The sequence below is a fragment of the Megalops cyprinoides genome, chromosome 15 (genome assembly GCF_013368585.1).
Source record: "Megalops cyprinoides isolate fMegCyp1 chromosome 15, fMegCyp1.pri, whole genome shotgun sequence".
Taxonomy (NCBI): domain Eukaryota; kingdom Metazoa; phylum Chordata; class Actinopteri; order Elopiformes; family Megalopidae; genus Megalops; species Megalops cyprinoides.
Window position 1 is genome coordinate 26,972,722 of NC_050597.1, and position 144,179 is coordinate 27,116,900.

The following is a 144,179-nucleotide window of genomic DNA, read 5'->3' on the forward strand; positions in this document are numbered from 1 at the left end:
TTAAAGAAAAAAAATTGTTCATAGATGTTGATAACTGAATAATTGAGAAAAAAAAAAAAACATGCAATATTTTTGCTGTTAATAGGATGTTTTACTCATCTCTTTGTATTCTGCCTTCTGCATGATGTGGATATTCACAGCAGAATATTTTTGTTTCATTTCTTAAAATGTTCTCTGTTATCTCATTATATATACATATATATATATCTCATCTATTATATGGCAGTTCATAAGTCCTGTGTACAGGCTGGGATGGTGGAGACTGAAGTTTGTTTCCAAAATGGCTAAAATTAAAGATCACCATGTAAAATTGTGCTTTCACAAAATCTCTTTCTCTTCAGTGGTGCTGACTTCACAATTGTCAATTTGAACATAGCTAAGTATAACACAGTGGTTATTTTCCAGAGACATCTGTCTAAGGGCACCTAAACCATACCAGCCTTCCATGTAATGTTGTGTTAAAATGGCAAGAACTAATGGGAACTGAACGGTCTAAAAAATATGAAGACATATTCCTATTCCCTGGTTACTCAGCAAATTTAAGGTGGTAGTAAATAAGAGATCATAACAACCGCAGAACCCCAAGAGCACATGCTTGTGTCGATGTCCATTCATGTCAAAGCTCTTAATGATTAATGAAGTGTCAATTATTGTCAGATGTGCACTCTGCATATGAACAAACCACTGGAACTACTAACAGAGCTATATCATACCTGTGTGCAGACAAGATTATCACAAGTCACAAGAGGTCTGTGTGAGTGCGTGTGTGTGTGTGTGCATCTTCATGGGTGGTGCATGCCTGTGTGTAAGTCTGCATGTGTACATAAGCATGTGTTATGCGTGTTGTTTATGCGTACGTGTGTATGTACGTGTGTGTGTGGGTGTGTTTGGGGGAGTGGGGAATCTGTCTTTGAGCCAGCTCGTTTATATTTTCCCAAATGTAACAGACTCCCGTGTCTTTAATCAGCAGTTCTCCTTGATCCATTATCACTCTTTATTACGTTATTACGTTATTTATTTGCTTGGGAGTTACATAGTAGACTTCCATGGCTAAAGTATCATCCATTTATACAGCTGAAGGAATTTAGGTTAATTATCTTACTCAACAATATAAAAGTAGTGCCCCACCAAAGAACGTAACATTCAGCTTTAACATATTTCATTTCAATAATGCCAACCTTTACTGAGGTAGGTCTGTGCCTCCTGCTAAAATGGCTGCTCTGGCTTGAACCCGACATGAACAGTTTGAAATGAGAGTATTACAGGTTCAAAGAATATTTGTGAAGTGAAGTGAAGCAGGGAACTGGGCAGGCAACCAGAAGACTACATGTTCAAATCCCAGATGGCACAGCCTGCTGTTGTACTTAACCTGTCGCATAATGTCAACCTGCATTAATGGGTACATAAAAAAATGCACGCTAAGCAAGTCACCCTTGCTGAACAAATAAATTAAAATAATGGTCCACCTGCATTGTCAGATCTTTGGGATAGCTGTTTATCTTTTACAGGCTGCACTTGACCGCGGCAAACCTGCTCATAGCTGTTTACGGTTAGTTGCGTGCCAGTAGCGCTGAGTAGCTCCACATCCCCACGTCGTCTGTGTGAGTTATCATAGCAGGGTTGCCCAACATGTGGAGGCGCTGAAAGATGAATTATTCTCATGCTGTTCTCAGCAGGATACTGCGGTGGGCCCGTCCAGTGCGGGTCGGGGGTTTGTCATTCAGTCCGAATGACAAACATGGCAACCGCTGCCAATTAAAGGCCTGAAACAAAGAGGGTCTTGCGAAAAGGACACCTCATTAAGGCATGGTAAATGGCTGCTCTCCTCCGCAGTTGAAAGACCACTCGGTGACTACCTACTGCACTCACACACTTACCGTAACGTTTCGCAGTTAAACATTTCAATATGTGACACTGAAGAACGGCCATTTGGATGTGAGGATAAAAACGTCTGCAGTTGCGCTAATGTAAAATCCATGCATTGCTGTTTTTTTTCTGAAACACTGTGGCCAGCATTGAAATGGGGTCCAGTTTTTAAAGGGAGTGAAAAAGGACGAAAGAATGTTGTTATGCTTGGAGGGTAATGTTTCTTGTCTGGTACGATTCCATTTCGATTTGTAAGGTAGATTGAGAGAGGCACGAGATGCACATTTCTTAAATAAAAAACAACAAAAAAGCGTTCCTCCTATCACTGTCCAAATGCCCCGTCATCCTCATGTGGTTTACCCACAACCCCCTGCCCCCACTTCCCGCTGTTTTCATGAACTCCCAGTCTCACCCTGCTTGAACCATCCAAGCCATCTGTCACATGCCCACTGACCAATACATCACCCTGTTTGGCACTCCTTTGGTGAAGTCAACTGCTTTCTCTTGTCTCATGTTCACACACAACTGTGTACGACTCAATGACAGTCTCCTTGGCAACATCACTTATGTTCTCGCTGCCATATACTTAGCAGTGGAATGTTTGTCTGAGGCAATTTTGCCAAATTCTCACCATTACAGTTGCTGGCTTTAAAGGCAACAGGGGCTGTTATCTGAACAATATGGACAGCTGACCTTCCAATTATCTTTATATTAGCTTTGAATATATTTTTAATTTTTAGGAAGTTGTCAATAACTCTTCGAAGATTAAACCCAGGGAACAGGCTTAGTTGGATGCAACAAGTTTGCATCAAGTCATTTGGTAACACAAGGCTGATTGACTGATTTTTAAATGCTTGGAATGTCCAACCACACTTCCAACAGGTTTGTGCCCCCCCCCCCCCCCCCCCCCATCCTGCCCTTTTGATGCCCCTAGAGATCTTGGTGAGACCGCAATGGTTTCATGGCTTGAAATCCAGGAAAGAAGAGAAACTGTTTCCACTAAGAACAGGACAACAAATTGAATTTTGAGTCAAAATGTCAACATGCCATTATGGTGTCTAATGCATACTCTTAGCAGTTGAAACTTTAGACTGATTCAAGACTTTTTAGACATTGCTATTAAGCTTACAGTACACTTTATGTAGAAAACCAGCTTGAGAGGGCTTCTGTTAAATTGCCACACAAAAGCCTGTTGGGTCCATCTGAACAGGCCCAACACAGCAGGCCCAAGAAAACCCTGCCTGGCTTTAACAGGGACCACTAGCCAACTCATTCCTTCAACCATTTCCAGCAATTAATTCCTTAAGTGAAACCCGCTCTAATTTTAGGGAGGGCATGCTTAAAAACCACGTCCATTTTTCACTGTCGCTGCGCATGCTAGGGCATTGAGCTCACGGCGTAATTACTGAGCAGTTGACCAGAAAATTGTCATGTTGAAATTGTATCCATATGGAGCTGGGTCCGATGCACCAGCGCTGCGCCGATGCGCCCCGTTTCTGCAGGGGTGCGATTCACGTGCACCGACACGGCTGTGTCTGTTGCGAGCGGGTGAGGAGGGAGCAGAGGGCAGGTGCCCTCCATCAGTAAGCCCCCTAATTTGGAGCGATAACAATTCCCACGCGCTCTCACCCGCCCTCCGTTCACTGGCAGTTTGCTTTCTGTTGGTGGTTTGTGTCCAGATGCGAGGCAGCGTCTGGGATCTCTGAGCCGTCAAAGTTCACATAGGCTTGACAAAAAAATCCTCTAAATGAGCCCCAGGATTCGAGTTGAATGTTGCCACAATGCTTACGCTGTATTATAGAATAGCAAAGGCATATCTCTCTGAGACCTGAGGGTTCTCCGGCAGAAGAACTCTGGCAGAGAGGTGATGCATGTTATCATGATTTACCATAAAAAAGGCTTACCTTAATCCAGTTTTGACTATTTTTTCCCACCTCAAACTGTTGTTAAACAACACCAACATTTAAAGTCAGCTTATGTACAGTTATTGCAAATATATTTGTTACATTTTCATGATGTATTTCTTTCATATTGATGGAAATGGAGACTGTAATTAATTTTTAACAGCTAGTTATGAACATAACATCATTACTACTAAATTCACATTACAGGTTTATTGATTTCATCAGTTTGGTCATTGAAATAAAGACATGCCCTGGAGGCTAAATTAATTTGAAAGGGAAAGGGAGCTTTCTCATCATTAGGTCATTCTGAGTCAGATATTCTACATTTTCTTTAAATGACCAGAAATAATGAGCGGCACTGATGTCAGATATAATTTGAACACAAACCTGGAGACACCATTATAATCTATTTCATAGGAAAAGTCAACCCTCACTAATATTCCCCGAGCATGTTCAACTAATGAATCCTTACAGTTTGATACATTTTCTCCAAAGACTTTATAATTCCAAGAAATATGTTATGAACTGAGTGTCCTCTGTACACAGGAAATGTTGTAATCCCATTCAGCCATCTCAGAGGACAATATAACGTCTCTATATCTTCTTCCTACACCATTTTCCTCAACTGAAAAGGTAAGGGGTTATTATAAATTTGAGAAGGTATGCATACTGTCAAAGAATCTTATGGTACCATGGAGTCCTGCTCAATGATACTGTATATCAACACTTGCTTGATGCATAAAAGTCTTTTTGTTACATGTGTACCTGTGTGAAAGTTACATCCATGATACATGCTTCTTCATAGTAAGCATTCCTATTAGGTATAATGAAATGATAAGGAATTAAAAAGGCTGTTTCTGTGTAGAAACTGCTTTTTAAATACACTTGGAGTATTTGCATATATTTATTTATCTATTTATTTTAGTTTCCTTTGTAAGAACATATATAACCTACATGGTATATAACTTATATATACCAATCCCTAGTATTTGTTTATACCAAATATATTATTTTTCATTAGGTTTATGAGCCATGTTAAAATGTGATACCAACATACTAGGGTTTGAAAAATACACGCAAACTAAAATAAATGTTGCAGACAAATTTAGACATACAATTTTAAGAATACATTGGTATAACCAGCACGAACACATGCTTGCTTACACGTTCTTATCCAGAGCCATTTACAGATTACAGTTGTGGGTTAAGTATCGTGCACAAGGGTACAATAGCAATTCTCCAATAGGGAACTGAACCAGCAACCATTCGGTTATACGCCCTTCTCATTATCACTACACCACACGACTGCCCCCAACGTATTCTCGAAAAAAAGATTTGATAACAATATTACATGGTGGAACTAACTGTAAATTTCGATCTGCATATTAGAATGTATTGTATATGAATATCTGTTCATTTCAACAGTATTACTTTTCTAACGTTTAATTAAGTTACAATTAAACGCATATTTATATCATGCACATTTACATTAGTAGTTCCTATCTTTCTTAATCACAAGACCAAGCAGCAATGCTAATTACAAGGAGTTACAGCGTAGTCCCGAACAGACTCCCTCCACTTGTAATAAACCTGTGTAATTTGCCATGTCAGGACCACCAGTTCTTAAGATGTGGTTGACAGAAAGAGGACATCCCGTGATCTAACTACAATCGCAGTCAAAGACGCAAACCAGGAAATTCTCCATTAGCTTTTTAAAGCTTTCTGCGGCCCCTGCAAAAACGCGACCGTAATCCAAACCACCCGTGCGGTTTTGCATTGTAATTAGACAGTCACCACTTAAAACCATCCCTCGCGATCTGGTGGCTGACGACTCATCCGAGCGGGCATCGCAGCTGGGGCGGCCACAGACGGCGCAACGGCAACCGATGTCACAATTATTAAGACTGACAAGGCCTACAATTTGAGAGATTAATGGAAATCCTACAAAAAAGATATTCTTAGTAAACGTGCAGGAAATCGGTGGTCTCCCTTGTGAAGAAGCGGACGTATCTTGCTGACGGTAGCTTGTTTGTGTACTGTAAAACGGCACTTCTAATGACAGCTTGTTTTGAATGCTGTAAATAATACTGTAAACGATACAAACGTAAGCATACCGCGACGCAGGAAGACGAAAGGCCATACTTTTACTAAGGACTGGGATGAACAACGTTAAAATTTCATGTAGTAATACAACAATTAAATTATGTCAGGCCCTCAGGTGATGTACTCACATACACAGCAGTAAAATCATTGTAACATATATATTTAAATGTTTAAATGAGCATGTCTCAAACCACTAAAATGCTACAGCACTACAAGTTCAAAAATTCAAAGATTTTTTAAAGGCATTAACAAATCCTATGGGACTGTTCTGCAAAAGCTCAGTTAACTTAAGCACTTGCTTTTAAGAACACGCAAAGAGCATCATGTGATACAAAAGCCAGTAAAATCAAATCAGCAGCTGTGGATTGCATTCACAAAACAATAACACCAAGCTCACTCACTCAACATACACACACACACACACACACACACAGGCCCCTGATCACATGGTGAACACGTGAGCGTGCAAGTCCCAAGTGGCATGGCCATGTGCGTTTGTGACGCCTGCAGCCCGCCCCTCGCAGGCTGGAGTGTCCGTGCCCCCTGCCCTTGATTTCGGGGGGCAGGACTGGATGCCATTCTGTCTGTTCAATCAGCCCTCCCCTACAATGAGGCACAGTCAGCTGCCCGCTCCTCTGCCAGCTACGAATGCAGTTTACATTCGAGGGACAAGTGTCCTTTTGTCCTCGACTGGGTGGGTGGGCACAGTTTTGTTTGGACCTTATCAGAGATACTACAAATAGGGGTCCCAGATTTGACAGGACTTGGTGACATCGCACATGCATTTCAAAGTGCGTAGTTTGGCAGATAATGACTACCTCTTGCTCCTGTTGATTCAGCTACGGCTGTGTGAAGTAAAACAGCATACGACCACAAAACTCAAGAATTCTTCAGATATGTTTTCCTACCGTAACACTTTTGTTCACCTATGTATGGTGTTGATCATTTTTTTAGATGTTTTTTTTCCCACTTTTGATTGCATGTATGTTGCGCTGTGTGAACATTAATCAAGTAATGACAAACTATTACTCTCCTCTATAGAGGACCTCATTCTACTTCAGTTTATCTCACTCTGACTAGCTTTTAAATGGCTTTACCAACTTTTTTTACTATGGTAACCAGGGATAATTACTGGGAGAATTGTAACACACACACACGTACACACATGCATGTACGCACATGCATACACACAAAAATGTCATACAAATGCCATACAAGGACTGGCAAACATGCTGGCACACAACAAAACACAGACAACAGCTGTAGTCCCTCTGGCTAGCTATTTATTTTAATGGTTTGGAGACTTGTACTTCAAAGGGGGCCTGTGACCAAAGCAGCGTACTTTGGCTGTGGGCGAATACAGAGTGTAAACTGATCCACGGCTAATGTTTGCCTCGCCCTCCTGACCGTATCATGCCCTTCCCCCAGCAGGGCAACAGGGACAGGGAAGAATTCTGGTCACCTGTGATTGTACGAGGACACTTGCACCCGCATAAGCACAGAGACCGTTGGACCATTCACTTCTAGTGAAGTCTGGTTCACATACAATACAACTGTGTCATGTTTTTGGTTTGCTTATTTTAATTATATAAGATTTTCCTGTGCTCCAATTATCCTTGCATCTATAATAAAGAGTTTGTGACTCTTGTATTTATACATAGGCTGTTCTGGGTAGGAGAATAGAAAAATATGACAGAATTTATCTATCTGTGTATCTATTTACTGTCTGTCTGTCTGTTTGCTCACGGACCCACCTGCCAAATCCATCCTAACATCCCTTCTGTTCCTCAGTCTCTGTCTCCCTATTTTTTAATCTGTCAACATTTTTATATCAAACACATATCCAGTGTTCTGTGCTACTGCCTGGTGTGGCCCATTCTCACAGGAGATAACTAGACTTTACCAGTGTTATTACCAGTGTTATTGTTTTTCTTAATTTCTCTTAATTCTAAACTGTATGATGACTTAATAATGGTAATAATGGTCCTTTCCTTTTGAACTGAAATTATTAGTGCACTTACCCAACTTGTAAATCTCGAAATTAAAAAAGATGTCTGCACAAATATGAGAACATTATTTATTTTTTTTTCTTTTTCTTGCTGGTAAGTTGTTTTTGTAAGGATCGGGTAGCCCACCATTTATTTTAGTTGGACCGCCTCTGCACCAGATGTGTGATTGCTCTGGGTGTTTTTCTGTTGTCTCGTAGTCTCTCAGCTTCAAATACTTCAGCTTCTGTGGGAGCTTGGTGTTCGCTATTAAACTTTTTACTTCTTGATTACAGTGTCTTTTATTGAAGAAATATAAAATCATTGGAGTCCCGGTGAGGCATTAATGTAGATCTCTCATGTCTTCATTATTTCTGTATGTCACTGCAAGGGATATTTAAAAATATGCATTTTAAATCTAATATGGAGGTCTACTTCATCTTCTCACACCCTTTTGTTTTTTTGGAAATTTGTCAATGGTGTCCCTCATTGACCCAAGCTAGTCCTATTCACAATCAGTATCAAACTCTCTTGTCCATGATTAGTTTAGGTTGTGGTTTTTTTACCCAGTGTTCAGTATGGATCTGTGGAAATCAGCAGAGCTTGACAAGGCTCAAGATGGACAGAACCTAGAGAAATGAGCAAGGATATGTCCTCAGTTAGCTAAGTCCCATCATGCTTTGCAAGTTTATCGTAAATACACACAGTAAGCATACCATTCATGCTCCCTCACAATGGCGACTGAGTTTGGTTTGATCTGTGCTGACAATAAGGTGAAAGTCCATATTTGTTTGCGGGCTGAAGACGGCCATGGTTAAGAATGTATGAGTCTTGTGCTCAAACTCTTGTACTCACCATTTTACAGGGTGAACATGGAACAAAAACAAATAGTATGTATAAGTTCTTTTACAGAACAAGGTGTTTTACAAATGCATTTCAGATATAATAGTACTAGGGGAATTCCTGAGTAGCTCAGTCAGTGAGGCTCTTGTCTAGAATGCAGGCTGATGCCCATGGCTGGGGTTTGCTTCCATTCAAGTCATCTACTGATAATGAGTGGGAACCCACAGCAGTAGAACAAATTGGCTTAGTCTGAGGATGAGGTAAGTCAGCCAGAGCTTCATCTCACCAAACTCAGGCATCCTTCATCAAGTGCTTGTGAGTTGCTCAGATAATGTCAGTGGAGAGGGTCTTATCTTCCAACTGGTGCCCACTTCATCGTGGTGCACTATGGGACTTGTAGTGCAAAAAGGCATTGGCTGCTTGCCAGTGTATTATAAAATTGTATCCATTTCTCTTAAGCACTCCTGCGTGACTTTCTTTAGGAGGTTGTGGGGAGATGAGCTTAATGTAAAACTACCAATTCCAAACAGGTTTGCTGAGGTGAGTTAAACAGATATAATATTAAGTATGAAGTTTGACAGAAGTGAGTTTCAGAGCTAGAGGGGTTATTGTTCTACCTCTAACTATGCACTGCAACTCTCTTGTGCTCCATTGCAAAAACTCAACCTGTGTGTATTGGCCCTTTTACAATAATGGGCATATTGGACTGAACGAGGCTATAAGCCTCTGTAATGCACCTGAGATGTAAGTGGAAAAAAAATTTACTTTGAAATGAATTGGAAATATGCAAGTACCTGGAATATTGCTGGTGATGACTAGCTGTAGGCTATAGAATTAAGATTAATAGAATAGAATAGCTTAATAGAATTAAGCCTATAAGATAAGAATTATTCCAGTTGACAGCTCACTATCTTGTTAGTGAGCTACTAGTTACTGGCTGTACAAGCTGACTAATATAAGCTATAGCTTTCTCGCCACTGATGATATCCAGGTATGTAATTTAGGTAACATACCATTATTAGCAATTATTGCAAAATATCCCAAAAGCAAAGCCAACTTTCTGAGATAGCTTGCTAAAATTTGGGAGTTTGTGAGATTACTAGCTCCCACACTTTGTTTCTATTGATGTTAAAACCACCTGCAGCAAAGTGACATGTAATACAGGAAAAAAAACATGAATTTATACTGTGGACACAACCCCCTGACATTAAATTATGTTTCCCATCTACTGAACATGCTTTGGGATTTTTCCAACTTCTTCAGGCCACTGGTCAGGTATCTTATCATTTAAAAGGTGTAACACCTGATAAATCCATTTCGCCAGCTATGGACTTCAGTGGCTGCCATCTTTGATGATCTTTACACAATCTTGCTTTCCATGATGGCCCAATATGGCTGCCAGTGTAAGTGAGATCAACCAAACTGATATGTACCCTTTAATTCTACATTGATCTGCGCTTCGACACTCTGCATGCAGCACTGGTCTTTTCATCCACATTCATGTGGGAGATGCCTGCTGTGATTCAACTTGTCTGATTAAAGAAGAGGAAAGGCTGAACAAAGGGAACACGGCAGTCAACTTGGTTTGGTCTGTGTCTGGAAATTGGAGGTGATTTAGGACAGATTAAATGCATTGTGTTACTATAGTAAAGCTGAAGACCCCGATCCTTGGCTGCTCAATAAAGCTTGTCAATAAAATCACAGCAGCTGAACATCTTCGGTATTGAAATTTGCACAGCCTTGTACAGCACTGAAATGATTAACTATGTATGACGTAAGATACATAGACTAAAATTCAATGCTGATCAATCCCTTATGTTATTTGAAAGCTATGAAAGCTTGCAATATCATACAGGTAGATAACAATACGCATCAAATAAATTAACATCACTGAAAAAGTGCGCCGGCAAGCAACAGGTTACAAATGTGTCCACTGTAGGTTAAGACTTGGCTCCAGCATCTAAAAATACCCCCCAAGAGTGTCGGATCAAAGAGGGGGAGCAGCCTCGACGCGAATCCCGCCCCGACGTTTAGCCTAAATAAACGAAAAGGAGGAGCCTCCCCCTTCAGTTGAAGCAAAAGGCCCATGGTAACCACTCCGCTGCGGAGGGTAATGAGTCGGGTTTCTGCAAGTGCAGAAGTGATCTCGCAGAGCTGGCACTGCCCTTACGGGACGCTCACCGCTGCTGAATTGCTTTGAACGTCTCTTCAAATGGCAAAGCAGAATTACTCCGCACATGAATAAAACCATCCAGCGAAGTGGACAAAATTGATCAAACTAAGTCAACAGAATGCATTGTATAACTTTTATATAGACACTCGTTCGAAGATAGTAAGGTAGGTGGGAGGAATAGACAGCTGCTTATTCTTTTGCCTAACGACAAAGTCCTCTCCGAATTGATACGTCATCCTTTTAAAATATTACTCCTCATGAGTATTTGGATTCCGTGGGGGATAAACACTGACTAGCTACACCAGAAAAATAAAATAATTAAATATGGAAGAGGAACAGAAGTGGAGCGTCGCTCCTCAATCCAACGTGGGGAGGACTTGCACGGAGCATCCTTGCAAAAAGCGGGTTTTAAGGAATTGGAAAGACCTGTCTGGGATAGCTGTCTGTAGCGCGTTGTCCTTGCTGTCTTTTGGAGTTTGCATTTTGGTTTATCTGAAGACTTCGGAACTGCAGTCCAGGGTTATAAATCTGGAAAAGGAACGGGACACGCAACTCTCCGCGTGGCTGTCACTGGACCAGGTGGAGCCCCTCATCGTAGGTAGACTCGATCAGATTTTGGAAGAGGTAAGAGGTCTTTTGGAAAACTCATGCATTGACGTGCGCTCATTGTTGCAAGGATCTTGAAAAACCACGCATGAACATAGTTGAGCGATATATAACTAATTCACTATAGCGTAGTTAATTAAAGTAACCCAGTAGAGTTACGCACTAAACTCCCCATATAACCTGCATATACACATAGACGGTATTATGTGTCACATTGACACGAGAGTCTTACTCATTAGCAACTAAATCGTTTGCATAAGTTTACGTATTTGTTCACCGGAGTATTTTGGTTGCTGTTTGATTATTTGAAAGCACCAACGACGTGAACCTCCAGGGTTGCCGGTCATTTGCAATTGATTTAAATAGCCTATAAGATTGTCCCAGGTAGCCTACACTTGCAGGTTAACTGCACATCTTAACATAGTATTTGTATCAAATTTCTCACAATCGGTCATATTAAGTGCTTGTTTCCTGAGGCTAATATTATATCATTTGATTTCTTCCAAGTATTTAACAATGTACTGCATTCCTCTCGTCCTCACCGATGAGTCAAGTTGTCGAAGAGTAAAATTCCAATCTGTAGTTGCCAGGAAAGTCCTAGTGTGTTGACTTTATTTAGCTGTAGAATTATCTTAAAATGATGGAAAGTGAGAATGTTGACCACTCATTATAAATTATTTTAAATCTCACTGCGAATCTAATAGGTACATTAATAAAAAATATATGTATCGACTGATAAATATGTAGGCTACGTAACTAGGTCTTTGTTATTAACGGACAAAGTTCTGATAAACTAGGTATGTCATGAATAGATAAATATTAATGATCTGATAATCTATCCAAACTAGATTTTATGACAAGTCATAAACAGGCTGGTTAGATATCCCCAGTAACCGTTCGGTTTCTGAAGTGCGTTTCGACAGCTACGGTTCACCACTAAAATTAGCCTACACACCCACCCAAAAATTGCTGCTTTGTTCCGTACGGTGCACTTGTCGTGATTTATTGAAAACGTTTTGCTTTCTTATCAGAAGAAAAACGAAAGAGGCGTGTTTGTTAAAAAGATTCTCCCCTGACTTTAGAATAACACGTCCGCGAAAAGCAGCTGTGGTTAAGATCTGTCCCTTTACTGCCGGCTTTGAAGCGGCGTGCGCAAAGATAAGAAAACAGCACGGGGCGGTAGCTCTGACCCCCAGATCACATCTGTTGTTTTAAAATCCGCATTTCAGCGCGCCCTGCGCTGGTTCTTAATTGACCACTTCCCCAGCTATACCAACATTCTCTTCTGCTGCGATCGCAGTCCCGCGGGGCTACCGTTTTCACTTTCCTGTATTGGTCTATCTTTGTTCTGGCTGTCTGCTTTTGCCTCACTTCACTGGGTTTGTGACTTTTGAGGAAGCCACACTATGTTTCAGTTTTGAATACGACGTGATGTCTCCCTGATAAGTACGATATGCGGGTTTAAAGCGTAACCTGTTTCTCATGGCGTAAAGGAGTGTAACCCTAATAGTGCGTACGTTACTACAGTTGAAATGTGAAGCTTTTAGAAAACGGTGTGAGTAGCCTACACCTGAAACTATCGGTTAAAGATCCAGTCCAAAAGATGAGCGTTTAAACATAGCCTATTAAATGTATCAATAAACTTTGAATAAAAGATGGTATTGGCTGGTATGTTTGGATAGCGCCAGGTCAACCACAAACGTCTTGAGTATTACAAAAGCCGGTAAATTCGTTAACTCATTGGTTTGCTTAACTAGGCTGCCTTTACTATTGAGTGTGGCGGAGGCCCAATAAATAACAACTTTGTTTTACTCAAATTTAGCCGCGGGGCAATGTGATTCATCCATTTATTTGGGTCTGTTTATATAAATACTCATTGTTAATGTGACGCAATAGCAGATGTTGTTCCTTATTTCAGATGGCCTTGCATGTTCCTCACAATCCTGCCAAGAACCTCCGTTTTCATCTCTGCATTCGCTATTAACAGGTTGCATATCAAAATGCTCCACGGGAAAATTTAACACCTTTCATTGCATGTTTCATTTACATATGCACAGGTCTACCTCTGTGGGCTTTCTCTCAGGTTTTGTCTGGTAATGACTTAAAGCAGAACAACATTTTTTCCCCAATTAGTTTATTTTGGACAGAACACTTTGTTAAGTATGAGTGCTGTTGTGAGGTGAATGTGTCTAGAAAGTACCACTGAGTGACTGCATCCACCTGCACTGTAGACTTGGAAAGGACAAGTGAGCTGAGATTTCTGTGCAGATATGCCTAGCAAAAAGCCTCTTTCAAGACATTGTATTTGCATTTTCACTCAAGCTCACCATAGCGTTACTAACGTCATTTATTTCTTGCTGTTCAAACCAAAAATTATAATGCTAATTATAAACCTCAGACCTTTGCATTGAGTGTCAGGTTAAAAAACTGAAAGGGAAAAAATACCATGATCAGTAATTTAACACTTAAAATATGCGGGCTTCCCTGAACACATCATTTTATCACCCTAGAAGAGACCTGTTTAACATTAACAACTGACCACAAAGTAGTCTCACCGGGATTAGCAGTGGTCTAGCACATTCGTAGTGTTCTGGGTTTTGTGTCCGTTTCGGGTAAGGTTGTTAGTGAGGAAAAGTGAGTAATACTGCCCAGGTTTCCTCCGGCGAATCCCCCGCTGATCTTTCACCGGTGGAGTGTAAACTATTTACAGTGTGAGGCTGCTCCGGGCAGCGGGTCCGTCGCTAAACACAGTCAGAGAGGCTCACTTTCTGTTCAGCGATCTTCCATCACATACACAGCCAAATAACGGTGTAGCGGGGGGACGAATGCTTTGTGCGTTAATAAGGGAAGGTGATTAAAACACGAGATCCGGGATAACCGCCAGCGCGGCCTGCGCTGTCTCGGCCAGCGCGGCTACGTTCGAAGATGTTTGGAACGGGGGACGGGAGCAGTACCTTGTAAATAATTTCTCCAGACTCAAGGTGACTTTGACTTGTTTCCTAATTGTTTATGGGGTCGTGTCTTCATTGTTTCACAGGGCTGGAAAGCCTTAAATGTGCATATTCCATCTCTCATGACAGTCAACAAAGGCACTTTTCAAGACAATTTCTTGCCCTTCAGAAACAGATACTTTGAGAACGTGTATAGGAAAATTGTATTAATTGACGTGAAGGAGTAAACTTATGCAGAAATAGTGCATTTATGTGTCCCTGAATCAAATTTAAGGTCAGGATGGTGTTTCCATCAGGGATATTGACAGCTGCTAAGGGCGCAGTTGGTTCACACACCACACTGTAAATTCCTGCACTCAACATTGTTATTGCAGTAATTTTGCACAGCCTGCATTTCCAGACTGGAGGTGCCTTGACACCATGCTAATTGCCAGGGATGGAAGGGGACAGCTCCACAGTGAGTATCTGGCAGGAAGTGGGTGGGCTGCGTTTCAGTGAGCAAGCCGTTACTCAGGCTGTACGCACGGAGGAGATAGAAAGACTTTAGCATGTAAAAGCGGAGACATGAAGTAATAGGTAAGGAGAGAGCATGACGAATGAGCTGTCCTAGCTGTAGGGAGATGGGCAGGATGAAGCAACACAGCCCCACTAAACTCCTCGTGGCACATTCATGTTTCAACAGTTTTCTCCCCACAAAACTGACTCTGTCCATTATTAGTGTTTTGGGGAGAAAGGCAGCTGCTGTGTAATGTCCCAGCTGCTGGGATGAGCTTAACCCTTCGAAGCGGGGTTGGTTGTAATGCATCCAAAAATGGGCCTCAACAATTACCTTTTGGTTTCCTGCCTGCTTCGAAATGCCCTGCTGGGTCATCATAATCATTGGGGGAGGGGTGTTATCAAGTTGTATGATTGAACAATTAAATAAACAAATACATCTTCTTGCTCCCAAACCTGTTAATGAAGGTGTTTGTTAATGCTTTATTTGGAGGCCGTTGAAAGAAAAAACAATTTAGTTTGTTCAAGCTCAGCTTGAAGAGAAATGGGCGTTAAAAAAGCATGGATGGCTCTGAATGTCTCAGAACGCCATTGTAGTGTCTGACTGTTACCTCCTCAGTACATTGATTAAGTACTCTCTCTCATTTCTATAACAGGCTGTTACAGGCACACAGAAAGAAAGCAATTGACTGAAGGGCCATATTCTCAAAATCCAACCGAGAACCTGCAAAGAGCACAGAAGTCTTTTCTATCTCTTATATATGCCTGTTATTGTGTGCCATGTAATGCTTTAATACCGTTAAAAGGAGATACTAAATATTTTTGGTTCTATTTATACCCTTTCACGCTGTTTGAATCCCCTGTGTATACTTTGCTTCTGAAAACAGGTATTTATCTCTGCGGCAGTCTAAACAATACAAAATGGGAAGAGAAACTACTATGTCCTCCATTATTTGAAATAATCCTCTGTAATTTTCGCCAGCATTTGAATGTACCCAACACTTAAAAAGATTATGCAGGGTGTGTTTTCCCAATTTGTAAATGTGGTGATTTTCTTTCCTTTAGGAGCACAAAGTAATAAAGCCTTGAGCTTATCATTTAACTGTCTCACCAAGTGTCTCCCATGAAGTAGCATACTTGACTGTGTTACCGTAGTGCATTCTGACAGAAAGCCCTTCCTCACCTGAAAGAAGAAAAAACACCACACAGCTAGTATATTCTTAGAATGGCACTAGAGGAAAACTTTTACAAGGAAACCGATAAGTCGGATAACAGCTGAATCCATGTCACGGTTTATGAGCAGTTGGCCTAAAACAGCGGCCGCTGGATACAGTAGGCTTATATGCACTCCCTATACAGTATACATTGGCAGTTGGATGTTTTAAACTATTTATGGAATATCAGGATTTTATACTGCGGTATGACTGTAGCATTGCTGTTTGAATGAAATATTGAACCAGTGTTACAGTTCACCACTTACGCAGCCAACTTGGTTAATTCAAGTGACCTAACAATGTTGAGAAATTTACGACAAAAGTTAATATCATCTTAAATTAATTGAAGGCAATGGACAACGTACCGTAATGAGGAGAAATTAAACCTGTGTCTTTGTAATTGCAAAAGATGTAGCTGGCAGCATTCAAAATAGATTTGTCCAATCTTTGGGGTTCTCAGTTCTTTCTCGCACAGAAAAAAAGTTCAAAGCTTAAGAGCTACATGTTTGTGTAGCTGACACATGATCTAAGTGGTTTTGAGCAGGTAAACTAGTTTAAAATGAAGTATAAAGCTTCCTATGCATTAGTAACAGTGTGAGTTACTGTTAACATCTGACAATGGTAAAGGTGGGCATTTATTGTGATGCTTATTTTCACTGAGACCTGTGGAATATTCTGGAAGGCCTTCACCCCCAGTAAACTGCACACACAACAGGAGAGGTAAGGGCTCTAAGCTACACCACAACGGGGGCCTCAGGCAGCTAAGATGGGGGGTGGGGGGTTGGTGGGGTCTTAGTTTTAATCTGGCTTCGGGATTGTAAAACGTTTTGTCATCCTTTTAAAATAGAATGTTAAAACCAGATCAAAACCTCGGGCATCGGGTTACCATTAAAGAGGGGAGGCGGAGAGGCGGAGAATGTCCCCCCCCATTGCCACATACAACCTCCCTTCCCGAAAAAGAGAGACTGCCTCAGCTGCTACCCCTGTCCCTGCACCGTTTACATCACCAGCAGCTCTGCTGTCGCCTGTCATCCATTCCTCTAACGTTGGCTACCTTTTAATTAAACAGCAGCCAGGGGCCTGGTCTCTCGAAACACTTACATTGTCAGGGAGGCTAAAAGGAAAAAAGGCAAGTTCCATGCAAATACTACACCACAGGTGTATAACAGTATGCAGGGCCGATGAGCTTTCCAGGCCTGTCATTACTCACTGTTTGTTTTCCCGGCCGACTCCTTTATCCTGGTTGATTTAACACTGCTTTCAACATTCACACGTGAACCTTAATGTGGTCCTGGCAGGTTTCTATCTCTTGCTAGGCCATGGCGATTGAAGTAGAGCAGCACCCTGTGTTCATGTCTTCTTACATCCTTACAGTCTTCTTACACTCCTTATATGTCCAACATTGGGACAAAAGTGCTAGTCAAGGCTTCAGGAACCCACCACATCTAATCGTTTTGCATAGCAGAAGTGGAACAGAAAGGAACCCATTTAACTGTGTGGCAGTTAATAACTGAATTTAAATTTTGGTGTGTGAGCATGCACTGCATTGATATTGATAAAATCTTAATCTGCTCTGTTGTATCAGCCATAGCATTCCATGAATGACAGTGTTAGAAATAAAGAAAACAAATTTGATTAATTTAGTAATCATAATCTGATCAAGGCACCCTAATTAATTAAGGGATTGTAGTCAAACTAACCACAACATGTATCATCATTAATTTTGAGTTGAGAAAAAGTAGTACCTTTTCCTATTAATTTTTCAAGTAAACACAAATTTACACAGAATGTGAAACCAAAACGCTCTCCTCAACTCAGTATAACAGTTACAGACTATTCATATGCAATCATTATTATTTAGAGGCTGATACTCCAGATTTCAATAGCTTCACCCAGGCTTGTCTCATTCCATCATATGTTTTCAACGTCTGTGCATGTTGATTTCCATTTCACTGTCAGCAGTCTATGGCTGCAAGTCGACCACTGTTACCACATTACTGTGTATAGGAAAACAATGCCTCAAAAATGTGCAGTTAAGGCATGCTTGTAGTCTATGGCCAGTCTTTATAAAGAGTTCTACAGCTGGGTTGAAGGCTTGCCAGTATCAACCAAGTCAATCCCAGGACCTATTCATGGTAAGTGTAAACTGTCAGAGAGAGAGTTGTCTTAAGACAGGCTAATGTTATTGCTTTAGCATGACTGTTTTGCCATTCACTGTTGGGGAGTCAGTAATTTTTACATTGATAAGGTATGGCATATCAGAAAAGTGCATCTCTTTTTTGCTATGGGAAGATCTGAGTTTGTGCTTTGTTGTAATGCATTAAACATTACAACTACGCTGTTTTGCATGGGACAGGACTGGTAGTGCAGGTTTGCACATTATGCCCAGGGTTCTTAATTCTCCATGGTAATATGCAGTTTACCTTCACGGTGTATCTGTTTCCCCCGTTTTACCATAATTAATATCTTCAGATGAAAAGACCGAACACCCTCAACTGCAATGTCAAACATCCACCTTCTCTCTTTCTCCTTGTAGAAATTGGCGGCACGGCTACCCAGGGTCAGAGAAGCTCGAGAGGCGCCTCACAGCTGCGTCTGTCCACCAGGTAGGTCCCGCCCTCTTCTCGGCCTGACCATCGCCCCGCCCTGCCAGTGTGCAGCCCTGCGAGTATGCGGTCGAGAGTCCTCATGCTGCTAACTAATCTGTGCTGCTCAAATTTATGCTTGGGATTTTACACAATGGGTACTGGGGCTTTGCCTTCCCAGAGTGCTTTGGGTCACTGTGGGCAGATCTTGAACCTTTTGTCTATTGGTAGAGAGAGCGGAGGATTAGCGTCAAGGCCACCCTTTGCCTGCCCAATCTCAATATCACTGTGAGGCTACGGCAGGTCGGATCTTACCCTCCGTCCCCTTACCAGGAACTTTGTGAGTGGAGCGTTTATAGCTGTGTCGACGGTAGTTTTTTTATCAGCTTGCCGTACATTGAAGTATGTTTGTAGCCATGGAAACTTTTATTTATTTATTCCTTGGTGCCTTTATGACCCTGGTCATCCAAATTAGAACATCAGAACACTCGTCACATTGTCAGAGGTAACTGTGTTTGCATCACATGTGGAACAGCTACTGTGGGATAAAGAGGTGTGTGCTGTGGGATAAGGAGCTGTAATCTCCACAGTGCATTTTGTAACAGTCTGATCAGCTAATTGCCCTAATACAGCTATTTCAAAGTGACCGACAAGTCAAAGGAAACTTGATAACGGCCTGTGAGCGCGTAGGTTTGTAAATGTGAGATAGCCCTCTGTGAAAAAGTATGATCTTCGCAACGATACACACATCGTAAAAGGCACTCCTAAGTATTTGTAATCTGTCAGTGGTAAATTGAAAATGTTAAAACTGATGTATAGATCTATTTTATGGGTGTGCCCGTGTTAAAAAGGGGGGACATTGTCAATTTGTCTATGGATTTTACTCGAATCATTTATCCCAGATAGCTAATAGCTGCTCACATGCAACTTACTGAGGAGTTTTAAGCTGTTGTTAATGATCAGCTCCCTGCACTGCGATACGATACGGCTCTTTTCTGTTTGTGGGTGATTTTGCGCCGGTCCCTGCACTTGTGCCTGCAGCCTGGCGGGATGCCCTCCGGCCCCCTCGGGCCCCTCTCTTGGGCTGCGACAGGTGCGGGTGTATTTCGGGCCCTCTGGAGTTGTTGGCGGCACTTTGTGTCATGGCGGGTCGTGATGCAAGAGTGCAGAGGCGCCGTCATTAGGGCATTCCTGGGCACGGGGGGACCATCGGTCGGGAGGGGTGTGGGGGGTGAGGGTGCTGGTGCTGTCAGCTAACGAGACGCATCCGACCTCGCCCGTTTGACAGCGCCATAACCGCCTGGCCCTGCTCCCCAACGAGAGTGCCCTCTTCTATGGTTGGCTCAAGAGCCAGCGCATCAAAGGCCACTTAGTCCACATTCTCCCAGCATGCAGTGCAGACTCACCTCATACAGTAGGATTCTACATTATTTCAGATTCTACATTATATATTCTTAAAGGGAGGGTCCTCCTCTGTTCCAAAGTTGAACTGAACTACAGATGTGAGGGGCAGTGGTTTGAAAGCTGTGCCTGAAACCAGAATGTTACAGTTTCATATATGGTGAAATTCACTGCTACTGTGTCCATGTGCAGGGCTTTGCACTTAACCCGACGTGCTTTACCAAATATCCAGCCGTATAAATGTCTGCTTAAGTCGAATGAAAGGTAAGCGGATTGTAGTAAGTGAATGTGGAAACGAAAGTCAGCTGAGTGGATGACTAATGTGAGGCAATTCCTGGGGAGCTTTTCTGCGTGGTTTAATATACTTGAAATGTTTATTGGGTCAGGCACAGCCTGTTTAACTGAGCAGAGAACAAAATTCGGAAACCTGCGTTTAGGGATCGTAGTCTGGGGTAGCAGTGGATTGGTAACCATGTTCCCTGTTTTTATCCCTTTAAAGCTGGGGAAAGGGACCTGACCTGCTCACGTGACAGATTAGATCTGACAGCAAACGACTTCCACCCTAATAGGGCCTGTCTGCCCCGCAGCTAATATACCCACCTGTTTCCCAGCTCCGGCCCCCCAGGTGTTGGCCATTAAATACTTAGTTGACGCGGAGGTGTTTCTTGTATGCGTGTGTGTGTGTGTGTGTTTGGGCCAGAGTGAAGCAGACAGCCTCGTGAGAACCAGAGAGGCAGGAGCACGCACACCTCGGTGCTAATTGGGCACGTCAATGGGCGGCCCGACGTTAACTGGCTGGTAAGTGTCTTCAGAAGTGCATGAAAAAACCAATTAAGGGGGGCACTCGTGGAAGCCTCCGAGAGCCTCCCATTGTTCGAAGGTGTGGGAGCCCTTTGACCAGGAACATCCCAGATGGCGCGTGTTTTTTGCTTTTTTTTACGGCCAGAGAAGAATGTTTGAAAGCCCATTGTCGCACGCTGCTCTGATATCTTTTAAACTGGCATCTTAAGGCCTGTTGTCATTTGTATAGGTGGTGGGAGCCTCACTGCTGCACCCCTGTTTGGCAGAGTTTATAAGCTGTCTGTTAGCTTTTGTTTCCTGTAGCCTGGCACACAATGCATTTCTAAATAGGACACACAGTTGTGACTGCAGGAGACTCAACATGATCCTGTGTTGGTTGTTCATGTAATGAAGTAGTAAACATAAGAACAAATTAATAATGTAAATGCTTGACACGTGGATTAGAATTGTGCGTATATATGTATGGAAACAGTCAACAAAAATGCAACAGTTTATAGCTACACTGTTAAACTAAACCAGAGCAGCATATACTGTAAGCCATTACGGCTTATAAGCATTTTTGTACTAAATGCTTGGTTGGGCTTTTAAAGCATTTATAAATCTGCCTCGAAAGGACCATTTACTTGCTGTGTGCATACTTCACCCAAAGTAACAACCTTCCTGCTGTTCTTTTTCAAACACTTACTCTTTCGGTAAATCTTAGTACTTTCAAGCTCCAATTAGACAGCTCTGGTGTAATTAGATTAGTCTGTATATGCTACATCATAACTGGAAGACAAACTACTGATTATTTTTCAGAGTTCAGCCCCAGGCGCCGCTTCAATTACAGCCCGTGCAAATCCGCCCCAAAGCTGTCAGCCATGGTCGTTTTTACTCCACTCCAGACCTTAAAGCCGGAGGACTTTAAGAGCGCTCCTTTAAGCAATTTTGCCACCTGTCCGCGGCTGTCTATTCATCATGCACCTTACTATAAATGGGACTGAACAATGGCAAGTCCCGGAGCGGCACGGCCGGAGCTGCCGCCCCATTGGCTGGAGCCTGAGGGGGGCGGAACCATATTCGGCGCTCCCGGCCCACCTGCCTCCTGTCAGTCAGCCTGGCACAGAGTGTTCGAATGGCTCTCATTCCTTTATTTATTTTCAGTGCCAGGCGGGGCATAGCTCCCCCCCCCCAATACACACACACACACACACACACACATCGACCCCCTTCCACCTCACGGCCTCCAGTGCCCGCGTGCAGAAACAGGAACCCAGAGGTATTGTCTGATGACATTGGAGAGCAGGAGATATGCACGCTTGTGAACGTTGATTATCGGTTTGTTCCGGTGGCGATCCGAACCCGCCCCATTGTTAAAACAACCTTGTGGGTTGTTTTAGTCCTCCCCAGCACTCGCCCCTCCCAATCATTCTTGACAACGCAGAGGTATTTTGGATGGCGAGTGAGGGGAGGGGTTGATTAATTGCTACCTGCTTGTTATTTTTTGACACAACCTTTGACCACTGTAAGCTCCCTTTGAAACACTGTAAAGTCGGCTCTTATTCCCTGGGCGAGCAGGAAATAAACGCCGCAAGCGCCCGAGCATCACAGCGCAGGCTTTTTCATCAGCTGTATGTATTTCGCTTCAAGGACGGCGTCTTATTCTGGGGTTGACATGTTTGTGATTTGCCATGAGAGATCACCTCTTTGGTCGGGCTCGCTAGGGAGGTGTGGGGTAACGGATCTTAAACATTTCAGCTCCTGCTTACAGTGGTTAAACTGTCCCATGGAGCACTTGAGTAATTGTTTCATCATAGACCAGCATCAGGGCCATTTTTGATGTATGCATTTATAACCAGCCAACTGTAAAGGATGTTTGGGAACAAGTGTGTGCAATTCACCTTTACAAAACTGGCAGTGTACTACATGTAATATACTACATGGCAAACTGTGAAATGCAACATATCATAGCATAATTTAATGTAAGAAGCTGGCCAGAGGCAGATGGGTTCCCCCTCAGATCCAGGTTCTGCCCAGGGTTTCTTCCTTTTAGCCAGGGAGTTCTTCTTTGCCACTGTTGCCATAGGTTTGCTCTTTATTCCCTTTGTAAAAGGTACTGTGCAAATAAAATTTAACTGAATTGAAAATAAATTTTCTTAACGTATGAAAAAGTGTACTGTAAACAATATATGTAATTTTACAATTCTTGTTATAAAATTGTGTATATAATAATGTTGGCCATATTTTTTGAATAAGAATTTACTCATATATACATTATATTAGTTCATATTTATAATTTATTCCTTTGATTTTTAACTTAAATACTTAACTTAAAATTACTAATGTAAACATTTGTAAAAAGTATTGCAAGCTATCTTTTTAAATCTGCGATAGTGATCAGAAGTGACTCAAAGTGACTTGTGCTCTTGGCTGCTGGTGGGGTCACTGGAATAGCTGAAGTGTGTGGAGGTATGTACGTCTCCAAATGTGTAAGCGAATCTGCGGATGTCTAAACCGGACAGGATGAGTAGCACTTTGGGTGAGTCACTCGCCCATTACCTCATGTGGGCTGCCATGTGTTTTCGGTCTGTGTTTAGAAGCGCTGCAGCTACATAACGCACGCAGTCTCAGTGCGCTGGAGTGAAAGGCGCAGAGCGGGATTCCATGTGAAAGTAAACTCGGTGTTTGTCAGGATGTACCAAACATTTACAAATCTGCCTTGTAAAGGCCAGTGGCTGCGTGTGACCGCAGTGTGTCCAGCTGAAACAGTTTCCTGGGGCGCATTTTCGAATCCATTTCTGGAGGGCTTCAGATTCAGTATCTTTTCAAACTGTTGATGTTAATTGATAATTTTAGGGTAAGCTCTTTTTCAGAGATTAGCTCTAGTTGTGTTTTAAATTTATATTTCCAGTACACATATTTGGTTTTGATGCTGACCACTAATTAATAACTTGCTTTTCTTTGACAAATTGTTTTGAAAATAAAATGTGCAAAATGCTTTGCGTTACTTTAGTGGCTTTGTATTAAAGTATCAAAGAGCTCTGAGAGTGCATTAAAGCAGTGAACAAATTGCAGATGTGGACATGTATTCTTTCACAGTCAATGCATCATCTTAAATCTAGTGGAAGCATCAGTGGATTTGTGAAATTAGAACTGAATAGCATTTCAGTAATTGCTATGAGTCCCAAAATTACACATTGGCGTGAATCCATGTCCAATAAAACTGAAATTCTTCCCTGGTGGAGCTTTCAGAGAAAGACACATAAACAGCTCTCACTCCGGCTTTGTTATTTCAGGAACAATGAGGATGATGGCAGGATGTTTATGTTACGGTTAAATATACCGAGGGAGGTATATTTGTAATTTGGGTATTGTTTAGCCTGGCGTATTTAGGAATCAAGGATACAGCTTGTGTATGTCAAACCCTGATTTATTTTAGCAGGCGTGTTTACCCGTCCCGTCGGGCGGTGTCATTAACGGTGTTCGTTTTCATTGTTTTGTCATCGTGGGAAATCGAGCCGGGCCGGTAGTCCTTGGCACGGCTCAGGCTGGCGTGTCACAACCTCAGCGCTGCAGGCAAGTTCGTGTTCACGTGAAGGCTTCAGGCCCTGTTGTCTGACGCTGCTGTATCTGCAGGGCAGCAGTGGGGTGTAGTAGTAAGGAGCAGAGGTCATAACTAAAAGGTTGATGGGTCGATTCCCCACTGGGGCACTGCCATTGTACCCTTACTCTCAGAACTGCCACAGTAAATATCCAGCTGTATAAATTGACCATTTAAAATAATTACCTATGTATGTCACTTTGGGTAAGAGTGTCTACTAAATGATAATAATGGATTGGAGGGAAAATGAGTGTCTCCTTCCCACCTGCTGATGTAGAACTTTTTGCTGTAAGGATTTGTCTCTTTTGTGCCCAAAATCACATTGGGCGGTTATGGTGCTAGGGAGGGGTGGAGGGCAGGTGATCTGGTTTTGGTGGCTCTTTTTAAACAGCTGGAGCGGATCGATCCGCCACCCCACTTTGGAGTAGAGGGATCGTGCACATCCCATTCGGCGGGATTGATCCCACGGTGGGGGGGTGGAACGCTGGGATTTTAGGAGGCAAGGGATAAAGGCCTTTAAAGCCTGCCGCCAAAGTGGGGAGGAAGTGGGATTTGACAGTTTACCTGGAAAGGGTCCGACAGGAAGCGTCGTCCAGTGTGTGTGTAATCGGAGCCCATGGCCTGGTGTAGCAGTCTGGCATAGCTGTCGTAGCTCTCACCCAAGGACTCAGCTCCTCCCCCCAGTCCACAAACCACACCCCCACACCCCCAGCCCCACCCCCAATCAACAGACAAGTCACTCACCTTGACATGTGTCATGTAATTTTCTTCCTATTATTGCACACTGGTGACTTTTACCTAGGTGCAATTAGGTGCAAGCGTTTTCCCATCTAGGATAGAAAAATAAATGACATTGGAGTGACATTGCATTCAACAAAAACATATTCATGTTTTTGCGGGACACATTTATGGTGGGTGATTTGCCTGTGCACTTAGCCATGGCGTCAGGAGTATGCCTCCATTGCTTTTTTCTTTGCATCTAATACCCCTGTCTATGAATACCACTCTGTTTGTGGGGTGAGGAGTCTTTCAGCACAGTGACAAGAGGCAAAATTGCTCTGCAGTGAATGAAGTGCAGTCCTGAGCCTATTTCTGATGTGGAGCCAAGTCAATGACAGAGAGAGCTGTAACACTCTGCTCTTAAATAATTCTTGGTTCCTGTGGCTGACAAGGTCAAATCAAACAATGGACCCAGACTATGTATGTATGATGAGACGAAAAAAGAGCAAAATCCAGACGTATCCTTTTTTAACAGGGCATATCCATTTGCCACTGTCAAGGAGGGGACAGTGGTGGCTGGAAATAGATACTAAACAGTTCTTAATAGTAGTAAAGAGCAAAAAAATAGTTCTTTTGAAGTTTGCCCACCAGTGAACTGTGCTGCATTTTGACAGTTTCCCAGCATTCATATGAAAATATGGAATGTGTTAAAGCCACTGCTTTAATGCTGTAGAGCAGTGGTTCTCCAATTTAGGTGTGTAAGATCTAGAGTGTGTGTAACTATGAATGCTCCTTTGAATACCTTAACAGCTCAGCTATAGGTGAGGGTGTGTGCATTGATGCTGGGGTGTCCAGAAGTTTAAAATTAATTTGTTTAATCAAATTAATGGGCTATTATGGATCCCATCAAGGGTTTCCCATAAATTCAAGAGGTCAAAAACAGTTTAGGAGCTGCTTTATAAAGAAGAGTATTTCATCACTGAAAAAATACAATATGTGCTATGGATCTGTGCTTGTGATCACCAATTTGAAGTGGGGAAAAATAATGTCCGTCCTGTGGGAAACAGGGCACACAGAAAGATTGTATGAATGTGACTTTGCATAATTGCATAATGTGCAAGTATATCTCAAAGTCTCAGAGTGTCTTGAGTGCCAGCACTGTGGGCAGTGCATGAGTTGGCACAGTTGGCATGCCAACCATGCAGAGCATGCCCATGGTGACCCCGATGACAGACCGATGTAGTACCTAGGACTGGATCAAAGGGTAGAGGGGATGGAGGCAACGGGTTGGGGGGGTAGAACCTAAATTAACCCAGTGCAGTAAAGCCCGTTAATCCACGCCCTTTTTTAAAAAAAATACCCCTCTTGCAGATGTAAATGCAGTTAAAAAGGCCCTATTGCCCTTGTAAACAAGAGGCTTCTTCTAATCTTCACGATGGGGTGGGTCACAGGGGTCGTGGGGGGTGGTTATTTAAGGAGTCCCAAGTTCACCTTGACATCTCTGCTGACAGGAAGAGGGGATGGCGGATCTCCTTTCCTCACCCTGTGATTAGTTTTCAGAGCAGCTGCCAGCGAGTGGCTTTACTGCGAGAGTGGCAGTCTGTTTTAGAGCAGAGACCGGCCAATGCTGCCGGGATCTTACAGAGAGAGAGACGGTGTTAAAGAGAGAGACGGAGAAAGAGAATGAGAGAGAGCATGGGAACTGGTGAGGTGAGAAGATGAGAGAGAGAGAGAGAGAGAGAGAGAGAGAGAGAGAGAGAAAGGACAGGAGAAACAGCATGTGGGAGAGGGAGAGAACATAAGAAGGAGAGAAAGATGTAGCGAAAGGGGAAGAAGAGGAGACAGAGTACATGAGAGAAGAAGAATAGAGAGAGAAAGAAAAGGAGTGGGAGCATATAAGTGGGCACTGTGAAGTACAGCCAGGGAGAAAAGGAGAAAAAGGGAGAGAGAAAGACAGAAAATGAAAGAGGGAGAGCATGAGAAAGAGAGAGAATGACACGGTGAGAAGGGCAGCCAGGGAGAGGGTGAGAGGCAGAGGAATACAGTACAAGCCGTTGGCCATCTGGTATACACATAACGTCTCGTCTTGACCAAAGGGCCTGCCGCTACCTGATCCCTCCTCCCTCTGTTCCAGCACCAGAAGCACACTCACATCCTAAACTTGTTAGCATCTTGTTGGTGGAACTCCCCCGGCCAAGTTTTGTACCCCCTTCCGGAAGAATTGCCTTAGAGGGGTTATATTCATCTGCAAATTCAGGATGAGCGAAATTTAAAATATTAATCAATGAAGTATTGTGTTTTTATTAGTAATTCATAGAATGAATACAACAATACAACAATAGTTTTCATTCTCAAGTTTTATATTTTGACAATACAGAAAAACAGTTCAGATCCAAGTTCTGAATTTTTGTAGTTCAGGTTACAGTCTAATCTCTGGTTCTCAGTAAGCCAACAGTTAGCATAGCTTTTATTTGCACAGTTGCTATTTTACCATTCCCCTTTGTCACGTGCTTGATTTCAAATGTAATAAAACCCAGTCAAGATGAATCACTGTGATTCGACCCTAGCTTGTATATATTTTCATTTTTGGAGCACAGATTGCTTTAGGGGAAGAATTCGAGTCTGCTGGGGTTGTATTTTTGGCTGTATGGAATTAAATCACTAAATAATGCATATACTAAATAAGGCAATGAGTATTTAGTTTCACTTTTCAGAATTCCATTCATGCTGTATGAATAAATCTTCTCTACTAGCACATGGACATTGACTTGCTAAATGCCAAAACAAATGTAAGTTCAACTTTTACAAATAAATGCATGACCATTGATATTTAAAAATGAAATTAACTGAACCTCAACAGAGCTTTGAGTACAATTACAGCTGGGTTTCTTTTCATGGTAAAATAGCAGCAAATATGTTAACATTGAGAGCTGTGCTATTTGATAATCTATGGCACCTCTACAAAGCACTGTGTCATTTGGATTTTAAATGCCATGAGGTATAGGAATGTTGATCTGGGTTTTGATTTAGGGATTTAGAACATTCTTAGGAGATGAACTTGTATAAAAAGACACATAGAATGTATAAGCACAAATATAATGTAGTATGTATAAATACAAATTGAAAGTAGAGTGTAGAAACACAAATGGAATGTTGATTATTATCGAATGTTGATTATTAAGCAGAAACGGGTAAGATGAGCTTTATTCTAACAGGTTTACAGTCTGTCCCTACCTGAATCAAGGTGTATACACATATGGTTACAATTTCTCCTCTTTAGTTCTTTTGATGTATGGGGAGCTGTTCTCTCTCCCCGGAGTGTGCCTTACTGTGATAAGGCTCTCCTCTCCACTGTAGGACATTGCTCACTTTTCTGAGGGGCTTAATAAGAGAATCATTGGCCTGCAATCAAAACCCATTTTCAGCACTGCCAGAACGTGCTGTTCTGCCCCCCAAAAGAGGCTGCAACTCCTTGAGTGATGCATGTATTCAGCATTCCTTGTAACCCTAGAATCCCGTCCATTTGTATGGTATGGTCCGGTGGCCCAGCGCTAGTACTTGGGAGGCCCAGTCCACTTTCAGTTTCTCTGCTCAGTTGTCCGAAGTCCCCTGGTTTTTGATGGCGACCACATGTTTTCCATCGATCAACTTCAGGCCACTGGCTCGCTCAACCAAGAGCACAACGACCAAGGCTGGGTGTTAGTGCACCTGTGCATTCTGTTTGAAAGGTTTGAAATTAGCACCTTCACACCCTACTTGAGCTTGCTGAAATGCTTCCTTTCATCCAATTCAGAAAAATGGTGCATGTTAAGGGAATATATAAGATACCGTATGGAAGCCTGAGAGACAACCAGAAGAAGGTTTGGAGACTGTAGATATAAGTTACTCTTGCGCCGTCTTTATGAGAAAAGAGGTAACAGATGACAATGTCATGGAAACAGTTTTTGGTTGAGCACCTCTCATTTTGATAAACTGAGCTTCAGTGTCCAGGATGTTTTTCTGACCATCAAAAAACTGGCAATGCAGGCTTTTAAGAATGCAAGATTTTCTGTATATTGTTATTGTTTGGCTGTTTAGACTTCCTCTCACTTTTAACCCATTTCCATTGCTTCCTGCAAATGCTGTCCAAAGCCAGAACTCCCGGTGGGTTGTATCGTTTACCACTGTTCTGTTCCAACATTCGTTATAATGGTGATCCATGCGTGTTTGTACATTTTTAGTATGTATTGAGCTAGTACCTTGTCCTTGGGTTGAAACCAATTAACACAAACATCTCCACCATATTTTCCTTCTCAGATGGGAGGAAGAGTGAGTAGTTGTCCAGATGGTATTCTATGTTGGCAACTACTAGCAATTCAACAGGCCTCAAGTTTAAATTTGAGATGCCAGATGTTATGTAAATGAATCTCCTTGTGTGGCAGACATTCCAATTACATGTCCATGCAAATATTTAAAACCCCAAACAACTGTCCGAACAAACAAAGCTTGTTGGCTTATGCAACCCACAAAACAAAAGCTCCATTGTTGAGTCCATTGAGCTAACTCATCCATCTTTAACATTAAGCATGCATCACAATCACTTCTTACCAGTAATCAGTTTCCTACTCTGTGACCTCACTGGCAATCCAGCAAAGACTGATTTTGCCATTGAATTTAAAATACTTTTTTCAGAACCAAGATTTGTTTCCAGCAACAGTAAATGCTGTATAAGCAGTACCTGTATACAAAATATTTCAGTTCATTCCAGTTTCAGTCAGTTGTCAGTTATGTTTTTTGTTTTTATATTGATCTCTAGAAATGATATATGCCATTGGCAATATATGTCATCTATGATTATTGACATCATGCTATAAATCAGGCGCTATCGCTTACAATAGCTTTGTTAGAGACGCACCTCAGGAAATAGTTCTCATATAAATAACTGCTGAATGAAAGGAGAGTGGGAAGGAGACTTTGTAGAAAAAAAACTTTTATTTTAATTTTTGCAGGCAGTTGTCCAAAGAGAACATTTTTTGAGATAAACCTGGGATAATATTGTGCTTCCTGGTAGAAATGACGGTTGTGAGGTATGTAATGGATTCTTTTGGGACCTATGTGTCAAGAACGAGGTCACACACCCGAAACTTACTGGCAGGATAGGAAGGCTTTTGACAATTTCCGAAAACTTAGACATCTTGGAGAATGGGGGCTGAAGTGGGCCCTCTGGCCTCTGTTTGTCGGAACATCAAACCTGAGTTCATGTTTTAGTGGTGGAAATAATTGCTGGTTCAGTTTGGGTTAAAACAGATGACAAAATCGACATGGGAAATTCTGCATTTTAATCCTAATCAAAATAAGTTTTTTTTTTTTTTTAATCAGACTTATCGGTCATATCTGGGGTGCTCCAGCTCCAGCTCCAGTAATTGGAAGTTATGCATGAAATATAATAGACTCAGAATTGCTTCACTCACAATGATACTGTTCCAGATTAGCTAATCACAGCCTGATCATTGCCCAAACTTACTGTGGGTGCGGTTGGCCTTGCAGTGGTGGTGTGACCAAAGGCGTTCCCAAAGTTTCTTGTTTATTGAATGAATGCATTGTTTGTTGCGGTCTCTCATTGGCTACTTCTAACATGTGACAGTGTTCTCCTCAGATTCTCTGGAACCTTGAAGAAGCACGGTGTCCACAGGTGTTTTTTCCCTTCTGCTCAAACACTGAACTTCCTTATTCCTCTAATCGTTGACTTTATTCAATGAATCATTCACCTGAGTGTTTGCGGTTTAAAGACTGCTGGAACAGCTGTCAGAGGCAAGAATCAACTAATCCTGGCTCACAGATGTCTCCAAAATCCTGGCCAGTAACAAAATGTGGACTCACAATGAATTACTTTCCATAGTGCAATGCCTGTTATTTTTATGCATAGATTAATGTTATTTTTGATTAACTCTCAAGGAAAAAACAGACCTGCCATTTTCCATTGCTTGATTAGGGAGAAGGTTACTGTTTGGGTGTAGACCAAAATCATATTAAAATATGTTACAGTCCCCATAACTTTCAGATTTCTGTACTCCTTGGCACCAATGATACTGTTTGGCTTTGAAGCTGCTGTAAAGCACTTGGCCTCCATTGCTTTCAAAAGGAATTAGTCTGCCCATACAACAACCTCCTTCTCAGTCCAGGCCTACTCAACCAAGAGCACATAACTGTTGGAAAGATTGTAATGTGTCAAAAAGGAGCTGAATTTGAAAAGGTGTAAATCTCAGCATTAAACGATGACAGACTCAAGACCCTATAGAGACACATGAATAGGCCCAACGTCTATTTCCTGTCCACTCAGAGACAGAATCATTTCCATAGAGAAGCATGCCAAGCCTAAACAGACATTGATTCACCAAGACTCTCGTCAAACATAAAGACACCAATACACAGGAAGTCGGTTTTGGCATTGCTCGCATTGTGGACTTCCATTACCTGAAGGCTTTTTTGTCTGAGGTGGAGGTGGGGGTGTTATAGCTTTAGGAACTGTATTTTTCATGTAATGCACTGGAGCATTGTGTTTGCCTAATTGCAATTGCGCAAGAGTGGTTATATATATAAAAAATAAGACATACCTGTTGTTAACCTGGTCCACATCATCAAGGTAATTGGATAATAGGTGTTTACTCCGACACGATCCCCGGCTTACATGGGTTGTAATACGAGCGTGTGGCCCTCCACCCCCCAAGGGGCACACTTTGGTGTTGTCTGTGTCCCCTGCTCGCTCCAGACTTCCTGTGGGCATCCGAGCGCGCCGTTCCAACCAACCCACAGGGAGCAGGCCTAATGTTAACAGGACTGGGAAAGTTGCCAACAACAACACATTGTATTGAAATAGAAAGCAAGGGAAAAAAAGAAACTTTTTTTTTTTTCAGTGGCCAAGTGGAAGCACCAGTAGTTGGAATTGCAGTAGCTTGTTTCCAAGGGTCATGTATCACCCTTGGAGTTTGGTCTAATTGGGGGAACCAAAAATACAGGCCAAAGCGGACTCTGCTGTTCTGAAAATGGCATTATGCCACCGTAAAAGTACATGTTGTGAACGGAGGTCTCTTTCATGTGAGTAAATTGTTAAAAACTACAGAAATACTGCACTGCAGAAATTACACCCTCCACCCCCCCACCACCCCCTCCACATTGTTGTGATGGTAAGAAGGCCTGTTCAGAAACATGGATCTACATTCATATTTCTGAAATGGTGTTGAGGATTTGGACTGTCTGCTTTGCATCAATATTATTGGGAAGGAAGGCAGAACCTTGAGTGTGTTCTGCTGGAAGGAAGACTGTGTGCATTTCTCTTCCAAGAGGAAATGTTAGTCAGTGCCTATCCTGCTAAAACCACAACAATAAACTGGGGTCAAAAAATGTGATCCACCATCAAGACTTTGATTGATTAAGTTATTTTCTTGGAAGACTTCATTTGTTTCTAAGCCTTAATGCATTTATGTTTGTTTTGTTGTGGTTACATATTGCAAATCAGCCTCTTGTCTCCATGTCAGGTTTTAAGCAAAATTTTGCAGACATAATTTCTCAGACTAATTAATTAGGATTCTTGGTAACACTTAAATGCTCTCTTAACAGCATTCCATGTCTTTGTGACTAGCTATATGATTAATATCATGTATATAATGAAAGCTTTGTATTGAAAAATGTAGACATTCTTCTTTAGTTTCATTGAATCACTGCAAAAGACACGTGTCCCATTTGCAACTTGTATCTACAAAATGTTGTGAAAATCACATCTAGAAACAGTGGCTGACAGAGCACATGGGTTACATGGTTTTTATGCATGAGGGACATCTCCTTCTCAAATACTTGGCCCTTTCCTGAGAAAGGAGATGAGCTCTGTAAAATATATTCGAATGTGTGGAATTTTGAGAAGGTTCCAGAATATTTTGAACCTCTGGAGGGCTTGAGATGCAGTGTTCTACCATTACGATATTGGCAGACCTCAGCTCCTTTTGTGCATCAAAACGGCTACCCTCGTAAGCCTCGTCTCCATGAGCAAAGGGATAACATCAACGGCGACCGCTTGGTTTTGACTCTGCCCTCCTATTGGGGCCTCCTCTGGGCTGTTCAGGAGACTACTGCGGCAGAAGGAAGCACAGGCTCCCGGTCTCTTTCTGGAGCCAGTGGAGCAGCGGGAACGATCATGTTCCGCTCTTTAACGGGCCCTATTTAAAAGACAGCAGGGTCTAAGAAAACTGTGAGCGTTTAAGCTGGCAGTCAAAAATAATGGGCCCAGACTTCATTTCTCTCACTTCTGGTGCCAGATCAGGCCTCAGCATTTGGGAACCATTTGACCTTAATGACATGTTGAAGAGGGACACAAGGACAGTGTGACCCCAATGGACATATTTATGTTATTTACCCTTTTTTCACCTATCAGACACTGTTATCCACAGTGATTTACAGCACGATTTATAGTTTATGGATCATCCATTGATACATCTTTGCATTTGCTGAAGCAATTCTGGTTAAGTACCTCATTCAAACACACAACAACAGTGCACTCCCAGAGAATCAAACCTGCAGCCTTTGGGTGTGAAGGCCTACCCCACACAACATACAAGCCCTTGCCCCAAAGCAAAATATTAAAGTTGTACGAATGAGACTGAAATCAGAAAGTTCCCTCTTGTTTCAAGATGATGGAATGTTTGTGACTGACTGCATTTGTAGAAATAGTGGTTATTTCTGCTTTGAAAAGCAGTTTGGGAATTACAAACCCTGAAACTTATTCATAGTAAAATTTACATCAAAAAGGACAATTGAGTCTCGTTCCTTTTAAAGCATGGCCGATATATTGCAGCAATGAGGGGCTAAGCTTTGTGTTAATGGAGCCTTAGCATTCCCGAAAGCTTCTTAACAATAAGGACTTTCACAGATGTTAGATATGAAATTGCATTACATAGACAAGGTACACTTTTACCCCATGCTCACAGCAGGTACTGATTTCATAAATCAGCCGTGGGACTCAGCTTATGATTTTCCCTTTGAAATAAAATTGCCTTTTCATATGAAACAATAATGTCAAGACCCAATGACGTGCGGAGTCATTTTATAAAGGACTGCATCTCAAAAAATGGCCCTGGTGAAATGTAGACTTATTAATATTAAGTTTAAAAGTGGAATTGTGTAATGTTTCCTTTGCAAATGGAACCAATGAGGTCTCATTTTGTGGGATGTGGAAAGATAGAGCTCCTGGGAATACATTTCTGTCTGCAGTTGATTCAGTACATTTTCCATCTAGTTTCAGTCTCATTTCTTTGTTGTCATCGGTTGTTTTCATTCCTAGTTTTTTTGTTTTTTTTAAGTTTAAATGTCATCAAAAATGTGGGTATTCTTGCTTGTGGTATCTATAAAAGAATATATGGCAGTGAGTGAACTAGCAGCTGTATCACCATTCAGCCTAGCTCTTAAAAAATATATATAAAAATTTAAAAATATGTTTAATATTTTTAAAAGGATACATTTGATACTTAATAGCAAGTGGTGGATATTTGCTTTATATCTGCTCTATGTGTGCTGAGGCAAACATGTAATGGTTGCAACAGAACCCATACTTTTCTGACCATACACAAATTTCAGTTGACAGTGCTTTTCAGACGAGACCGGGGCCTGTGGCCGGTCACGTGTGGTCGGTCACGTGTGGTCAAGCTTTGAGGCCTTTGTGTCTGTGTGACATGGAAATGATAAGGATCTCCCGCAAGCCTGTCCACTGGTCGTGACGGTATTTTTACCCGCTGATGCATTGTAGCGAGCATGCCTGTGGGACATAACGCTACCGGGGAAGTGTTTTGTTTCTGCTGTGGACAAGACCAAAAAAAGAGCCTCCTCTGTGCCGCGTCCTTTCCAGGAACGTTGCGGTGGTGAGGCGGAAAAAAGAGGGTTTGGAATAGCGTCGCCCGCCGACACCAAAGGCTGCTGCCGATCCGAGAGGGGGCGGATCAATTACAAGTGAACCGAGGCTCTGGTGGCTCAATCTGACCTATGACCCCCCCCCCCCCCCCCCCCCCCCCCCCCCCCACACACACACACACACACACACACACACACACACACACACGCACGCACTACCCGTGACTACCCACGATCGTTTTTGAAGGGGATTTAGCGCTTACGGGAATGGATACTGGAGGCCCTCTGAGGGGGTGCCGAGGAAGCCCTCTGATTGGCTCCCTTTCGGTGTGCGCATCCCGCAGCATCTGCTACTTTGCTTAATGCGGTAAAGACATTTCACAAGGACAGCAGAGAGGATGGACTGCGCAGAACGCATGTGTGCTGGGAAAGGGGCAGCGCACGCTAATCGAGGCTCCACCACTGTCCCAGACGGACAGGAAAACTTCCTTCATCCTTCATTTGCTAAGTCAAGCTAATAACCCACTGAGGCCTTTCGATAACAATGCACTGACAGGCTTTCGGGTCCTTGTTCAGGGAAGTCAAATTGAATAATCCAAGTCAAACAGTTTAATCGACTTGGTGTGGATTTTGGCCACCAGAAAAAAGCAAATGTCTAGTTTGCTGACTTTTAGATGGCCAGGCTTTGGGGGGAAAACATGAATGTCAGGCAATGGAATATGGGGGAGTAACAGTAATATTTTAGTGGTTATTTTAGCTTTAATTCCTCGGCTAGTAGCAGCCACCTCTCCCTCCCTCTACTAGTCTGGTGAAGGGGTTCCGAACGGATGTTTTTCTGTTCAGTCAGACCCCCACTGGCATTTTGCACTTCAGTGCACAGCCTCCTGCCCCCCCTACCTCTGCCACCACCCCCTTTCCCATCCTCCCTGTCCCCCTCTGTGTCTGTGATCCCCCTCCTCCATGAGCTAATTAGGCCCATTAAACAGATAGGCCCACATTTCCTCCTCTTTGTTTACCTTGGCTGGCTGTGATGGCTGTCACCCGTCGCCTTGTCATCCTCTTTTACTGCCCTTTCAACCTTTCCTCCGCCGGCTCCCTCCTCCTCCTTCTCATTCATTTAGCGGCAGGGCCGGGGGGTGGGATTGCTTCCTCCATTGCCTCAGCAGCCAGCTATAAATGAGGGAAAGTGTGCTTTTGAAAATTTAATACGAATCTTGTTTTTAAATCTTATATGCCAGGCCAGAAAAAGAGTGTGACTCATGATCAGAAAAAAATGTTCCATGAGGTTCAGTTCATTTACATTTACATTAATTATTTTAGCAGATGGATCAGTCCAGAGTGACTTATGAAAGTGCATAAAAGAAGGTTAGCCTAAAAGAAGAGCTAACACTAAATTGAGTGTTGAGTGTGTGTACCCTAAGTGGGTGCAAGAGGAAATTGGTTAAGTGCAAGAGGACGATACAGCAAATCTGTTTAAGGATATATCATGAATGTTCAGTGTTAGTTGAACCATGATTCAGTTTGAACGGATGAGTTTTTAGTCATCAGCGGAAGATAGACACTAAGTTTGTAGTTCTGACTTGTGGGGAGCTCATTTCACCACTGGGGGCCAGAATAGAGAACACATGTGACCAAGAAGATGGAGCCTTTCAGAGAGGGATAACGAGTCGACCAGAGTTTGTGGTCTGGCAGGAATGTATGGTTTTATAATGGATTGGAGGTAAGAGGGTGCTGTTACTCTTGCTGACCCATAGGCTAGAACCAGAGATTTGTATTTTATTCTGGCCACAACTGGTAACCAGTGGAGGGAGATGAGGAGAGGGGTGATAGGTGAGTATTTTATTTTGGGTGGTTATAGACAAGAGAAGCAGCAGCGTATTGTTTGAGCTGGAAGGGCCTGATTCGGTTCATGTGATTTGATATAGATCTCAGATCTTGATAAAATACATTGTGATGTTGTCTCTCATGTCTTTGGGCTATCATGGGGCTCTTAGGAGAAGCAACTAGCAATAGTAATTAGTGCAACTGTTTTTGAGGAGCATGACCAAATTGCCCTGAAGTTACAAATATACAGAGAAAATCCCAAAATATCCAAGGTGCCTTGATAAAATAAAAAGAGTACTTGAAAGACGTGATCTTTTAACAAGTGATGTGTTCATAGGCATGTTGTAAGGCACCTTGAGTCTTTTTTTAGACAGGCCTTTTGAAATTTCAGCATGGCTTTGCCACATAATCCCTCACAGAGCTTATCTGAGGGAACTTACAAGTCAACAAAGTCCTTTAAATTTAGTTAGAATTCAAGTTAATAATGGCAGTGCATGGAATATTGTATCATAATTTAGAGATTAGAGTGCCAGAGTGCACTTTCCTCATGATGAGTGCACACAGTGCATCTTTGTACTGATGTGTAAAACACCCTATTTTTTCCAGTACACCACAGTGAAATAGGAAATGATATGGAGACACCCATCCATGCTCTGTCAGAACGGGAACAAATGACAAATGTGTCCTTTTTGGCTGTGGAGAAACAGAAAGTGCAGGTCATGTCTTAATTTATTACTGTTATGGTTTCCCCCCCATGTTTTCTTGCTTAGTTTCCCTCCAATATTATTCTTTTGTTCTTATCACTTAAAGAGAGGAAGGAATAAATATTTCTAAATGTAAAACCATATCCACATTTCTCATCTGTCATATAAACATGCTCTACAGATTCAATTCTATATTACAGGACAGAGGATTCCTTTGGAAATTGTTCATGCTCAGGGCACCTGAGATGTGGTAAGGCTAGAACAGCCTTCAATGAGACGTGTGTATATTATATTGATGTCAGCTCCCACTTGAGTCAGAGTGGTAACAGCCCATGTCATGAGCCAGTCATGAGCAGTCTTAGCAGAGAGTTTATGAAGCTTAAACATTCTGGCAATACTGTTGTACATGAATTGAAATGCATTTGTTATGATTAGTCTAGTCTGGGAATTAAAACATCTTATACTATAATCATTTTGATTGGCTGAGGTTTCATCAAAGAGCTTACATGTTAATCATTTATATAACTGGATGTTTACAGCTGCAATTAAGTTTAAATGCTTTGTTCAGAGGTATAACATCAGTGCTGTATCTGGGGTTTGACCATGCAACCTTGTGGGCACAAGTCCAGGGCTCTAACCACCATCCCAGACTGGCTCCATATGCCATGTGCTGTTGAAAGTTCTTCATATCCAGTCTGCCTCAATGCCACAGAAACTCAAGAATACCCATCTGATTGGCTATAGTTATCGTCCACCAAGTCCCCTATTTCAGCTGCTTAAAAAACGCCATTCTCAATTCAAGCTGTGTTGCTTTTTGACTCGGGAAGGGAAACGAGTCCAAAGTGTTTCGGATTCCATTCGCAGAGTGGAATGTTGAGACTCCCACGACTTGAACCCGACTTCTCCCATTGTCCTGCGAAGACATTAGAGGCCAAAATGAGAGGAGGGAAAGAAATGTGGGGTGGCTCTATGCGTTCTGCAGCGACACTGGATCCCACCGCTGTTTCACAAGAAACAGAGAGCCCAGGACTTTGCGGTTGACTTCCAGGGAGAGAAAGGCTGCTATAGGATTGCTGGGATTCCATTGTTGTATGGGTCTCCGGTTACCGCGGAATTCTGCCCAGGCACTACTGGAACGAGAGGGGTTACCCAGGCCTGCACAGGTTCGGTGTTGACTCCAGACCATCGTCGTTTGGGGGGCCATCAAATCAGCCCTGCGGAGGAGGACCCCTCCCCTGAACCCCCCACCCGTCTGTCCATCTGTCTGTCCGATAATGAACTCACTGGGGTCTCGTGGAAAAGGAGAGCTTGACCGTGCTGCTGGCAGAGGCACAGCGTGGGAGGGGGGACAGAAGTCAGAGACTACGACGAGGCTGATTATATCAACAGCTCTCTGCTTGCCTAACTCACAATGCTGAAGCGCAGCAGTACTTACTGATTTCAGAGTTTTAGAAGCAGAACGAGTTCGCATGGCAGAGCATCAGGCAGGTCAAAAAACTGGTCAGCGCAGCTCCAGTTTCCCACAAACTCAACAGTTTACTTCATTTCAAAGACGGAAGGTGCTTGCCAACAACGCACCTCTTTAAGGACTCCTTATTCATTCTAGTTGGAAGCATACACAGTGCAATTCACATGCAAAGCAAAATTAGGACTTGGCTGTCAGTTAGTACAGAACATACAAAAGATAGATGGGATTTGGAAACACTTTTCTTCTTGTTTTTTTTTTTTTAACATTTTTATATCAGTGTAAAATGCTAAAATAGTTACCACACCAATATCAAGGATGAAAAGTAGAGTAACTGTATATTTAAGGAGTTTGTTCCCAGAACACATGAATGTAAGACTTTCCATTCTTGGCACATCTTTGTATCAGACAACATATGGTATGCAAAAAGTCTCTGCTTAGCAGCTCTGATAAGGAGGGACTTGCAGAGTGGCAGAAAATAGTTCTGTGAAGTCCCCACAGATATCACACTACCTATTCCTTTCTGATGGCGGATGCAGATTGTGCTGTGTCTGTAGCGATAGACCTTATCTGAGATTAGGCCCTGCTAGATCCTGCATCATCAGGGATGTTGGGGTGGAGGGTTGGAGTCCATCCACCGACCAACTTCCCCAGCTTTGAAATGGGAGAGCCTGGACACGTAGCAGAGAGGGGGGTGGCCTCACAGAGCCCAAACGGTCCTCAGCAGACAGAAAAAGGTCCCGCGGACAGTTGGTTTGCTCATTTAGGTGCCCTTGGCGGCCGTTTGATGTCCCCAAGATAAACACGGTTATTTACTGTGTTAAGAATCCGTGACAAGCCAGAGGGTGCCTCTTAAGGCAAGAGCCCGGCGCGAGTTGTCAGGCAGATGCGTGGCGGGGCAGAAGGCGATCCCAGGATTGCCCTGGGGCCTGAGATCTAAGGAGAGGTGCGTGGACGAGTCCCATACACTGCCCAGGAATGTTCTGACCTTGGCCTGCCCTTCTGACCCCAGGAGCCCTGCTCCACTGTACTTCAAATAGGCGGCTTCCCACAAGCTGCGCTTTTGCCCCGTGTTGCACTTGATTGCCAGTAATTAAATCAGCAGAGACTTTGCTTTTGGACAAAAAGGAAAATGTGAGATGTAGCTGAAAACCAGGGACACCATAACAATTAGCAATTTTTTTTTCGCATTGCCTGAATGTTATTTTCTCAGTAACATATACTGTGCATTTTGACTGTAATATTGTAAAATATTACAGTCAAAATATTATTAAATATTATTAAAGTAACTATTTTAATATTATTAAAGTAGTATTATTAAAGTATTATTAAAGTATTTAATATTATTAAAGTAACAGAGAATATGCTCAAAGATGCATTTGAGAATGGCTACTGAAAGGCATGTGGTGTATAGCAATTTTTTCATACTGGTGCCATACTGGTGCAACTGTACCATTTAACAAGGAGAAAAAGTCTGTACACAAATGCAAAAGCAGCTTATACCCCTGCCTCAGTGCTGGGTGTTTGTGATCACCACCTCATTTTTTAAAGGGCCAGTCAGAGCCCCTTCTCAGCATGGCTCTTCCCCAAAAGTGGGACAGTACCATGGGTGAGCATGCTCGCACCCCCCCTGCTTTTTCAATGTTAGCAGAGGGGCCCCCGATGAAAGGTGAAGACCTTCCAGATAAAGCAACTTTCCCAGGCACCAAACTTGATATCATAATTTACTGTACCCCAGCGCAGGGGGCTCCTCAGAGGCTGGGGGGGGGGGGGGGGACTGATCATTCTGTCAGGCCGTATGGTGGTAATCCAGGATTAGAGACCTTTGTATGGTGTGTCAGACCCCTGAAGGGGGCCTCCCTGTTTACCTCCTATCAGCACCAGATTCACAGGACCTAATGAATGAATCCAATCTGGGCCTCATAGACCAGGGGGATGGGGGTGGAGAGAAGGGACGGTATTCAGAAGACAACATTTCACCTACTAAGATTCAGCACTTTCATTAAGGCCATATGAGGACATACAGTAAAATGGATCTGAGTCCTACAGCTGATTCCATTTGTGGCCATATAGGTAGCATGTAGAGGGTAAGAGATGTTTATTGAATCCATTCTGCTAAAACACAAAGTAATACACCACAAAATATTCACCATTTGACAAAATGGCTCCCTTGTTAAACAGAATCCCTTACCCAATGGTGATGCTGTTATAGCTCACACATTCTGTAGCCCTTGGGTATATCAGCTGAAACATGTGAGGCACTTCGCTTGAGTAGCGCCCCTACCTGGAATCAGAGGACATTCACAAAGAGGCTAAATGTGGGAAACGCTGACGACAGTGCATTTGCGTGGTGGGGCTTTGCTCCTAGTGGTGCGTGCTCCGACAATGGACAGCGGCGGCTCACATGACACGGCCCAGCGGAGTGGTCTCGATGCCTTTGTCCTCTGGCGCCTGGGTGATTTGCGGCCCGTCGAAATGTTTGGCCCCGGCTCGCGGGTGTCCGTGCCACCGGAATGAACCTCAGAGATGTGAGAATTAAACAAACACCTGCGTTTAGCAACAGGTTCATTTTACAGTGCGCGCTCTGACACGGCTGAGTTATGACACGGCTGCGTTCCAGGTCGCTACCAAAACTCCACGGATGCCTTTGTCACCTAATTAAAGAAGAAATGTCGCTCTGTGAACATGATTGCAGTAAGACTTTGGAATGGCTAATCACCCATGTGATTCTGTCCCACAATATTTTTAAATGTGGCAAAGTTATTCAGGTCTTTGGAATGATAAAGGATGTGCATGAGTTTTGGTGACATAAATAATAGTAGTAACATGAAAACAATCTGAAGACCGACAGTCTTTATTTCGGTGGAAATTTGGAAGCAACGGCCGCTGGGTGAATTTGAGGCCTACCATGGTAGGCCCTTCTGATCCGCTCACTGGTTGTGAGGGCTGTGTTTAGTGGGAATCACAAAAGAAAGTAGAAATGAACTCTGGGAGATCCTGCTGGGACTTGACGGTGGTCCTGTTGTGCTTGACTGTCCCAGACGCCATCCCATGGAGCTGCTATCTTTTGCATTAGTTCTGTGCAAGGAGGACCAAATGGTGATGAAAATGGTCATGACTTGCTGCCACAGGGTTTCTGCCCGAGTGATCTGATGGGCCGCTAGCAAAGGTGGCCGGTCCGTGGGGGTCCGCTTTGTTTTGGGGGATCTGAAACACGGAACAACAGATGCTTCTAAACCCATGCTGTCACATTATATCTGTCAGGGGGTGTCTTTTGTCAGGAACACTCTAGTTTGGATTCTAATTAGCACCCAGAAGAGCCTGTGCTATTTGAGATCATTTTATTGGATTTCTTGTCATGCCTCATGGAGCCCTCAGTCTTTGAAGTCCACGTTTCTTCAGATGTGTGACCATCGACGACCTTGGTGTCACTCAACCCAAATTATTTTGGAGTGGGTGTGCTGAGTCTGCCTGTTTTGCTGTCTTAAATGGCATGAAATGTGAAATGAAAAATTAGGGAGAGTTCAGAAATGTATTTTTGGTAATGTTGTATTAAAAAATGCATTTCTTAAAACAAATATACTTAAGATAATTTAGACTTGTTGTGATTCAAGCACATTATCATGTGCCTCACAATAATATATAACCATATATCTAACCCCAAAGATGAGTGTACTTTTTCTGCAATCATTTATGAATCATCTTAGGCACATTTTAGTGTAGCACTAATACACTAAAAGGTACCTTTTCTTTATTGTATTTATAATGCAAGTACACATTACAAAACACTTTGGGAGTATCTTTGCAGTGTCATTTTCCTTCCACCTTTTCATAGGGGACCCTGTACACTTACTCACATAGCCTACCTGAACATGTCACCTGAAACCCTACCTGAATGTTCCCGCATACACAGAGCTGTTTTTTTTTTCATTCAAAAACCACAAACTCAGCATTTTGAATTGAGGATTCAAATGCAGACTGAGCTGCATTCATCCATGAGTTTTTTTTAAATGTGAGGAGATTCTTTTCAAAAAAAAAAAAAAACACATCTAGCCCAGGGCTATAGCAGCTTGAAGTTTGATCTCCCAGGCCTTTCAGGGGCTCAAGATTGTGGGGACTGTGAAGTCATTGTGGGACGAAAGAGGAAGCTGGATTTTTTTTTTCTCAGAAGAGCTTACTTCCTTCAGAGAGGGAACGGAGGCAGTGCCCTGGAGCAAGTGTTAAAGGGGAGTGCCTAATTTCTTGTCTCAGACTTGAAAAAGTCCATACGCTCACATCTAAAAGGCAAAAGAAAAACAAGTGCTTGTCTTTGTTTATTGGACTTGGATAATGATTTTTTTTTTTGCTTCTTCTGTGGATGGGATAAATCGTTAGGCCACTGTTGGTTATAATTTTCTGTGGTTGTTTTAATCACAAGGGTTTAACCATCTGCCCGTGGCGTTTCCTTTGGAACACCACAAGGGCATTGTTCTAAAGTGAATTCTACAACTGCATACTACAGGGTCAGCTGCCGAAGTACATTTTCCATATTAGCGTTTCCCAGGAACATTATGAAAGCCATAAAAAACAGCTCTTAATTGTAGGAGGAAGTAGTTGGGCAGACAGGCGGACACTGTTGAATTCTGTACCAAGGTAGCAAAGTGGCTGAACATGCCTGTTCCTACAGACCTTTGTCTCACAGTAAATACTCCTGACAGAAAACAATCTGTGGATGCTTCAAAAAGGGTTGAAATGTTGCAAAGAAAAATGACTGAACTGAACATTCACGTGTCAGAACCGGCATGGCTTCATCCCACCCTGTCCTACATTGGGAGGAACCCCCTACCTAAAGCGCAGCGTTTTGTTCCGGAAACCCAGTCGGGCCCTCCCGGGGGGAGTGTCACATTGAGGTCCGCATCCCAGTCACTCCCCTGGAATGCTCGTTTTGTTCTCTTCTCAGTGTCCTTGTCACCGTGCCAGGGCGCTCCACTGCGGATGAGGGGAGTGGCTGGCCAACCAAAACCACATCTGCGAGGTTGAGCGCCACGCGAGCACCGTGGGTAGGTCACAGGGTGGCAGGGGATGAGGGCGGCCAAAGGCCTGGGAAGGCAGCTGATTGGATGTTTGAAATAGCTGATTTTATGTGGAGGAATCCGTTTTCAGTCAGTCAGTGCTAGGGACACCTGTAAGAGGGCAAGTCTGAATTTCAAGAAGGCACGCACTTGTGAGGGGGAGGCATATAGGATGACTTGGGTCGACGGGGCGGGAGTGGGAGAGCCAGGTTGTGCGGCGGACCCGCGGGCCAGACACGCAGGAAATCCCTTCAAGATCGAGCAGTGAATTCCTGGCTGCGCAGGAACCGTCTGCGCAGTGGCAGGGGCGTCTGGAAAGTGCGTGGCATTGGCCATTTGCACTGTCAGAGTGCGGCCCTGCGGAAACCAACTCCGGGCATCTGGTGTCTGCACCTTCTGCAGGGAGAGAGAAGTGGGCGCGACCGAGCCAGAGCATTTGCTGGAATGGCTTGGGAGGACTCAGCAGATTTCAAAATAAGTGCTTCCTCTGTCGCAGGTTGCCACGGCAACAGGATGCAAATAGAGGACAGACGTGCAACCTTGATTATAGGCTCTGCTTCCCACAGATGTATTCCAGTACTTGGGATTATTGTGTTCGCATATGATCTGCTTGTTTTGACATTGTTAGAAACATTGAAACACACTAACATAAGCACTACACTAAATAATATGTGTTTTTTTCTCAGTGAGGATCTTTCATATTGTAGGTACTAGCTAGCTGGGAAGTAAACACACCACTTGTGTGCGTGGCAATTTTATTGATTCTGATTCCTGTAACACAACACTGACGAGGTGCTCCTGTTCTGGTCTGGGATTTCGGTTCGGTGGCACACAAGATTATTTTGAGACGTAATGGAGAAGGAGATGAAAATGTTCTCAGTGTCCCCGGCAACAGTCCTTAACTAAGCACTGCGAGTCTGTGGACATAACAGAAACAATTTACAAGCGCCATACGTGGTTTGGGTCTGATTATTTTTGCTCTTGGTTTGTTTCAGGAGATGGATTACAAAGGTTCCTTACCAGCACCTGAATTGTGCGTGTATGTATGTGTATCTGTGTGTGTGTGTGCGTGTGTGTGTGTGTGTGTGTGTGTGTGTGTGTGTGTCTGTGTCTGTGTCTGTGTCTGTTTTGTGGGGGGCAGGGGGGTTGTGGGTTAGAGGTTTGTCTTGTCAGTCATAATTTCATTCAGCTGGACCAAGCCTTGTGTTTGTGGCAGAGTCTGGTTTTCTCATCTAGACATTCACCTTCTAGAGGAAACCTAATACTTTCATCTGATTTTTTTTCAGCAGTTGACTTTGTTTGTCTTTTTAGTAGACTTGTCATCCTTCAACAGGCCTGTGTTTATTTTGACATTCTGTTTAGGGTAGTAAAATAGACAATTGATTGGACAGGCTTGGCTTCTTTGGAGAAACAGTGGAGCTATCCTCTCTTCCACGTCTTTGCTGTTTATCACAGGACTACTGTATTTCATCTCTTTTTTTCATTTATAGTGAAGTGTTTATTTTTATCAGGGTTAAAGTAGCCGCAGTTCCACTTGAAATATATACACTTGCCTCAGCATGGCATATGGGAATTACATTAGAAAGCAAAACTATTTTATAGCAAAAAAAGACTTTAAAAAGGAATACTTTAGTCAGAATACCCTTTTTTCATGGAAAAGAAGCAGGACGATTGTCTTTATGGAAAAACAATTACCTTGAGATGTCGTAATATTAACCTGCTTCATATTTTTCAAGGTAAAAGCCAAGTAACTTGAAATAAAAAATTATTCCAGCCTCGATCTTAATCAGTTTAATTTCTTTTGTGTTATATAATTCAGCCCTTTTTTGGAATTCGCAATCCATAGACCATTTCTACAAAATATATGATGTTTCCAAAAGGGAAAAACACTCCTGCATTTGCCTGGTTTATTTAGCTTCTGCTGCTCCATTTCTTGCTTAATTGAAAGTGCACACAGCAGCTGCGTGATTACTCTGAAAAAAACATAGCTATTTTTGTTTTGCCTTATTCTGTGCATCTGTGCAGTTTGGGCAGTGAGTGAAGAGTCATGTGTACCATGTGCACAGGATGAGTTATGCCCCTGGCATTCCAGCAGTTTGGCTAATGGCTGAGGGAAGATGTTAGTTGGAGGATAACAGTATTACCAATGGAAAGATGAGCGATTTTTAGCATGAGATTTTGTCATCCTCTGATCTTTACTTGGCTTGTGTATTGATTTCTTTTTCAGTGAAACCTGCACTTAGCCACTGCTTTTACATTGTCTGCAGTCCCGTATTCCTCCGCTAAAATGGAATGTGCAAGATAATATATGGCTACTGTAGTTGCTTTGCCAAGCTAAGGTCACAATGCATCTCTCCTTTTATGTGCCTCAGAACCCCGCCCACTGTCCCAGTCCCAGTGAAACAGCACCAGATAAGTTATGGGGGCCAGGAATTTCACTGTTGGTTCCTGCTCAAGAGGACTGTCCAACACATGCGAATCTCAGAATGTTTCTCAAACTTACCATACACAACGCTAGTGGAAAAGAGTTATAACATCCCGGGTGATAGTTCGGACCCAAATTCCACCAATAAGGATGCAGGAGTCCATGAAAATAACAAACGCCAATGTCAGTAACTCAAGCAAAACTGCCATGAAACCTTGAAAAGAAGTCACTTTCCCATGGATTCAATCAACAATGTCCTCAACTTTAACCCATACATTAATGCAAGTGTTCCTCATAAACACAGTTTGACAAGTCCAGCCGTTACCACAATTAATGAAGAAAGTTGTGTTTACATCGATGAAGTCATGCTCGCTTTTATTTGTAAGGGCAAATTAAGGACACATCTAGTGGTTAATTTTATTATGGCACTGAATTAATCTTGGAAATTGTTCTCTTTTTCGAATAGCGCTTTCCCACAAGAGTGCAGTTTTTGATTTAGACCATGAGTTATCTCTGTGCCATCTTAAAGTCTGCACAAATCCACCACAGTGGAAATGCTTGTATGCATGTGGGCATGTGGGACGTTTTGTTCGGCGTCCAACATCAGGCCTAAGGGTGGACACTTATTTTGGGGTGGACTGGACCACACAGGACATACCTCCAGATTCGGGGGATGCTTGCCAAATGAACTGGTCAACAACCTTCCCTTCCTAAATACGGTTTTCGGACTCTTTCAGTATGTATGTAATACGTTTCACTTCCTAAGAAAGCAAAAACTCTCGGGAGTGTGGATTTAAAGCCAGAGTGTTGTGTGTGTGTATGTGGAAGTGTGTCTGACTGGTGTATGTATGGTGTATGGTGTATGGGTGATGGGTGTACAAAATACATAAACAGCATGACATTAGGCACATTATCCTGGTGTTGTGTCTCCAGAAGTATCGTATGCACAGGGCTATGTCTCACACACACACACACACACACACACACACACACACACAGATCCTCTCACATGCTCTCCACTCAGACTGCACTCACATAAAAAGTAACATTTTCATTAGAAGGAAGGGAGCTAAGGCTTGCATTTAAATGGCATGTAAAAGCAAGAGAGGACAGTGTAATTGTTGAGTTTGCCAACATACCTACAGCCTTACCTTTAAAAAATGAAAGAGCAATGTGTATCAATCTCCGCAGATGGCAAACCCATTCACTCTCCTCTCAATCAAAGCTAAGTGGGCCACCGTTTGGGGCTTCTAAACACTTAGATTCTTGTGATGTTTATTCCAATAGGTCTGTTCTTTCACTCGCCCGATGGGCACACCGGCTCGTCTGGTTTCCCTTTAAGGCTGGATGCGGCAGAGTGCTTGCTGGCCCAGCGCCAGCCCAACACATGGAAAAGGCATTGAGTTCTTCTCATTTATTTCAGCAATGCGGCGAAGTCTGCTCTCCGAGCTTCTGTTTTAATAACTCTGGCCTAGCGAGACACCCCCCACCCCACCCCAACCCTGTCACCCCCATCCCAGTAACCCTATATTGGAGGCATCAACTGAATTCCCAATCACACTTCATTCAGCGCTTGGCTGTGAAACCGAGTTCTTCATGTGCGTGGTAGCGGTCCCCCAGCCTTCGCGTCTGCACCATGTCACGCGCAGATGTGACAAAGCTGAGAGATGACAGACTCTGCTAAAGGGGACCCCTGGAGAGCCCCCATTTTGTTTAGTTAGATCAAGTGTGGATCATGGGGAGACTAATTGTTATATACATTAAGTAATTATGTTTTTTTTTTTTTTTTTACAAGGGTTACAGCATATGTTAATGTCAACCCCATAAATAGTTTTTCCCGGTGAACGATTTAACAGTTACACCCAATTATTTGTCATGGGTCATTTCCCTTATGAACAGTATTATGCTGCTGCAAGTGCCATGTTCATGTGTGAGTGCATATCAAAGGCTGCGTTCATGAGGTTGGCCTTCATCTTTCTGTACTGTAAGCTTTATCACAGAGCACCCTGTTGCACCGGTTTGATTCGTGAAAATATGTGACCGTCTTTCAGTACGTTTACCATATCGTGTTTTCCTTAAAGTTTCTGCACAATATTTCAAACATGGCTAGCGAGTTAGCCTCTTTTATCTCTGTTATTCGTTACTCCAACACACAGGCTGTGCAGTACTGAGGCATTAATGCAGAATGACTGTTCTCTGGCTTTTGTTTTTACGTGACAGATCCTTTCTCCCCAAAGGTCAGACTTTGAATCGTTTTGTCCCGTTTCGAAAAATAACGCGTTCCTCTTGGGGTGCTCTCTCAGCATTACCCTCTTCTGTTACGCATTTAATTGGCTCCGAAAGACCTGAGGAGCAGACAGAGGCAAAGCACACACGCCGCGATTAGCATCGTCTCAGCATAAAGGCTAATGCTGGATGTTCCGTTCGTTAGTTAAATAGCTGTTGTTTTAACCTTTTGCAAGTTGCCATTCGTCTTGCATAAGTAATGTGTTTGTGGGTTATAAATCGGTAGGGCTTCCCCTCGTTAAAGAGCCCTCGTTTGTGTTAGTGCGCGGTCAGAGGAAGAGCAAGGCGCCTGTTTGCTTCTGGCCACTGATGTGGCAGACGTCTCCTCTCAGTCCCAGAATGCAGTTAGGACATTAATCAGGCCAGGGCAGAGAGGCAAACTCTTGTATACATCATTACTACTATATGCCATAATATATATTTATATATTGTATCATATATGTCTCACTATTATGGCACTGTTAAAGTTATTGATGCATTTTGAACTTGAACAGTTTTATTCAAATAATTGTTTATGGTCAGTACCACAATGTACACACAGTACCTACGTGCACATACATGTTACAAGTTAATAGCTTTAATTAAAGTTAGTGGGGGCTTTCTGCTTTGTGGTTTGTTCTAAGTTTTAAATAATGAGGGTAATGTTGCCTTTTTTCACAGAACACTATGGGCTTGCCCTGTTTAGTATTTTGTATCTGTGGCATGAAAATGGGAGTTGAAGGCATGGCAGCCAATCCATGCCCAGACACTGAACTGCAAATAACTCTGTAAAGGATTCAGTCAGCTGTGAAGGGGAGCACACTGTGTCTTAATCTCAAAAAGTTACCTCATTAGACAAAGTCATCTTGTGCTGAAAGGCGCTCTGGATATTGGGCAATGCCAAAAAAATCATACAGGTCACAACAGGAAGGGTGGAAAAATGGCTGTGGTTGCCCTCTAAATAACAGCTGTGCTCTCTTTTCTGGGGGGGAAAGGATCCAAACACCACTATTAAATTATCACCTAGCTCTCATTAGGATGTTAAGAACAGGCAGAGGAATGCACCTACTGTAAAGTGTAGCAGCAACGAGTTTGATTCAGCGCTGTTTAATTTGGCTCATGCCAGACTATTTAGGAAGTGCATAACATGACATTATTTTTCATGGCACAAGGCCATTGAGGGATGGTTAAGGATCACAATAGGGACCCCTACGGTGTTAGCTTTAGGAACATCCTGAGAAATTGCACAAGGTCGTCTGGCGTTTGCAGCTAAAACATAATTCTGTGCAGCGGAAACAGAGAAGCCTCGCGCACGTACATCTGCAAGGGGCGCCTAGTCTCAGAGAGCACAAAGCTTAAGAGAGCCGTGGCTTAATCGCTTTTGCATCTGTCATGTTCTGTCAGGTGCTAATGCCATTTTCCTTTTTAATCTGCGTTTTATTTACGAAAGATAACCTGACCTTCGGCCAGGGGGAGGCAGGGGGGCTCTTTGAAAGGGGCGGAGGTCGGAAAAACAACTGTCCTTTATGCGTCCTCTGACGTCCCCCCCCATTTGCTTCAAAGGGTACCTTTTGTGCCAGTGAGCTCAAACGCTTTTCTCCTTGACTTTTGTGCTGCACCAATTCATTGCCTAAGGTCCAACAACGGTCCTGAGCAAACAAAGCCAACCTGTCAAAGGGAATGAAAGGAACATGCATTTCAATGCGAGCCCACTGTTTACTTGATGAAAGAGGAAAGGGAAATCCTTACTAAAAGCAAGAGCTGGACGTGGAAGGCCTGACCGCGCATTTCAAATGATTATGAGGATTGTCCACACGAGCGGTCGGAGCCGGGGAAAGTCAACAGTGGCTACTGTGATCCTGCGGATTTTTTCGTTCTCCCCAACTAATTAAGAACTGAATATCCGCAGCATATGGCCAATAAATAAATATGTGTCACACATTTTAACACAAACAGAAAAATATATTTGCCTTGTATATTTGCTCTCATATTTTAACATACATTACTGAGTATGAATTTTTCACATGGCTTAGTAAAACAAATTTGGACGTCTGCGAGCTCTTAAAAGATGTTGACCTTTAAATTTATTCCAAACAGGTTTTTCTTCTCGCCCCCTAAATTTTAATGAAACATTCCATAAACCAGCTGCAGAACTCGAAATGTGAAGGCGAACAGGCACCCATCCGAGGGTGTCTCACCGCACACGGCAAGATCTTGTCAGCATCTTAGATGTTGGACCGCTTGCAAACGTGTAACTGTGACTGAATTCCACTGGAGCTGAAACCTCGATTGTTACTGTTTCAAGTCTGTAATTTAAACAGGGGGAAAAAAAGGCTGTGCAAAAACAAAGCAAGATTTATGCAGCCCTCTCCCTGCAGCTCAGTTCAATGGATTGAAGTAGGAAACCTTTCTTCTGTCCAGACTCGAGTAGCTGCTTGGACCTTTTAATGTATGCTTTCCCTCCGAGAGCAATTTGGGAGAATAATGGTAAAGTCAAGTTAATGGTGCCCTTTCTGGCACAAAGACAATGCTGTCTTTGTGTTGATCTCCTGTAAGAAGCACATTATTTAATGTAATTTTTTAATCTCGGATTTAGTTTTTTTCTCTTTCTCTCACTCTCTCTGTTTTTGGTCCAAGGTTGTTTGGGAAAAATTTCAGTCTTTACCAAGCCCTCTTTTTTGGCATCATGCACCCACTAGGTAGATACAAGTTCTCTTTCTGCAGACATTCAAGAATTGGCAACCACTGAACAGAGTTGTGGATACCAACGGAGAGTTTATTTAGAATTAAGGAAAAACAGTCAGGTGTTCATCCATTGCTGTTGTGTGTACAAAGATATATACAAAGAGATATAAAAGCTGTAGCTGTTAGCTGTAATCAGCATAAACAATTCCAAGCTGTGTCAGTTAACAAATGAAACAGTTGAAAACAAACTGGGATTCTATAAAACAATGTCATCATTTTGGGGGTTCAGCTAGCAAAGGGAGTGAGCCTCACTTCATGGTGTCCAGTCATTTGTCCTCCTCACGATATGAGTATGGCCTCGCTGTTGCCTGCAGGGAAAACAGGGCCTTTGTTTGGTGTTCGATGTCATGAATCACCTGGTCAGAATAGCTGTGGCCTCGGGCATGTGACGCCTTTGACTCGATGGGGGGACGAGAGAGGGGCCTGCCCTTTCTTTTCACACGGAACGTCAGATCGCGTGCGGACCGCGGCGGAGTCGAGGGATAACGGCGTCGGTCGGAAAGCCGAAGTCCCAAAACGGCGAGTGAGAACAGGACACGGAGACACGGTCGGGAGCTCTGAGGAGGTCTTGTCATACCGTGCATGCTTTTCCAGGAAGCTTCTCTTTCAGCGCTGCTTAGACCGGCGATATAAATAACCTGTGAGTGGGGCACCGAAGATCCATACCACCTCCCTAAGCACCAATTCACATTTTCACCACACGAGGTGCCTTGTCATGGCCTCTGTCACGTCAGGGGAGATGAAATAACCAAATGTAAAGTAAGAACTTAAAAAAGTTTCTGTGTTTGGCGAGGGGAACCGTAACGGATGAGTCCACTTACTCCAGCTTGATAAAGTGGTCTGGAAAGGAAGTGGTATTCAGTGTCCGCTTTCATTTCCTGAAAAGAGCAGGAAGCCGAATCTTTGAACAAAAGCGCTGTTCCGCATGCGCCCAGAATTCGGCTGATTAACTTCTGCAAGAAGACCTCTCAAGGTCAGGTAGAGGTTACTCCGTGAGAGAGTCACATGCACTGACAGCTACCTGCTCCAAAAAACAAAAATATGAATTTTTTTGCTGCTTGTGCATCTGTGTATGTATGTGGACGCATACATGCACAGATATGTGTAAACTTTTGTTGAGAGAAGAAATGGGATAACCTTTACAAAAGTTAAACACAATAACCATTCCTTCCCATTAGATTCTTTATGAGATTACATCAGTAAAGTCCAAGCCAAGAAAGGTTATAAAAGATATTAATTTTGCATTTTGACTGTAGCTATGACTCATATTTAACAAGGTAACAAAAGCAGAAAGGGTTCCTTGTTGAAACTGACTTCTCTTTGCACACAGCTTTTGTCCCTTGTGGTGAGGTAATGATAATATTAATATTGATCTCAAAGTGAGGGAGTAAGTCTCCCTTTCCTCTACTAATGTGTAAAGTATAGCAACCGTTTTGCAACAGAATGCTAACCACGCATTGGTTGAAGTGGAGAGTGAGGGGCTCCTTTTGGCCAGTCAATCCAGGGGATGACCAAAGAGCAAGACTGAGCACTCCAGACTGAGAATTTGGCCAGGGCGCTTGGAAATCTCCTGATCTTTGCAGTCTTTGTCATGGGATCTTTACCAACCAAAATGAGCCAGAGTCTCAGAGTAACGTCTCACCTGTAAGACGTCTGCTGTTTTGGAAATCAAGTTTTCCACAAATAAAGACTGCCCAGGACAACTTCAGACGAACATGGGAGGGATCAGGGTGACGAACTGTCAACTTGTCTAGACATGATATTTTTGTGGAGCGCTTGGAATCTGATCAGCCCTTTGTTAGTGTTTATTGGTTCCCTGCAGATGGCCGAGGTGTGCGCGGTCGGATATCAGATTTTTTAAAAGGCAACTAATCTTTTTTGTCTTTCGGAGACACCATATAGCCGCACTTTTATTGGAACCCGAGTGGATTTATATATGACGAGGTTATATATAACGGTAGTGAAAAGATGGATGAAATTCGTGAAATGATTTTTCCAGAGCTGAAATAAGACATGGAATTTTGTCAAACAATAGAAGTGGAAAAGTTCAGCTCTCTGTCGTTACCCGGGCCGATACGCCCAAGTAAATCCAGTCTGCTGTTTGCACAACTGTGGGAACAGCTCCTTGAAGTGTGAAATAGCACTCGCAGGAAAAAAAGAAAGAAAGAAAAATCGACAGGCTGATGTTATTGCAAAGTATCCTGTTCCAAAAAATAAGGATATTGGAATGGTTTTACTCTGGAAGTTAAAGCACAACAGCCAATGAGAGTGGGAAGAAAGCGCAGTTTATGTACTGTCTTGTTTTTCTGCCATTTGTTAGCTGCTGTTATCAGCCTTCACAGCCATTGCTGTGCTTTCTTTCAATTCTTTCTAAGCAGATTGATGAAAGTAAAGATGATACTAACTGAGGAAGGCCAGTGTTTCATATGGTGGAAGTGCTATGAAGCGGACAGGTCCAGCTGCCTGTTTCGCCATTATAAAGGACTTTCACTGTGCTGCTCGCTATTATGTACAAAGCCTGCAGCTATACTTTAACTAGCTCAGCAACTGTACTTGCCTCTGCCGTCAAACCATCATTTACACCCCTGTACATGTCAACAAGGCCAGTGCGGGAGCATTACATCACTGCAGTGGCCTAACGGGGTCCTTCCAGAACCAAATGAATCGTGTCTTGCAACGATTGCCGTTAACCCCGTCCTGTAGCTGGGCTAAATGTAAACATAAAACATGCATAACACACTGCTCCAATAAAAATTCCCACCAACATGATTATGGCAAGGGAGCACTCAAGTCATTCTGTTGATATAGCTGCACAGTTTCCCCTCCCACAATCCTTTGAGGGAATGATAAAGGCTGAAATGAAATAAGTGTTTGGTTTGGAGGTTTCTTGATGACTGTATGCATGTGTGTGTAGACATGTATGTATGTATTTTGCATAGCATTCTGTATGGGCCCATGGCACTGTCCCTTCAAGCTTGCATAACACTCACCATTGCGTTTGGCTCTGCTTGTTGGCCTGTGTAATGAAATTCCTGCTCTACGCTTACAGTACGGAAGCCTTAAGGCCGATACATTTGTTCAGGGCACTACTGTGTTTACGGGGGGGCAACTGGAGGCGCAGGGAATCCAAGAGATTGAGGGGTATTTTCAGCACCGGAATTCCACGGGTTATTCCTGGACGTATATTGCAGAACGCTGATCGTCTCAAGATGGTATCCCACCTGCCCCGGGGCCTCCACGAGCGCCAATGCACTCAAACGACACTAAAGGTCACATCAATATAGCAACAGGGGGGAAATGACAGCTTTTTTACGTTTTATTTGACTAAGCCCCATGTGTCTGATCCTATTGGGGCTTGACAGAGTGGCATCAGAAGTTCACAGGTCATAGAACTGATCCTCACACAGATTCAGCACAGCCTAGTCCTAACTGGCTTGAAAGGGAAGAGGATTTCTAATACTCCGATTACATAAAAGCTGTGCTTTTTATTTGATGGAAGAGTTTGGGTTTTTTGGTGTCTCATCAGTAATAAACACATAGCTCATTGAATAGAACGACACAGGACAGACAGTCTAAAAGCAACATTAACAGGTGTGGTTTAAAAAAAAGTAACAACTGATGTAGGCAGGCAGCATTAGGCCTCCCTCTCTCAGACTGTGTGAAACCACAGGTTCTTACAAAGGCAACCAGCAAGCAGCACCCAACTTGATTACGACAGACAATTTCTGCGGATGCGCCGCGTTAAGGGAATGCGCTGTAGCCCGCACTGTCCACATCCGCAGGCTGAAATGCAGCCCATTGGTGTGTAAAGCTCCTAAGCCGGGGTGTGCAGAGTGAGTCTACTGAGCGTCACCACTTGGACTATATTTGAAGCTTCCCTTCCAATGTGCCTTTGGATCAAGGTTGTCTATAGATGTCCCAGAGAGGGATGGGTAACAGGATGTGATGGTGGGCTTAGTATGCGGCAGGAATTCAAGTACACGCTTCCACATGCTTGCGTGTGGGAGTGTAGTCTTTCGCTTTGCGCCACATGGCCAAAGAGTTATTGGAGTCCCCCAAAACTCTCCTCCGCCCACTGCTGGCTTGGGCGGGTGTAATTTATAGAGCTCCCAGCCTCTCACCGTTTGCTTTGCATGGGTTTGCAACACCCCATTTATTATCATTGGATTTTTTTTTTATTTTATGAGGCTGCATGCAGAGTGTAGGCCATTCACCTAAAGCACAGAATACTGAGGCAATAGTTAGGCAATATCCCTTTCCAGGCCGATCGTGAGTGTTTCTGTTCTGGACAATAGCAGCAGATGCTCTCTGTGTAGAATTGGTACACAGACGGTTCAACTTGCAGTACTAGCAGGAGTAAACTTGTCTCTTCAATGGATTTCTTTATAATTCCTGTTGCAAGTATTTGCAGAGGAGTACCTTGTCACTAACTCATTTTGAATTCAGTACATAAAACATGAAACTGTGTAAGTGTCATTCTAAGCCCACACCAAGATTTTCTGTAATTTTTTCAGGTCTCATGATTACAAATAAATGACCTGATAATCACCATATTATTGCCACTCCAGCACATAGACGTAATTTTTTCCTTTTGAATAAACTGAAAAGTAAAACTGAGAGTGTTGCAAAGGATAATGTATTTCAAATGTGTGTAATATGTATTAGATTTTTCCTATTCAACCTTTGGAAGAGAAAAAGGAATAATTCAGTGTGGGATGTTACGCAACTGTAAGACGGACACAACTACAGCAGTGGCATATTAATGCCAAGATATCACCAGTTTGGAAGAAAAGGGGAATACCATCAGTTTGCCATCAGCTTAAAAGATGCACATAGCTGGAATAACTGTGGCACATACACTGTAAGAAACACATCTAGAGCTAAATTCTGTCCATAGTTCTATTTTGGCTGGTTCATGGAAGTATACAGTCAAACAGGCCTTGCCTGGGCAAAGGGATATTGCCTCAGTCAGTGTGGAATGTAGCCCCTTCGCTAACTGCTGGTTGTTTTCAAACCAGGGCCTCCTGGGTCGAGAGGAAAGAGAGGTCGCAATGGGGATCCAGGTAGGTCTCCCAGCCCTTTTGCTGTTCATTCAGCTTCCAGGACCAGGCCAGCCACTTTTTTCATGCTTTTTAGTAACCTTTGAAATTTTTGTTTTTTTCCCTAAACATCTCTCATACTGTGAGATGAGAGATGTGATTGGAGGGATCGGAGGGTGTGGTAGGTAGATGCAGTAGACATCTGCTATGTTCGGTACAAATAGCCCATCGTCAAAAGGATGGAGGCCATTTTAGTTTGATTTGGTAGCTCTTAATGGCTGTCACTGCTGCTTGGTAGCCATTGGTGGGACTGTGGTGGGAGTGATTAAGGAGTTGGCCTTGGGAATTCAGAGCCACAGTGTTGCTGGTTAGAATCCCAGGTTACAGGTCACTGATACAGAAGTATCGAATCTGAAGTGAAATATCCAGCTGTGTAAATGGATAATATATAAAATTTAGTGGTGTTTGGCATTTAGTGTGTCTGCTGAAGGAATTAACATGTGTCCGTTTAGCCTTTTCTGCGGTGTCTGTTTACGGCAATCGAGGTTCAACGAATCAGTGCCCACCATGGTCACCTGATCCTCATTGGTTTTCTTGAACGTTTTCACCGCCATACATTAAAGTCTCTGATGATGTAAGGGGGAGACATACGCCTCTGAAGTGCCTTCTCCAGTAATGCTCTCAGGCCACTCTGGACCCACTAAACCTCTTGTCCAACGGCTCGGTTCTGACATTTATGCGACCCGAGGCCTGCAGGAGGAGAAAAGTCGATAAAAGTATGCGCCAGCTCAGCAGAAGCTTTGAAACATGCTCACTCGGATTACTGCGAAAACATTCCCGCAATAACAGGAAAGAGAGGAATATATGCGCCCCCAGCCCCCAAAAAAACAACAATTTGTCTTTGAATGATGATAAGTGGGACTGTGTCATTGGTCATCTGAAGGGGCGCCACTTGTTAGGCCACACACAGGAATATGAAGGAAGGAAAGTACCCTGCACCCCCCTCCCCGAACCCGCCCCAGCTTGTGGATCCTCACGTGCGTAAAAAGATTTTTGAACAGGACTGCTGTTCATGGCTTCCGCCTCTCAATTTGCGGCCGATTCTCCGGGTTGTCCAACAGAATGTAGCACCAACCTCTGCACTCTGTCTTTTTAAATCACAGTGCAATGCACCACAGGGCTGTATATCCCCACCCCACCCACCGATTACTCATTCCTCAGGAAAGCTCCTGTCTCGTCTCTGCTCCACGTCTCCCTTGACCGGCTCCAGGCCATTTGACAGAGGCAATCATGTGCTCACTTCCATTTTTCACGCTCTTTTTAATTCAAACAGGCTGCGGACCTTATTATATCCTTCTGCAACCTCCTGTAAGTTCACCTGCTTGATCCGATTTTCAATTATCCCCTCCTGAACAAATTTTTCTGACAGCCTTATTTGTGCCGTGCATAGCTGAAACATGAAACCAGACAAAATAAGTTTTTATGATCGCAACGACAGAATTCAGTGTGACATATGAGGAAATGATTTGTCATTTGCGATTTATCGGCATTGGGATCGGCAAATGCAGTGATCTTTCACGGTCTTGAGGTTGACACGATTCATTGGCTTGTTGGATTATGTGATAAGAGCTTTAAAAACTCAGTGGAAGGTGTGTGTGTGTTGCATCCATGATACCTGTTGAGTTTGTGTGCACTGGTGAGCTTTGACCTCACTGAAGGTGCGGTGGTTTTGACTGAAGTGTCATCATCATAACAGAGAGCACTTCAAATGGTTACCACACCATTCTTGCATTTCTGAAGAATACAGTGTAAAATATGCTTACTCATTTATGAAGTGAACTTTCCAGAAAGTCCACTTTTGTGACCTGTGAAAATGATTGATTTAATTCAGTGTGCCCTGTCACCTCTGGTCCCTGTAGCTTATCTTGCCAGATGAAGATATAACAGAGTTACTGCATTGTAAATATGCACATTTGTAAGTATGTGTCTGTTTATGTAACTGCACCTCATATTTTAGTAATGACAGGTGAGCTTTTTTCAGTCGTTTGCAGAAATGGCATGTAAACATAAACCGGAGCGGGACCCTCCAAGGGATACAGGGGTTATCTTTCACCCGCTGCTTGTTATAATTTGTTAAGAGCCTCAGGAAATGGCAAGGAGGTGATTTGAGATGGCAGAGGGGTGAGGGGTAGTGAAATATATTATGTCCCTCTGAGTTTGGCCTGTCTGGCTTCCCCAGTGAGAAAAAAAAGGAGGGGAAAAAAGCAGGTCGCCTCATGTCTTTTGGATGGAAGGGATAGACAAGGGAAGGTGGGCGGGGGAGCGTGCTCCCCTTTGGGGTGACCCGGCTGAAGTGTTGCATTACCGCCCTCTGTGCTGCCTTTCCCCCCCATTTCTCATCAATCTACTTCTTTACTGTTGGTCTCCTCAGGGTCCCCACGCTTTCTCAGGGAAGGGAAACGTCCCAGACAAGAGTTGGGGTCTCTGGAGGGGATTGAGGTGGGGTGGAGGGGAAACATTAATTTTTCAGAAGTATGAGCTACTGTAGGAGATACCAGCCCTTTAATGAATGCCTTGATGTATGCTCCAAATGCACTTCAATAAGTATACAGTTTCCACCTACGCACTACAGTCAATTACCGGTGTGCCCAGGAAGGACATAGACTCCAATGATGTCCATCAGTAGTTTTTTCCCGCAAGTGGCGTCATGTTGCGTCTTTTTTTGTTACATAGACCCAGTGTGTTTAAGTAGTTACTGTTCAGTTTTTCCAAGTCTAGCCGCAAGAAGCTGGACTTGACTGGACCAGTTTTGCAATATAAGCTTTGTAAGTACAACATGCCTCTACCCAGCCAAGAAGAAAAGTCAGATTTGAGTCAAGATTTTTACTGTGCACCAGGTAGAGGGAGGGGGGGTTTATGGAGAGGCCAAATTTAACTCTTTGTCTCACGCTCTCCCTTACAGTGGCAAGGACGTCTCTGCTGCATATTGTGTGTCTTTGTGTCAATTACCTGAATGAACTGTTTTTTGTTGCCCAGACTCAGACAGATGCTCCAGTCTGGAATTATTATGCGCCAGTCAAGGCTGTGGTTTCGGTAACTGCCCGATAGCTAAAAGTCTCTTTTCTCTTCTTCTCTTTTGCAGGACCTCCTGTAAGTAGCCGAGCCACAGTGTGTGACCGGATTGTGGTAAAGTGATGGACTTGTTTGTGTGTGTGCCTGTGTGTGTTGCGTGTGTTTGCATGTTGTGTGAGATTTGTGAGTCTTGAAGCTTTTGATTTGGCTTGCTCTTTCCTCTGTTTGGGGTGTTAACTTTCGAGGAATCCTAAATCTTCATGAAATGCCGGTCTTACAATACTGAATATTTTATAAATGTAAATGAAAATTCTCTATGATTCATATGTGCTTTAAAAGTGTCAAAGTGACTTTGCGGAAGAGAAGCAGTACTTTTCCCAGCAGTGCGTATTGGTATCATTAGTATTGTCGCGTTTTCGTTCACGCACAGACCTGCTATGAAATGCAGACTCCAGACGGCTTCCAGTACAGCCTCACCCAAAAATGAAAAAGGCACATCTGAGTGCTCAGATTTCACAGATACACTGTGCAGCGTGACACATTTATACAGAGTGTGAACACAATGATGATTCCTGCCAAAGACTCCCGACCAAAAAAAAAAAATCATATCCCACAGAATATGTCCACAGAGGGGCTTTCAGAGACGCTAAAAGCAGCAGGAAGCTCAGGGTCGAATATCTCGGCGATGACACCAATCGAACTTCCGTTTTTGCTTTCAAAACCCGTCCCCCCCCCCCCCCCCCCCAACACACCTCCCCCACGTCTGTCACGTTTCCACTCAGCAACTGCAAACCCGTAGGGGTGCAAGAAGCTTTTGGGATATGTCCTCCTTGTCTACCCCTCTCGCGCTTTTGGACAATGCCCAGAACCCTCCGAGTGATCGTCTGGCTCGGGGGTTAACCTGTTTAGCCGAGTTTCCCTTAGAGGAATCGATGTGCCCGCCCCTCCCTCTCTGAACACCTTCAGCGCTGGCTAAAATTGGGAGCAGCTGCATTGGCTGTGGCCCGACGCTGACAGGGTCAAGGTCGTCGTCCCGCTCTGGGCCGCGACTGTGATTAATTACCCGACAACGGAACCGTGACGCTCGGCACAGGAAGCGGGCTCAGGCCAGGGGCAGCGTTCTCGGGGCCGGCGTGTGTGGTGTACTCATACGCGGAGTGCCTGGGACATGAATGAAAAACATGCTAAAGGTGGTCAATTTAACAAAAACACTAGTAAAAAATTTAAATAAATAGCACAACATGCTTTATTCTGATTTTTTTTGCATCGGACATACTACTGTTCTGCTGCTTTTTGCTTATCAAAGTCACATATTCCTATGATCTGGGAAGGGGAGGTCAGGTGCTGTTTTGGGAAGTGTCCCTGGCATCTGTTGCTGCTCCCTGACTGTGACACCACCAGTAAAAATACTGCATTTGTAAGATGCAACTTCAAGAAAGGTGTCAGCATGTAATCTCAGTTTTTTGGGGGGGGTGGGGGGGGAGAGATTCTAAATTAAGTTTGAAAAATGTGGAATACTTTCAGAATCGATGCATCTTTCAAGATATTTTTCTGTTTGGTAATATTATGCAGATGCAGTTCGCTCAGTTTAACTCAACGCTTGACATCACTTTCTACATCATAACCCAGAGAGACAAATACACAAATTGGATGACAAATTACATTTCTGCCCCTACTTCCCTACTTCTGTTAATTATTATAATTAATTATTGCTCTTTTGGTGGAGACTAATCAATTCCTTAACGGTTTTGCATTCCTGAGTGATGCTTTTGAGCTGCAGTGCCAGTGGAGAGCTATTTTAGGAGCCCATGCATTATGCATGTCATTATGTTAATCAAGATCAAGGGTTTATTTGTGATTAATCACACTTTGACCAAACACCGCTGTTTGCCTTTCAGCGGTCCAAGGGGGTTCCCTGACACCTCTTCTTTGATTGATACTCCGAATTCGCCTTGCCCCCTTTTACATTGCACTGCCTGTTGACAGGTCTGTAAGAGGGAGGGGAGGTGATTTGTATAAATTATTCAGTGCCCTTATTTACATAAGCATGTTAAGATAACATAATTACACATGTAATTGCAACTGTAAAACTACATCAGATTGGCCCCTTCCTGCTCTCTGAGATTGTGAGGCCACTCTTTTACAGCATAACAGCGCGTAATTCTTCAAAGGTCAAGTAGCAGTCTCCCGCCTCTCTGCCCGCTCTGTGCTTCTGTGGGTTTAACACGTCCACAGACTGTCGGTAGGGATGGAAAAAGGCTTTTCAACTTAACCTTGTGCTGGAGTTTCAGGACTTTCAGAGAAACAGGAAACCTCTTGCCTCTAACAAACCTCTTGCCTCTAGTTCAGTATGATGAAGTTAATGGAAATAAATGTTAACAATCCATCAGTGCTGACATGCTTTTATTAAGATGGGGAAGTCAAAACACCTTGGAAGCATGAGTTTAAATTTCAGGGAAAAAAAAATGTTTGCTGGAATATTTGCTTTTATGATTTTTTTATGTTATGAATGTTGATTATGAATTGCCACCCAAATGTGCCATGCATTACTTGTAGACTCCTCTCAACTGATACTCAATCAACCAATCAGAACAGAGCTGAGGCGTGTCCCTGCTAGGGTCCCAGTGTAGAAACGAGGTGTGTCAGCCTAATTTCCCCCCCTTCACACTCCACCCCTTGATCCGAGGAGGGCACGGAGGCCAGAGAGCCCCAGAATTCGCCCCTGGGGGACCACCTCATTTATTCAGGAGCACTTTGCCTAATGGGGCGCAGATGTGTGGAGTTGAAACGGCTCCCGTGTAATCGGGGTGAAGGGCCTTTTCCGGTCAGGATGGGGCCCTCTGACCCCTTCAGACTGCCCGAGGTCAGGGAACCAAAGGGAACCTGCAGAATGCCAAGCACGGTTTCTTCTCTCTCACCACCTGGAGCGTCTGCGTCCGGCTGTCCGCTGAACTGCACTGGCGTGGATATTAAGACCACGGCCTCAGTTTGCTGCCTGTGGATTGCAAACTGAGAAAAAAAAGCACACTGGAAGCAGGTAGACACAGACAGATGGCAATGGTCTGTATTTTTTAGCTGTTTTTTTTTTTGCTTTGTTGTACTTTGTAATTAGATTGATAGAATTTTTTGTATGAGTATTAGTATGTAACTTTAAATATGGGCAGGCTGTCCACAGACATGTGCCTCAATCAGCTGGGAGTACTTTAGATAGAGATCACTCACCCAGTCTGGCTGGCATAAACTTTTTTCACCTTTTGTCCTCAGTCATACGCCCCGAAACAGTGCAATAGGGATTGAATCAAATTCAAATCACAAAGAATTTCAAAATGATCAAAGGAACTGGACGCGGTGACCAGAGGGTGAGGGACATTTTGACCTCTCCTGTACAATACGGTCATAGGACTGTGGATTGGCACTGGATTAATGACTTCCCTTACACAATCGCAGAGGCTGAGAATAGCCTACGCTGCCCGTATGGAAGAAACAGCACCATAACTGCCTCCTGCTTGGGTTTCAAAGGAGGCTAGTGTTAAACTCTCTCAGCGTGCCCATCCAGGCTCCGCCAATGAGGTTGTGTGCCGTTACATGGTCCGACAATGTCCGACAGCTTTGGAAAATGTCAAGTGTTCCTGTTTAGCCCAGACCAAGCAATTAGCGTCGGGCTTTCAGCGCAGGGCACAAACAAAGACCCATTGATTCCGTTTCTTTTACCCTGATTCATGTTGAAGAACGGTCGCTCTCTTGTGTAGATTTGGACTTTTGCCTCTTGTACTTTCTCCCCTGTAGCTTAACTTGTACGACAAATGTTTCCTTTCTTCTCTGCTGCTATACCAGCACAGCATTTCCTGATGACCTTATTTGTTTAAGAGGAAAAAACGACAAAAGAGCCATTGTGTACTTTTATGCATAAGAAGACAAGAGAGACAACGCACTTCAGTGGAGTGTGTCTGCAACCTAGCCAGTCAGATGACCTGGATTGTGGAGTTTGTGGAGAGATTTCCCTGCAGATTTCACTAGAAAGTTTTCTGTTTTTAATGCAATAAGACCATTACGTGGTGGAAAACCTTAAATAGGACAACACATGCACTAATAAAGCTTCTTGGAATTGAAAATCATGCTATATTTTCTGCGTCTGTGATGAAAACAATTAGTGCAATTGCTCAATTTTGAGCCAGTGCAATTATTACTTCAAAATTGGTTCAGCTGGAATGTGGTTAGAATGCATCTTGCATGAGTTTTGAAAAGGCATGGCGTGATTATTAGTGATTTTTATGAAATCTTTGGTAGTGGTTGAAAATCATACAGGAGAAAGTGCTTTGAATGCAGTGCTTTGGATTTTTTTGTGCTGAATGCTGTTTGTCCTTTGTCTGTGTGCAACTGGAAGCCTGACCATAATAAACGAGACCAAAAACAACAGGTACACACAAATGCAAATGGTTGGTCAAAACCAAAGCCGCAAAATGGCGGCAGTCTTCAGTGCTCAGTTTATTGTGGCCAGGACCACATGTCGGCTTTCTCTGTGATGTGGTACTGTTTTGCTGTCAACTACCGTTCACTCTCTCTATTTCTTTTTTTTTTTTTACTCATTTCTGTCGCCCCTTTTTTCAGGGTCCACCTGGACGAGCTGGCTTTCCGGTAACTGTCGTTTAACTTGTGTCCTTTCTGTCTGTCTGTGTGGTGGTGGTGGTGTCGCTTCCAAAACTCTCCAGTCTTTTTACTGAGAAGCTGTGGTCAGTTTGATGCAGCTGCTCCCAATCAGTTTGGCTCCCTCCAATGGAGTCTGCACCCATCTCTCCTGGTTGTCAAATCACTACTGAGATTGATGTGGGATTGCAGAATATAAAATATACAATTTTAATAGACTTTCAACCTCAGTTATGACTGTTAGATTTTGCCCATTGACGTAACAGCTTCTTAGGTGAAAGTGACCGCAGAGACACCCCTTCAACAAAAGGATGTGGCAGATGCAGTTTACACAAAAGCAACTGAAAGCTTTAGGATTTAGAATGAATTTAAAAGGAAACAGTAATCCTATCAAAATCTGTTTATTTATCAATGCATAGCTACCTATACTTTTTCTGACCTAAATAATGTATCTACCAAAAAAAAAAAAAAAATTGGATAGCACATGACCTGCAAGACATTGATTAAGTTGAATGAGATCCTTTAAAATCATTGCTAGTATTATTTTAAATACAGAACACTTGATTCACAGTTTATTGTCTAAAGTCCAAACTCCTCCGTTAATATGACGTTGTGCGTTTCCCATCTTCCCCGTCCCTTTGTTGTTATGGCCGGGCTTTTTCTTTTGCTCTCGGCTTCTGCACAGACTCTAATGTTACTGACTGAGAGCCGCACTCAGGCTTTCCCTCATGGCATGTTAACAGGCAGCTTATATTTAAACTTTGACCCTGCTGCCAATCACAGCTCACGAACCAGCGGCTCACTGCAGACTCCTTCCGTTGGCAAGAAATGTCTCGTTCAGGGTGTTTGATTTGACTTCAGCTGGTGGGTCAAAGTTGGGATATAATGCCTGACGGGGTTTATGATTGATTGCATTGTCAAGGCGCTGGAAGGGGAAGCCAATACTTTTTTCTTAAGTGGAGAAGGATGTGGTTTTGGAGGATGAACTCATGTGTCGGATTAACTAGGAACGTAGATTTTTTTTTTTTCTTCATTTGATTGTTTTTATTTTTCAATTCAACTGCTCATGTTCTCAACCGCTTTTGCTGTCAGGGTGAAACTCAAACTGTGAGATGGTGAACATAGAAGACAGGTTGCAGCCTGTGCAATCCTAGGCATATTTGTTGAAACTATGGAATGCAGCACAGTTTCAATGCCAGAAAGGATCATGTGTGGAAGTTTGAAACCCGCTGACTGCCTCCTGGTTTTCTCTGGTGTGATTTTCGACCCTAGGATTTGATGATCATTGCAGACTCTTGAGCAGTGGATTGGACAGGACTGGACTCAAATAGGAAACTATAGTACACTGTACCATGTATTTCACTAGCAGTTTTACTGATGCTGTATTGTAGTGGAGGACATTATGATGCCACAAACCATTAATATATCTGCTGTGCAATGACAGGATCATAAGCGATCTTCTTCCTTTGTGAGATGAAGTTATTGTAAGAAATGTTGGAAACAGCATTACTTTATGAGACAGGAGCTCATAAATTCAGGCCACCCAGAACTGTTTTTAATCTGGCCGAGGCTGTCTGTAACAATGACATTTTCATCCAACATCAACACAACTTTTCTCCTATGTACATAAACATCAGCTTTTTTCCGCAGTGTTCTCAGTGTTTCTTAGAGGATCTCAGTGTTCACCACGGTTCAGACACAAAAGCAAACTCATTTCTAATCGTTTTACCCCAACTGAAGCTTGTGGGCTGATTTTATTTAACTGCAAAGGGGTCAGATTTTAGATGTTAATGCTAGGTGTCATCAGAAACATAGCCTAGAACATAGAACTTTTTTTGCAAAAATGCGTTCATGCAGTATGATAAAATTTATATATATATATATTTTGAGTTTGCAACTGTTGTATGTTGTGCCATGTTCATAATTATACAGCTATAGCTTTTCTCATTACTTTCTCACTGTAATTGTACTATATTATTTACATGTGCGGAGGGCATTGTAAGTGCACAGCATGTGTGAATAAATCTGAAGTTTATCTTATTTTTACTGGCAGTCACTTTACCAAGGAAAACAATATTTCATTTTTGTTAATGACCCTCCTGCAGCTTTTTTCAGGGAGTCCCTGTTTAGGAGCCCAGCTCATATGTTGTATGCTGTAAGTTCCAAATGGAACTTTTTATTGAGTTGAACTAAGGCTTTGATCTTAGTAGATATCAGTCAGGCCATAGCGTTCCCTGCTTATCCACACTGCTGCTACATGACTTTTGTCAATGGGTGTATGGATGAAAAGCCTGCTTTGCCAAAAGACCATATGCCCAAATCTCACATAAACACTCCCACTAATTCTCTCATCTGCCACATGCGTACAGGACGCCCCCATTGACCTGACAGAGGCTCTCAGCATCTCTTATAGACAGTGTGCCAGTAGGAACCTTCGGATGTCAGAGTTTCCAGGATCTGGGTGCCTTTACACACTCTGTCCTCCTTGTAGGACCTAAAGCTTCCCCTGACTGATCTACATCCAAAGCAATAAAGCGGTTACTGTCAATATATTTTTAAGTGCTGCTCAGCAGAGCTTTAAAGCAGGAGCCGAGCCCCGGCGACACAGGCCAGTTTAACTGCAGTCAGTCGAGAAGCGAGGTGAGACAGGCCGAGAGTCGTTACTCCTGTAAATACACCTGAGGGGCCTCGGTCGCCCAGTGCAGAGGGGGCCCCATAAATCTCCCAGACCAGACTGACTCTCTTACGTGGGGTGGAGGCTGAGGTCACTCGCCAACGAATTTGACACTGCTGGTGACTAAAACCAGACTGAAGCGCCAGTCTCCACAGAAGCAGAAGGAGAAGAGGCGGAGAGGATGGGTTCACGGAATTTTTACCACGCTTTTCTTTTTTTGAGGAGCCACAAGGCCCGACAATAGAAGTATTAAAGAGACACACAGCGAGGCGAGGAGTGGAGTGCGATCGGGTTTCTGTCTGAGACCTCTCCCGGAATGTTCTGGAGCACAATAACAGACCAGGCGAGAGCGTTTGGTTGAAGAAGCAGGGCTCCGAGGGGGAGGGGCGGGAGCTGATGGAGGGAAACCGGTCTGAGAAGAGGTGGTAGGGGTGGGCCTTTTTGCAACAGTTTGAACTTCTGGTCCCGTCAACGCATCCCACGTTTGGCCTGTATTGCAGCACTGTTCTGAATGAAGGGCAACATATTTATACATATGACTAAAAACCTGTGACATGTTGGCTGGGGATCAGCACCTTGGACAGGGCTTATCAGTGATCTGCCTCAAGCAATGCCTCGAGAGACGCGGTCAGTGCGCTAGGAATGAAACCTAGCCTGGAGTCTAAACTGAGTGGCGGTCACACTGCTAAAGCCCTGACATCATTTCCCCTGGTGAGGAATGGCCAGATTAATAATCTCACTGGCGCATTAGCCTTGCCATGCCGAGATCAGACTGACTTTGATTGAAGCCAGCCCCAGTCTTTGGTGGGGGATCAGTGTCACTACATTGATATTTTAAAACTCGCTGCTAAAAATAATCATTCCCTGCCTCTCTTTGGCGCAGTGGATGTTTAAATGCGTCCAGGCCCCTAAATGAAACGGCATGCTCCTCAAACCAGGGCACGCGTTGAGGCTGTCTTCATTTTGTTTTTCTTTTGTTTTTTTTTTTTTGTTTTTCCCTCCCTGCGCAGACTCTTCCCCTGCGGCCCTCATTGTCTCAGTTCAGCAGATACGTTGCGGTGACTTATGGGGGTAGCCTCGGCCCGAAAGCAGCACCTCCCCACTCCGATTCCCCCCACCCCCACGCAGCACTGAGTGAGCCGTCAAAAATCTGTCATCGCTGGCCCCCCCAGATGCACTGACACAGCGGGTTGCGAGACTGGAGGCGAGGTGCACACGTTAAACAAACTGAGCTCAGGAATGAACACCTCTGCATAATAAGTCATTTCAGCACCCCACAGGAGTTTATGGTTATTTTGAATAGTGAGAAATGGCTGTGTGTGTCTTGTCTGGGGTTTGAATAGCATCATTTCTGCCATTGTTGTTTACATGTACCTGAACATTCGTCTACTTGGAAGTAGCCATCTGTAGCCTGGACTCTCACTGAAAGAGACATGCTTTCACTTGAATTATTTCTCAGTTCCTTTCCAAAGGTGAATCAAAAGTTGAGCCTCAGACACTGGAGTTTAGATATCCATGGTAATGTGTGTTTGGACCTGAATTAAAGGAAATGTGCCAAGTGGTCCTATGAGAAGATAAAACCGATAAAACCAAGGGAAAGTAGTCAGCTGGATTCTAATTCTAAGTCACGTATAAATCACCACCCTGAGGGCTGTAGACTACATGTGTGTGCTTGGACCTCTGTGAAACAGACCTAGAGGAAATGTGCCAGGTGGTCCTATGAGGATATAAAACTCAAAGAAAGCACTTGGATGGACACAATTCCATATCATGCATAAATTAGTCACATAAGGGCTGTAGACTGTGTGTGTGCTTGGTACGTTCAATGCACGTTAAACGGTCATTTTAAAGTTACCTGCTGTTGATTTCTCAGAGAATAGCCCTTAGTGCTTTTTAAGATGTGGTCAGCTGCAGAGGTGCACGTCACCCTCCGGGGGATTATTCCACAGATGAACCTGCGGGCCTAATTTGCCTCATTTAATTCCCGGCAGATACGCATTAATCTCTCATGATGCTCATTGGATGACCATGACCTGTTCGCCCTTGCACTCTCTCCTAAGGTCTTGCATAGTTGGCAGCTGGCCTTGAAGCACCCACACTTTCTAGCATGTTCTGCATCGACGGTGTTCGACCGATCACATGGAATGCTTGGGAATCCGTAGTTGGTGCTCATTAGTCTGAACTAGTTTCCCAGCTGTCAGCTTAACTTTATCGACTGTGGCCAGACCATCATCTGTGCCCAAAAAAAATCAGTGATTCAATTTGTCTTGAATCTTTTTTTTTTTTTTTGATTACTTAGGGGAACATTTACTGGGATGGCCCAAAAGGAAACCAGTACGACTTTTGCGTTCGTAAAGTTAAGCTGATGGCTTTGACTTAGCAATAGAACTAAATTCTGTTAGAGCTATTGTTTACCACCCTCCTTTTGACTTTACGTTGATCAATAGGGTGACAAAGGAACAATGGGAATACCTGGAAGAATGGTGAGTGAATTGGGAATGTGCATATGAGGCAACCATAGTGTGTAGCATTGGGCGAAAAAAAGCCTGCACATCTAATGGCCAGTTAATATGGTAGCTAGTGGCATGTCATGACTTTAATCAATGATAACCAGGGCTAGAGAAGCTTTGACCAGCCCACTAATTAAAAAAACAAACAAAGGGATTTGATTTTGAGGGATATGCTATGTTCAACCCAATAGGTGAAAGGGCAATGCTGAATACATACTTCCCTAGCAGTCATTATTGGATTGGTCAAAGTTTAAAGATGTTGATTCAGTCAGCTCTTGTTCTTAACATTGATTCATATGAAAATGCAAGTGTTATTTTATTCTTCCTATAATGCAGTTTGGTGAGTTCAGCAACCACCAGCATGACTAAAAAGGTATTTGTAATGAAAAGATAACCCTAATATTAATTTGTCATTCAAAGCTGAGGACACTATTTAATTGAATACAGACCTCAGTTTGGGCCTTTATCAGAACCAGCTGCCCTACACTTTGTCTGTAATTTTGAACTTTAAACAGGTGTTACTTTGTTAATTACACAACTAATTTTATATCAGTCATTTAAATTAATAAACAATGCAGTGTGTAACTAGCAATGCAACGTAACACTTGCCTAGTCATTTCACAGAGTTAAGGTCAAAGCACATTGCTGTTAAATTTAATTTATCTTTTGTCTAAAGGTGATTGTTGCCATATTGTCTGTGTAAAAGTTATCTAGCTGCTCCTTTATCAGTGAGTATCTCAAGATGTCCCATATTGTTGATTATGCCATGTTTCTGCATCTCGGTGACTGTCATGGAAAAAAAAATTGGTATTTAGTATCCTGTGCAGCGAAGCATTACTGAAGTTTAAAACATTGGTATAGGTTTTATGAGAAGAAAAAACCTGCCACCCTGCATTTCACAGACTGGCCAAGATTTGCTCCTGGATTCATTCAATCAGCATTTGCTCACAATTTTCCCTTCCAATTAAATGCAAATGTTACTGTCTTTTTTCACAAACACCCTTTTAAAAAACAAAATTTGCATTTATTTGTAAGTCAATGCCAAGGGCCAAATGTCGATTGGATCCAGGGGTTGGTCAAACTGCAGCATGCTTAATTAGTTTAGGCAAGCAATCTTGTTTTGTTTCATGCATTTCAGCATTATGATTTGCTGAAAGTACTGAAAAATGGTTAAGAAACAAAACAACAAAAACACATGACAATTGCTTAAATTTATTGCACAAATTTAAGGTCAAGGCACTCTGCAGTTAAACTGAGGCTGGGCCTTTGTATTTGAGTTTGGCATCCTTTGCCTGTTTAAGAACTGCAGCATTAAAAAGAGTGTCTGCGGTATTGGCTCAAAATTCACATCATCCTCTGAAGCCCCAGAAGGGAGAGGTTAAAAAACAATGGCTACTTTACTGCTTTTGGAGAGAAACAACTGGACCTCGACCAAGAGGCTATGGAGTGAACGCAGATACACAGTTTGCTTATGAAATGAGAAAAACAGGCCGCACGCTGTAGTCCCACGATGTGCGTTGCATTTTGTTTTCTCATCTGCTGCGATTTATGCACTTTGAATGGAGCTGTATTTCAAGCGCAACAGGACCGCGCCTTAGGTGGATGAAAGGTGTGCTCTTTCAGCTGGGTTAAATCATGTCCTCGGCAGTCAGAACCTTCTGTGTCTTCATGTGAGGATTTCACATAATGTTTGTTTGATGTTTCGGATGGGAAGAGCCCCCATCTTGTCCGAGCCTCCGTTTTCGGCCACTGTGGAGGAGCTCAGATGCTACAGCAGCCCTCAGATGGAGCCACGCAGGAAGCGCTTTTTTCACGGCCGACCCTTCGCCCAAGCCTCCCCCACCCCCAACCCCAATGCATTCCCTTCCTTGTGAAACCGTCCATGACAAAATGGCGTTGAACCATTGGCAGCGCCTCTTGTTCCCTGTGGCGTTTTAGTAACAACCCCCCGCCACCTCCACCCCTGGGGGGGATGGGGGGTTTTGCGGCCCATCCTCCGAGCTCGCGCAAGGTTGACGCATGCTCCTCCTCCACTCTAACCCCTCTCCTCTCTCTCTGTCTCTCTCCCTCACACCTTGCATGTGACTGTATCTGCTGTGACCAGGGGTTAAAGGGCGACGCTGGGGAAAAGGTAAGTCTAGGATTCCCAGGCTGACAGGCTATGGGAGGTGGGGTTTAAATGGGGTTAGCTCGGGTGGCAGGGGCAGGGTGTTGGGGAAGCAGGGGAGGGGAGGGGTGGGGAGCATTGACCATCATACAGTATGCACAGGTAACATGATTTATGTACAAGCCCAGGTCTTTATTTCACGAAAAAACTTGGAGGTCATGGTCTAAGCCCATTTCCCACCATGCTTGGATTACATGCGTTTATTTGTAATAAAACAGCACAGTAAAAATATGTCACGTTAAGGTTTCAAAGTACTAATTTAAGAGTCCCCACAGAGACTTTGAGTATTTAAGGAGGTAGACAGAAGCTTACTCCACTTCAGTTGTTTGGACGTTCGGGTTCAGAACTCTCGAAATTAAATTTAAGTTAAACAGTGATGTCATAGGATGATATATAAATATGTGTCACATCATTCATCTTCTGCCTTGCCTTTGCACAAGTATTTTAAAATTCACCGTTAAAATGATCCCCGTCTGGATTTAGTTTTACTCTTGGCACAATTTTGCAATCTTCCGGATTACGTCAATGACAAAAGCAATTGGGCTGAGTCATTTCTTTATATGAAGCAGCAATACATTCTTCTAGATAAACTTTCATCAAGTAGGAAGATTTGAGGATGTTGGTTCATTCAAGGAAGTAGACCTGTAATATAGAAGCGGCTTTCATCACTGTCTGTATCAGGAATTAGGAAAAATTAGTGACGGACCAAAAGTAGATTAATGTGACTGCTAATGCTGAAACTAGTGCCAGTACTAACACTGGTATAAACACCAGGCAAGTCAATTCACTGTATAGGATACAGAGCGTGCAATAAATCTTCTTTCAAGCCAATTCAATCATAGCTTTTCTCATGTTCCTCTGAACCTCCTAAGGAACCTTTTAGCGACATAATTCAGGCCGCTATCTGGTTTCCTAAGGTGCGGTTAGTTTTTATTTCCAGGAGAGGACAAAAAGAAAACAGTGATTGAACAGTGAGGGGCTGGCAGTACGTCTTCATTAAATATCAAAACAAGCGGTCGAGAACAATGTGAGGGAGCCAGGCGTGAAGCCCTGTAGATCGTCCAGCCGTGAGCAGCTCATGCTCATACTCCCTCTGAGCAAACAAACTCTGTGGGTTTGTGGATGGAAGCCTGTGTGGCGTGGGGCGAAGAGCGAAAGCCCAAAAACACCCATGATGGATGGGTTTAGCCCAAGGAGGACCGCCAGCATAACATTGCTGGTATTTTTTTTTTTTCCTGGGAGAAAATGTTTGCACCGGGAGGAAATGGAATCCGCAGACCCCCATCTCTCCCGTTTTCCGTACCCCTGGATTTCAGATTGTTTGGTATGGATCGCTTCTGGGGGTTTTTCTCTGGATCTGATTGAGGTTTGTGCTCATGAAGTTGCTCCATCTTCGCCTGCCCCCCGCCACCCCCCCACACCCCACCCCCAGTGGTCGTAACCTAACCGCTGGAGAAGGGTATCTGCAGATCCTCAGTTATCCGGCCACTCGGAAACCGATCATGAACACGGGGGTAACTCTAAACCCGGTAGCTGCCAGTGTGTTTTTGGCCGTTCACAGTCAGCAGCGTCAAAACCTGCCCCTCTCAGTAGCTAAGGTATACAGCCACACATGATCATGCGTAGAAATCAAATACCCGGTTTGTTCAAAAAAGTTAAAATCAAATATTTAAAAAAAAGCCTTCTGATGGATCGCCAGCCATCAAAGATGGTGTGGAGATAGAGTTTTGGGGGGGAAAGCTAATTAGGGAAAGTGGCAGTAACTCGACCCTGGACTGTCTGGCTACTGTGTTTTCTGATTGTGGTGAGTGGGGTCCATTCAGCTGTATAGACAGGCTGACACTGTGCAAATCACCCACTTAGGCTCCAAGACACAGTCAAGAGGGCCGTCAGTGTTTACACAGCAGTCTTCTTGACCCTCTGAATGGATTGGCATATGGGCAGTGAGCCTTTTTTCTACGATTGCTCAAAATCCACATTTCAATGGAAAATGTTTACCCTCACTCTAGTGCTTAATTGCCCAGTTGGCAAAGACCTCTTTGGTTTCCTAAGCACAACTCCCAAGAAGATTGCAGTGCAGATTGCATATTTTTAATTCCTGTCAGTATGTATGGGGGTAGTTTTTACATGATAAGTTGCTGACATATGTGCTGTCTGTCTCTTCAGGTAGATTAGATTAGAGCACTGTTCCCATGAGGGGGTTTCTGAAGCTGCTCCAATTGTATCATCTTCTCATTCTCGTTTTGTCCACAGGGGGCACCAGGGGAGCCAGGCTTGTCCATCATTGGCCCACGAGGACCCCCTGTAAGTACCAATTCTCCTCTGCAGTGCTTCAATACTGTACCCTCTGTTCAGCTCTGCTAAAAAGATCTGCAAGACAGGAGGCGGATGAGACAGGGGCTCCTCTGAACATAAGATTGTTAGCCTTTATTTCTGATAAATTAGCTTAATTATAAAACCAGCAAAAGGCAGACGTGTTCCTGCAGGGCTATAATGGCTTTCTCACATGTCTCTAAATGAACAAGCATTAATTACCTTCACTGTGTGGTAATAAATGGATCAATGAAAGACCACAATGTATCAGAGTGATAATACAGAGAACCTACATATGCCTCATCTTCCAGTCTTAAAATTCAGAAAAAAAATATCCTCCAAAATGTTTTTACAGCTGGATATATTGCTGGATATCTACTGTGTGGTAAAGAAAGAAACTTATCAGGGTGATTATTGTAATAATTTCGAGTTAATAGAGTATTTGGTTGTCATTCTGAATAACTGAGAAGGCCAAAGCAGTCTTTTTAGTGGTAAAAATAGCATCTTTCCCTTCTCTCTCATCAAAAACATCTCAGGCAATAAAGATTCCTGCAAACACTCAAATATGATTGTGTTCCACTTTATTTAAGGACTGAGTGATCGTGTACCAAAACGGTGTGACCTTACCATTTTTGGGGGGAGTTTTTGGACCGTGACACACTCTTTCAGTGCAAAACAAAGACATAGCATTTCCAAACTCAGAAATCTCTGATTACCCTTGTAAAGAAATGGGCTGCATTTCGTTCAGGGCTCTTTTCCATGGTGGGTTTTTTTTTTTTGGCCAATGGAAGTTACCTAGTGGCAGGTCCAATAAACCACTTAAGCTGACCTGACATCTGTTTTTTGAATTGACTATCGCCTACTGCAGCCCCCCCCCCCCCCCCCCCCCCAAATCACCTTGAAAGGGACCCTTTCAAGGTGATTTCTTATGGCAGGTGAGAATGACAGGAGGGGCTTTGCTTTGACCTTACGGAGGAGGCGTAGAGGAGAGGTGCGGAAGTGCAGGCGGAAATGATACGGTAGCTGGCATTGCGTTGGTCACACAGACCGTCTGCTCGTTCACGCAGACTGTCTGCTCGGTCATTCAGACTGTCTGCTCGTTCACATATACCGTCTGCTCGGTCACGCATACCGTCTGCTCGGTCACACAGACCGTCTGCTCGTTTACACATACCGTCTGCTCGGTCATACAGACTGTCTGCTCAGTCACACGGACTGACTGCTCATTCACACGTACCGATAATGATCCTTCATTGTCTAAATTTCTGCTTATTTCTTTAGTTTATTTGTTCTAATGCTTTCCTGGTGAAGTTCCAGCAATGTATTGTTAAATGTAACACTTACTGTATGCACAGCTGTGTGTTCTTGGCTGACAAATCTGACAAAGCTGACTGTATTAGAAATGCAAATGCATTTGTCCAGCTGTCCCGCTAGATAAAACCTCACATCTCTAGCTAGGTGACTGACATTTAACTATCAAGAACACATCATTTGTGTAAAAACTGAAACTTACACATAAACTGAAATGAAATTTAAATAAAAAGACAAGTGATCGCTCACATTCACACCTGCTCGCTCACTCGTGCTCTCACCCACTCACTCAATTTATTAGTCAATCAGTCCAGTAACCACAGACCGCAGTATGAGAAACAGGATGTGTATACAGGCTGAGAGACTAAAGAGAGGTTTTCTAAATTCCCATCCTCGGTGGACCTCTCTGTTCCAAGTGGCGGTTTACATTGTAGTAGACCACATACTCAGGCATGCTGATCTTTTATATGGGCCGTTTCGAATGTTTGCCATCAGGCGTACTTTGCAGAAGTATCGACAGATTCCTGGTCTGCTCTTCTCACTTCCTTTTCCAACCATCCGGTTCCCTTGGGAGAAAGAACATGCACGGTTCCCAATAACCACTGGAAACCCAGACATGCAATTTTTTTCATTAGCTGTGTTTGTTTCTTCCTTGTAATTTTCTTGCAGTTTGTCTCTATTGCCTTTGCTTTTACTGGTACAGAGAATGACCTCCTCTAGGCCCAGAGGCTATGGAACATATCCAAGGAAGTTTCATTCTGTTTTCATCAGAACTAAACATGTTTACAACTGCTATTACTAAATTTATTAGGTTTTTTGGACTGTTTTTATTAGCAAAACGAGGACTGTCATTTTGTCTTTACATTTGTGTCTACTGCCTGTGCTTCGCCTTGCTCTTTCCTCTGTTTGAAAAGCCAGGTTCGAATTTCCCCCGCAACCCACACAAACGGCGCTCCCCGAAGTCTCCTGTATCGCTCCGCCTGTCAAACTCAATTACAGAGCGTCCTGAGTGCATCCCCTATTATGAGGGGGGGGCATGTTGCCTTTAACTCTGACCTCCTTTCAGCAGATTCACATCAAGACTCTTTAAAAACCATTCTTAAGTTTGTCATTTTCAAACTCCTTCTCCCCCTTTAGGGACAGCCGGGAACGAGAGGATTTCCTGGTTTCCCGGTAAGTCACTGCATCTTTCCCAGTTAATCTTAGAGTGGGCTTTGCAAATTCACATCTTACAATTTCAAGAAAAATCAGTCAGAAGTGCTGTATAGCACAAAAGCTCCTGGAGATACTTTACATTAAGATCAACATTTTATGTCCATCAAGGGTATTTAGCCATGCAGAGGAGGGCTTTTCCCCTTATGTTAAACAGAGGTCCTGACTCATCACATTCATTGAAGATCCTATGGTATTTATCACAAAGTGGCTATGGGGTTCTGCAGTGTCCTGGCTGATTTCCCATCCAAGTCTAAATCTGACCATTGAATGACCCCCCCCCCCCCCCCCCCACTTTATTTGGCTAACTAAATACCCCCTTCTTCAATTCAACCGATGTGGTGATCACTCTGCTGCAAAATGGCTGCTGCGCTTCACTCGTGTCGTTGTAAAGCGGGTGCTTTACCCATGACTTACGGAACCCATAAAAATCATTATTATTGTCTCTGGAATTATGAGGGCCTGTTTTATGTCTGAGGGCCTCTGATCTACTAACTAAACTAAACTGGCTCTTGACACAACTCTGTACGCGGTCATCTGACACAAACAGGCCCTCTTCCAGTCTTCCACTCTTCCACTTCAGATTTTTCTCAAGTCCAGGTCCAGGTGTCCATAGCATTCCCCCTGACAGCCACATAGCACCTGAGGGCCCCTGTCTGAATGCAGCACTGTTTCCTCAGTACCCTGCAGTTTGTGTGACATGTGGAGCCGGACTTGAGCCGCAGAGGAAATACCTTTTTTCCCCATGCCAGGCTACCTGTCAGTAAGAGAATATGGGTACCACCAAACTCCTGTTTAATCGTTTCCCTCCTTGTCCTGAATTTCAGGGTCCGATCGGATTGGACGGAAAGCCAGTGAGTTCCCTGACCGGTTCCCTGACAGAATGTTGAATAATTGAGTAATTCAGTGTTTTCGAGCCCAGACCGCCAATTGTAAATTAGCGAGCCGTAATTGGAGATGATGGTGATAATTATGGAGATGAGGATAATTATGATGCCAGTAATTACTGTAATTATAGTAATAACACAATTATGATGTTATGTTATGATGAAAATAACAGTGGTGTTACCGATATTTATAAATGTTATCTTTAACAAATTGAAGCAGTTGTGGAAGTAAGAATGGTAGATGGTGATGAATTGAATTTCATGCAGTTTGAGTGCTGACACTTATATTTTACCTTGTCATTTATTGCACTCTCTGCTTCCAGGGACAAAGCGGTCTGAAAGGAGATGTGGTAAGAACAATGAATATGCATTCTGCATGCATGATCCATACAGTGTGTGTTCCCTTTGCAATATTTGCTAATAAATCGCCTAGCTGCACAGACTTGCATAAAATGGTTCCATTTTACCGTCAGCTTTCTGTGTTATTGGAATCATGAATAAATGATTCATATATATATATAACTGTACTCTTTACATATTTTTGATAATTCTGCGCTACTTTCTAACTAATTAAACCAAATGCACACAAGCATACATCAGTATTATTATAATATTAGCATTATTATAAATCTGGATGTAGTTGTCACTGTACTGTTTGCATTTCATGTGCCCTACTACCGCTGTGAATTTCTCGTGTTCATAGTGCAGCATCATACGTGTATCAGGGAAATAGTGTCACAGTTTGATTTATTGGGAGAGTTATGGGATACAGGTTGGCTGCCTGTTTGTGTGAGTGGGAGAGCATTTGTCCACATTGGCTGGATGATGGATTTTGAAAGGAGTAATAACATTTGCTGGGGATGCAGGTTTTCATACAACCAGCAGGGAATACCTGCATTTTTCATGCACTTTAATTTCTAAAACATGCCCTGTGATGTCACAAGCTGCCAAATATTACGGGGCATTCTTTGTTTGGCGTTATCCTGCCTGTAGTCTTGTTTATTCTTGCTCTGTTGTTGTTTTCTTAGCAAAAGAATCTGTCTTGGCAATACTATGGACCCTTTGTAAGGGTATGGATGAAAAAGCTCTTTCAACATCTTTTTGCTGTATAGGGATGAAACACAGAGGGCAGGAGGCTGAATATTACCAGAGACTAAACGGTCGTAACTGTACAAAGAGACATTTACACTTTCCACAGAGAAGCGCCATGGAAAAGAGTCTGATTCTGTTCATCACTCTGACACATTTATGGCCCTGCTTCAAACGCAAGTGGTCCCCGGCGGGCCGTTGAGCGAGACACCCTCGCTTTTCAGTGCGAACCGCCAGGTCTCCGACCGCGAGAAGACCTCATCTGGCTTCATGATTTACTCTTTTATTGATTAACTTCCTGCCCCGATGCGAGCCTCGCTCTTCTCCGCCTGCGATCGGGGGGTGAATTCCAGCTCCGCCGGTCCTCCCCCGGCGAAATTTACGGCGGTCTGACAGCGCCTCGGTCTCCGCCTGAGTTTTACCGGCCCAGCTGCTGATTTTAGGGCCCTTTGTGTCCCTCGCGAAGCGCGCATTGTTCTTTGTTCGGCTTCCGCGAGCTATCGTGCGGGGCAGTGTTCCTTGAGGATATTTGATTAGCGCCGGCCGGTGTTGAAACGTGCGGCGGGGGCCGCCGTTGGAGCCGTGCCGCCTACAGAAGCTCTCACGCAGGGAGACAGAGCCAACACCAATTACCCGAGGGTCTAGGGCACAGAGCTCTGACACGGCTCTGCTGCTTCTGAATGAAGATTAATGTCTCTATAATGAATCACTTTCCAGCTGTCCCCCAGCAGCACTATACAAACGGGCCTGCTCTGAGGGAGCCTAATGCACAGACCCAGCGCACCACAGCTGGACAGATGTCTCTCAAAGCGCCACAAGAACTGAAAGTGTGGACGAGGGTTGTTGAACGAAAAAGAACGCATCCTAATTGAACCGGCCAGATGCTGAAATGGAAACATTCCCGTTCGTCGTCTGTGATGCATACGCTGTCTGAATATTTATGGCACGCCTTTCTTTATGATGTCAACGCACCATGAAAAAAAGCAAAAACTCTTCCTGAAATTTCAAGCATAAATCCTATATTTTGCATATTTGTGAAATTTCTAATCCAACTGGAAGAGTGGCAGTCGTGTAGGAAAATCTCAGTAAGTCTTCTGCAAGACAGTGATTTATCTTTCTTTCTTGTTATTTCAAAGGGTCCACGAGGTCCAAAAGGAGTGCCAGTAAGATTATTCTTTGCCTTTCTTTTGTTTTTGGGTTGTGTGTAAATCACTGTCCTTGGCCATAGCTTACTCACCTTATTTTGATTTTGTGTATTTTTCTCCTTGCAGGGTGAACCTGGCCCCAAGGGAGAAAAGGTCAGATCACTTTCTGGTTCTCAGTTATTTTATACAATTATGGCGCAGATATGAGCTTTATAACACAGATCTCAAACAGAGAAGCGCTTCTCTCAACAAAAAATCGACCTTATTTCTTTTATAATTTCTGGGTGTATTTTAGAGCCCGAAATAAGTTTGAAGTCAGGATCAATGGGTAACTATGGTGACCCTGTTTTGTTAAACATTAATAGAAAAGCTGATATTACCTTTGTCTTTTTTCTAGGGTGTGTGTGGAGAGTATTCTCACAGGGTAGGTGGATCATTTTTATATGTTTTGTTATTTCATAACAAACCGTAATGAAGTAAATTACACATTGCGCTGACTCCACAGGATTTTAGAGTTGACTGAGAGCCAACGTTGCTTCAGCAACAGGATGAGTTCTGCATTTTAATGTTGCATTTAATCATCACCTTTTAGCAAATCTTTGAAGATCAGCTTAAAGAAAATACGTGATTTGAACATTTAGCTGTTATGCCATTATATTAAAAATTGGATATAGTTTCATACATTTTCAACAGTGGGACAATAATGGACAGTAAACACATTCATTGTTCATACATTGTTCATAACTGAAAAATGCATTTCATTTACATATGAATGGTTGTTCATCGACTGTTCTTCACAAAATTAAAACAAAACACAAGCTAAGTGCAGCAATGTTACCTTGATCAACAGTTCCTCTGCTGATCAATTAAAAGAAAGTACAACAGAAATCAGAAGGAATTCCAGCAGTTGAAGGAGCCACTGAACTTGTTTGGACGCAGAGAGTGAAACATGAAGTAACAGTGCATGAGCAACAGTTAAATTTCTTTATGCTAATTTTTCATTTCAGAAGTTTTTGACATTTATGCTAGAATGAAATGCATGGTCGGTGTACATTTTGTTCTACAATACTGTTTCCTGCAGATATTTGTTGATTTTTACAATGATGATTTTGGCAATGCCATTATAGAAATGACAGAATCATAATTGAAAGAACTGTCCGTCTACAAAAGAAGAATGCAGCGAGGAGCCAATGGCCTGGCAAGCTAAAGAGAGAGCTGGTAGCATGTTTGTGAGGCACGCAGTAGGAGCCTGCCCTTGATCCAAATTGGCCATTTTCTCAGGGCGGTTTGCCGTCTGAGTGAAACCAAGGCAATTACTGGGGACTCGCTGTTGTGACTGATTTCCAGGAAAAAAGACAGAACATAGTCAAGTATTTTCGAGATCACTTAGTATGATTGGACTGCCGCTTTGCCTCCCTGGTGTAATATAACTGCTTTCAAGGTTTTAACAACCTTTTATTTTTTCGTTTTTTTCCCCAAACCTCCTGTTTCCCCTCATGAGGAAGGAATAACAAATAGCTGGTTTGCTAAAAATAATTACATAAATAAATGGAAAAGTTAAACAAAAAGTTAAACAAACGCCAAGATAACGAAAAGCAAACAGCCAGTGGTAGGTAAAGTGAGGTGGCCCCTCTTGCATATCAGCCATCAGTTCATTACCTTACAGGCATGCTACCAAATGTGTAAATAAAATGAACAAGCAAAGAAAACATCACATCAGATTATGTGTCCAGGACCATGCATACATAAGAAGGTCAGATTAATTCTAAACAAAAACTACATCTTTCAGAGGTGGGTCCCCTCTGACCGACACTGCTGCCCCTCATGTCCCAGGCGTGTGCTAGGTTGTTTTTGTACACTTTTGAGCCCCCACAGTGAGGGGCAGCATGGGAAGTCCCATCAGTACGTGGGCCCTCCAATTTAGAGGGGGGGGCCCAAGGGGTCTGCGAGGGCCAAATTGGTGGGTTTGCATTCTGGGACTTGGTTCAGAGAGTGACCACCTGCTCTGTGTGTGTGTGCGTATGTGTGGCCGTATGGCTACGTGCGTGTGTGTGTGTGCGTGTGTGTGTGTGTGTGTATCTGGGGCTGCTCCGTGCAGGACCTCCCACTGAAAACTCTCGCCGCGTTACGCTCCAGTCAGGTCCTGATGCTGAAGGTTTGTGGGACCACCCCCCACCCAAGTTGTGGCCCCCCACCCCACCCCAGTCGTGCCGCAAAGAGAAACAATACTCCAAGCCCGGGTTTCCCTCGTCTCAAAGCGCATTATAACCTGTGGGCTCCTGTAGAGTAAAGCAACACAGTCGTGCTGGATCCTGTTGTCAGAATCTGGCCATTGATTCCAAAAATGGTCAAAATGGTCACGTGACTGTGACCATTAGGGATCGAACAACTAGTGGTTCGTTTGTCTTTCTTAACTGAAAACAGTTGTTCTTAGACTTACCCTATGATTCTCAATGGTCTCTTATGCCATACCGTACACCAGAATAGACTAACAGCATGGGACACTGGGATCTTCTTAAGACACAAATAGGTGAGATGTACTTATTCATGTATCTCACCCACGCTGTGTTGTTTCTGTCTTAAGGCTTGATATTTGGGACAATGTTGAAATTTGTAGTCTGGTTCTGCTTCTGGGTTCTGCAGCCTTTCTTACACAGGGTGCACCTCATGGCATAACAGATCCTGAATCTTACGGAAAGTCAGAATTCCTCACAAAAAATGCAAAACAGGTTAGCCTACTGTCAATGTTTGCATTAACTAGGCCAAACTGCCCGTAAGATGCAAGTAACATACTGCATCTCCGTTTAGTCGTTGCAGTTTAAGGTCAATTCAGTTTCTGACGTTAAAAAACTTGGCGATCCAGAGCAGTGCTGCTATTTCAGCAACTGACTGCTGACGAATGATAACACATAATGTACAGATGACTAATGATGTACAGCCATTTCATGGGCAAAAAAACAAGTAATTTAAAAGCAGCTTAGCTAACAGACAAGTGTTCTTTAGGAAAAGAAACATAGACAGTAGGCAAGCCTAATAATCAGGTAATACACACAGCACGTGGTATTGAATGGATAAGCTAAAGGACCCTGCTTGAAAGACTCCATAAGCTGTATCTGATAATGCTTGATAATCTCAACAGAAACGACGTATTGTACAGACCTGTGTTGGAGGATTGGCCACAGTAAGTTGTTGTGCACTCTCTTTGTGGCATAGACTGAGTCCAGCCTGATCGCTGCACCGCTACATCCGGGGGAGGGAAGAAAGCTTCCTCGGGGAAAAAAGATCACCACCAAGTACTGCATGGCAATCAGGCCACTTGGTGTATGCTCTTAATTACTGACTTTTACACTGGGAGTGCAAACACACTAACTTCACTGCCCATTTATTGTAGCGTACAATTTAGCATCTATGTATCAGCGTTTTGTTGCTCTTTAAAATGGCAGCAACTTTAAATCTATGAAACAGCAGCAACCATGAAAACAGTTTCTCAGTGTAGTCTCTAAGTCTGTGAGCTATGGTGTTTGATTGCATTCAGGTGCATTGCTACTGTAATTCGTTTTACTTTAATTCTCTGTGCCGTCTCTCATATAGATCAGAGAGACTTGAAAAACACCCATAGAGGCGCCATGAAGTATTTCTGCTGTGTATGACCATATTTCCACTGTGAGGTACACTCCCAGAATGTTGCTCTCCTTGCCAGGCTTTCTACGGTACTCCCACAGGACCGCAAACGGTTCCCCGCGCAAACGTTCACTCCCAGAACCCCCGTGATTAGCGGTGCAGCTACCTCTCTCTCTCCGTCTGTCCTCCCATCTTTCTCTGCCTGCCTTGCCATTTCCCTGCTGTTCACTCTCACTTGTTTTCTATTTCTCTCTCTCTCCTTCTGTTTCCAAAACCCCTTTCCCTTTTTTTCCCCCACCCTATCCCACCCCTCCCCGATCCCCATCCCCACCCCCCCACCCCGGCCTCCCGGTGAACTTGTTGCCCCGTGACCTTTGCCCTGCTGGCCACCTGTGCTGTGTGACCACAGCAGATGCTGCCCATCACCGTTCGCAACATGCCCTCAATAAGCCCTCTAATGCTAAAGCGCCTCAAGGTACATTTCTCTCTGCCCTGCCATCACTTTCCTGGATGCCAACCGCCGTCGACAGACAGCCTCTTGAACCCCCTCTGGCACCTGTGTGTTTAGACCAGCGCGGCATTGATGGATCGCGGCGGACCACACAAAGCTTATCCCGCGCCCCAAAAGTGGGCCTAGTGTTTTGGCCAGCTCCTTATACGGTCACAGTTACTTTTAAGCAGAGGAGGGGGTTGTTTTTGCCAGTATCACCGAATGGTGCGGGCTGTAACAAATTTGACCTGTAGCTTTGATTTGTTTTTGTGAGCCAGAGTGTTGCAGGGCTGTGATGAGCAGGCTGCTTATCTGAGGTGGTACTGGTTCGCCACATGCTTTGAATCGTTCGCTGTTTGCATTTTACAATTTGGTATTGAGATGAAGAAGGTGTCGTGAGGGATTCATTTTTATCTGCACAATGAGTCACAAAGATCACAGCGGAAGCGTTGTGGACTTGATTCGGACTGCAGAGGCACATCACCAATTTAACAGATTCTCTCAAAACTGCCACATTTACTGCTGTGATTCGCAGCACGCTGCCACGCTCACTGCTATGACTCATGACATGTACTGCTATTCGCAATGAAAGGTCTGAATATGCAACTGACCACAGGGGGTTAAATATGACTGGGACCAAAAAACAAGGAAAAAAACAAAGAGACCGAATCCATTACGGCAAGTTCCATTTAAATTCCATCGAAGGAGCGCATTCTCCCAAAAGCATCAGGTAGATGTTCAACTTGGCCTGCCCTCTTCTGCTCATTTGGCACACCCGGCCCTGCTGCAAGAAGGCACTGTGCTGCTGAATGGAGCCCTAATATGAATTAACATTAAAATATCACCAGCATCCGCTGTACCGATAACACCGGTCAGATAGAGCGTGCGGATCACTATGCTGGCAGAAACAAGCTCTCTCCATCTTCCATTTGAACCCTCGCCCTGACTGTCTCAAAGAGCCCCAGTGTATGGAGCACCCAGAATGCACTCTACCTGCTAAGGGAAAATCTTTTTGGCACAGGTCGACTCTGTTGGCATCCGTTCTCCATCTTGTTTTCTCCAGGTGTGCAGTCTTTTTTGCCAGAATGGGATGCCATGTTTGGAGACAATGGTATATACTGTAGTGAAGTCTTACAAGGGGAAAAAAACGATCCGGTTGATTCTGCTTTTTGAATTAAGCCTGGACACAGTTCAGAGTAGCTTAATGGAATGTACTCCTATAATGAACGTGATGCAGGAAGGCAAATCACGTCCAGATAGGTCCTGCCAAGAAATCTTAAAAAATAATTAATAAATTGCGGATTTAAGGATGTTTACGTCCGGTGTTACCTGGGCAGGAATGCTGCAAACCCAATGATGCATTAAGTCCAATATCCTGGCTGCAGGGTAGTGTTTTGGCAGTAGCAGGTTTTTTTCAAAAGGAATTTTGTGTTAAGGAATGTAGTGGTAATGAGCCATTTCACATACTGTTTGGTGGTGCAAATGTAAATTAAACATTGTATCTCGGCACAGGTGCCAGCTGGAAATAACTGTATCTCACTGTTATTAGATACGAGGCAACACTGCAGCCTGTTGAAATGGCATGGCTTTTGATAGTTCAAAACGAGCTGATATGAACTCAAAATTGAGTCTTGGATATGGAACTGTTATGGAATTACAGATTACAATTACATTATGTGCAGATCTATTTTGATTGTGTTATTTTAAGAAAAATAAACAGGAAAGAATGTTCACTGTTTATTTTAAATCAGTTTTCCTCAATTGTTCTGGAATCAAGCTCTGGAAGTCCTTTAATGAAAGCCCATATATTATCAATGGTTTTTCTAAATAGTGCCCTTCTTAGACAATGAAATGTCAAGATTATTTTTATATTAAAAAATTAAAACTTTATTTTTCTGTGATCTGGATTTGTTTGGTCTCCTGGTTTGAGTATCACCTTTGGGTGATGCTAAAACTTCAGTGGGGAGAGTCTTTATGGAGGAGTGTTTGATGTTAATCTTGGTCTTTGATGTTGTTGCAAACGTTGAACTTCATTGAAAGAGGAAGAAACAGGAAGCCTGAAGAGTGGTGCTTTCTTCAATGAACCTCACAACTGTTGTTGAATCACAGCTTTCATTCAACAGCAGAGAACACAATTTTTTGGTAAACATTGGACAAAAAGCAGTCATGCTTTTACACAGTCTTAAATGAAAGATCAAAATTTATGACATTTTTTGAGCAGTTATAGTGTGTTCTATGGGCAACTGCTCACGTCTTCTGTGCTATCTGGGGAGAAAGAAAAAAATGTAAAGGTCTCATTTCTCCAAACATGGTACTCCAGGAACAAAAACTGACCCAGTCTTACAACCCCTGTCATAACTCTTGCTAATTTTGCCATTCATTAACTCACAATGTATGGATGCTCTTGATCTGTGAGAGAATTCTTGCAGTTGGTAACTTTCAGTCTCTTAGCAGGGCGAGCCAGGACCGCAAGGCCCCTCGGGACCACCGGGCCCTCCGGGGCCCCCAGGGGTTCCTGGACAAGCTGGCACCAATGGAATACCGGTAAGCCCCAAAATCAGGATAGCACAAACCAACTCTGTCAACCATTTTGATATAATGTATAAATCTGTTTAGTAAATTACAATGGAGCATTGCCAATGATAAACAAACACAGGTAGGCCAGAAATATTTTCTGATTTTCATTTCTTCAGGGAAAACCCGGAGAACCAGGAAAGCCGGGAAAAGACCCAAAGGTGAGTGAAAATTGAACACAGCACAGGGTCCATCATTGCCAAAGGTTTTGACAGTGGTGAAGATTCATCCCTGCACTTCTAATACACAGCTGGATGTCTTCAGCGGCTTCCTGTACTGGCCTTTCGCCTGCAGGCTTTCAATACTGCATGCTTGTGAACCTTAACGTGTAATCCAACCCTTTTTTATCTGTTTCTTTGCAGAATTTACCTGGACTGAAGGTAAACTTCAGAGCATTGTCACTCCTGATTTTGAATCTCTTCTGTTGCGCTTCCACCAGATCATAAATCCCATCAATGTTGACTGAATAAAGCTAGCATTTCTTGGTAGAAGTAATAGTGTTGACTGGTGTGCTGGCTGTTGGATGGATCAGTAGTAGTAACAGGACTATCTAGTAGCAACAGTAGTGCAACTGTATTAATAAAAAGAACAATTACCCTTGACAGGAGGGCACTGTGCTTGGTTCTGTGTTGTGGCCCACATCAAAGGGGTGCAGTGACAAAGTTTTACCACTAGATGGCATCTAGTTGAGTCAAACATGCTGTATGACTAGTATAACTTGTTCTGAAAGTTAGCTCGTTTTATGGAAGCTCTGCAATTTCAATACATATTAAAAAGCTGTAACAGCCAAAAGGCAGATTTATTTTTAACACCCATATCATCATACTCATATCATGTGCTCAAAATAACACAGACAGGTGACGAGAGCTCATTTAATTAAAACTTTTCATCCTTCAGCCTTAAATAGCAGACAAACGCGTAACTGATGGACAAACGTCCCTTCTTTTGCTTTCATGACAGTTATTTATAAATATACTATTAACCTTTTAACTCAAATGTTATGCATATGTGTTTATGTGTTGTATTTAACACATAAGTATGAATTTATTGTTACATGAAAGCTGTTTGTAATTCAGGCATTCTTGCGTTCAGTTAGGATGGTCCACTGACAGTTTCACTGACACTTCTTTCCAAATGACTGTCAGTGAGTCTTCATGTTCACTGTGGTGGTGTTTGTGTAGCCTCAGCTGTCACCCAATATGTTCCTTTTTTGGTGTATTTTTACGAGAAGTTTAGTTTACAATTTCATACTTCCTTTACATCAAAGGATAGATAAATATAGACCCATATGAATAATCAAATTGATAAAAATGGAAATATCCGTTGAATGGGTCTGTTCCACCTTTCTGAACACAAAAGCAGGGCCCTAAGCAGATCACATTTGGTCTCTGTGTTGCTGTTGGACAGAAATATATGCTAATTGCAATGGATTATTTAGCATGGGGAATTTTAATTTCGACAGAAAACTCAAAGGAGCAAGAAATTAGTGCACCCAGGTTCAGCTTAACAGCAAAATCAAGTTCAAATCATGGCAGAAACTTAAAAGTCTGATCAGCAGTTTCCGGGTTGGGTCTGTCGCACAAGAATTGAATAACTTCATTGCAGTGGGCTGTGTCAAGATATGGCCACCGAGTTCAAATCATGCCTTGAAGATTCAAGTAACAGCAGTATCTCAACCTTATGCCAACTGATTGCTGTCATGACACATACTGTTGATCCCTTAATGTAGTGTTTCTCAACCCTCTCCTAGAGGACCCCCTGCCCTGCATGTTTTAGATCTCTCCCTGCTCCAACGCAGCTGATTCAAACGATCAGTTTGTTATTCAGCAGCTTCAGGAGTTCATAACGAGTTGATCATTTGAATCAGCTGGAGCAGGGAGAGATCTAAAACATGCAGGGCAGGCGGTGCTCCAGGAGAGGGTTGAGAAACACTGCCTTAATGTATATGAAGATGATACACAGATTCAGCAATGTGTTAGACGGAATATGAAGCATTCAGATTCTGCTTATGCGCTGTTTTTTTCTGGCACTGCACAGCCAAATAACTAATAATGGAAATAACAGGAAAAAAGAAAGGTCAGTTTGGCTGCTCAGCTCTCCTTAGAGGCTCTAGTTATCTAAATATGGTTTGGGACAGGATTATGCCTCTTGATAGTGGCCTTTTCACTAACAAACATTCATTCTTCTGTAATTTCAGGGCGAGCCGGGCACACCGGGACAGAAGGTAGGCCAAGCGTTTCACCTCAGCACTCCCAGACGGGGTCACGATTTGTGATGAGAATAACCGGCCACAGTAAATTACATCGCCCTCTGAGGGGTGTGCGCTCGGTTTGATTTAAAGTAGCTGATTTATTATGGTGATCACGCCCTGTTCAATTTATGTTTCACGTATCCCTGGAAAGCGTAATTCATCAGTGCATCCGCACAGGGACCTGTTTGATTTGTCTTTGGATGATGAAATGCAAGGAGGAGAGGTTTCATTTAAGCACTCCGAGGCCCGATTGAAAAACGCCGCATTTTTTTCTGTTCGTCACAAGTGGCACGCCGAATACGCCGTCACCAATTGCCCCCGTTCTGAGCTGAGGGGAGTTGTTCAAATAAAACAGATGAGATAGGAACTTGGCTGGCGGGGTGCTGTCGAAGATGAGAGAGTTATGGGCGTTCTGCAAATCACTCAGGCCTCTGCAGGCAGTGGCTGCAGCCTGCTGTCTCCTGTCTGTCTCACTTAATCTGTCCTCTCTGCCTGTCTGTCCGTAACAGGGAGATCGCGGTGAGATCGGACCCCAAGGACCCGCCGGTCCCCAGGTAACCCCCCCCCCCCCCCAGCCCACCTGTGCGCTGGATTGTGTGTCTTGGCGTCGCCCTGTGCAGTCACCTAACATTTTCCAGGCGAGGGGAGTCGCAGTAGTAAATCGCATTAGGGCGTTGGAGCCCGAGGAACGCGTGTCCCCGCCAAGCGGCCCGACGCCTTGTTTCCGTCGGGCCCGCCACACCTCGGGCCCGACGCCCCCGCACTGTTTCCACTGACCTCAGGTGCATCTACGATTGGCCGGGGCCGCGCCTGTCTTCGGCCATCTGGCTCGGCCTGGGACAGGGCGGAATCATTAGACGCGTTTGGGGTGTGTTGTCATGGCTGGCTGTCCTGAGCCCGCTGCAGTTTGCGATATCCATTTTCAAGTCCACAGGAGTTTTATTCCCCCTCTTTTTCCTTCTGCTCTCAGATTTTGACAAAAACAACTTGCTTTTCCCTGATTTAACAAAATTCTGACCTCGTCCTCTGTAGCTTTTTAGTTAATAAGACAACCACTTAGACGGTACTAGATGAAACATTTATATTTTAGAATACTTATTCTGGCAGATCCCCTGCAGGCTAGTTAGTTTACTGTCACAGAGCCTCTAATGAATAATAGTAATTAAACAAAGTGATACTGTAGTGCTTATGGTGTTTAGGCAGTTGATTTTAAGCAAAGTAACAACAAACTAAACTGAACCCAGTTAGCACAGACAGTGGCAAATACTCCTGCTGTAATAATAATAGTAATAATAATAATAATAATCCATCAGAGTTGGTCCTCAGACTCTGGGTGGTTAAGACTCTGGATTTTGCCAAATCTAAAATAGTCCCAGCTCCCAGCTCCCAGCTCCTGCAGGCTCTGTCGGACTTGGACGCAGCATCCGGCCCGTCACTCACCACAGAAGTATCTCAGCTGGAGGCCTCCTTTCTCTAACCCCGCGGCCGAGCGGAAGAGCGCTCAGCCTCCTAAGCTCTCCCGGCGCCCCTCCCCCCAGTTTTCCATGGCTTAATGCGCTTCCTCTGAAGCGGTGGCTCGCGAGGGCTGGGTTCAGCCAGAGCGCCGCGGGATCCCGCAGCGGAAACGGCGGCCCCTTCGCCGCCGCGTCCGCACCGCTCCCCCCTCCCCGAAAATGCGGGGTCGCCGCTTTCGCAGGGCCTTCGGAGACGTCTAACGTCTTCGCCATCTGTGTGATGTCGGCGCTTGGCGCTCCTCGCTCAGAGCACTCGCCGGTGGCGTGAGAGGATGCGCTCGGAAAATAACGTCACGACATTCCGTTAAAAATAACAGAGGCTGCATGGACAGGACATCTCCGTGTGTCTGGCTCAGACAACACAAGTCTGCTCCCTTTATTGGCAATGAGAATCAGCCCCTTGTCTTCTGTCAACCCCCTATTTTGCATAATGAAAGATGGTTCGAAAACAGGTGATTTTCAGATTTGACGGTTTAATGCCAGTCCCTCTGGGTCTGGTTTTTTTTTTTTCAGCAGATCCTCAGAACTCTCTACCTCTTTCCAGCCTCTGAGGAATCTGGACTTTTGAACTTGAGCTCATCTCCTTCCAACTACTTCTCCAGCAAAGTCTTCCTGTAAAAATGTAACTGATTTATTAGAGGCAGAGCAGATGCTGCAGACTGATCTTATGGGCAACTCAGATTCTGCCCCCAAATAACAAAAGATGTTGGGTTACTTTTAGAGCTGCAGATCCTTCTATATTGCTGGGCCATCTGCTTCTAACAGTTTGCAGCACGCTGGAGTGTGATTGGTGCTGGTGATGGTGTGCACTGTCATGATGAACGAATTAGAACTGTGAAAAAATGAATGCAATAAGAGCAGCTAAGACTACTGACTGAACGTACCACATACTATTGAAAATGTGACATTGCTGATATCCTGTTCAGAGAGCACCTTAAAAGTCTGATCTCTGGAAAATGATCAGAAGATCCTCCCAAGGAAAGGCTGCCCAATCTTTTGCCCTGAGTTTTTTTTTTTTTTCTCATAGAACCCCCTTTTTTGGATCTTCAGCAGTTAAAATTTGCATTGTCTCTGCACTCTCTAAATGGGAATATTTTACTTGTTTTTGGATATAAACATGATGCACATAAAATTTTTTCCCATCCAATATGTGAACGAGTTGAATCAAAATAAAGTCACCATCAGGGTGGTCACATTGCAAATAGCGTTTAGTGCACCATCTAGTGGAAGTTCACAGAACTGCTGTTTGGTCCACACACAGCAGACAGGGAAAAGGGTTTCCAAAATATTTAGATGAATTGGCAGTCTCAACATATTCATTGAAAAATAAATCTATGAGAACCTGACTGAAAAAGACAACATAAACATCTCATTTCCTCCAAGGGGAATCGAGAAGATTCTCACAGAGCTGAGAATTTCTCTCCTCTGGCTTCAGTTCAGGACTTTTACTGTTCATCTGACAGTGATTTCAGAGAAACCCAGTGTAGAGAACCAGCAGAGCAGTTAGGGGTGAGGATATACATGGATACTAAGGGGAAAAGTACATTTTTGAATTGATAATTGATGAAATAACTTGAAAATAGATATATCAAAATGTGTGAAACTGTTTTAAGTGATTTTCTCCCCATATCATATCTCTGTAAGAGTTTGATTTTAATTTGAAAAGCTGTATTTAAATACACGATTGATTCAAATGTCAAAGCTTATTACTAGAAAGCAGAGGCTGGCGCTGAATGGCTACAGCTACACTGTTCCTCTGCAATAAAGTAGAGGGTTTAGGAGGACAGCTTTCAAAAATGCTGAATAGCTGAAACTGCTGAGGTGTTTGGAACAAGTGTGTGTGGGGGAATCCGGTCTTTGGTGCTAAGCTGAGGCTGAGTGCGCTGTGATTGATGATGTGTGACTAACAGCCCGTGTTTGTGTTTCCCCCCTCTTCTCTTTGATAGGGACCAAAGGGAGATCAGGGGTTCAAGGTAAGAGCACCTCTGTCTCTTCCGGCAGCTTGTGTTTTTGTGGGATGTCCCAGAGCGCGCCGAAAGTAAACGGCGAAATTACGGCGCAGCCGGCAAAATCACAGCGCCAGGCTCCAGCTTGGATCAGAGTGGCTTTTATCCCCAGCCGAGCTGTGAAGTCCTCTCATAACCAATTCGCTGTGATAGCCATTACTATAGCAGGCCAATACATAAAATGGGAATGAATTAAGCTTTTTCACAGCAGACAGGTGTAAATGCAAGAATTTACAGTGCGCTGGACTTAAGTTCACAGCTGTATTGTGATAGCCTCTCAAATCCAAAGTGCTATAGCAATTATTACTCTTGCAGGCTAGTATATAAATTGGAATGAACTAAGGCTTGTTTAGTCTGTACTAAACTCAAAAATGTACTGTATTGTTTTTATCAGTTTTACCAGGGCTTTACTAAATGCCCTTTGTGCAGTAAACACATCTAAGATCCAGCGTAGTGTGTAGTACGACCTTGTGGTCAGTTCTGTTTTCTGGTTACCATTTGTCTCTCAGTGATTTCAGCTGACTGTATGCTTTCTTCATTCTTTGATGATACATATGAAGCTAACATGTTCACTGAAAAGATTACTTTGTTTTATATGGCGGACTGGTTACTCTGTAGTGTTCAGCCACTTTTCTCTCACAGCTGAGAATTTTCCGGCAAAAAATTTGTTTTAGCATGATTGTGAAAACAGAACTACAGAATATTTATCATTCCCATTTCCTCGTTACACAATGGGAATATTATCGTTTTTCAAAATGGTCAAAATAAGGATGAGGAAACGTGGGTAGGCCATTAAATGTACACCTGCTGTAGCCTGAAAACACACACACACACACACACACACACACACACAAAACAAAACACTGAAATCATCAAATATGGTCTTTCATATAAATGGGGTTCATTGTTTCTAAGTCCACACAGAACAGCTTCTGAAAATATTTGTGCAGGCGTGAACTTGCAGAAATATCTAAAATAAACCCAGAGTTCTTATCTTTGTGGTTGAAATGAAATGGAAAAACCCTGTAGTCCTGGTTCCTGCGTCTGGGCCAGATATCAGCGTGGCGAAAACCCCAGGCGACGTGGCCACGCCCAGTTCCCTCCTGGTCCGTTTCGACGATAGATTTATTCCCTCCCATCCCCCCGTTCCTGGGACCACCTAGCGAGTGGTCTCGACAGAGAGGTCGATGGGAAGAGTGCATGGGACAGCTTTTTCAAAAGGGGTCCCCGCGGGGCGGTTTATGTGGCCCCTTTCGGGTCTACGCGATGAAAGGCGCTTTTTTTTTCCCATGGGCATGGGTTTGCTCACTGCAGCCGTCCGTTTCTCTGTGAACCGCGTGTTTGCCAAGCCCCTGCGATTGCTGAGGTCATCTCCGTCTGTCTATAGGGAGAGGAAGGGCGGCCGGGCGTGGCAGGGGAGAGGGGAGAAAAGGTAACGGGGCACAAACTCTGTGCGCAGAAGCGGTGTGTGTCGGTGTTGTGTACCTTCAGTGTCTGCCAGTGCTTGCATGGCAAGGGTCACAAATAGAAAAAAAACAAACCCTGATGCATCTGAGTGTTGCAGTTCCTGATTCTAATCTTCTCAGAATGTTTGCTGCCTCGTGGTGGAAATTCTAACACGCATGGCCCTCCGGGAGTTTGGTCTGGGCTAAGGCTCAGCCTCGAAAAGTAGTAACCAATTGCAAGCAGCAGCTCATACTATGTTTTTCTCCTCATAGAGGTAAAACGTTCCCACAAAAATAAGACTGATTTTATGACATAGGTATATGCTTATGTCATGCTGTTTGAGTAGGAAACCGTACAAATTTTGATGCAGGTTTGGAGATCTATAAAGACGGGGTCTGGCTCGAAAGTTGTGTAGTACAGATTTTAAGTGGGGTCTTTGAATTCCCCACAGTATAAAATATGTACATCCAGCCATTCTTGACCAGCCCCGAGAACGAGCCCTGTCTGGGCGGGACAAGAGGAATGACACGAGCGTGTGACAGGGACGGCTCCCTCTCATTCCTATCAGCCTCTGTCCGCCAGATCCGCCATCCTCGCAGTTCGCTCTGTTACCATAGCGAGCACTCTCACGTTTTAGAGTTGTGTGTTTTTCCCATCAGCGTCCTCAAACTCTGGACCGGGGAGGGGGGGGGGGGGGGTGTCAGTGGGGAACACATCAATGGGTCGCGTGTTACAGGAGGCGGTACCCACGGCAACGGTGACTTTACGAAAGGAATTGCTTTTACTGTTTTTAATAAAGAAAAAGTTATTTTACAGACAAGCCCTTTGATGACATTCACGTAAGGATAGTAGCTGAAGTTTGCCAAGACTGGTATTTTATTTTTATTAAATACTGCCAATGTTGTGTCTCCTGAAACACGGCTGCCTTTTAGGGCCTAAACCCTATATGTTGATTCCCATATGTTGGAGCTTTTGTTCCATAAGTTAATGGGCTTGGCTAGTTTACATGTCAGTTGCTTTGTCTTTCTTAAAGAAAAGGAATGAACCCTTCCTCTTCAGGCCCCATTGATGAAATAAAAAATAACTTTTTTTGGATGACTACATGAAATACGTGACCAGACAGAACTGGTATACGGACAATTTCAAACTACCTGAAAAATGTATTTATTTGAGATTTGGTATGTTCATTGAAAAGAACTGTTTTTTCTCACCAAAGCAGTGTATTGCATTCAGCGATAGAAAAAATGCCCTCTGTACAAAACAATGAGTGCTGATTTGTATTTTCTTTCTTTATATATCCTATTTGATGATGATGTACCTTTCATGATTTCTCATTATTCAATTAACAAGAAGATTGATCTCTCCAAACTGTTATTACATTGCTGGCATCACCTGCACTTTGTTTCAATGGTGGTCTTACCTGAGCATTCAACTGCATAGGGAGCTTGATGGTAGTTTTTACACATAATAGTCATCAGCAGTACCAGCTATAAACTGAATTTTAAAGACATGTCCAAAGCATTTCGCTTAACACGTAGACCAATTAATGAATCAATGAATCGGTGTGTTAGCACCCCAATTAAGAACAGATGCGAGCTATTGAGAGGTAGGAGCGCCAATGTTAAAATAGAACAGGGCCAATGACGACAGATGAAGTGGATGCAAGGAATTGCGAGAGCTGATTGGTAATGAGAGGATCAAAGGATTCAGCTTCCTCTTCCTGTGTTCTCCGTTCAGCTCCCCCCCCCTCCGGGCCCCCTTTGGCGCGATCGAACGCCAGGCGCCCCTGCGCCTCCCTGTGATCCCCTCCCGGGGGCTCGGGCCCGGGCCCTTTCATCTTCCAGGAAGCGCGACACGCGATCCAGCCCTCGGCGGGTCAGCGCGAAAGTGCTCGCGGTGGCAGCTGGGCCGCTGCCCGCCTGGCTCGGCGCCCAGGCCGACCGCGTGGCAAATGAGCGGGCACCGGTGCGCCCCCCCCCCCCCCCCCCCCCCCCCCAGGACGAGATGACTGCAGCACCTGTCGCGGTCGTCGAAAAAATCCACTTGCTGCATGTCGGATCCTGGCAGCCATGCCGAGGGTCTGCCAGCAGGCATGCCTCTGTCAGTCAGTACTGCCACCTGCCCCTTTGTCCGAGTTGGAGGGAGTCATGCACACTCTGTAGTGGCATTTTTAGTGCTCTTATGTTCAGTAAACTTCATTGTTCTTCCTAAGAATTTTTCTCCGCTTGGGAATGATCAACGTAGGAGTCAGACGATGTTTTTATCTTGTCCAAAACAGGAAGGAGCACAAATAGTATTTTGATTGCTTTTTCCACCCAACTGGACAGCGAGACAGAAATTTCTTCTTTTCTTTGGGTGATCTTGATCAGTCAGCCTTCTTTATTCCTTTGAGAGGTGAGGAGTGCTTGGTCGAGGTTTAGTATGACAACAGTGGAGCAAGAAACCGTTAAGTTCAAGATATGTGTGTCCTCTAAGGACGTGCGCTAACAGTGACTTCACATGTGTCCCATAACACCAGGGCCTGTGCATGCGACCTGATGTGAACCAGTGTGCATGTTTGGAAAGATGGGAACTGTGATGCTGTCACTGCGCTTTTCCAGGGGGAACGGGGAATGCCAGGAATACTTGGGAAACAGGGAGTGAAGGTAGTCCATTAGGGTGGTGCCCATCTACTTACTGACCCATCCCAATACTCCCAACCCCCACCCCCAATACTCCCCCACCTTTTACCCATGACCTCAACCGTGCTGTAATCAGAACCTGCTCTTCCTCAAACACCAACACTGTCGAAAACCACAGTCCACAGCAGCAGTGAGATCAGGTGCGGATATTCACTATCAGATCTTTAGAAAAAAGGCGAATGTCTTGTAAAATGTAACATTGTAAAATCTTAGAAAATTAATAGTAAATTTAGAAAAATTAAAATCTCTCAAAATGTAATGGAGTTTTCAAATAACCATGCTTATGCATTAGGGAAACATAATATCATATTAATAGGGAGTATATTATGTGTATAATATGTTTAATATATTTAAACAGTGTTTATCATAATATACTGTGATCAGGGCAGTGACCACCTAATCTAAATGGGCAAAACCAGTGTTAAGTGGAGTAAAAGATCTGTCTCCTTTTCCCCTGAAAGAAATAAACACCATTTAGATTTTATACGTGAATGCTGAAATGTTGTCCTTGCCCCATATACTAAAATACCAACTACCTACCCACCACTGTAGGTAACTACAGCTGTATTTCTCTGTAAAGTTTTACTTGGAAAAGTACTCAGTAACATAAAATGTATTCCCAGGGACTGATGAACGTGCAGTTCTTTGTTCTTGACGTATTGTTTGACTTTTGCGATTAATTATGCTTCGCTTTCTTTGCAAATATGGAATACACTGTGTTACAAATATTGTTGGTGGTTATCGTTGTGTATGTTCAGTGTCTCCGCTCTGGCTGAGACGGTGATTCCAAAATGTCTACATAAAATCTGACCTATATCATTCCAGTGACTGAAATAAAATGCCAAAGCATGGAGCACTAACACAGTATGTATCAGTAGTGGTAAATGTCTACATAAAATCTGAACCTATATCAATCCAGTGACTGAAATAAAATGCCAAAGCATGGAGCACTAACATAGTATGTAACAGGAGTGGTAGTAGTAATATTTACTTAGTCTTGCCTATTTGTATATCGTACAGAAACCCTTAATTTGAAAAAAAATATAAATAAAAGCGTTTGCTTCTCGACTGCCCTCTGTATGAGAGTCTACGTGAATCCAAAACCTAAACCTCAGTACCGCACAAACTGCAGTCGCGTAATACGTAAGTTAGCCTGGGAGTCACGTAAGGGTTGACTTTCTCTAAACGGTTATAAATTCTGAAAGTCTCAAACACCCGTGCTCCGCGATGAGATATGGAGTCTGCATCTCAACGGAGCTCTAAAGCGCGCTGCCAGAGAGCAGAGAACGGCTTGCGCAACTGCCTCCCAGACGCTCGCTGTGCCCGTAGCTACAGCTGCGACTGTATATCAACCGCTCCCAGTGTATTTGCCCATCGCGCTTAATAATCTCCGCAATTTAAGTGGAGGGCAAACAGAAACATGAATTAAATAACTAGCACGCCGTTCTTTACTATTCATAGCAAACAATTTCAGACGGTTAATCAGCCTGCGGAGAGCTCAGAGTTCTTGAGGGATGAGAGTCAGCCACAGTTCCGAGTGATTACCGGCAGTGTGTCTATTTCCAACGCTGTCTCATCATTTTGAAACGGATTGACTAAAATGCAGCTTGACTCAAAGGCTGTTATGTCTCGTGCCGTGTAAACATTGATATCTAAGCATGTTGTTTATTTATCCCGAAATATCTTGTATTTATAGGGGTTTATATTTGTAGAAGTGGACTATCTCCAGCATAATTTTTCAGACTCAACTGTTCATATCTTGTAAACTATTCCTATGCAGTTTCAAACAAATATGCTGCAAAAGACTGCATAAAACATGAATTATGGTCCACCATAATGTGCACGTATACAGCTAGATTTACTAACTTCCTTGTTTTGTTCACAGTCACGTAAACTGAGAAATACATTACGGCGTTCAAGTGTTCTGTTATTTTCATCATGCGTTAATCATGCGCTGTGAGTGTGTGTGGTCACACAAGTGTGTGTAACTGCATGTGTGTGGTGCCTTTAAACGACAAACACTCTATGAAAAGTCAACCGTAAACCTTCTCAAAGCACAAGACTGATGAGGGCTTCTCTTGTTTCTGCTTGTCTCTGTCTGTTTCTTTCTTCCCCCAACATCTTTGTTTTGGGCTCTCCGGGCTACCATAGGGAGAGCCAGGTTATCCGGGTGTGCCTGGACGAAAGGTAATGAGCTGCTGTCATCTAGGTGCAGCTGACCATGGTTTTACCAGTACTGTGCAGTTACAGAAATAATGCCTGTGCTCTCTTCTAAAGGGTCAAGCTGGTATCCCTGGTATTCCTGGTAAAAGAGGCTACAGGGTAGGCGTGGCCTGGGCATGGTTTTCACTGTCCATCGCATGTGAACTATAAGGTTGACCTCACTGCCCCTGGCTACTCAGCATTGCCACATGGCTATAGTAACATACAGTATATACCGGTGTGCATACATTGGTGGGGAAACCTGGATAACATCTGGCAGTGGCCAGACTAAGACCTCTACATTCTAACTTGAACTTTATAATGCTTGTATTGTAACTATATTAATATGTTTTGTCATCACCCACAGACCATTATGTTAGCCGGCAAGTGAAATGTTATAAAGGAACGGTGTAGCTCTTTCTCTATTTTATTACTTAGGGTTAATGACTAAGGGCATTGCGGACAGATTGAACCAGACCCAAACTGTGAGGTTAAGATCAGGTTATCAGAATAAAAGAGTCAGCTGCAGCAGGCTAATGTCTGCCCGTTTCTTCTTCATCTCTGAATCGACACAGTGCTTTTCAGGGGATCACACAAGAGTTGGAGTTAAATCCATTCCTCATATCTGTCCCAGAGGATCAATACTGGTAATAGCTCAATGATGGAACAATCAGCAGGTTTCTGGGCCCAGGGAAGCATGCCTCTGAGAAAGAGGCTGTGACAGACTGGGGTTCATGCTCACAAGAAACACCTGAATCCCCCCAATGCAATCCTTTCCATCCTAAAACATAAACCATTCGTGTTTTCCTGTCGCCTGCCGTGTGTGTATGTGAAATAATAGACACCTTATTCATATTGCTGTGATTTGCTGGTGTGATTTTACAGTGTGCCTTTGCGCTGATGCGAAGGTGCAATCTGTAACTGTGAAATGCAACTGAATTGTCTCGTATTTGTGCTGTCTGTCATGGAGGTTGATGCAATGATGCTGGATTAGGGATGTGCGTGGTGATTCATACATATCTGGCAACCTGTCCTCTGTTAGACTAGTAGTGCATGTCGCTCATGTTCCCACAGACAGGGTAACGCTCCAGAGCAGTCATATTTTTAGACATTAATCTCTGGTGAAATGCCACATAGGAAATCATCTCAGGTTGTTTTTAATGGGACTCGAAAACAAAGAAGACCACGTAAAATGATCAAATTAGGCTACATAATGAAGATCAGCATGAAGATTTTCATTATCTATGCTGCAATTTGTCTGTGTCATATTATTCATATCCATGTTGCCTGACGTTGCTGGAGTGGTCTAGAAAGTGCTGTAGGAACACCTGTATGCTTCCTCGGTTTGTGCCGCAGTTGGAGTTAGCGGGTGACGCTTTCCTTTTGTCTGATTGTGACAGGGTGACAAGGGAGAGCCCAGCACAGCAGGTGTCGGCATCAAAGGAGAGCCAGGTCTGCCTGGCCCACCAGGACCCCAGGGGCCCAAGGTACGCAATACAGCGCTTGGTGCACTCAACATGAGGGGACGCAGGTGCACCCAGTCCTCAGAGGGCTGTAGTTCGAGCTGTACCCTGCTTCTGTCCAAGTACCAGACATCCTTGGAACTGGTCTTAGCTGTTGACATGGTCAGTGAAATACTCTGCGATCTGTGAGCACTTTATCCCACAGGATCAAATGTAGGGACAAGATTATAGCGTTAATGGATTACTCTTAAGTGCTCCGGTGTAGAAAGTCATTACGAGGTCAGGAGACATTGTATAGCAGGTGTTCAGTCAGACAGGAAGAAAACAGTAGCCATTAAATAAATTAATATTTTTATATTAACTTTTTACAGGGTGATAAAGGAAACACAGGTATAACGGTAAGCAACTGACAGTTACTATTTCATCTTTTTGTGTTCTGTTGTTCCATATTTTTCTTATGTGAAAGGCATTGTGAAACAGCCACCATGTTCAAAAAGGAACAAAAATTACTTTTTGTCATCATTCCTGTTACCAGCATTACTCAAACTGTGAAAAGATTGAGAGGCAGATGAAATGGGAGTGGCTGAACATCTTCTCTTTGGTTGTTAGGGGGAGCCAGGACCCGAGGGGCCGGCTGGACCCAGAGTAAGTGGGGTTTGCTTTTTTATAATGTATTACCCAGTCAACTAGGCGACTATGATTTTTTTTTCCCTCCCTGGAACAACCTGTGATTTTTGTCTTGAGCACTCTTTGTCCATCAGCATGTTTTCAGCCTGTGTAGTATCATGTTTTATAAGTATGTGTTGCTGATTTTTTAGCTGCCCTCAGACTCATGTCATTTATGGTGGTGCACCAAACTGTAAAAAAAGACCATAACCAGGAAGTAACCATTCTAATCCAGTGTTTAAAATATTCTGAATTTTTTTCTTTGCAGGGCCCTCCTGGTCCTACGGGCGAGCCAGGAAAAGCAGAAATTATTGACTACAATGGCAATTTCAATGAGAAATTTGTGGTTTGTTGAACTTTACTTCCTTGTTTACAGTGAGAAGTAGTATTTTTCATATGATGTGTGTACATTTTTGTTAATCATTTCCTTTCTTTCTTTTTAGGATATTCGCAACACACCTTTAATGGTAATAATGAATCTATTTCCAGTTAATTCAGATTAGCATAGGTTGACTAATTGCCCCCCCCCCCTTAAATAAAATGGTCAGCAGGTATCAAGAATTTGTTGTAAAAAAAGTTGCAAGCTTACAGGAACCTTAAATTGAAAGAATCTAGCATGCTGTCATCTACCATTGACTTTGCAAAATGAATATGAATATAGCTCTGTACTGTTTACTTCAAAATCAGACTTTGTGCCAGTAAAAGACTTGATAAAATAATTGTGTGTCATCTTTGCCAAGACCAATATGATTGTGTAAAACTCACAGTGGGTGCACACCATACTTACTGGAAAACTTACTTTTCCATACTTTGTCATGTGCACTTCAGAGGGATAAGCAATATCAAAACTAAATCAGTCTGACACTTTCATGTTTTTCTATGGATAGTTGACCTTTTATGTTCAAAACAATAAAGGACTGATTCAAGCAAACGAACTTGTTGATCTTTAAATCAAGTGAGAACCCCAGTGCAAATACGTATGTCGCTTTTGTACTGTCAAATGTTCATTGGTGCCATTTTTGATGCAGAGTTAATATTTTTTTCTCAATCTCAATCTTTTTTGTGTGTCTACCTAGGGTCCTCCAGGACTACCTGGACTACCAGGCCCTCCCGGTCCCCCTGGAACACCTGGCGCAAAGGTATGGGCTTTTAAAATCTCCATGGTTGCAGACTGGTCTCTGTTGCTGGTGTGTCTCCAAGTATCACAACTCCTACCTCTAAAGCTCAAAATAAAATATCACCACAGGGGTACCACTGTATTGGGCTTAATGGAAAACCAGCAAATCATCTTGAGTTGAAATCAAATGTTCAATCTTCAGATTGACAAGGCACCATGTGCAAATAATTGAAACAGCATGTTATGGATGCTGTTTCATGTGTTTCAGCATTTGTTAAAGTTTGGTGTAGGACTAATTGGTGCATTTTTGTATGTTGCAGGGTGAAGTGGGACTGCCAGGCGCTCCAGGTCTTGATGGGGAGAAGGTAAGACATCTTGGGCCCCAGTGTGCTCTCGTTCAACATCGTAAACAATCTCATGCAGAAAGTACAAGGGTTACTCACAGCTGAGAGATCCAAATGTCTGTCATCGATAGTCAATCAGTCTGTCCAAGGTCATTTCGTACAGCAGCATACATTAGCATTTCATTTCTCTGGTGTCGTGCATAGATGTTATTTTAGTTTTTGTGACATCACTCACAAACAATTCGTTTATTTGCCCACTGTACGCTCTCGTGGCCATGCTCATAATGGTAAAGACACTGAATATCATAGTGATTCTAATGATGATTATGACACAAGTGATAATGGTAGCGATGATGATGAAGATGATGAGGATGAGGGTGATGGCAGTGATTATGGTACAGGTAATATTGTTGATGATGATGACAACAACGGTGATGATCTCCAGTGGAACAGTGTAAATAACCATAACGTAATGACAATTTCTTTTTTTTCCCCAGGGGCCTCGGGGGAAGCCGGGTGAGACAGGGCCCATGGGTCCCGCGGGCCCTGAGGGCCCCAGAGGAGAAGCGGGAGTCATGGGGTTCCCGGGGCCGAAGGGCGACAAGGGGGACACGGGCCCTGCTGGATCACCCGTGAGTCACTGGACATCCACAGACATGGCACCTCTGCACAGCCCCCACACCAAAGACAAACCAGCAGCACTGTAATTAAACACTCAGGCTGGGAGCGAATCAACGCTTTGAACCGCCCTCTAATTACAGGCCCAGCACTGATAGTGGCCCTCTCGCACGGCAGAAGCCCTGAGAGGGATCTAATGTGGGATGTTTAGTGTTTTGATGAACAGCTGGGACAAAGCTGCTGCTTAGCCCCTTGATCTCTGACAGGGTAACGGCTTTGACAGTTGTGGGATTATTCATTTGTGCCGCAGAACAGCCTTTGAAAAGACTCTCTAGAAGAATTGAAAACAATGGGCAACTGCACACATGCACACATGCACACACATACAGTACACAACCAAAGACACACACACACACACCCAAATAGTGTATTACTTTCTAAATCAATCGGTTAAGTTTTACTGACAACATGTAACATAGTCTAGGATCTTTATGTTGTCATCTTGAGAGAACTGTCAGAATGCTTCAGAAAATCAAGACTTTGACATTACATACTGCATTATTCTGAAAGGGCGGGCAGCATTGCGTCCTGTGTTTTATAATATTTCAAATTTTATATTCATTATTTGTTGCCCAAAGGGGGCGTAAAACGCATGATTAACATTGCAACAATAGGTTTCCAAGCCCTCAAGATTTTTAATTCCACTCACGCAATGGGTGGACTGAAGTTGTTTGGATTTTTCAATCCAGCTATTGCCATGTGCAGACTGACAGCAAAGCTGGAAGCCTATAGCCTAAATGTCTTCTTTATTCCAAGAAGTGTTTTTTTTTTTAATTTGTAAATTAAAGTCCCGTAAAATGAGCGTACTACCCATAATTAACCTGAATCTCCCACTTCCTTGTTCTGTAGGGTTTAGATGGCCCTACTGGTGAAAAGGGTGTTGCAGGGCCACCTGGTCCCATTGGATTACCAGGCTCAATGGTACGCAATGGTGCCCCTCATATCCTTCAATAAGCACACCTGTCGAGACGCGTCAGGTGTACTTTGATTGTCTCCGGCGCTAGGGAGCTGCGGAGTACACCTTCGCTCAGTGGAGCTCATTCCCTTTGCGATACATTTGGCATCCTGTCTTTACATTTTACCCATGTGCCTCTCTGCCATCAGGGTCAGAAGGGCGAACCTGGAGAGAAGGGTGGGAGATCAGACATGGTAAGGATCTCTGAGCTTTACCTGGTTGGAAAACAACATATAACCTTGAGTCTGTGAGCTAGGGATGAGACCCATAGCATTAGAACGTTTGATTATTCAAGTAGTCGATCATGAGGTTACAAATACTGACCTCATGACCTGTGTATCATCTTGACCCCATGACCTATGTATTCCATAAAGACCTGACCTGGTGGTATATTACAGGTCTATGGGCCCCCAGGGCCCCCAGGACCACAAGGACCAGTTGGCCCCATGGTGAGTACAGACAAGTTCAGTTCAGTGCTTTTCTAGCATCTTGTTTTCCAGACATCTTCAAACCTGTGTGAACTGTTCTATCTTAGAACAGCCAATCAGGACTGATCTGCATTCACTATAATATCAGTAGATGAATACACACGGACTGAATGCTTGCATCTGACCACAACTGGATACAATATGTAATCCAGGGTCCATAACCTGATTTCTGCACTTGATATCTAACAAACTCATCTGTGTGCCTTTCAGGGACCTCCAGGACTGCCAGGGCCAAAGGTAAGAAGAGATGAATGCCACTTTAACTCTGGGTCAAAAACTAAACTTGCTCAGGTCACACATTGAAAACCAAAACCACTCAACTCTTCAGTTGCTTATGTCCAAACTTTTTGACACAGTAACTGAAAATACAGTAATGGCCAATACCATCTTCATGGGATTTCTAGACTGAGTATTTTCACTAGCAGTTCACTAAAAATACTGCACTTTCACTCAAGCCTGTTAAAGAGATAGTGGGTGCCACTTGACGAATATGGTGTTAGCCAGATGTTTACAACAAATGCATGCAAAAAGTCAAATGTATATTTGCAGGAGAAGACAAATCATATTGTAGCACCGTCTCAGTCAAAAATCCTATTTGTTGCCTGTTTCAGGGAGAGCCAGGCATTGGCATCAAGGGGGAGAAAGGAGGACTTGGGCTGAAGGGAGATAAAGGAGACAGGGGCCATCTTGGACTGCCTGTAAGTGCTCATTAATCACAAAATGCCTCACATCAGGGCCTCTGTTCAATCTCAGGGGGTTACTGCTTGACTGAATAAAGGTTATAGATCTGTTACAGATCTATAACCACTGCAACAGTTCCAGTTATTGCTTAGTTCAAGACTTGTTGGCAAATTCCAATACAGACCATTTAGGCACTTAACCAAAGGTCTTCACAAACTTTATATTTTGGAAAAGTATCATGTTTTGTTGCAGGTATTGTCAGGGGTCGGACTACCCTGGTCCAAACTCTGTCCAGCAAGAACAATTTTTCAATTCAGCTAGATCATCTTTGCTCTTAATGGGCACCACGGGTGGTTCACTAAAAATGTCTGCAATTAAACCTGAAATTATCATTTAATATGTTTATCTGCACAGAGTCTGAGATTAACTGAAATTAAATAAAAGTCTTCCGGAAATTGTCACAACGTATTTGAAAAATGAATAGCAGGGAAGGTTTTTAGTGGAACGTAACAAGCACATTTACGAAAGCTTGTCACGTATAACTTAACACTTTCTCTTAACACGTTCTCATAGAACCATCCTAGGTGCCTTTGTAATGACTAGATCACACGTATTGCTGAGGTAATTGAGGTTCAGCAGAAACATTAGAGAGTGATGCATTAGAATCAACAGACTGTAAGTCACTACGGTTGCCTACAGTAGCTTTGATGGCTTTTCTGTTGCAGTGTTCCAGTGTGAATTTGCACAGGGTGGTTTCATTGCTCTCTGTAAAAATGCATGGGTGATGGATTTGCTGCAATCTACTACACACAAGCTACAGACAAAAGGAGTTATTCTTACAAATGAAAGCCACACCTGTATTACCCTCCACTCAAGACACTCTACCTATGTCAGTGACATTATTGTGGAAGTCTATGTATATGAAGTACAATGTAGATGAACTGAAGGCCAGGGCAGTGTGGGATACTGGTTATGGATCTAGACTTGCAACTAGAAGGTTGTAGGTTTAAACCCCAAGAAGTACTATGCTGTTTTACTCCTGAACAGTGTATTTAATTGGAATTCCTTCACCAAATGCCAATTTAACTTCTGGTTTTTATTAACTTCTGGTTTTATCTCTGTGGTGTCAAATGTCGTTGATAAACATGTACTAGCCACATCATCAATGGCACAGTAACTCCTTTTAATTGAGATTGAATGGTCATACTAATGATGGTGTGACTCTCAGTATGCAGCACGTGTATGCTGATTAAGATATAGCACTCGATGGAAAGCAGAGAGATTCAAGTCACTACAACTTCTTTCAATACAAAAGCAATGACTTTTCCTTGAGTGAGAAGCACAGGTTTATTTGTCTCATGTGAACAGAAGGCAGCTGCACCACTGTTCTGTAATGTACACATCCATCATACAGTTTAGAGTGTCCCAGCTGATTTGAACCATACAGATGTACAGTACAGCAGATGTGTTAAAAGGAGTTATTGTCAATACCCACACCATCATCACACTACCCTCATCAAAACTGGATTTTTTGGAGCCCCTCATGTCACTGCTTCACTCACCCCTCCATCTCCCCCCACATTCCTTCACCCACCCCCCACCCACCCATCTCTCCTCCTCCTCCTCCTCCTCTTCCTCCTCCTCTGCTCTCTAACTGTTTACACACTGTCCAGGGGGCACATGGTTTAGACGGCAGGCCTGGTCCAGTGGTGAGTGGCACACACATCCCGTACCCCTCATTCCCCCCACCCCCCCACCCCTCTCCTACCACCCACCGCCCCCCTTCCACTGCCTGCCTATCTGTCTGTCTGTCTGCGTGCATGTCTGGCTGTCTCCTTTCTCCTCGGCTCGGCCCATGTCGTCGTCTACCAGGAGGCCCTGTAGAGACACTCACTGGAGATGCACTGGCACAGTCAGTTCAGGTTTGGGCCCATTTGGCTGTGGCCCAAGCGAACTGGGGTACTTTGTTCATTGGGCTCATTCACAGAGCTGGACCGATTTAATAAGGTCCCAGTCAAAGGCCTGGAAGCCACTGGTTTCTGTTATTCTGTATAAAACACCAACCTCATATATCATGGATGCTGGACATGTCGAGATCCAAACCTCAGTGTCTTACAGTGTCACAGAACAGGAAGCTGGAGAAATGCGATTCTACGAATCACCTCCAGAAGGCAGATTCCCTAGGACAAGCCCAGACAGTCTGATTATGTGAATTTGGCCATGAAAATTATCACGAAACTGTGGGAAAGTTTTCTAGTAGACGCTTAGTTCCTTTGCAGATCCACGCGAGATGTGTCTACATGCACCTCCACTTTCATGAGCGTGCGTCAGCAGTGTGAAGCTTTGGACTGACATTGTGATGACCCGTCAGTGGAGCATGCTGGGATACGGCTGCATGCTCAAATGTATACGCCGTATTAATGCCTGAGGCGCGGGAATGAGAACGGCAAACAGCGTGACACTGTTCTCCTGTTGAATTCTGTCAACAACAGGAAGGGAGAAAACAGTGCAAGTTTTTTTTTTTTGGCTTAAGGTCAACAAGCTTAAAAACCGAGACAGAAACATCTTTTTTTTTCTCATGACTTGTACAAAAACACAGAGCAGGGAAATCTACACACATGGAGGGGATCAGGATTTTCTCCGTGGATGGGCTTGACAAGAAATCCAACAAATGGACGAAATCCAAAACAAAAGCTTGTTGACCTATAGTACTGGCGTTTAATACTGAAACATATCTTTCCCACTCAAACTCCATTGTTCAGTACTCTGCCTCTTCTGTTGAGGTGATGCAGGCGTTTCTGTTTTGACTTCAAAGGGTCTGATAGGACCAGTTGGTGTCCCAGGGCCAGCAGGACCAAAGGGAGAGAGGGTGAGTATAAGATGGAAGAGGCATCAGTTAAAATTTGTTAGAATTATGTTTTCTGTCAACTTATTGGGGATTCGAGGAAGGCCTGCGTTTAGTTCCACCGTGTCGCTGTTTGTCATGAAGTATTTCAACAAGTTTCTCTCATTGACCACTAAGAACTTGTGTGTAAATACAGTATATTTATAACTTAACATTTAAGAGATGGGTGGTGATTGAAATATATTGTAAGAAACCTTGTTAGTGTGTTACTGTAGTGTACGTGAAAGAGGGCCCGCAGCACCACTAATAAGGCCTGATCCCTTGTCCTTGTCACATAACCGACTCTGATGGCCAACATAATTTCCATTTGATGTAAAGACAACTTGACCCTACCTCCATGAGCAACAACAGTAGCTAACCAGGGTCTCAGGAGTGATGTCACAGCTGAAAGCGTTCTGCTACCTGCTACTATAACGATACCGGCTTTACGCATAACTCACAGAAGCTCTTACTTTCAGCTCTGCTTCATTACTATTTTAAACCGAAAGTGGTGTGGTAGGTAGCCCACTGAACACTCCCATTGGATAGCTTACATTCTTCTCTTTTCATGAATATAGGGTGACAAGGGAGACACAGGTGTACCAGGACCAATAGGGCCACAAGGCATCCCTGTAAGTCTGGCTTTTAACCATCTTTTTCATCCTCATCACAAATGCATGAATGCATACTGTTTGAATTTATGAAAGACCACTCAGTAAATGGCAATAATATTTACATGATATTTTATGGCTCCGCTCTAATAATTATAAAAGTGAAACTTAGAATTTCACTAAGAAAACATACAAGTGTGAATTACTGAAGCTTTATTTAAAGCCACGGCTTGCTGTGCAAAATGGTCCCAGTTTTATATTGTTGATATGTCTGAGAACTGGGAGTAATTGCTACCTCTACAATGATAGTCCCCTATCACATACAAATATGTATTTACACATTAAAGAGCATAAATAGTCATGGACTTGTTATTGTTGCTCTCTTAAAGGGTTTAGTAGGACCACAAGGATTAAAAGGAAACCGGGTAAGATAAAATATTCATTATCTTTTCAAATATGAAGTTTTCCTGGAGTACAATGTTATTGTTCATTCAAACGGAACAATAACATCTGCACTGTAAATTAATAGTAAGATGAAATATAGTTAATCCTCCATGCTCCTAATATGTATTTTAATTTATTTTGTAAGTGGCTGCTTACCTGTTGTATTATATTCTATGGAACAACATGTGGTTTATTGGGGAAAAAAACAGGCTTTAAACTTTAAGACAATTAATGCCTGTAAATGTCATAGATTGTGCTGGTTCCTGGACATCACTTTTGCCATAATGTTTGTTTGCTTCAAGTGGCTAAATAATCTTTACTTCAAGGAGCCCCATATTACAAATTATTTCAAAAATTACAAATTGCATCTATTAAATGATTCATTTAAATAAATTCACACCTTGACAAAGCATTTTATCAACAGAGGTTCATTTGTGGTAGTTCTGTCTGCCTTCTTGACATGTTTCTTGACAATATGAACAGGAGCATAGTGGACTAAACCAGTTTTATTTGCAAATATTAATCAGAATATGAATAACCCGATGTTGTGTTTTAAGTAGGTTATCGTGTTACTCCAGGTGAAATTTGCTCTTTGATAGCATGTGTGAAAAGAATGGCATATTCGGTATCCCACGTGCTGTTTTTAGTTTTGTCTCGTTCTTAACTGAAGAGCCTTTTAGTAAATTAATTCAGCCTTTGTTTTTTTAAGGTGTACCTCTTTGTTTTGCAGTGTCCTTTTTACTGTAAATTATCATCCGCCTTGGAAATCATTCAAATGAGACCCGAATGAGTGGAAATTAAGGAAGAGATCAAAAGTTGGCAGGGGCGTCAGGATAATGAAAGAGGCCTTCAGTTTCAATGGTAGAATCAAAGGGCTTTTAGGATTGTGTGCAGGGTTTTGATGCCAAGCCAAAAAAGTTGACTTGCACGGTGTGCTGGAATAGTGTGCGGTTGCTTAAAGTCACAGGTGTACTGAGATGCCCATCTTTATTCATTTCACCAGAAAATACATTGTTGAATCACAGCATCTCTTATCCCGTCGCTTCATGTATCAACATGGTTACAGTCCCTATGTATCATTTGCAGAGCTCTTCAAATGCTGAAGTATTCAAATGATTTAAGGTTGAATCCTGGAGCACCAATAAGCTGTGCTGCCCTGAAATGCATTGTCATGATAGAATCTCACTTGTTTAATAGTCGCATCCCATCACTTAACCTTGTGTTTCCATGTTACTGAATTACATTGGATAGAGTGATAATGTGATTCTCTGAATTTAGATATTGACCGTATCACTTTCTTGATTTTACACTCTCTGAAATTGGATATTGATGTTGTGTTGTATCTGGTAAAATGGTCCTGCAAAATAAAAAGTGTGCACTTGTGCTGAGATGAGAGTTTCGTAGCACTGAACGATTCAGCAACTCATTTCCCCCTGAAATGCTTGTGTTTTCCTCTTCCCCATTAACATTTAATTGGTTTAATCGTATGACACCCCACCCTCCCAAAAGTCAGGACATGTCACTGTTGTTCTGGGCAGTTTCAACTGGTCTCGCATTTAAAGGGTCACCTTTTGATTTTAATATGCCATTTATTAAACAACTATGATTTGACAAACATGAGGAACCTGAACTCCTAAAATTGTAACTCTAAAAATATTGTATTACAGACAACTGTATATATATTTTGTTGAATTTCATTTTTTAGTACCATACTACAAATACTTTACAGTATTACAAATACTTTACTGCCTACCACTGTACGAGTACATAAAACAGGCAAAACAGAGCAGTAAGACAATAAAATAACATAAAATTAGAGAGCCATGGCAGTCTCATGTATGGGAAAAGGAATCTCAGGAGATTCAGGGTTGCCATCCCTAAGAGCATTCATAAAACAAAACAAAAAATACAAATTCTTCCCTCTTATCGTCCTTGGTTTTTTTCCTGTGGAGAGTCCAGTTGAAGGTGCCCCCTGATGAATGTGGGAACGTGGTGCTGTTTTTACTCTGTCCTGTTTTCCTTTGTTTCCACAGGTCTTCCTATCCCCTTTTCCTCCCCTCCACCCTGCTCTGTGTCTCCTGGCTCTTTACCGGGTCGCCCTCTCTCCCTCTCACCCCCTGGTGTCCTGCTCCTCTGCATTCTAATGTGTAGCCCGGGTTAATCCTCCTCTCCTTCCCTCACACCGCCCTGTACCCCCTCCCTGACCCCCCCTCCTCCCGACCAGCCTGCTTTTAATCTCCCCGCCCCAGCTAGCGTGTAACATTCTCGTCACATCCTGGCGACGTTACTGCGACATTGCAGGAATGTCACGCGTTAGCTGGGTTTATTCTGATTTCCTCTTGATTTCTCTTATTTATCTTAATCTGAACCCACAAAACCTCTGCCCTTGGTGAGTGGACCTCATATTTCATAATAGAATAAATAGAGTTTGAAAGGCATCTAGTCATTTATTACAGATATAGATTTTCTTATTCAATAGTTCAATAGTTTATTAGGTAGAGTAATTAATTAAATTTATTAACTTAATTTGAAGTCAACTTTGACATCATAAAAATGCATAGCTTCTAAAACTTTTTTAAAATTTTTAAAACTAACACAGAAAAATCCCACTGGTTCCACATTACAAAGTTCTCTTTTCTGTAGCGTACTAACATTTATTGAATTGCGTATAAGAAAAGAAAGTATTCCTTTCAATTGGTTCCACTTTGATTGACAAAACAGTGATTTCTGATTCATTACAAAGTTAGCTGTGCTGATTTCTTTGATTACTGAAAAAAAAAACAGTTACAGTAATTGAGTTATTAATTTTTGGAAACATACATTACAAACATACACAGACAGTGCACTGAAAACATCATAGCTTGATAGGAGGAGGGGGTTGTTAAAAATGTGCCATCTGTTCCTGGTGGCATTTTGGGCACCCCCTGTTTTCTCTCATATTTAAGATATTATTTGTAGGCCTCTATAGAGTGGGCTTTCATTGTTTTTGTTGGCTCGCAAGGCAAGCCAGACACTTGGGGTACCTTTTCAAAAATAGCAAAGGGATTTCACTTGTAAAAATTCAGATGTCAAATTAGATCTGCGTGAATTCCCTTTTAAGATACAGTGTCCATTTCTTATAACAATCATATCTGTACAGGATTATTTGATTCTTGAGGGCTGATGATCCTTAAAAGCTGAATTCCATTTTAACTTTTAAGTTTGGAAATGTAAGTGATAAACAGCATTGAGAAATGTCCTCAACTAAATTCTTCAGACATGAAGTGCATAGACTGTCATAAAATTCAAGTTTTTCATCCGGAGAATGAGTCTTTAACTAAACCTCATATCTTATTTCCCAAAATATTGTACATGGTAGGTTACTTATGCACGGTTGCACTGAATAGAGTATTGTATTAAATATTGTAAATAATCGCAAAATTAATCTTGAACAGATAAGCAGATAGATTGATTCTTGCAAGCATAAGCATTTAAACAGTATTAGTAATGTTATGTAATGTAATAGTTTCACCCAGGTATTTTTATCACTATATACAGTTGAGTCTTATATCAATATTTCTTGTAAGTGGAGTGCACTGTATGATCACACACCTGGTAGCATCTTCATAAGTGCCGAAAAGTAGATCCATCAGATCTATGGGGCAAAGTAATCTCATAAATTATGGTGTTTTTTTTTTCTTTCAAGTATGCTAGAAGTTAGATAATGATGATACCTTATGATGATGATACCTTACCTTAATGATGTCCACTCACCAACAGCATTGGTCTGTATCCCCCACTCCTAACTTATAAACCATCTTTGTTTCCCACCACTTACTCTTCCCAATCACTAAATTCTTATATCCTAAAACTTTTTTACCCTCCCTTTATCCTTAAATTTCTATCCAGTACAAAAAGAAAAAAAAGAAAAGCACATCTACATTGATTCTGATTTCCAAGTAAAAACAAGAGCCGTCTCTAAATTCTTTTCTGTAGATACGATTTGATCTCACGGTAGTGCTTTTAGCAGTTTTTCTTGCTTATGTGGTAGCGAGCGAGGAGGACTAAACCCTGTCTTTTTTGAATGCACTGTTGTTTGCAGGGGGAGAGGGGCAAGAAAGGCAACAGGGGGGCCAAAGGGGATAAGGGAGACCAAGGAGCACCCGGATTAGATGCCCCCTGTCCGTTGGTATGTCATTCACCCAATGAGCGGAGGCCAAAGGAAGGAGAACGGTAGACAGATAGACTGAGTGTTCCGGCTGTCCACAAAAGGCCAAATTTACATGGAAGAGAAACAAGCTAAATCAGTGAGACTTTTCCAGACTTTCAATGGACAACAGCAGCAGTAATATGTAAAAACGGTTTACTATCTAAACTGTAACTGCATCAAAGTTGTTTGTGTTTAAATGGCACAAATGCAATTGCAACATATTTCTGATAAAAGCATTTTTGGATATTGCCCATGTCTCTATATGAAATGATGGGTTATGCAGCCTATTATAATAATATATGAATACAGAACATAATGATAGATATCTTTCTGCTGATATCTCTCCTTCCTTTGTGTCTCTCATGTTTAACTAATGAGACTGACCTGAGACAGCTGTGGTTCCAGTATCCGCTGTGTTAATAATATAACTACCACCCTGTTCAGTAAGCGAAACAATTTGACTTTTTTCTTTTCTTTTTTTCTGCTGCCCTAATTTCCATGTCCTGAAGACATAGAGACTGTATATTTCACTGCCTTACTTTTGCAGCCATTCTTAATACAGAGCAAGCACAGCAATACTCAGGACCACAGCTTGTCTAAGGGATTCCCTTTCAGGATTGAGACTGATGGGAAGATGGGGTTCACTGCTGGCTGTGTCCTGCGCTGCAGGTCCGGGGTTTAAGTTAAGAATTAAAGCCACCCTCAGGGTTTCTTCCCCATGCTGTGCGGCCATTCCGCACTGTGGCCGTTTCCCTTTTCCAGAGCCTGATTGGCCTGACTTCCTCAAGCTCCTCCCCCGGTTCCGGTGACCCCCTTCCTGTCAGTCGGGGGGGGGCTACACATGTGGAGTGCGAGCCCCCCCCTCCGTCCTCGCACTTCCCCGTGGGCCGCAGTTCTCGGTGGCGAGCGGCGCCTGGATTTTGACACAGGTTGATTTCACGAACAGGGTTTCCGCGGCTTTAAAGGGGAGAAAGGTGAACCGGGCTTGCCAGGCCTGGACGGGCTGGATGCCCCGTGCCCTGTGGTATGACTCTCTCTGCCTTCCCTCTCTCGCATGCCTGGCTTCCCTAACCACCCCCTCTTCTCTAGCGCCTCATGCAGGCAGCACCAGGAACAGGCAGCAACTGAATTACACATACTTGTGTACTATTGAATGAGATTGATCGACAAGATTATTGTCATTGTGAATTATTTAAAGAGCACCCAGGGCTGTTTTATGGTGGGGAACAAACGCGGCCATCAGCATACAGTTATAATTGATTAAGGTCTGAAATTAATTTTGAGAATTTTCTGGAACAAGCCAAATGATATTTGGCACCCCTAGAAATCTGTTTAGTTTAGCTGGAGGTACCCATTAAAACAGGGCCTTTCAAAAAAGCTTATCAATAAAATACCTACATATCCAACCAATGATTTTTCTGAAGTTTTATTTGCTCTCAGAAGTCCAAGTGCCTTTAATCCACATTTTGTTGGCTTTTTAAAAAATAAAGTCATCATTGTGTTTAGAACACATATACCTTGACATTGACAATCAGTAGTCTTTCATATTGCTATCATCTGTCTTTCATGCAGCAATGTGCGTAAAAAATGTGATTACTATTGACAAATGTTGTTCCCGGAAGGCCACTACGTGAAATAGGTGGTAATTCCTCTAATGCTTCATATATGGTTCATAACTACTTATTTTATATCCTCCACACCCTCATGTGTCCACTATATTTACAGATGTTTTACTGCTGTTTCAGATCTGAAAGGATTGCTTTAAACATTTCCCTCTATGCTTCTAACACCCAGAAAAGATCACTAATAGCTTTGAAAGCATCATAAATAATGCATGTTCACCCAGCTAATGTGTGCTCATAAACACAGTTACATTTTAACAGCCTTTTGATTTAACAGCTCTGTGTTAAATAACAGTTAAATAGCACTGTTATAATAACAGACTTATTCAACAGCGGTGTGGTTCCTCCTAACTCAAGCTTTTGGCACTGTGGTTGCCACAGAACACAGAGTGCTGGGGATAAGGCCGTATTAAGAAAAAAATGCATGTTTGAGAAACTTCATAAAAATGTCATTATTGTTTTGGTGCGGAATTGTTTAGTGCGGAAATGCTGTCCCTAATCTCTGCATGGAATTGCAATTTGAATAACACCATTTGTGTTCGACAGTCTTGGTTCTTTTGTTTGAGTGGAAGGCCTAGCACGTCTTCCATCTAGACCACAGAGGCTCGGCCTCCATCATCTCTTTAATAATCACTTCTGCATGGATGTCCCAGCATGTCCTTGTTCTCCTATTCCCTTTTACCCATGGATCTACTATGGCACAGGGTATCGGTGTACAGAGGGATAGATCTAAATACATAAGCCCAGTGATGGATATTCATTCCAAGTACAGGCAGCCCTTGGGTTACGTATGGGTTACATTCTGGAATGTAACTTGAGCCATAGGTGTATATACTATAACTATCCCCTACCAACCTTATGTTAGTGCACAGTGCATTCATGTTGCACTAGTTGATGGTTTTTTAAACTTTCATGAATACAGTAAGAATTATGTTTTATTATTGTATTATCTGTATGCATTATGTATCTCTGTTGGTAACTGTGGATAGGCATGGATGGAGTCCTCAGTCTTCATCAGCATCAGTGGGGTCTGGACATCAGTGGCTCCGGGTGCTGATGTAACCCGAGGTCTCATCCGTGTGACCTTTTATGGGGACAGGCTTGTTATGTCCTGTATCTCTTATAGAAGGGCACCCATGGCAATACTCTGCATAATCATCAATACTTGAGGTTACAGTCACCCTTTAACAAATTCATCTAATTGGAGCTTGAAATCAGTTTCAAGTTTTCAGAACCCTTAGCTAGCATTTGAAAGTGAGAGCTGATAATAGTGTCTTGTTGGACAGACCAAGTACACACCTAGTTGATAGCCCTAAAATAGCTGACATATACATTCCTGGTATGTACTACCAAACACTGTCCCTGGGTTTTATGGTCTCTTTCAGGGGTTATATTAAACTAGAGGTAGAATGTATTCTCATTGTTTTATTGCCTGTCCATGTCAATAACTTTAGCATGTTGACTATCATTTTGGATGTTTTCTCAACTTACACTGAGGTTTCTCAATTAGGTCCGCCACATGACTTGAGTTGAAAGATGCTGGATTTCAAAGAGTCTATTACCAATCCAATGAGCGCTATCTTAATTTGGATTTTTTGTCTAATACTAACTGCCACAGTGATGTATATATAACCACCACCAGTCCTGATCTTTTATATATAATTTATTATGATGTTACAGGTAGAAACATATATTATTGTTAGCAATGTCAATGGGTGCATCACTGTGCTTGCTCTCTGAGCACTCAAATTCATGATGTCAGTTGAGAAACCTTGGTAGAACTTTTGTCCAAATATACAGTCTCACTCATTCACACATACACTTTTAATGGGAAACAAAACAAAAAACTAAACAAACAAAAAAAAATATCTTAAAATTCATGAAAATCCATTCATGGAACTGATTGGCACTGTGAATGGTTTGTTTTTTTGTGCACCAACACTGTCACATTTATTTGGGATTTGATTTTGGCATTTTGTGCATGGTTATACAGTACGCAGCACAAAAGCCTGCTTGTATGTCTCGATTATTGACTATGACCATTTCTCACGACACAGGGGGACGATGGCTTGCCAGTACCAGGATGTTGGAATAAAGTAAGTCAGACAAGTGCTTTTTACGTTTGAGTTTATTTATGCTATTTATTCGCATGCATCTTGTGTTGACAAATGCCTTTGATCTGCCTGGTTTTATAAAATGATTTTAACCAGAACAATAACCAACCATTGCCAGTACTGAAGTAAAGTGCAGAAATCTGACATATAAAATGGACTAAAGCATTAGATTTTGTAATGCCATTGTAATATTGTGTCATATACATTTTTCTTTCCTGGGGAGGAATTAGTGAATAGTATGCATTTTTAAAATTCTGGTAAAGATTGTAGTCAAAATGAGAATCGTATATAGGATATATCCACTGCTAATGCTGGCTAACATGTTGCAGAACTTACTTTTATATGCACTTTACTTGAAACATCAACATTTTTTGGTCACACAGTACGATAATATCAAACACACCAATTGCATGAAAACTAACGCATATTTGTTTTTGCCTCTCATCTCTTTTGCAGTGACTCTAATTCCGGAGTGGCATGAGCGATTGTACATAGAATATTTATTTTTGTACTTTTATAGTGTGCTCCCTTTTAATGGATTATGAAACAAAGAAAAGAAAAAAGTAAAAAAAAAATGCAAGTTTTTTGTACAGACTGTTTATTTTTTCTTACTGAATATGTTTGTTTAATGGATTCTTACACCTATGCATTATTTCAATATGGTTGTTTAAAGGAAGAATTATACTGTTATTGCATTTGCATGATATTTGTGCATAATGTGAAGGAACGTTGCCTATTAACTTATTGTATCATAGTGTTGTTGTTTTTTTGTTTTTTTTTGTTTTGTTTTTAACTGTGGACCACGCTGCACTGAATTGTGGGGCTGGAAACATGAAGGTTCGGCTTTTCGAAGTTCTTAGTTAAACCCTCATCGAAGCAATTACAATATTTGATATGGTCGATGTGGTATCACATGTGCACCCACAGCTGTAGGCAGCACTTAAGAGGCTATAGGCTGCTAATATGAGTTAGCGTTGCTGCAACACACTCATCTTATGTACCAACATGTACAACATTCGCTAGTACCATTCCTCATGGTGTGGAATGGTGGTCAACACTGCACAGATATTGGCCATTTGGAAGATTTACGTATACTCAAATACAAACTGTATACACACTTTAAAGTGTACCCATTTTACACAGGAATGGCTTTCATATATTTCAACAGAATGACATGAACTCAGTGTTCAGTGACCATAGCAAAGACAGTAGTTAATAACCCTTTCTTACCAGTACAGTGCTGTGGCAATCTGCATTTATTGAAGCAGTTATGGTCAATATCCAGTTAAGGTATCATTCTCAAAATGTTAATTTCTAGTCTGAAGAGGGATTTAACTAAGAAGGCTAGACTAAAATTGAAGGTTTATGTTCATTCACCAAACAGTAAAATCAATACTTTTTCTGCAACTCATGTAAGTTTTAGTAGCTTGACATATAATCCTCTAGGCAGATGCGCCTCTTTCTGTAAAATGTAAATACTATGCAAATATTGCTTTTTAACAATCAAGCAACACCCATTGTAATGTTTTGCTTTTTTAAAAGGGTCAGATTAATTAACCTTTTCCAACAGGAAATCTGAACTTTTACTTCAGTGATGAATAATAGGACTTGCTGCTCGCTGCCAGCTGTAGTAACAGCTGTTTTGCTACTCTGCTACAAATGTACCTCATTCACTTATTTAAATCTAAAGATAGTAGATTAAAGCTATTAATGGACACATCACCTACGTTGTTAAGAGTTCAGACTTCTTCACAATGATATTTCAGGGGACAGTAGTAATGGTCCCTGTGCTAAGTAAATTTGCTTTGTTGTCCCTTGATGGAATGTTCCAGAAAATGCAGTGATGCTGCTTGTTGTGGAAAACCCTGCTTGCAATCCAGTGTTTTGTTTAGCTTGCAAATATTGACATTAACCAAAATGTCAGACTGTCATGGTGTGCTGTTTACAACTGCCGCACAGGAAATGACATGCTGGGCTCCAATACCTCATACTCTCAAAGTGCCTTTACTCTACTGCATTGCTGTCATGTTTCAGAATGCCTCCAATAAAAGACGTACATGTCCACATGTCTGAAAACACACTGATTCATGTAGCAGGGCAATCACTGAAATCAACATAAGATTTTTATTTCAATAAAACGTTCATATTACTGCCATACCTAGTCAGTCATGGAGAGATTTGGTACGGCATTCCCCACTCACAAGTCAATTTGAAGATTTCTGTAGTTTTATAGAATATATGATTTTAAATATGTACACAACTGTTGTTTTCTTGATGTAACACCAAAACTCAGTTTGTAATGACATCGCCACTGTTTTGTACGGCGGAGAAGAGAAGGTGAGGGGCATAGCGTGCATTTAGTAATGTATATCATCAGTCTATGCTCTGCAAACTTGGGCATAAGTATTAAACTCCTGTTACACAACGAACATTCTGATGTGTGCCAGCAAAAGCTAATTAAATAGCTAGTTATTATTCTTCTGCATTTTTTACCAATTGTATTGGAGTCCATTATTACTTATGGCTTGCATGTAATGGATGGGAATGAGTTTAATAAACTGGCATGAATGTGTGGACAGAGGGGAAAAGCTTATATCAACATTACAAATTTGGCAAAGCCATTCAAAATATAGATGAACATTCACAAACATATGAACCATAGCTTTATATACTATTTTGTAGTGTTTATGTATGTATGTTTATTTAATGTTTCAATGTTACCGTATACATTTTTAACTGTTCAGTCATCTGTGTAGTTTCGGAACTTTTTACAGTTGAAAAAGAGGTTTGGGGTCCTCAAACAGAGGCTGATTGAGGAATAGTTGAGTCACCATTTGTTATTCATGCAAAAAAAGAAAATTCATTTGCTTTAAACTTTAGCCTCCAGGATGAATCTAACACAAATTATTGATGTTACTGAAAAAAACATTCTTTTTTATCCGTGAAAGGGTCAAAATCCTTTCCAGCTGGCCAAGAAGTAACAGCACAAGAAGGTCTGCTTGAAGCTTCATATGATGCTGCATGGAGAAACTTGAAGTTCAGAGGTATCTTTGAGTTTGCACAGATTTTTATTGTGCGGGGTGCCATTTCGAGGATTTCCAGTGGCTGGACAAGACTGTAATGTCGGATGGCTCCAGAGGGTGGCAGCAGTGAGCAGACTGACTTCAGTGAGACTGGGGGGAAAAAGGATTTCCTTTCCTTTTTTTTTCTTTTTTTTTTTTTTTTTTTGGAAGACATCGCAAATGAAAATGGATCGAGGTCCGCGGTTACAGATGCATTTCTTGAGTTTTGTATGCTTTATTTTTTATTCTATTCACTATGTGAAAGAAACATGAACTTTTTTATAGTGTACTTCCTGTTTGTTTTTATTTGATGCTAACGACTGTGATCCGAGAATTCTGAGCAGCTCACAGAACAAACAGAGGTCACCTCGGCGTTCATGTGTTTCCACCAGAAAAATCGATTTTGATGATTCCTGACTTAACTCTTTCACTGCCGTTTGTGACTGGCCTGCTGCAACAGGCCATCACGCTATATTTTCATCTCGGGACTTGACATACTAACAAACATACCTGACTGAGAAATTGAGACATATATATTGATGTTTTAAAAGTGCACTATGATACTTTTTCACTTTCATTCACTATGAGACTATTTTTGTACGTAATATACCTGAGAGGTTTTAGATTTTAAGTACAGTAAATTCACACAGACACATGCAATACAAACATTTCCCTATTTATAGAAATAGCTTTTTGACAACTAGCTGTAGATCAATGAAGAAAATGTAACACCACTCTAATGTAGCACAAGAGTAATGATTTCAACTTCCTGTCTGCATCAAAGTTTACTGTATATAGTTTTTAGTAGCCCCATTTCTCTATTGTAAGTGCTTGTTGATACTGCAGAATCTCGCAGTCCCCTGGTTATTGACCCCAATGACTGCATTATTAAGAGTATTCTGGAACATTATACATTCATGTCAGGCAGCTGCTATATATGGGAATTATTTGAACACACACGTCAAACTTGTCTGTATGTATCTGATGCCTTTTTAAAGATACCTGATTTACTGAGTAACTGTATATTTTAAAATTCTTTTAATTTTTTAAAATTAATTTTTAAAAAATTTATCAAGTAACTAGTTCGCATATGGGTACACCCAAATATTTTCAATGGTTTTTTGTACATTTAATGCCAGATGCAACAAAATTTTGGAATTTTTATTTTAGTTGGAGGAGCAAAGTGTTGAAGAAGAGAAATCATTCAAACACAGCAATAATGCAGTTGTTCCTATCACAATTTCAGTATTGCTCAGACAATGAACAAACCATACATTGTCGTGATCTACCTTTGCTAAATAACCCCAAATATTTTAGTCACTGGTGTTCATGTAATGCAATGCAATAATTCCATAATATACATGAAATATTTTCATAATGTACATGATTTACATGTGATTTAGACATTTTCACTCATTACAATTTTCACTCTAATGATTATTTGTGTTTTATATACAGTATGTGTTTCCTCACCAACTACAATAATCCTATAAGACATCAGCCACACATCCAAAACAGTATGCACTATCCCAAATGGTCATTCAGCCAGTAGAGTCTGACTGACATTATCATACTTTTTCCTGTCTTTTCAGGAATGATAGTTAAATTCCCTGCTGTAACATCTTTAATCGGGAAAACAACAACCTTATCAATTTCTATCAACTATTTCTCAATGATTCAAAATGATATATTAAACCAAAAAGTCAAGTTCTATGTATCAGTCTATAAGCATACCCAAGCATCACTATTTCTATTTGAATTGGTGTTTTTATTTAAATATATTAAATGAATACATATGCACAGAAATGACACTCCCCAGATCTATATTAGGACTATACCAGCCTGGCTTGACAGATTTTGAACATTACAATGGATTCCAGTCCAGGGTAGGAGTCTGTTTATGTCATATTACTGCGGTAGGCTTAACTGTAGACCTGTTTCAAATGGAAATATATCTTTCTCAATAAAACAGCCACTCACACACACTTCTGAAAAGGAATAGGGTAGTGTCTTCCTGTACATAGAAAGACCAGAAGGTATTCATTTCAAGTTGATAAAAGCTTGGAAGGGACTCAAATTGTGCTTGTCAAACTTCATCTGAGAAAGTAACTTGATTGCATTTAGGGCTTGCTTGGGGTCTCTGCCACAAAATACCAATGACTGAACACTGAAAGTGATTAATTGCTGTATATGCTTGGCTATATATGCAAGATTCTCTGATCCTGAATACCATTGTAGGCTTACAGATTTGAGGCTATACTTATACATGTAGTGAACAGCATCCTCACAAAGGAATGATACATTGTGATACAGTATGCAGCAGGACAAAGTCAAGACAAATTGACCCTAATGAATTTACAAACCACAACTACAGTATCTCAAGCTTATTTTTTATCTGATTATTTACTCTTTTTTATTTAAAACTGCAATACTTCTTTCCACAGAAGCATTCCTGATGTCATAATGACTTCATCCTCAACCTCTAGAACCTATCCAAGTGCACATTACTCTAATAATGATATTACTCTGAATAATAATATAAAACTATGAAATTCATGCATGAAAAAAACACATTCATTTAGATATTCATTTCATATGAAAAATTTTAGGATTCAAGGGGAGATGCACAGTAGAATTATATAGTTAACAAAAGACATGTTAGAGAGAATGTAGTCCAGTCTTGGGAGTGTAATTTGCATCCATTCGCATGGATTTTTATGGGAGAGCAGTTTTTAGTCTCATTACTGATGTTAATTTCTGATGATAAATGTGTTGCCTCTTTCTGAATTCAACCATTCATATGATAAAGCATGACGTGAATTTTTTTCAGTTAAGTAGAGGTAGTACAAAGAGGCTGGCATTTAAGATAAGCAAACATCCACAGTGCGCAGTTTATTCGTTCTCAGAATACAGAACGAACAAGAAAATGTCAAAGTATGGGTTTCTAAGACTTGTGCACACTCACAGTAATAAACAGCAATAAAACCTAAATCATTTATTAAAGAACGAACTGCATGTATACTATAACTGACAATACATGTATATATGGTTTTGAGACAGAAGTTAAGATGCGATGCACTTTCGGTATGTACTTCCACATTCTCGAGGGACCTACAAGGAACCCTGTAAACAGTGAAGGGGCTCTACATGGTACACCTAGCAATGAGCAGCTTTACCAAATAAAAGCATTGTGTATGCTTTTTGCATTTAAGAACGCATTGCATCATTTGAAAGCCGGATTACAAAATGCAAAGGTAACAATGTCAGGTATTTCAGATGAATGCACACAGGTCATTCCCTGTCAAGAGTTCAGAACCAGAGGGAGGCCAGCCAAGACTGCCAAGTCCTTTACCAGTGTGGTCAGTAGTTTATTGCTTGGAAATCACAACCTCATACTTGCTTTTTTAGTTCATCGCATTTTTTTCCCCACAAATCCTTCCAGAATATTTACCATGCTCTTTTGTGTTCAGCAAAAGTCACCTGAAATGACTTTTTAAAATTATTTAACTAACCAATGGGTCATTCTGAGGGTGCGTCTTTTGCGTATTTATTTAAATTTTGTCTCTATATGTCTTTGAAAACTTAAAGTATGACCATGGCTTTCCAATTTTTATGGACTACTGGTGAAAAGTTGAACAGTATAGTTCTTCTGAACCAGCTATATCCTATCTGAAACTAACCTTTTCCAAAATGGTTATTTGCTTCAAAAGAGTGGATTTATTTGATTGAAGTAGCACTGTGAGCTATTGTTTGATGTTTTTTAATAGTGCAATATATTGCTGGTGTTTTTAAAATGCATGCACAGTTTTGACCATAATTTAATTTAATTTACATCATCCTAAATTGACCTCATCATTGTATACTGAAGACACATTGCTCTTTCTGTGAAATGTACCATATTACAGACTACCTGTTTCAGATGAACACTCCCAGTACTCATTTAAGATTAAGTTTTATAATCAAGCATTTAATTAACAGCAAACACTCCTTTCACACAATGCTCTTTTTCATACCTTTAGCTATTCATGCTAACACTATTCACCACAGTGCACATTACAAATGAGTAGCTTTGCAATTTTTGCTTATTTCCGACAGTAATAATTGCACATTAGCAGTATTCGATTAACTTGCTAGGACTCTTTGGAGGATTCTATCACATTGTGTGTACCTGTAGTCCTATCACAGTGTGTGTAGATTTTTTTCTTTTGTATATAATTTGCTACAGACTTGAGATGCATCTCTGTCTGTCATTGTATGAAGAGTATTTTCTTCATGAGATATGAATTAGCTACATACATGATATTCTTAGGTTTAGAAACAAAGGTTAGTTCAAATTAAGTTCAAATTAAACCCTTACCTTTCAGTAAAGTCATTGTTAACCACAGTATCACTTAACACAATATTTACAGGAATGTATATATGCTGTTACATATCTTTGTTGCTTGACCATGTTTTGGCATAATGTCCATTGTTCAATTTCAGAGGTCAACTTGAGAGTCAGCTCTCAAAATATGATTAAAAAACACTAATGGTTTTGTGGCCCACACATGTGGTGTCATTTTTTCAAGTAAATCATTCATCCAAATTTATATAAAATGATTAGGGCCACAGCAATCTGATTCAGAAAATTACATGTCAAGAAATGTAAAGACAATCTTAACATGACAGAAATTCACACCATTCAGGAAGGTTTCAAATTTACCCCGCTTCAATGAGGAGTTTTACTAGCCAGTTTACTTTTTACTTAAAGCATGCACATATGAAGAACACACTGCCTTTTATCATGACTGCTGTTATAATGACTGCAATGTTATAATTATTCAATCACCTAGATCATCTTCATCAGAGGAAATATTTCATATGACTGAAATGTACTTTTAATGCCAGTCTGATCAATGCATTCTGATTTTTGTCGGTGTAAGCTGTTATTGATCAATGTTAATACCATTTATTGTATTTTAATATAATTTTAAAAGTCTAGATGAATGATTTTAAAAGAAAATATGAAAGGATTCTGTAGATCATCCACGGTCTAAATGTAATCTAATGTATTTGTTTAATCTTAAATATCAGATAAATACACAATATGTGAGTTGTTATCAAGATGTATAATATTTTAAACATGTTTGTGTGATAATTTGGTATTACTGTTATTTTCAGTATCACTGAATGAGAACATATATAAGGGCATTTATTTCAATGCATTTGATGTCAGATAATTTGTTGATCAAGTGATCACATGCATGCTGTTTTGTTCTGTTATTGGAAGCAATGCACTATATGTATTGTATTTACCTTTAAAAACACTGTCACATGACAGGTAGTTCCTTTTTTATTTCAGCAAAGGTGTTTTAGAACCATACATTTTATAAGCCCTAGCTGTCCTCCAGAGGTACAGTTGTTTCAGTTAGACTCTAGAAGCTTGTGAACTTTCTGACTTCCCTGATTGTTAAATAATGATTAAAAAAAAAAATCAGTAAACATCTATACAGAACTTTGACATTTCAGATTAAATTTACCTTTAGAGATAAGACAGAGGATATCAGAAAGCGTTGGATCCAGTCCACAATGAAAAGTCATCTTTGTAAGAAAGTTTAATGGACATATGGGCTCTGTACACACAGCCAATTTGCATGTTCATTTGTGAATGTCAGGTGTAAATATATATATGTATAGATTTCTATTTCTTTTCCAGAAATGTATTTTCTTTACTACTTTGTTTTTTTAACCATGGAAGGCAGCTGAAATCACTGAATGCCAAGTTCTGAAACAAATAAACCGTAAATTAAAAGCGCAATGAGAACATCTTGTCAATATTTTTTAAGGGTTTCAATGCGCGCCAAATAAAACGACGCAGTGCCGGGGACTGTAACCATTACCCATTGCTGTTTGTCAATGGTTGTTCTGGGAAGTTCAATTAAACACATTCAGATAAACGCATATGAAATACCATTTTCACGCCTCTAGAGGTTGCTAGACGGTCCATGTCGCCCACTGGGTTTTTGAACCTCGTGAGAGCTGGCAGAAAAGAGCCTGTCTAGGACGGAGATGGTTGGAGTTTTAACGCTGTTTTCTCAGCTGCGCCGACGCTATCTGTTGGAAGAGCGATACCACATTCCTTCTCCAAAACTCACCGATCATATCTGCCGCAACGGTCTCTGCCCTGCGGAATAATATCGCAGGAGTTCTATTTGGAGTAAACAAGATTTGCAAAAGACCTTCGAAGACCGTAAGTATATCTGGCTAGTTCGACAGGTAATTTCGCATCCATGTGCAAGCCATATAATTAATGGTAGTACCTGTTCGAATTTGTTGTCGTGTGATAATGAGATTTGAAACTGAACACACAAAAATTCCCTTCATTATTTTTTTTTAAAATAGCGTTTATCCGTTAACAAAAAGGTGGGTAACGCCGGTCCTGAAGAATAAGAGATGCTTCTGTTTTTTTTGGTGGTAGATCCGAATCCTTAAACACACACACATCAATTATTATGCTAAATCTAGAAAACGTGAAGGATTATGGCACCGTTTGATTAGGGTTGCGACTCCTGATGACTCCTGTGAGCCTGTTATGTTTATGAGAGTCTATTTTTTTTTTTAAATAACACAACGAGGTTAATCTCTCATTTCTCTCGATTCACGGGAATTTCTATTAGATCTGCAGAACTACATAATCCCATATTACAGGACGTTATAGTTACATTTTTATTCAATCTGCATATGGACAGACACAGGGATGTCTATGATTATGTGTACTTGTTCCAGCCTCAGCTCCTATAAAATTATACTGATACTTTACCATGCAAATAAGTCCTTTAATTTTATACATTTTATTGTATTTATGTATCAGATTTATATTTGTAAATGAAATTGTAATTGACACCTAAGGCTAACATTGTGATTGTGCTCTGTACTCAAGAAACATTTAAAATGTTACCGTGTCTAAAGTCTAAAGTGAGTTATGTCACTGAATGTTTGATTGATTGATAATTGACCTAGTTATGTCATAGTAATTGAGTGGAACAAAAGTAAGCGTACATACTCTCCTCCTGGATTTTAGATATTGTAGTGTAACGACGGAAGCAGGGGTGGAATGCACTAAGGGTCAGTGCATTGGAACCTACCTGAATGTGATTGTACAAATCTTAGGTTATTATTCTGTTTCAGGAGCTCTCTGGTTAGAAAACCAAACAAAAATTAACTCCTTGAATAGTCTATGCAATTTATTTCACTGTCTTGAAAACCAGAGAAAAGTATTTAGTGTAAACCCAAATCTGTGTTTTAGGAAAATGTGGTACAATGTCTTTTTCCTGCTATCCTTGCATTTTCATTAGCGTTTTGCGTTTAAAAGGAATTTAGGAAGCTCTGCGCTGTCTCTGTAGAGACTTCTTGTGTCGGAGTTCCCCTCCAGGGTGAAGGTGGGCTGTTGCAGAGATGACCATGGACCCCTGGTGACTGGGCCAGCCTGGCAAAGGGCTGTCCTATGGTGGCCGGCCACCAGTGGGCCATGGGCAACGGTTCGATCAAAGCCCCGCGGCTGGAGGAGAGCTGCCTGGCCTCCAGCCTGAAGGAGCCCCCCAGCTGGGAGGGGGCGGAGCCCCTGAGGGCCCGCATCGCCCGCCTGGAGGAGGAGCTCAGCCGGAGGGACCAGGAGCTGAGGACGCGGGAGGAGCAGCTGGTTGCCCTGCAGAAGGAGCTGGCGGCCAAGGTGTCCCAGATCGACAAGCTCCAGGACGCCATCGGCTACAACAGCCTGGGCCGCTCGCCGCCCGCCCCGCTCCGGCCCAGCCGCCGGCTGCTCAGCGTCATAAACCAGGGCCCCACCCGCTTCCACCGGGTGGCAGTGGAAGTTCACCGCCGGCTGAAGGCCAAGGAGGGCGTCTCGGCTGAGCCCACCTCTGGACACTACTGCGGCGGGCTCAAGGCCCCTCACGTGTCAATCGAGCGGGCCCGCGTCCGCAAGGACTCCAGGTGAGGTAGTACGACACAAGTGTGGGGGGGGGACTCCAAGATGCTCCTCAAGGTTCCGTTCTCTTCTCTCTCACTAACTGTGTTTAGGAGAGTCATATCCTCAGTCCCAAAAGACTTTCCACTCTTGCGCCTTATCCTGAGCAGGTAGCTCCAGGGAGTTAGCCAAAGCAGCATAACACCTTGACAATCTAGCCACTATGCTTCCACAACAGTCAGACCCCAGAAAGAGTATAGGGGCCTCTCTCTGCACCTAAGTTGCTACTGGGAACTCAGCTGACTGTATTTTCTGATAAAAAATGTTTCCAGGAAGCCTTTGTAGTGGCTCCATCCATGAGAAGATTTAAAAGCTCTTATTAACATAATACACTCAGAGAAATGAAAAGGCACGAGGGAAGACAAAAGCCAGTCCATCTGTATGCATAGGGAAGATAATTACAGCTTTAATTAACGAGGCATTCACTGCCTGTCTGCAACTCTTATAGACTAATACATTCACAAGTCCTATTCTGGGTTAATGGATAGCCCCTCCTTCTTTTAGATGTGCAAATGAGAGGCCTCGTGCCTGAGAGCAACGCTGCGTGAAACTGGCCACCTTTAAGTTGCCAAATGGACGCGACTGTTCACTTCATCAGAGGAGTGAAGTGAATTTAGGGGCTTGGTTTTGGCTACAAGCACCTTGAATGCAAGTGTGTGGGACAGGTGCCCTTGACCCTTATTGCTGTGTGTTTTAAGTGCATTTTTAAATGTCAAGTCACCCCAAGGCATTTGCAGGCGAGAGCATGGTTTTAATGTTATTAATAAAAGGTTTTTGATTTATTATTATTTTCTCATTTCTTGAATTTACAAATCATTGTTTAGGAAAGGAACAGGTTTTGAGTTTCCTATGAGGAACTGTGACCGCTTTGTAGAATTGTAGAATTTATAGAATTGTAATTAATGTAACAGAATACTGTAATACATATAATGTAATACAGTATAATAGCTTGTTTTGCGCACTTGTGGTCAGGCTAGATTCGTATGTCCTTTCTTTGCTCCTCCTGTACCCAGCACTAAAAAGTTGATCAATGATGCCATCATGAACAATGACTTCCTGAAGAGGCTGGAGCCCCAGCACATGCGGGAGATGGTGGACTGCATGTATGAAAAGATCTACACCGAGGGCCAACTGGTCATCCAGGAGGGGGAGCCGGGGAACTACCTGTACGTGCTGGCAGGTCAGTCAGCGCCCCTTAACCATGGCTACGCTTAAATGTCTGGAATAACTGCGCACCCCAGCATTCTTGTTAGGCAAGCAAATGTGCACTAATTTTGTCTCAGTAAAGTGGTCAGGTTTCTCTTAAAATCCATGTTAGAACATTTATAATTAAAAGATTGACTATTTTATATTACCTCCTCTTGGGAAATGAATTGGTTGTTTAGAGTGCAGTTATCAGGCACCATGTATATCTGATATATGTGAGCATGTATATCACATCAAGTGCACAAAGTGTTAAATTCATGGCAGATTTAACTTAACCTTGCCTATGACTGTGTTTTCTGAGGTGCCTTGACAGTTTGTCAGTTTCAGTATCTTTTGTCCATCAGCTTTGTGAAATACTTCATATTAAGTCCTGTTGAACATTGCACAGCTGAAAAATATGAGAAAAATATCTCATGTAGCATTTTGGCTGAAATCAATGTGCTGCTTGATGTAATATTTCAAAAGAAAGAGATTTAAAGCACATATGAAGTTTAAACTAATGATTTATTTTCCATTATTCCATAGCAAGGGAATAAAATATAAAGAAATGCAGGATAATAAAAATTTTATGACAGATAATTGGTTTTGTAAAGCATTTCCTCTGAAATCCAGAGCCCTATGTACGCTTAATGTTTCATATACTGTATGTCAGACAGCTCTTAGTGTGGTTTCTGTATCAAATATATTGCCATAATTATGAGACACCATACACTGCTGTGGAACATCTACTGCATATTCTTATGTTTCTCTCCAGATGGGTTGCTGGAGGTCATACAAAACGGCAAGCTGCTTGGACAGATGCATCCTGGGACAGCATTCGGAGAGCTGGCCATACTGTACAACTGCAAGAGGACCGCCTCAGTCAAAGGTGAGGTGGACCAGTGACGCCTTGTTAGAGAGTCAGGCATGTCACCTGGAGGACAAGGCATATTACCGCTCACCTGGAGATCAAAGGATAATACCTTAGGTTTTCATTTTTTTCTGCTACTTGATCCCCTATTGACGCTGTTAATTTTGGCTTGTCCATGACATACAGTAGGTTCAGCCTCATTATGCAGTCTTGCTTAGTACTGTATGGAGATGGAAAACTTGGAAGATGTAAGCTGCTCTTTGCTTGTTAAACCCCTCAAGTCACTAAACACCACTGCAAGTGTCCCTTCAGTCTGTTAGAAAGAGAGACCCCTGTGCTGTGTTTTGCATGTAAGAGAAACCATGCATTTCACTTTGCACACTGTAGATTATCCACGTCTGCAACATGACAGCACACATGACAGCTTGTGTAATTGCGTGATTATATGAAGACTCACTGAGGAATTCTAAAACCTGCATCTCAAAGTCCAGTAAGCATAGAAGTGTCTCTAAGGATTCTCTACATTAGCATAATTGTATCCTTTCTGTAAATTAACATAATTGCATCCTTTGTGTATAGTAGTATCAATGCACTCTGCACAGTCCATATTTGTAGGATGCAATGATACTATTAAATCTATTTATAAATAAGATGAATGTATTTATACTGTGCCCAGCACTATTTGAATCATGTTTCTTTTTCATTTTCCTTTTGATACTCCACTTTTCATAATAAATGTTTTGAGTGTTATTTATGATTCACATATTTACACCATGCAGTGCTGTTTACCTACAGTTACAGCATATTGACGCTAACATAGATGTTATCCTAACCTACAAATTACAAGTGAATTGCCAGTAGCAGCCATGCATTGATTCATTACTGTGGAGTAAGCCCAATGTATGTATTTTATTTATGGGCTATTCCACATGCACTGCACTCTGTGTGGAATTGACACAGCACTGTCCGAACAGCTGTCTCCCAGTCGCACATCTGGGCCCTGGACCGGCAGATGTTTCAGAGTATCATGATGAGGAGCACACAGGCCCGGCACGAGGAGTACTTCAGCTTCCTGCGCAGGTAACCCTGCCCAGAGGTGTGTCCCCTCTGTGTGCTGAGTGACGGTGCTATACTTATTTAGTGCTTATAGACTGAAGTAGTATATTCACTGCTCATAGCCCAAAGTAGTTTATTCACTGCTCATACCCCAAAGTAGTTTGTTCACTGCTCATCACCTAAAGCAGTTTATTCAGTGGTCAGAGCCCAAAGTAGTATTCCACCTTTATTTTTTGTTCATAGCATTTAGTAGAAGGCCATAGTTATTTACTGCTGAAAGCCCAAATTTTGAAAAAGTATGATCTACTTAAATTTGGTAGTCAAAGGACTGTGGTAGAATGACCCTTTAATCTGGTCTAATCCTCTAGTGTGTCATTACTGAAAGATCTGCCAGAAGAGAAGCTTGCCAAGATTGTTGACTGTCTGGAAGTGGTAAGTGAGTATGAATTGTATGTGATCTAAGGCAAAGCTGCTTACCATGATGATGATACTTGAACAGCAATGTAAAAATGACAAGGCTCTGTCTTTTGTACGTTATTTACTAAAGTAAACATTTTTTTGGTCTGTAAAAAAAGTATTCTCTTGGAAGCAAAAACAGTCTTGACTTTTTTTTGAGATGAAGCAGTTCATATCTGTGGTGATCACACTTACATTTCATGTGCATGCATGGATTTGAGTGTATGCATGTGTGTGTATGTGTTTGTTTCTCTGTGCTTGTGTATGTTTGTCCATACATGCGTCTACGCATATATGTGTTTTTCTATAAGAATACAGACGTGCAGAATAATTATGACCTGCCATCGTCAGGAGTACTTCGATAAAGGAGAATACATTATCCGTGAGGGAGAGGAGGGGAACACCTTCTTCATTATAGCCAAAGGAGAGGTAAGAGTCACAACTCACAGTATATTTGCCATTTTAGTGTTCAGTACTATCAGTAGAAGTTAACATTCCGAAAGGTCACCTCGGCCAGTTTTTAATGAAAAATAGCTTGTTGTTTCTCTTGCCAAACCTTACAGTTACTATGACCAGTTGAACTTTTCTGCTGGAAAAGTTATTTAAGTGAAACCCAGAAAGACGTGCTGACCGAGCAAACATGAAGTCAATGACCCATTCATGAACACAGCACAATGACAGGGCTTTATTTGTGAATGCATGGTACATCTAACCTCATATGGTCCCTGGGTTTTTAATCTGTCATAGTGTAACACTTGATGCTGTTTCATTGAGCTGTAGGAAGATTTTAGGTGATTTGGTCTCTTGACAGGTGTCCGTCACACAAACCATGGAGGGGTGTCCCGAGCCTCAAGAGATAAAAACTCTGGGTGTAGGAGACTACTTTGGAGAGAAAGCTCTCATAAGGTAGGGCGTCACTGTTTGATTACCAGTGGCACAGAGGTACATGCCTTGAATTAATTGTTTTTTTCACTTTTACATTTGCACTCAGTTTGTATGCTCTGACTGATGTGTCATGTGTCATGATGTGATCATCAGTGGAAGAATACGTGTCAGCTAGTTATATACTAGGATATTTTTGCTTAATAGACACTCTTATCCAGCTTACTTGTTATCAATGTCCACAGCAGGATATTAATTGAAACCGTTGAGGTTGAATACCCTGTTTAAGTACCCCACATGGGTATCAGATTTGCAGCTTTTTAGTTATGAACATGTCTCACTCCACCACAGTATTAACCCTCAGCTGGTACACATTACCTTACATTTTACTTACATAGCTTGCAGTCTTCACAGTATACATTTACACACCCAGATATTTACAAAGGAAATTCAGCTGAACTGCCTTGCCCAAGCGTACAACAACAGTACCCCAGCAGGGAGTTGGACAAGCACCCACTGGGTTGCGAGCCCTGCCAGTTACCCCTACACCACCCTGCTAGCATTTGTCTGATGAACAGGCTTGCTATTTGCTCATGCTAATCTGAGTGGGGACCGTGATTGCTCTTCCAGCGAGGATGTGCGCTCAGCAAACATCATCTCCAAGGAGAACGACACGCAGTGCCTGGTGGTGGACAGGGAGTGAGTACCTCTTCAGTCTCTTTCCTACAGCAATGCACGTCAATGCACGGCTCAGTTCTCTCTTTCCCACAGCATGGGTGTCAGTATAAGGCTTAGCTTTCTGTCACGTATAGCATGCACGTCAATGCAAGGCTTGACTCTGAGAACCCACAAATCCTCGGCGCCCCCCTGAGCCTAACCTCAATGTGGTGGTCACTTTCTTCCCTCGGTCATACACAACATCATGTATTCTGTGGAGTAGAAAAGAAAAACAATATGTTGTGAAAATATCATTTTGAAAAACATTTATCACTGAAATTTTTCATTCAAAGTTCAAAGGAGGGGCCACACTGGGGTTAGATTGAGTAAAGACCCAAGGTCGTTTTGAAATGAATAAACTGACACAAATACATTCGACAAGACCGCGGCGTCTTTGTGTTTTTAACACATGATTCGCTTTCGCAGCAACTTCAACCAAATGGTGGGAACCTATGAGGAGCTGCAGGCCTACCTGAAGGAGTACGTGGAGCAGCTCTCCCGCAGCGACGAGGAGCGGAACGCTGTGTAAGTGCCACGTAGAGACGGGGGGAATGTTCTGGAGTGAGAACCTCACACCTCAGTTAATGCTGTAGACGGCGCTGCCAGTGTGCACCAGATATGCTACCAAAAGTATGTAGGCAGTTCGGCATGGTGTGAGAACAAACTAGGTGTGCCTGGAAACTCATGACAAACCAGGGTGTGTGTGCAAACTTCCTGTCAGATTTATCTATGCACTGCAGTCTTATTAGCTTTTAAACCATTTTATAATTGTATTATTATTAATTAATTAATTTTTTGTGTGGGGAGAGTGTAATGAATGGGTTGACAGTATTAACCAAATAGGCAAATAAGCAATTGCTTTGTAATATAATTCTTGTAATATTTACCAGAGAAAGAATTGTACTGATGATTCTGCAAGCTGCCTCATTTTTCAGTTGCAGTTTTTTGTGATATTGATGTGACAAATTGATTAAAAGAAACCCAGAATGGACATACATCCATAGATTTCAGTAGGTATTGAGTGATAAAAATAACTTGAAATGGAAATGAATGTACCACATCCTGTCGGAATGCTCCCACATGGAGACTGCATTAAATGGTGGAAACACAGTGTCGGACCATTTAGGTCTTTGTCAGGTCATGGTCCATGGTCTACGGTCAAAAAGCTTGACAGGTATATTCATTTCTATTGCACATTAGTGAGACACCCATAACCCTGCTGATGGATCCATGATCAGGGTTTTTTCCAGCTGAAGGCACAATTGCATGTGATTTTGTGTGAGCAAATTGGGGATGTCAGCCGGCACTACCCACCCATGTAATGCCAAGAACAGATGTTCAGTTGGTCATGGCTCTGCTCTCTTTCCCCTCTGAAGACCCCAGTCCCCGCTAGCAGACTCTTCCCCAGAAGGCCGGAAGCTGAAAGAAAAGATCTCCGGCCTGTCGGCCAGCTCTCCCTTCCAGGACCTGCAGGTGGTGGCCACGCTGGGCATGGGCGGCTTCGGCCGAGTGGAGCTGGTGAGCCCCTCCCTCAATGTAACCCCACCACCCTGTACACACTTCCCATACACCACGGGGTCTGGGATAACATGTGGGTGGGACAGTAAGATAAGGTAATAACCCAGAGTTTTACCAGAATTGGAATGAATTCATTATTCATCCTTTTAGGTCCTGTGTGCTTAGTACTGAACACTTAGGCTCCCTTGTGTTTATTTTTCATAGCGACCCTCGTGTTTGTATTAAAATTTCCAGTGACAGATTTCAGAAAAGTAAATTGCTCTACCAGTTATATGTACATGATAAATGGTAATTGTAAGGTGAACCACTCGTAATGTTTCAGTGTATGGCCCTAGGTGGCTGTTAATTTCCCACCCAGCTGCATGTCATAACAAGCCCTGCAAGCGGGAAAGCACTTAACATCGTCTCCATCCAAAAGAGGTCATGGAACAGAGGACACAGGTGAGTCCCTCGACTCTCGCTTTCTCGCTCCCCGCAGGTCAGGTTGAAGGACGAGGACACAGCGTTTGCTTTGAAGTGTGTGAAAAAGAAGCACGTGGTGGACACCAGGCAGCAGGAGCACATCTACTCTGAGAAAAACATCCTGATGCAGGCCAACTCGCACTTCATCGTCAGGTCAGTCCCCAAGTGACGTTACGCGATTCTTTTACTTGTCATTCAAGTTTGCGTTTACATTGTGTCATTTAGCAGACACTCTTATTCAAAGCGATTTCCAGCGTGCAAATGCAAAGTGTATTTAACAAAACAGCATGAAATGTTGTACATAAACAAGAACATATACATGATTGAACACACGAAACACAAATTCTCAATATTTTGAGAATGAAAAATTAAACAACAAAACTACAATGTGTAAAAATTACATAAAATTACTCACCAGAATCCAGCATTTTAAAACCCCCTGTCTTAAGTGGTTTATTTACTGTGTGACTTTTCTAAAAAGACTTTTATGTGTGAGGTGAATGGTTATGGTTTCAGATTATGGGTAATTTGTAATTGGAGGTTTAGTTTATTTTACTCGGATAGAATTTTTATACGTGTGTGTGTGTGTGTATATATATATTCCCTAGCCACTAATCCACACTTTTGCTCTGAACCTCAGTGGTAGGGGTGTGTGTCTGATTATGTTCCCATTTTCAGGGTCAAAGTGGCAAACGGTGGTAACCTGGATTGGATGCTGTTTTTCCTTTTAATCTAAGGGAGGTGCTAAACCTTGCTGTGCTCTAAAGGCGAGTCAGGGATTTCAGCAATGGCTTCTGTTCTTCAGGGAAATATATAGAAATATAATAATATAATATATAGAAATATAATAGCATAGTGTAATGCAAGTGCAGAAATGCAGCAATACCAATAACTCTTACTAATTTTTTATTTGATTTTTTTTTCTAATATTATTTTGATTAATATATCGGAGAACCCTCTGGTCAGTGGCTAGTGGAGTTTTAAACATGGCGGTTAAGCTTGAATTATTCCACATTATTATTTCTGCAATGTTTTATTACTTCTGCGAAGGTTTTAAGCAGTGGATGCTTCTGTATTGTTGAAATCTCTATTGTATTAAGTTTCATTTCATTCATCATGCCATGACACAACAGACAAAACAGGAGATAATAAAAATTTTCCTACTACCCCTATGAGCAATCAGCAGAAAGGTTGATCTTGGCAAAGATAGAAAAAGAAGTCATGTTAGGTCATTTCATTGACTTAGATGGATATTAGATCAATTGCACCTTTGTGAACAGACTAACTTTGATGATTTTTGTAACAATATACTTATACAACAGTCATTACTGTGCTGTCATAACAAAAGTGGTCCTTAATGTCCACACAAAGAACAAAAGAGTGTTTTGGGCGGGAGGACGACTCAATTGTTGTTTGTATCTGCAAGGCGACGAGGAGCTCGTCTGTCTGCGGCCATAATGAAAATTGATATGTTTATTGTACCGTCGGGGGCCATGAATAAAACATCCCGCAAAAGCGTGATCTCCGACTGCAACACACAAAGCTGGTGTGAACGGAGGAGGTGGGCGCGGCCAAAACGATTTGCATCCTTTTCGGTTGGCCTTTTGATAATACGCTAATGAATCGGGTCTGCGACAGGATGGCCGTGGGCTTATTCTGATCAGACGGCGAAGGGTCCTGACTGTTCTGTGTTCCTGTGTCCGATATGTTCTCCTGGAGTTCAAGTCTCACTTCATTGTCCTTTCGAGTGGGAGTTTGCCTGATGGCTGACTAAGAGAGAGGTAATATGTGCATGTCCCCGGTACATGCAGATATCATCTCAGTTCCAGAAGTGCTTTGTTTTCTCAAAGGTAGCCACACAGCTTTCCTAATTAAAGTGAGTGTCCTGCAACTGCATTCTACAATGAGGACTAATAACTCCATGACAAACTCTGTGGACCACTGGTCTCCAGGCAGGGAGATGTAGTCTTCCACAGCAATTTACATTTTATTCACAGTGAGCAACTTCGTACCACCCATTTTAAGAGATATGTGGGTGTGTAAATTAAGTCTGAATCCCAAAAACTGAAAAACGTGCAACAACAAGCACAGTGTCCTTGAGTCTGAATCAGCCTCTAAGAGAGAGGTACCTACAATACATACAGATATAGGCACCAAAGTCCTCTGAAGGATTATCTTTGCCGGTCACATTGAACTAAATCAAACAATGCCCCGCTAATGAGGAAAATACATATTTCAGGCATGTTTTTTAGGCCCCAGCAGAACTGCACATCAGAAAACCACTCATCTGACTGTTTGACAAACCCTCCCTATGTGTAGAGGATCCCTGGCTCAAATACAAGCTGCTAAGAAGATGTGAGGTTCCTGTGGGGCAATTTAGAACTGAACGTGCCAAGCTTGGCGTTACATGCGGGGGCTGAATTGGGCACTTGGGTCCCTGCCCAACCAAGCATGGCATCAAGGATGTGACAGTACGCTGTTGGGGTGGCACAACATTCGTTTATTCATGCTCGCTTTTTCTTACCGGCAGTTCTTTACCTGTGAGTTTGCTTGATGCCTGCCTGTCATTAGGCAGCAATGTTGCGTGTTCAGGCTGCAATGTTAATGTGACTTTATGTGCTGCGTGTGGACTGTTAACGTAGCCCTAAGATGAGAGGGTTCACGGTTAAATCCATTTGCTTCCCCTGACCTGAGGGGGTGTTGCTAGGCAGCCCTGAAACATTCAGAATGCTCCTGGGCTTCTGGGCTTGGAGTGTGGTTTATGTGACATTTGAGGACAAAAGGCCTGGGCAAACAGGAGCGCTGCATCTCTACCAGAACCTTCGCCCCACGCTCGGGGGAGCAGTCTGAGGTCACCCCAACCCCAGCATCCTTCTCTCTCTCTCTCTCTCTCTCTCTCTTTCTCTTTCTCTCTCTCTCTCTCCCACTCTCTCTCTCTCTCTGTCTCTCGCCTCTCCTTCTCTCTCTGTCTAGGGTGTTGGAGGAGGCATCAGCTGGTATTAACAGAGTGAAGGAAATGAAAAAAGAGCGACACTGTGGCATCATCACAGAGACTTGCTTTCGAGAGTCATTGTCTTCTTAAAGCACCTCAGCACATCAAATGTGCAGTGGGACTCATTGATCTTTTCAGCGCATGGCGCAGGATGCTTGTATCTGATTGGGTCTGTGGGCCTGAGATGTTAGACAGATGCAGACTGTGATGTATGCTAGGTTTGCAGGAACGCCAAATGCTGTTAGAACCAGTCTTGTGCGGAACAAGTGGCAAGAGCATTTAGAGCTGTTCTGTGATGAAAAACTTTCAGTACCTTACAGTTATCATTTAATACAGTATCTAAGTACATGACATTATTGTCATTTAGCTGATGCATTTAACTTACATCAGTTATATTTTTTTACATGCTACAAGTAAAGCAATTGTATTTGACCTAGTAACTTTATTTGACCTAGTCAGCACACACATAGTGAATGGCTTTTACGAGGAAACTGAACATTTGCCCTGGTTTCTGGTTCCTCCTGTTACTAGCAACGGTGCCCTTGCAAGCCCATATTGAGTATCCTCCAGTAACCATCAGTATCCTAACACAAGGAAGACTGGTCCCTCCCCCAGAGCCGGGCAGGCCATGTGACTCTTCTGATTGGTCGTTTCAGGATGTTCCGGACGTTTCGGGACGCCAAGTACGTGTACATGCTGCTGGAGGCCTGCCTTGGGGGGGAGCTGTGGAGCACGCTGAGGGACATGTGAGTGAGGGTCGTCTTTATGCCACATGACAAGCAGGGGTTGTGTTCATGTCTTTCTTACAATTAAAATAAAGGACATTTTGCTTGCTTATGTCAGCACATTGTACAGGGTCATGGCTTTCCACGATTCCTTACACTTCCTAGCAGTTAAGAGCTCTACCACATTAAGACCAGTGTCTTGCCATTTTAAGAGACAGTCAAGACCAGACAAAGATGAGAGAGATGGAACATTGTTATTTTGTTTTGATGCTGCATTCCACACATGCATGGTTTTGTTCACTGTACCTGTAACCACTCCAGGAAGGAATGTGGCTTATTACGCTGCCCGTTGTCTTTCAGGAGCTTCTTTGAGGAGTCCACAGCTCGGTTCTGCATTGGCTGCGTTCTGGAGGCGTTCGATTACCTGCATGGGCGGGGAGTCGTGTACCGTGACCTCAAGCCGGAGAATTTGCTGCTGGACAGTCAGGGCTATGTCAAAATGGTACCAGAAGAGTAACACCCCTATCAGAAATGGGACTCAAAATGTCCATCAAATTTTTCATTTCATTTATCAGTTAGTCTCAGACCCTCATCGTGGGGTACCTAAACATCTTACTTTATTGATTACAAATATCTAATAAATAATATAATTCAGTTATGTAGGTATTGTTATTGCTAAAAAGCTATGAAGATTGCCATGAATAAAAGTGTTTAATGCATTAAAAGCTAAGGCAGATCGTAAAATGTAGTTGCCAGATTATCTTTGAGACATGCTGCACTGTGAGCACCAAAGAATGTGAGGTGGTCACATGCCATGTAACAACCTGTCAAGTGCAGCATTACCTATGACTGAAGGGAAAAGGGGATTTCTGATTGTTTGCTCAGTGAAGAGAAGAGGAAGGACATGTCTGTCCATGCTCCCTTCCCAGGCGGATTTCGGCTTTGCCAAGAAGATTGGCTTGGGGAAGAAGACTTGGACGTTCTGCGGCACGCCGGAGTACGTGGCCCCCGAGGTGATCATGAACAAGGGCCACGACTTTGGGGCCGACTGCTGGTCCTTGGGGATCCTGATCTTTGAGCTGCTCACTGGCAGGTGAGAGCACCCCCTGGTGGCATGCACTCAGTGAGTGTGTCACTAGAAACAAACAGGAGTTAAGCTAAATTAAAAAGAGGCAAGATTAGAAGATTATTACATGTAAATTCATAACAGCACATAATAACAGTTCTACCATTGGTTAGGACTCAAGATCAGGCACTCTAAATGACATGTAGAAATGGAAGAGATGCAATAAGGCAAGGCAACTTTTATCTCACTAGCACATTAGTGGAGAACACTACTCTTAGCCTAGGGCTCAGATGACTCTCCTCTGAAGTTTAGCACAAACTTTTTGGGGTTGGCCCCAGATATTGCTCTAAACACAGTGTTAAACTCGCCAGTGTGAAGCAAGGGTAAGTTACCCTGAGGTCATTCTTAGCCCATGGTCAAAGATAGGTGTGGGCAAAAAACATTAAGTACTAAAAGCCCTACTTTGACTCATAATGTAAGCCCTAAGGGAAATGATGAACTCAAGGTGTGAGTGAGGGAGAATTAAGTGAAATATTTCAACAAAAATGTTTAAAGAAGAGAGAACAAAGTGGTTAATGCAACAGTAAGCAACACCAAAGCTTTCAAAGAAAATTCCAGCTGCAGCGGAGGGAGAATAGAGGGAACCATGCAACAGATTAACATTAGAGAAGGTCTGAAATTGCATGCGTGACGGACAGGGCTCTTGACTAGGCCAGCATGGGTCCTTCAGTCGTAAATGAGCCAATCAAAATGAGCCATCAAGCCGCCACTCATGGCCAGTGCACCTGCGATGGGCACCAAAGAAGGTTGCCGGGGTAACGGGGTTGACATATTTGGAGCTTGGTACAGAAGAGACCATGAAGTGTACTGTCATTTGGACAGCCTCCATCTGTCTGCTTTGGTGCGTTTGGCAACATTTTATGACAGTTTTATTCATAAATAATCATCATATCTGCATCTTTTTTTTCTTCTTCATATGAAGGGAATAGAGAAGTAGCAAAGATCAATCAAAAGAGCTTATTCTACAGAGATTTAAAATTATTTTATTGTTTTACCGGATTCACAAGATTCTTATGCAATTTGTAAACTATATATATTTATGTAAATATATTCGTTAAAATGTAAACATACACACAGTGTCTCTCATGTTCATTTTGTACGTATTGCATGTTAGGAAGTGTCCTCATACTGGTAACATTACCACTACCCATCAACAGAAATACTTGTCAGGTGAATGCCTTGTCGATGGTCATATTTCACATTTATCATACAGTTTAAGTGCTAAAAGTCTTCATTAATAATGCCCATAACTTCATTCAAGCATATGTTTGTCTGCACAAGAATCTCAGCTTTCCTGCCTTTTTCAAATAGAATGAGAAGACAGGAGCACATACACGCTCCTCCCTAACAACATACCCCTTTCTTAAATATATGATTGGGTTGTAATGTATACACTATAATTATCTATATCAGTTTGTGGTTGTGAATGGACAGTTAAAAATGTTCCCTGTGTCCTGCAGTCCCCCATTCTCTGGATCAGACCCTATTAAAATCTACACTATGGTTCTGCATGGGATTGAGAAAGTTGACTTTCCCAAACGTATTAGCAAACGCCCAGAGGATCTCATCAGAAGGTTGTGCAAGTAAGTTTCTCCACTAATGCTGCTGAATTACCAGTTATTTCACAAAGTAGCATGAACTGTGAAAATGAGAATTCACTGTTCATGCTCAACTTTATTGTCATTGTGCAGAATACAGGTACAGAGCCATATGCCACATATGAAATACATATGTGTCCTTCTGTGTATGTTTTTTATTGAATTTGAGGCCTGTACTGCCCATTTCTGCATAAATATATGCAGGAAAGTGGCTTGTGATATGTAAATGAGTCATGTGACTGGCCTGTGTATTTCCTCTTGGAATACGGACGCATGACAATACCTGAGAGCTGTGTCGGAGTAATTTGTCTGTTATTCAGATACCTTGATATCCCATTGTAGTGAAGAGCATGGAGATTGCAGACATGCCCTATATGAATGCAGTGAACACAGTCATAAAGATTTTGGTTACATATTCATAGCAGTTCTGCAGTTATACGTTTATTATATTGAATATGTAGATTTATTTAATATGTGAACATGAAGAGACATATAAATCAATGCAGGAAAGAGGCAAATTTAGGCAGCATCTTTTCATTCTCATATTCAAACAATTCTCGGCTTATAACCACTGATCCAGCTGCACTCAGTTGTATCGCATATCATGTGAACCTCTCCTGAGAACTGGTCGGACTTGATTGATTTCATACCATTTTTCCTAAGGGGCTGCCTGGTTTGTTTATAAAATATTCTTGAATGGATCTGTTTTTATTTACGTCTCCTACGTGATCGACCAGAATCACTGTACTTGCCGTCCTTCAGCTTCTATTCAGCGTGCGTCATGAAATTATCCATCAGACATAATTTCAGGGTGCGCAAGGACACGAGCAGCCAGCTGGATTAGAAGATGGCTGACCTGCGAGTGCTCTGCAGTGATGTCATGGCACTCGTGTCATGTGACTCATCCCTTTGTTTCCCGCACACAGGCTGAACCCTGCAGAAAGACTGGGCAACAAGAAGAATGGCATCATGGACATCAAGAAGCACAAGTCAGTCCCCGCCCCTTCCCGCCAAAGACGTCAAGCTCAGTCTGTTTCTGCGTTTCACTGTTTCCAGTGCCTTCTCACATGAGGCATTTGTTTGAATCTGGAAAGCAGGCCAGAATGAGTGTATGTTGAAGAAGAATGTTCAGTTTACTGTTTACTTTGGACAGATGACGTTGACCTCCAGAACAACTTTGATAATTTAGTATTGTTTAAACATGTATATGACAGTCTTCAAATTCTTACTGCAGCTCACTGGAAACTGAGTTTGACATCCCATAATACTACTTACTTTAAGTAAATCACTAGGTGAAAGCAGTTAAAGGTGAACAAGTTCACTTAGGGTTGCACTATCAGAAAATTAAACCCCGTGAAAGTAATTGGTTGGTCACACCACAATGTGTAAAACTGAACAGTTTCCCTGGAACTGTATTTCACCTAACCAGGTTCCTTTTAAAAACCTTTTATGTTTGATGTTTTCCTGGACATATGACATTCATTTTACAGTACAAAAGAATATGCATGTTAAAATGTAACTGTTAGGCCAACTTCTAATAATTTCATGTTGACATAACAGCCCTAGGTGCCCTTTGTCGCATTAAGTCATTAAAGTCTTAAATTCATTTATTTTGGTTTCTTGCCCGTTCAGCACCAATCCCATTCTATTGACAAGTCATGACATTGTGTGCGGTATTAGTATTGTCTGATAATGATATTGTGTGTGTTGTTATCTGTTACACATCGGTTCCGTCTCTGTGATATCATAATTGGAACATGACATAGCCTGTTGTATGGTGAAAGACCAATGGAAGGGTGCCATCAGGGTGCCAAAACTGGATAATCTAAGGAACATGTTCTTATATAATACACAAACCGGTTGCATTGTTTACCATGAATTAAATGGAAATGAGGCATTAGGATGAATAACATACTTACGGAATAGGGATTAATCATTCAGCACGTCAGGGTGTGATGAGCACAAAGAATGGCAGCTAGGAACATGCTGTCCCCATCACTCCGCTTAACAACTGAGGTGTAAACAGGTAGAGATTTAAGTAGCCTCTTGTGGGGAAACAGACCACTTTGTGTCGCTTTCTGAGTTCCACTCAAACGAACCACTCGGCTCATTGCGCGGTTTCTATGTGTCCCTCGCTAATGACTTTGCACACTTCAGATAACAGGATACATGGGTGGTTCATGTTTCCATTGGTGTGCTCTTGTTGTGCGGCTGTTGCTGGGAGACTTCCCAATATTCCTCTCCTTCTAGGTGGTTCCAGGGATTCAACTGGGAAGGACTGAGGCGCCTAAAGCTGCCCTCCCCACTAAAGAGAGAGGTAAGGCGGTGAGATTTTGCACACTGGATCACAGCAATCAGAGCTCGGAAAGCACCACTATAGCGAGAATAAAAAAGACCAAAAGAGCTGGAAGTGCAGTTCAGTCTCCAGTATACGCTCATAGGGTCACTCTACATGAAGTGGCTCTTGTGCAGCCTACATAATGTCATTATGTCATTTTTTATTCATGAATGGCAATAACTGCATATGACAGATTACATAATCATTTACAGAATGAAAGGCATCCTAGCCCTTACCTCGACCTAGCCCTCATACTAGCCCTTACCTCTTACCTCGAAAGGCACTTTATGTCAGCTGTCATAAGCAAATGGGGAAGTAGGGAGGTTAAGTAGTAGTTACACAGACATTATGTATTAATTTGAGTTACATAAGCTCATGTTGATTTAGTTTGTGTTTCAATCAGGACCTTTAAAATAACAATGTACATAATGATTTAATGAGACACAGTATACCATTTCAAGTACATGACTTTTGTTAACTATTGTTAGGAGGTATCATTCATG

General features: G+C 42.5%; 2 protein-coding genes across 2 annotated transcripts in view; both read left to right on the forward strand.

Annotated features, from left to right (window-relative positions):
- Positions 1–10,788: 10,788 nt before the first annotated feature.
- col13a1 (collagen, type XIII, alpha 1) lies at positions 10,789–120,697 on the forward strand. Its single transcript, XM_036546789.1, has 38 exons — positions 10,789–11,498; positions 18,677–18,746; positions 59,761–59,768; positions 64,299–64,325; positions 69,456–69,491; positions 71,623–71,649; positions 73,939–73,989; positions 76,447–76,482; positions 77,349–77,375; positions 77,732–77,758; positions 79,634–79,660; positions 79,769–79,795; positions 80,040–80,066; positions 82,782–82,823; positions 86,205–86,297; positions 86,447–86,488; positions 86,690–86,707; positions 88,525–88,551; positions 89,088–89,132; positions 92,039–92,065; positions 99,828–99,914; positions 100,262–100,288; positions 100,500–100,535; positions 100,825–100,902; positions 101,000–101,023; positions 101,633–101,695; positions 101,994–102,038; positions 102,515–102,649; positions 103,800–103,844; positions 104,049–104,099; positions 104,349–104,375; positions 104,750–104,836; positions 107,635–107,688; positions 108,282–108,335; positions 108,704–108,739; positions 112,840–112,926; positions 116,627–116,665; positions 119,632–120,697. Exons 1-38 carry the CDS (start codon positions 11,199–11,201, stop codon positions 119,662–119,664), a joined length of 1,992 nt encoding a protein of 663 aa, XP_036402682.1. The 5' UTR covers positions 10,789–11,198; the 3' UTR covers positions 119,665–120,697.
- Positions 120,698–127,228: 6,531 nt separating this feature from the next.
- The window catches only part of LOC118790021 (cGMP-dependent protein kinase 2), a 17,264-nt gene continuing 313 nt past the window's right edge, over positions 127,229–144,179 (forward strand). Inside the window, exons 1-17 of the mRNA XM_036546813.1 lie at positions 127,229–127,716; positions 128,764–128,930; positions 129,711–129,824; positions 130,781–130,886; positions 131,231–131,294; positions 131,670–131,747; positions 132,130–132,224; positions 132,831–132,899; positions 133,344–133,442; positions 134,294–134,435; positions 134,914–135,050; positions 138,546–138,635; positions 138,975–139,116; positions 139,544–139,707; positions 141,201–141,323; positions 142,265–142,327; positions 143,589–143,655. Coding sequence (XP_036402706.1) covers positions 127,229–127,716; positions 128,764–128,930; positions 129,711–129,824; positions 130,781–130,886; positions 131,231–131,294; positions 131,670–131,747; positions 132,130–132,224; positions 132,831–132,899; positions 133,344–133,442; positions 134,294–134,435; positions 134,914–135,050; positions 138,546–138,635; positions 138,975–139,116; positions 139,544–139,707; positions 141,201–141,323; positions 142,265–142,327; positions 143,589–143,655 — 2,208 coding nt within the window. The remainder of the gene's footprint in view (positions 127,717–128,763; positions 128,931–129,710; positions 129,825–130,780; positions 130,887–131,230; positions 131,295–131,669; positions 131,748–132,129; positions 132,225–132,830; positions 132,900–133,343; positions 133,443–134,293; positions 134,436–134,913; positions 135,051–138,545; positions 138,636–138,974; positions 139,117–139,543; positions 139,708–141,200; positions 141,324–142,264; positions 142,328–143,588; positions 143,656–144,179) is intronic.

Excerpts from the sequence above, each read along its gene's own strand:
- col13a1 (XM_036546789.1), top strand. The coding sequence starts at position 11,199 with ATGGAAGAGGAACAGAAGTGGAGCGTCGCTCCTCAATCCAACGTGGGG. Across the intron at positions 102,039-102,514 it reads CAGGTCTTGATGGGGAGAAG|GGGCCTCGGGGGAAGCCGGG; the intron begins GTAAGACATCTT and ends TTTTTTCCCCAG. Across the intron at positions 112,927-116,626 it reads TAGATGCCCCCTGTCCGTTG|GGGGACGATGGCTTGCCAGT; the intron begins GTATGTCATTCA and ends CTCACGACACAG.